At 39.4% G+C, this 144,179-nt stretch overlaps 2 protein-coding genes across 4 annotated transcripts in view; one reads left to right on the forward strand and one right to left on the reverse strand.

Annotated features, from left to right (window-relative positions):
* GDAP1 (ganglioside induced differentiation associated protein 1) overlaps window positions 1-895 on the reverse strand; it is a 9,012-nt gene extending 8,117 nt beyond the window's left edge. For all 3 annotated transcript variants that reach the window (XM_050891921.1, XM_050891923.1, XM_050891920.1), the window contains exons 1-2: window positions 852-895; window positions 381-573 (exon numbers count right to left, since the gene is read on the reverse strand). In XM_050891921.1, coding sequence (XP_050747878.1) covers window positions 381-486 — 106 coding nt within the window. In that variant the 5' untranslated portion in view covers window positions 487-573; window positions 852-895. The remainder of the gene's footprint in view (window positions 1-380; window positions 574-851) is intronic.
* Window positions 896-20,113: 19,218 nt separating this feature from the next.
* JPH1 (junctophilin 1) lies at window positions 20,114-109,278 on the forward strand. Its single transcript, XM_050891337.1, has 6 exons — window positions 20,114-20,492; window positions 27,126-27,882; window positions 77,329-77,447; window positions 98,133-98,794; window positions 106,990-107,085; window positions 108,965-109,278. The coding sequence occupies exons 1-5, from the start codon at window positions 20,114-20,116 to the stop codon at window positions 107,068-107,070; spliced, it is 1,998 nt and encodes a 665-aa protein (XP_050747294.1). The 3' UTR covers window positions 107,071-107,085; window positions 108,965-109,278.
* Window positions 109,279-144,179: the final 34,901 nt, after the last annotated feature.

Below are 144,179 nucleotides of genomic sequence, written 5' to 3' on the forward strand. Positions count from 1 at the left end.
AGCGGGACCTGCCCACCAACAGCAGTCGTACAGCTCTCTGTTCAACACATTATTTTTCGCGGCAGTCTCACCACAGGGTTAGCACAGCGCAGTGCTGCCATTACTGACTTCTCCAACCTTCCTGAAGGGGTAAGGAGGACAGTGGTAGGTTTTTACTTACAGCTGCTTGTAAAGGTGCTAGAAGGCCTTCAGTTCATTTTAAAGGAACGTGTTTTTACCCCATACCACCAACTATTAGGAGAGCCCATTTACTTGTGAGACTATAAATGTTTTCTGGTCCTGCCCAAACCAACACACAGCGCTACGGAGCTGACCCCAACACTGCTGCACGCTACGGGTAGGTGGGGAAGGATTTCACACCATAACGCCTATGGGATTACCATCTACAAACGTTGCTTCAAGGTAATCGATAATCTGCGTTGCCTCACAAATGATGTTTTCCCCATGGATCAGGACAGGTACTTCTCCAGAGGAATTCAAGCGCATGAACCATGGCTCGTTGTGCTCGCTCAGCGGCAGGTTTACATCGTGCTCTTCGCACTTCAGGGCTTTTTCGGCTATTGCCAAGCGCACCTGCAACGGCATCATCGGGGTCACCCCTGCAGAAGCACTCCCCGGACAGCCGTCCCCGGTCTGTGGAGCCAACCCGGCCCGGCCCGGCCCCGGCCCCGGCTCCCCGCCCGGCCCTGCCGCGGGTGCAGGCCACCGGCGCTGCCCTCCCTCCTGCCCAGCACCCGCCGCGGGCAGGCGGGGGCTGCCGGCACCGCCCCGCCATGGACCCGCCGGCACCCCGGCAGGAGGCAACCCGGGGCCTGCAGGCCGCCGCCCCGCGCCCCCGCCGCCCCCCTCACCTTCTGCGAGGAGAAGGACTGCGTCCAGTGGTACAGCACCAGCGGCGCCATGCCCCACCGCCCGCCGCACCGGGAGCCGGACGGCGGCACGGCACGGCACGGCACGGCACGGCACGGCACGGCTCGGCTCGGCTCGGCGCGCTGCGCCGCGCCGGGCGGGGCAGGAGGCCTGCGCGGGCGCGCAGCGGCAGCCGTGCCCGCCCTGCAGCGGCCTGCTCTTGGAAATGAAAAGAAGGCGCTGCCCGGGGGGTGCGGAGGATACCCCCTTCTTCCCCCCCGCACTGCTCAGAGGACGGCCCTTCCTAAGGGGAAACCGCCTGCAAAACCATCCACAGCATCCCCTAGGGAAGCGCAGAAAGATGGATGCGCAGGTAAAAAGGTCACATGGCAGGATTCCCCCCCCCCCCCCCCTTTTTTTTTTATCTTTTATTTGCTCTTGAACAAGCACTTCCACTGTGAATTTCAGGGACATTGGCATCACGCTCTTGGGAAAAAATGATAAATATTACCAGAAGACATCCTGAATTGGACCCTATGGGTATAAATACTCTATTGCAAAATGCACTTAACTTATAGCAAGAAGAAATAAGGCTCTGGAATATATACACTTCTTTTGCCTCCAGATGTGTTCTATCAGTCTCAAGAGACAAGGCTTCTCAAATATTATTTTCTTCTAGACAAAATTAGAAAACTGAACAGTTTTGCAGGGTTTTTTTTCCTGTGTGAAGTAAGGTCCTGAAAAGCATTTGCTAACAAACACTAGCTTCCATCATCAGAAAATGCTTTCTCTGTATCTCACACTGGAGATAGTTTAGAAGATTCGATATACATCCATTAGACACTATCTGCTGCCTCAGGGAGATGAGCAAACTAAAAGCCATGGTGAGATTACAGAGTCCAGAATATTGTTCTCTTCATCCTGACTGCTCAATCTGCAATACAGGCAACTACTTCAGGTGAACCTGATAACCCACTCACACAATTTCTATATACTAGATGAATTCCACCATTAGTATCCTGAAGACCTGAACCTAGTATGTCAAGAGCTACATCCCAATAACAAGTACATTTGATTTTAAGGGAAATTTTTACTAATGTTAAGCAAGGGAATCGATTTAAGTCACTGAAAGAGACAAGGTAATGAACAAATCTTATAAATCAAAAGGGGAGAAACAACGAGCCAGCTTCCAGCCCCGCACTGTTCACGTGAGTGGGCACACGGGCAGCCCCATGCCTTCCCCAGAGACTACTCCCAGCTAGCGTCACAAACTGAAATAATCTCTTCAGAAGGGCAGGCATGATGAGATCACAAATCCCAGCTGATGATAGTAGTCAATGTGTTACTGATGGTAAATCCTACACTTTGGAGAATTTAATTGTAATTCCTCGAAAAGTTGGAGAATGTGCTTAGAACTGATAATAATGCAATCAATGGAATGAGATAAATACGTTACAACTGGACTTACTTCTCTCCAAGATACATGTCTAAGGTAAGAGTGCTGGAATACCCTCTCGTGCGCTAGGGCTTGAACCTATGACTCGCTGATACACAGGTATTCTCACAGGTCTCTACCTGGGTTGCTGTACAGTTCCTCACAGCTAGATTTTACAATATCTCAAGGCAAAGAACTGAGCATTGGATACCTCAGACCTTTTTTTTTTTAAATTTACATGCACTAGACACTCTCCCAGGTTTTGGGTTTTTTTCTTAGTTTTGTCTTTGAATCAAAATGTTGTCATTTTGTCAGTTACCAGACAGACCACTGCTCCATTTCAATTCTCTTGTTCAACTACCTGATTTAGTATCAAACATGGACTTCTGAGTTTTGAGTTATGTTACCTGTTTTAGCCGCCTAGAAAGGCAACGAAAGGTATCTATCTTCTAACACAATAAGGGAAAAAGGACCGGTGAGAACAGTATTTCCTACGTCAGAGCTGTTCAATAACAGAGCAGCTGCAATCAGGCTCGGGTGTTCCTTCTTCCTTTAACCTAGTCATCAGTACTGCTATGAAATGCCACCAAGCATGGCCGCGCTTACCGTGCCGGCTTGCCTAAGGCCAGTGCAGCTGAAGGAGGGAGCGCTTGCGGCGGGGCTCCCCCCCCCAGCCCGGCAGGCAGCTGTTCTCCCGACTGACCACACGAGGCCTCCCTTTTCCAAAAATACGATGCGATGTACCTCCTCTCTCCAGACGACGACGAAAAGGGGCTGATGCCTTTTTCTTCACGACGAGCACCTATCCAACTACCTACGCTTGCTCCCAAGCCCCTCTACCTTCTCGTACACGAAGAAAAGCAAGCAAAAGGGCCAGATCATGAAAGAGCTCACAGCATTCTGGAAAACCTTCTATCGACATGCATTTACACAAAGCTTTACACGACTGCCATGAAAGTTAGTCTCCGTAAAGGTACTTTTTAATGTGTAAATGTCATGAATACAAAAGCAGTGCAAGGCACAAAGCCACACAACTGCAAATCTGACCGGCATCTTGGCACGTTGCCGTTGCAAGCAGACCACTAGCACTGCGTGATAAATTACTTTTCTTACCATACTGATATTCTTGCCCTGTTTCTCTACATGGCCTCTCTTGGGCTTTTTTTAGCATCCTGTACATGTTTACAAAAAATATATATACACCCCTCTACCAGATTTTTTTATGCACGTATTTTTACATCATGGAAAGAAAATAACATTTACAGGTATTACTAATAGATAAGCAGTACAAAAATCAACTTAATAAGCTGATGTATAAATTCGGTCAAAGATCTGTAAATCAGTATTCTGGTTGTTTTCTTCCTTATTTCACCACTCACTGCATGATATTGTCAGGAAACATCTAGGCTAGATGTGTCATAAAAGTTATTGCTGCAAGTAAAAAATGACAACTTCTTATCAGATCAATTCTTTGTGCATATTGAAAATGAAGTTTGATTAGATTACAGGGGGAAAAAAAATCTTTTGCTTTTTTCTATGCAGCCAGAGCATTATAGCTGCAAATTAGCTGGATTCTGTGCATGCATCATTAACAGATGCATTGGTTCAGTTCCAAGTGCAGAACTGGCCTAATTGACAGTGGTGCAGGAGTTAGTACTGGTTGGGAAAGTAAGACAGGCTCTATTCTGGACCTTCTGTCATCAATAGTTATTGGCTAAATTCCAGTTGCACGTGCTGCACTACTAGCGATGACATGAGTCAAAACACAGCATTGAATTCAGAGACAAGGGTGAGATTTAATATTGACACAGGAACTGTCTTTAATATGACTGATGAATTAGATATGCAACCCTTCAGAAACAGTGAGAGCAAAGTTACATCTTGATAGTCACAGTTGAGACTATCTATGTCCTAATTTAACTATGTATAAAACCATGGAGGGATGTCAACCTAAGTAATTCTAGATAGCTGATGCATATTCTCAAGAAATATAATTACTGAGTTACCATTTTACATCCAACAAAACCCACCTATTAATAGAACTTATTTAGTCACTTTCAGAGTTACTTAACGTATCATACTAGGTTTTCTTCAGGGATTTCACCACAAAATTCTGCCAAAATTTTCCCTAAATACCATAGTCCAACCTGTTCCATGCAGAACGAGTTTCGTATGTCAATACTTCAGAAACACTGCTTAATAATTAGTTTTTCTATATAAAATTATTCTTTGTAGTTTTATAGTAAGCCTATTTCAAAATAGTTAGTAGTGATTGCATACATTTCTAGTTCTTGAGATATAACAAAAATATTCATTGTTCTAATGCTATAAAAACTTCAACAGTTTTGATGATTGGAATAAATTTTCCTCAAATATCAGGCTTTTTAAGCAAGCACAGAAATAGATTTAATATATTTACATAAGGTGCAAAAAGGGCTATTTCTTAGCTACAAACCTTAAAATCTAGGTATTATCAGTACAGCTTTATCCAGTCTGTCATTCCTCAAGTTTTTATATAATCAGCATCTTCAAATTATAAAATCTAACATATCAGCCAAATTCAAAAGATCTAAAACATGTTTTTATGTACTTGCCCGTGTTTGTTGTCTCTGTGCGTATGTGAAATATGCTGGCTAAAGAACTTGGTCATTACTGAGCTATTAGGAACAATCATCACTTCACACGCTCATCTTCCCTCACATTAACTTAGATGTGTAACTCACACAAGTGAAAATTCTATTAAAAAGTTCTCCTGTGCTCTGTACCTCTGTGCACAACATCCAGGTGTTGATTTTTATATTGGTTTTAATCTAACAGTGATGACATTTTGTTGAGCAAAGACTGCCATCATGTTGCATGTTTGCACAGCACTGTCTAGCACATTGGGTTTTGGCTGCCCATTAAAATTCACGTATTACTACAGCACAAAAAATGAATGTAAAAAATAGTAGCTTCCAGCTATTGCCTGTGGCCAAAAACAGAGCGTGCAACTTTGAGCTAGTAAAGTAGATTATTTAGATGTTGAAACAAAGTCCATCAAAGTCAGTGGGGCGATTTGTACTGACTTCAATGGGTCGTATATCAGGTCTTAGGTCTGTTCAAATTCTACTACAATCACACTGCAAAATATAAAGATCCAGTAACTGGGATGACAACCAAGTACAGAAAGCCTTAAGGAAATCTAAGAGGTTAAATACAATTTTGTAAAATGTCCTTCGAAGTCTCATGCAGTATTTTATTTGACCAGAAAATAATTTTAAAAGATCTTTCCTGAAAAATTATAGAAATCAGATTCTTTCCATCCCTGAAACAAGCCCAAAGTGTAACCATTTTCAAAAATTTCTAAAAATCTTAGTTACACTTTTTATTGAAAATGTTGTGAAAACTTTTATAAGTTAATTTGTAAATGAGTTTAAACATTTGATCTTTTTCAGCCACCTACTCACAAAAATAGTTTTAAAATACTTTAAAGGGTTATCTTATACTTCCAGACATTTTCATTGACAGGTAAAAAAACAGCTGCCACTGAGGAAAAGCCATTACTTTTAACAACAATAATCATTAAGACAACACAAAAACATAGTTCTCATTTAAATAAGGAAAGTCTTATTTCTTCAGCCTTAATTCTTGCTGTTTGCTCACTACCTTTGTGCAAACCTGGACTAAAAACCAAACAGTAACAGGCAAAATATTTCAATTAGCCTCCTTGAAACCTCACTTCATGTGATAGTCAGACATCCATGTTAGATGGAAGTATGAAAAAGTGCTTTCAAAAGCTTAGGTCACCCTCTGTTCCAGAGCACCCTGCGCCAGCACAGCAACAGGGATGAAGGCTGTTCTGCCCTGCACCATCCGTGGGCTCCACGCCACCACAGGAAAATCATCAGGGCTGGCTGGGTAACCCAGTTCATGATTGCTTGTGGAGAGGTGAGGGCCATAAGCGTGGGTAGGGTATTTTCTCTTACTGAGTAACATTTTTATTTTCCGATCTAAATCATGGAAATTATGCACCAGTATTGTAGTGTCTTTTCAAATTATAGTATGGCAGAAACAAAAAGGAAACTGTAGTGATCAACTATGATATATCAACTTCTTATATTTACTAAATTTTGAAAGCTGACGAAATTTTCCTTAAGTATCACTTCTCACTACATCTGTATTAGCCAACTGGAATTTTTATTCCTGCTATTTCCCAGCGGGGGGCCCTCTGCGTGCATGACTTCCAGTACCAGCTCTCATTTCTGCACTTGATGAAGGGCGCCTCAGACTTCCCATTACGCAACTTCCACTCTCCCGGCCAGACATCAGCATACTATTTTGTTAGGCCTTCAGACAGATTTAGATTTCTTCTCCTGTTTTCTTTAATGAAACTGCTACTCCATATTTGATTGATAATTGCTCTTTGAGTTTTTCAGCCCCTTGGCAAGTGTTGATGAAAAAGCACAAAAGAATTGGACTGTTAGTTGATACTAATGAGTAAACCCCAAACTTGAGTCCTGATCTAAACTAATTCCACTTTAATTTAAATTATTGTTTTAGTCTGTAGATGAGTCTTATTTCTTAAACATAGTTTAAGAGTTCAGTAACCTCAAACATAGTTTAAGTGTTCAAGAGTTTAGTAATCAATATTTGTGTTTTAGGTGTACTGAATAGCAAGAAATGGTCAACTCTTGCTTTGTAGACAAAGGTATTTTGTGGTACCCAGGTATTTCCAGTGAAGTTAACTCCAACACAAGTGACGATAATTTAAGAAGCTGGGATTCTTTGACTTGATTGTTACAAACTATCTATGCCACTTAGAACCTTAAATTTTCAGTGCTTAGAAGAACAGCAGAATGTAAAACAGCTGGACAAATTCAGTATCAAATAGCACACAAACACAATATTCACCTAACTCCTCTTGTAAGCAAGACCCTCATTTGTGAAAGTATAAATAGGACAAGATACAGTTTTGGGCAGCAATAGATCTGGGCACTGAATCGCTGTCTATGTTCTTTTGGCACTAACTGAAACACGCTGGCATGATTTTTTCTCAACTGCATAACGTCACTCACGAATAGAGAACAAATACCAGAGCTACTGCTCTGAAAACACTTCCCTTGTCACGTTTAGCTCAATGAGATTTTCTTAAGAAAAATAGATGTACTATGTTAGTGCCAGCTGAAGGCAGTAATACTTGCTTTTTAGCATTTACTGAGTTATCTGACAAAAAAAAAAAAAGCTATACAGAGAAAGGGATAAATTTAAATCCTGTGTGTGTAACTGATACAAATGAAAGTATGAAGTTGTCTCCGTGCCCTGTGCAAGTGCAGGGGAGAAGTGAGTGCAGCAGGCGATGGTATGTGTCTGAAATAACAAACCCTTTCCACTAACACCCTAGCTAATGCACCGGCTGCGGAGGCAAAGCCAGAGGAGAGAAGCTGCAGAAGCTGAAGCGAGCTTTTCAAATTTTACAGAGACGCATAAACTGGCAGGGGGGTGGAGGAAGACGCAATGCTTCGCCTTAATTCCTGTAGTGTCCTATCAAGTCCAGTGGCCAGAAGGCAAAGGCAGAATTTGACTTGTGTGTTACAGTCCTCAGAGCAAAATACAAACATTAAAAAAATACAGAAGCTATATTAATAGAAGAGTCAATACGAACAGAGCTTAGGGACAAGGAAGTGAGAACATCCTTTTGACCCAGAGGGAATAAGCTATCTTTTCAAGATGAAGAAATTAGCAGGTTTTTTCTTGACCTTGGATAATTAGATTTCCCTCTAACATGCTAGATAGGCCACTACCACAGACCTTCAGGACTATCTTACTTTATTTCAATATATTGCACAAAGTGAGAAATAACTGGAACTGGAAAAAACTTTTTAATCTCAGCCTCTCTCTAACTTCACTTTATAATACATTTTAATTCCAGTCTTGACATTGTGTATGACCTAAGACAGTTGAACAAAGAGCTATTTTTCAGTCCACCTTTCCTCCTCTACAAAAGCTTCACGCTTTAGTGGTTCTAAGTCACTGGAAAACATAATGAAGTTAACATGAAAAGGGAGTCTAACAAGAACACGGTTCATATCTTGGAGCAGTGTTTTAATACTGTGATTAAATTTGTATTCCCCCTAAATTGCGTTTTGTTTGAACTCCCTGGCTTGTGATCCCATTTCCTCCCATTTTCTTGATGTCAGCTTCTTCACTGCCGGCAGAAGATCCCTCCGAACTGCAGCTGCATTCGTAAATGTTTCATCAAAGGCCCTGAACGTCTGGTAACCAGCAGACCTGGTGGGTGCTACGAATGTGATCTGGGTCTATCTCAGGGAAGAACAGCGTGACCATATTTACTGCCGATGCTATTCCGGGGGCTGTATGACGTGCTTCTCCCCTCTGGCTGAGCAACGCTTGCCCGTTCGTCTTTCAACACTCACTCCAAGCGTGACAGGATGAAATAAAACAAAATTTACTGGTAGCAAGCTTACTTACATATTGAAGACTTCCATTTTAACAACTTCATCATACACACACACACGCTTATTTCAATAATCGTGTTAAACATTTTGTAGTCTAGGTATTTGTAGTCTTAGGTTACATTTTTAAAAAATCAAACCATAAGAAGATAAAGAAAAATATTACTATATAAAATAATTCAAATTAATATGGAGGCACAAGCCTACTTGTCCCCATAAATTAAATCTTAACTCAAGTTGGTGGCAACACAGTAGCTCCAGCTCTGCACAACAGCTCCAAATGTGGACAGCAGCTGTGTCTCCCAAAAACCGTGAAAATAGGGGGGAAAAATACTGCATTTCTTGAAGCAATCGTGCACATAGGATCACCTCTTCCAAAATCAAGCAAGTAGCTTAGGTGTACAAACTGAAACTCACTCAGTAGCCAGCAGAGTGAGCCAGGCACTTCCAGTGATTGATTAAACTCAACCTAGCGCAAGATCTGTACTACACTTTGTAATGGGGGGGACACGGACGGACGGACCAAAACAAAATTTCAGATTAAAATGGCACGCACACTTTTCACACTTCAAATGTTATCATTTTGCCGATATTAATATATTTAAACAACAACAAAAAAAACTAGAAACATGCCACTGACACCATATTGCACAGAAAAGATCACAATTTTTTTTCTTCTCTTAAGTCTATACAAATAAATTTTCAGCACTAAAACTGGAGAATCACGAAGTTGCATAGTGCCCAATTCTTCCACTTCCTGGATACTGAAATTTGGGGCAGGAAAATCCTGATATCATGAATTTTCAAAAATGGCTGACATTTTTTAAATATTTAATTGGGCTCAATTTTCCAAATATGCTGAGCTGTTAAAAATCAAGTCTCATTAGAAGTTTCATTAGTTAGACAAAAACTGCAGTCTCAAACTTACACAAAACCAAAACCATATCCCTTTATACATGAAAACAAAACTGCAACCCCCTACTTCTAACTTTAGCATGCCATGTCACAGAACCACAGTCCTCCAGCTCTATTACGTTTTTTGTTGTCATGGCAGAACCTCATATAAGCAAAAATACCACATAGTTAACTGTGGGTGAATTAATACACATTTTGCAATGTTGTCATATGAAACAAGTGAATTTAAAAATTAATTTCAGTTCTCAAATCAACTGAAATAAACTTTGTACCTAACATATCCAAATATCATGCAGGTTAATGACATTGCCAAATTTTAAAATTAATAAGCTAAAACATGAACTAAAGTGATCTCTACCATGGACTTCATAGCACAGCTGGTTTTAGGCATACCTACAAGTGAACGATTTAATGATAAATACATGCCTAACTGAATACAGTTGATTATTCTATAAGTCAATTACATTTATTACGCATTCAGACATAATAAAACATCATATAATTGTTTTTCAAACACACTGTATTACTAGGAAGATATACATACCGTGATTAGAGCAGACATCATCAGAGAAGGAATATTTTTATATTCTGTATGAATCTTAGATTAAATTTCACTGTTACATGATGAATACAGGGTATAGTTGGGTCACAAAAACTCAAATAATGGCTACTTTTTCACAAAGGACCTACTGCAACAAGATCATAATCTTCTACGTAAAAGGATTTTGTTTACTGTGACAACCGCAGTTACTAAAGGATGATGCTTTGATAAAGAACACTAGGAAACTTGTTTTAGACTCCACACCTAGCATGAGGTGTTTTCTACTAAAAAAAAAAAGTTACTTTTAAACAAAACTAAGGCTTAAAATCCTCCCAATCATACAGTTTGTCTTCAGAAAAAAAATAACGCAAATACTAAGTTGTCCAATGTCCATCTCGTACTTGCCAGAAGCACAGATATACATAACACGTTCACGTGCAGAGCTGCAGACACAATTCATGTGACTTCACCAAAAGAAGAGCATAAAAACTGTACTGCACCTGCAGAATACAGAGCGCACCACCCAAAATTCTGTTTTGGTGGTTATGTCTTCCAAAGAGCAAAATCTAATCTTTAAGTTGAAATTTCAGTGGACAAATAGAAAACTATTTTGCAGCAATGCAATATTACATTAAGTGTATTTGCTAAGAAAGCCAGTTTTCAAGATGCAAAAGGGGCTAATAGTGTAATCCACACGCTGAACAGGTTTCTTCATCATACAAAAATATCATGACATTATGTTACTAGCATTTTAAAAAGCCAACAGAATAGAAGCAAACCAAGAATAAGTGAAATCTTATACCAGCTGGGAGTTTTAATTCATTGATTAGGCTGATTATGATGCACTAACCCTTGCTATATTTTTTCATGTAAAATTAAACATCAAAATACGTTTAGGTGTTTAACTTGCATGTTAGCTGTGGTGAGAAAATTTCTTCCCCCAGGACAAATATTCCTGGATAAGCACAAGAAACGTACCAATAGGGTGCATTTATCAACTCAGGCATAACAAGCATCTGTTTGTCTTTTATTGTTTTATCAAAAATCAGTTAGAGTAAGCTGTATTATCCTCATCAAAGTTTAAGCAGATTGAGGGAGTGGCTGTCTATTAAAGGTCTTTGCAGCGCAGCCTGCTTAGCCCCGCAGTAGTGTCCTCTAAAGATCAATTCCTTTATTGAGGACTTTGTTAATAGAAACAAATCTCAAAACGCTGTGTATAAAAATATCCATATTAGATTCATCATCAAAGAGCAAAAAGCTCAGCTTTTGCATCTCTGGTAGCATTTGCCTTGTTTTCTCCATTATCTGGGGAAAAAAAAAAAAAAACCCAAACAAAACCCACCAAGGTTGTACCTATAAATCATATTTAGAATGACAATGATTTTCGATCCATTTCACAAATGGATTCACTCAGAACAACCGGTTTTTACATAAAGTTAATCAACTATTCAAGGTTTAAGAAGCACCAACACCAGTTCATTGGTGAAATGCAACAGCTGTTTTGTTCTGCTCCAGTACGGCATAACCAGAGCGGATGCTAATAGCTGTGGCCATCAATATGTGGTTTAAAATTAGAAATAACGTATCTAATTGCTATTTTAACATTAACTTATCACTTTTAAAGAAAAAAAAAGGCACTTCAATTTTTCTAAGAAGAAAAAACAAAGAAATTCACAAGACAGACCCCATGTTAAGTCAGAATTAGGTATGAATGCAGACAGACCTCATCCCTATGTCTGATAAAATCTGCCAGATAAAATCAAGGCAGATCATAAGGAACTGCAAGGTCCAGGGAGCAGCTGGAGAACTGCAGGCCCTATGAAAGCTGGGATGGGTGCCTTCTCCAGTTGTACTCACCGCTGCAGAGGTGGCCCGGCGTGACCTGCAGAGCTCTGGTCTCCTCCAGCAGAGTCATGCTGCAGGAGATGGAAACCGCAGAGCAGGGACTGTCTGTCTGATGAAGAAATTCTCTTTACCAAAACCTCTGTGAAGGTCTGTAATCACTGGTGATGAAATTGCTAACTAATGAAGGAGGATTTTCAATGAATAGGTGGCCTAAATCATGGCAAAAGGCCTAGATCTCTGGGAAGATGTAAGTGGCTCTCAATAGAGGTATTCAGAAAAATGGCAGCTCAGTGAGCAGTGAGTAAGGCTGCTGAACTGTTTTTTCCTACAGTATTAAAGCAACATGTATGAAAATTATTTAACTCATTAACTAATTTACATGAAAATTACCAGAGGAATTAAGATCTTGAAGATATGACACTCCTACAATTTAAAACAAAGCAAAGCCAGAAAATACACATCCAGGCAGGAAAGAGAGATGCTTTGCACATCACTAAAAAAACATGAAACAATCCCAATTCTTACCTGACATGAGAGTTAATACAAACCCTGCAAACAATAAGAAAAGTTTCAATCAGGTCTTGGACCTCCTTAGGCACCTGGAAAATCTGTAGGACACAACAGCACAGGACTCAAGAGCTTTGGGTGCTGCTGCTAGTTCTTCAAAGCAGAGAACAGGGTGAATATGGGGGACTTCAACAACTGAGGGACCTGCTGGGAAGGTACTACAGGGCAATTACAGAACCGTGTTACAGGGAAAAGTTTTTTTACCCAGCAGATAAGTGACTATGTCAAATCTGGAATATCTTTTCCTTTTAACGGGGGGTAAACTGACTGAAAATGCAAGACTGTGGGCAACTTGGGTGAGAGATTATGGGAAAATATTATTTGTAATTCCTAGGAAAAAGAGAACGGAATTAAAACCAAAAGAGGTGAACTGTAAAGCTGCCAGCTTTTCTGGATGCTTTCAATTGTATTAGGGCAATTGTTTGTATAGATGCTCTGCAAACAGAACAAATTATTCAGCTTTAAGAGCAAAATAAAAATAAATCTTTTTGCTGGATTATTTTCAAGCTGGATTGGTCCCCTGATCCAAATCACAGCTCACTGAAGAAACAGTTGTGCTGGCAGCACGGAGGGCTGGGGGCATGAGAATATCTCAAGCATGAGAATATCTCAAGCCAGTGTCGGCCAAGACTGCCTTGTAAAAACCACAAACTTAGATTTGCTCTCTACTAGGTTTTATTTTATTATAAACTCCAAAAAGAGCAATCTGTTTTCTAAAAGAAATAATGTGAAGGGCATAAACACAAACTACCCCGATGTGAAGGGAAAATAAGATCAGTATCACGAGACAAACTTGACTAAATCAAGAGCTCTTCAATGATCCTGAAACACTAGAAGGAAGTATACGCAAGTAGAAAGTAGGTCAAATTACTAAAGGAAGAATATTAGGGAAGAGTGCAAGTATGTAGGGGCAAGATCAGAAAGGCCAAATCACAGAATGAGACCTGGTTAGGAAGGAACAGAAAAGGAAACGAGACAGCCTTGTAGTGGGAGGAGGAAGGCAAATGGAAGGGCTGTGCCACTGCCCAGTGGGGAAGGAAAGCTTTCAGATGCACCACTGAGATAAACCAAAATGTTAAATGCTTTTTTGTTTCAGCCTTCACCAAAAGAGATATTACGTATTTCGACTTCAGCAAAGCTGCTGATGTTCATTAAAGGTGATCTAGGCAAAGCTGTGGCAAGAGAGTACACATTGTTTACAGTTACTAAGTAATGGTTATTAATTATTAAGTGCCAAGCCTGAAGGAGATATCAAATGCTAAATCTGTACCAAATCCTTTAACATTCAATACATTCATTACTAACTTTGACCTTGGAAGAGTTCGGTTACTGCATGTGCAAATGTGCAAACTGTTAGAAACCAAGGAGAAACTGCAATATGGGATTAAAATTCAGAATTAACTTAACCCGGGAAAGTAATCTTAAGGGGAAAAAAAAGCATGCTAGTGAAAACCTGCTGAGTGAAACTCAACTTCACTAATACAAAGTGGGAAGCAATTAGTTAAACAATATTCTGTGGAAAAGGATTAGGACAACAGCGAGTCACACACTGAAGACAAGTTGTTACACATCATCTTGTTGGGGGCGGGGGGAAGGAATCATCACACCGCTGATTCCTGGCACCAGTGTAAAAGAATAGTGTCACTTGGGAGTCACATGGAATTATGCTACCTCAATACGGCACAATATTAGCCAAATAATGTGTTTTGTTTTCAAAATCAGACTTTAACAAATACATAACATAATTGGAGAAAGTCCAGACAACAGCAACAGTGATAGTCACAAGGTCTAGGAGGAAATAATGAGAGATACAGCCTGCTTAGGCTAAAGAAAAGGGCTAAAGCAAGACATGACGAGCCGTCTTCAAACACTTATGAATTTGCTGCAAAGAGGAAAGCAATAAACCATTTCCATCTTCCCTGAGGAAGCAAGACTTGAACTGCAGCAGTTGCAGGATTCATATCACCATTTAGGAAAAACTTGCTAGGGATAAATCTGATTTTGTAGATCTTTTCCACCTATATAATTTGGGTGGTAATTTAGGGTTGTCATTATGATGTTACACTTTCCTTCAAATCAAACATTATAAAATCAAACACATTTGGAGTTAATTTTTTTTTTAAAGTGGATTAAGGTATAGTGATGCACTCGTCGTTATGCAGACATATATATATAAAAAAAAAAACCAACAACAAAAAAACCCAACAAAAACACTAAATGTTGACAAGACCCAGAAACAATATTTTGTATTTTTTCCATAATTTCATAGGTACTCATAATCATAACACTATTGCATACCATCATTATAAGATAACCTAATATCTTTACACATTTTTTAAAAAATCATTCCAATACACTGTATCTTACTTGTAAGGAGAGTTCTATCACTGTTAAAATCACTTCAGAAACAAAGATGATCAACATAAATGCTGCATTTCTTTAAAAAAAAAAAATTAAGCCACATTTTTATTTAAAATCTAATCCAGTTGCTTAGAACAACACTGAAAATAGAAGTCCAGGTACAGAACATACTCATCTTGTTTTCAAGTTAGAAAAGGATCCGTATTTTTGTTTTTAGAAGCTTTATCAGCACTTTTGCAAAGAAAATAACTGTATTCACTGAGTAAGCATAATATCTCTGGAATTAAATATACTATCTTACTGGCTAGGTCCCAGCTTCAAGTGCAAGGTAGAACTGACACCGATGCAGCTAGGAGAGTAGTTTCATAACACAATGTTTCTCAAATATTATAGCAAATTTTTGGCAAAAAATCCTGTAGAATTACCATTTCAGTATTCACAGTAACTTATGTGAATTTACAGTATAGTAAAAAAAAGTCCTGTCCTAGAATTCAGGCAACATAATTTGTGTTAAAGTTATACAGAACTATGTTTATAAACGTTAATTTAGACTTCAGACATAAACATTGGCATAAAAGTTGTGGCTGTTTATATGGAGCCAGGAAAGACCTACTTGCCTTTGAAATTTCTACACTGTGGCTTTCGTACTACCTTTGCTTCTCTATTTCTGCCTCCCACACAGCGGTCCTGTGTGTGAACTCATCCAATACAATGTGTGCAGCTCATGGAGCTCATCAGTTAAGCATCCTGCCTCCATTCTGCAAAGCACTTGAGAACATTCTTCGGAGCTTTGCTTTATTTGAGCACAGATATCTTGCAGATGTTTAATTTAAAGCTCATGTGTAGTCCCACTGAAGTAAATGGGATTACTAAAGTACTTAAAGTAATTCCCTGCTGAATCAGGCTTTTAAGAGTAAGAATAAATGTGCCTAATTTTTATTCATGCATCAGATATCTATAGACTAATAGTTTAAACTCTGCAGTTTTGTATCTAGTTAATACTAAATCTCTGGAGTTTAATGTCTTCACGTGCTGCATCTACCATCCCTGCACCAAGGGCCTTTTTAAATATAACCCTGCAGCACAGTTTTTGCATACATACAGTGTGATCAGGCACTCATGTTTTGCATACATATAGTGTCATCAGACCTAGTGCTGCGATGACCTACACAGCAACAGAACTACTCAAGGTAAACTTTCTCCATTTGGCCAATATCCAACAAAAATTGCACTTTTTTGTAAATGATAAATAAACTGTGCCTGGACCTTGTATTTTCTGAACATTACATGTATCAAAGACTTTAGAAAACAACTCTTGTACGGCAGATTAAAAAAATAGTGGAAGCAATTACATTTATTTTGGACAAAGCATTCATCTACCTGTAACTGCTTACTTCCTGCATTTATGGAGTTTTAGAACAATTTTTAACTTTATTCTGGGTGGAATTGTCCAAGGAAACAAAATCTGTGGATCTAAGGTATTTTAACACATACATGCTACATATTGCATGTGATCATTACCTACACCCTGGCCAGAAGCAAACACAAAGTGGCATGAACTGAAGCTGAGTTGTTCGTCAATGCAAAACCTGTCACCAAAAAAAAAAAAGAGTATCTACAACTTCATCAGCAATGAGACACTTGTGACTTCTTACATCACCAAGACCTGGCTGAGTGATGCTAAGAGTGCTCTGCAAAGCACTTCTATCCTCACATCTATCAAAATTTATCCCCTGCTGAAAATATAATAAGAGAAGGCTGGCAGTGATGAATTCATCTTGTCATCAAGCATCAACTTAATTTAAATTGATTACTTCATTTAAATGAATACACCTGGAAATATAAACCACATGCAAAATTACCATTCATTTTAGTGTCATTTGCAGGTCACTAAAAAAAGACCCACTAACACGCTTGTGATAAGAGAAGAAAATTTATATGATTCCTTCCTAAAATTTTCATTGTTCACCTCTGGCCCATCCAATCTTGTTGGTTCATCTGATCGAATATTAAAACCTATAAAATTTAAATCAAGGGGGTAAAACAAAGGACTAACAGGCAGATACTTATTTCATTACAGCAATGGTACAACATCTTCTAGTGTACAGATGTAAGAACTTAAGGCGGCCCCAATTAGTTATAGGTTTGGGATACGATAACAGACATCAGACCAACAGCTTTAGGGATAAACAATTTATTTCTAAGTAACAGTACAGTAACGTATATACATCAGTAGTGCAATTACCCAGGTCATTAAAACGGCAAATCCAGTTATTCAGTAGTACAATTATTCAGGTGGAAACGACAACAAATCCAGTAATTCACCAATACTGAGCCAAACGTAATACCCGGGCAGGCAAGGACGTGCGCAGCCGTGGTTATCAGCCAGACCATCAGGCAGCAGGCATGGCCGCTTCTTCAGAGGAGTGGCTCAGACCCACGGAGGGGCTGGGGGAATCCCACACTCCCTCATCAGACCCACCTCTTCCATTGCTGAGTTACAGAAGCACTGTCTGGACTTGCTAACCAGTCATGCCACCCCACCTCTGCTCCCCTCCATGCCGGTCCTGTCCCTGGTGCGCACGGGACGCAGAAGTATCACGTAAGGCAATACTGGCCTTACACCTCCGTTGCGCGTACAGCATCCGGAAACACCATGTAAGGCAATACCAGCCTCACAACAGATAAAACCAATGCTCAGCAGCTCCAGTTCAACCATGACAACTCACGTACTTCATGAAAATCTGCTCATAGAGTAACACGCAATTACAAACAGGGGACCTCAGTTACCAGTTTAATTGTATACCAATATCAGCTGTAGGCATGCTGACTTCCAACAGGTAGTTCCCCACACCTATATAAACCATTTCACTCTTTTGAAATTCTGTTAAAACATGACAGGGCTTTATCTTGTGTCAGAGGAAAGAAAACAGAAAAGAGAGACTGATAGAGTGAAATTAGTAAACTCCTCAAAGCACACGTGTCATCACCACTATTGTTTCCAACCTTTTTCTTGACTAAGAAACACAAGACATGTAGGGCATAAAACTTCATGAGCTCAGGAAACACTCAGAGGACACTGAACCGCATCTTCTTCAGCAATTCCACCTACTGCAACCTTTTCAGACTTCTCCTCCATTCTCGGTAATGGCTTTCCACAAAAGCTCACATTGCAGTGAAGGCCTCGGTCCTTAACTTCAGCACACTATATAGCCTTGTCCAAAGACACATGAAAGACTGCATAATGTCTGTGCTACAGAAACAACATTCTTGTCCGGTTTTCTACACTCCAAAACTATGGAACAAAATTCCCAGGGCACAAAGGGGCATCGAAAGCTTCCCCATCTTCTCATGGACAAGGCACAAGTCTTTGATCTTGTCTTTTTCTCTTTGTATGTATGTGTCCAAATGTGCATGCAGAGTCTTCTACCTACACATCCTCAAGCAGAGCTAGAAATCCCAAAGCCCCTTACTGGAACAGAAGCAAGGCTTTATAGCACACACTTCCTCTGATGAGAGAGGAGACAACAGGGGCGCGTACCAGTTACGGTGCTCAACTCTCTCCTGGAAAGAGCAGAGATACTTTGGCACTGAACTGTGTGAGTGTGGCATAAAAATGTACACAGAACAGTGTCCTGTGAAGCACAAAGCTTGAAAATTTATCCAAGTTAAATGGGTATGTTTAGTATGTGCAATATTGTAATTTCATCTAGGTTTAAGTCAAAACTGCTTATAACTGGGCTGAACTTGGCATAAATTTCTGAAGCTTAACTGTTTCAACTTCTGATAGTTTGTGTTCAAATCTTTCATTTGCAATTAAGTTTCTGCTTTTACTCACTGCTACTAACACAGCCATTGCTATTTCCCCATTTTTCGAAATCATCTGTGTCCAGACAGTACCACTCCCCATGATTAATAAGTATGATGCATGCTTTTAACAAAATCCCCATTGAGAGGAACATTTTCTTTCAGATTTTCTTCCAGTCCTGGTCTACAACTGCGAAAGAACAAAAAGCTAAGGTGCCCTATGACAACAGCTTTCAACCCCTTCTCCACTGTTCTCTCTGCTATTTCTACGCTTCCGTGTCTCTCCTGTCATTTGCCCTTATATTTTTATCTGATTATCAAATATCTGGCAAAGGAGTACTTGGCAGGATTTAGAGCCATTCAGTCACCCAACGGCCACGGGGCTGAAGGCATAATGGGAGATTCCTTACTAAGTTCCCAGCAGCGCTGTCCTTGAAAGGCCTTGACACCACTCACGTTCCTTGTGCCCCGTGTTTCTCGACCCGTGGAACTGCCGGTTTGCCCCTTCGGGAAGGCGGGCTCCGTAGCTGGTTTGGAAAAGGGACAAAGCACAACTCGGCTGTGCTCTGCAGCAACAACTTCAGCTCAAAGCCAGTCTTAAAAACTCAGAGAAAGTAAAAATAGAAACTAAAATAAAAAATCACGGGCGCCGCTTGAAAGCGCTCTCTTTTCGCCTACTTGTTGCGGGCGCTGGCAGGTGCAGCAGCAACCTGTCCGGGAACCCAAGGGACGGGCAGCGCCGAGGCAGGGCAAGGCGGCGCAGCCGGAGCAGGCAGCCGCCAGCCCCGCCGGGCCGGGCCGGGCCCCGCCGCCCCCCCCCCCGGGCACCGGACGCCGCGGGGGCCCCGGCGCGGCTTGCGCGCGCCCCGGCCTTGCCCCGCCCTGAGACACGCGCGTCCCCGAGCACGGGGGGGAGGGGGGGGGCACCTTTCCCCGCGAGGGGAGGGCACACGGAGACCTCCCGCCGGGGGGCACCCGCCTGCTCCCAGTCGCTCCCGGGGACCGAGCCCACCCACGCGCGGCAGCAGCGGCGGCGGCAGCGGGCGCAGCCCCCCGCCAGCCCGAGGGGCGCGCACCTGCCCCGCAGCGGCGGCGGCGGCGGCCCCGGCCGGGGGCGGTCCCGGGCGGGCGGCGGAGGGGCGGGCAGGGAGGAGCGGGGGGCGGGCGCCGCTTGCCGCCGCGGGGCTGCGGCTGGGCTGGGCGCGGGCGGGCGGGCGGCCGGCCGGCGGAGCGCTCGCAGTCGCGGGGAGCGCCGGGGCGGGCGGGAAGGGAAGGCAGGGCAGGCAGGGCAGGCAGGGAAGGGGAGGCGGCGGCGGCGCCGCGCTCGCCCCGCTGCCCTGGATGACGGGCGGCCGGTTCGACTTCGACGATGGCGGCACCTACTGCGGCGGCTGGGAGGACGGGAAAGCCCACGGGCACGGCATCTGCACCGGGCCCAAGGGGCAGGGCGAGTACGCCGGCTCCTGGTCCCACGGCTTCGAGGTGGCGGGCGGCTACACCTGGCCCAGCGGCAACACCTACCTGGGCTACTGGGCGCAGGGCAAACGCCACGGGCTGGGCGTGGAGACGAAGGGCAGGTGGATGTACCGCGGCGAGTGGTCCCACGGCTTCAAGGGGCGCTACGGGGTGCGGCAGAGCCTCAGCACGCCGGCCCGCTACGAGGGCACCTGGAGCAACGGGCTGCAGGACGGATACGGCGTCGAGACCTACGGGGACGGAGGTGGGCGCCGGCGGGGGGCGCCCCGCGCGCGGCGGCGCCGGGGGTGCGGGGGGGGGCGGCCTGCGTGGGCGCGCGCGCCGCGGGCGGGGCCCCTCCCCCCACCCCCGTGCCCAACCGCCGCCCTCACACCGGCCCCGGGCGCGGCGGCCGCTTGCCCGGCACAGCGCGGCGGGGTCTCTCCTCCTTCCCCTGCCCGGGTCCGTGCGCCGTTCCCGGCGGGGAGCGCGTTCCTCAGCCGCCGGCCTCGCCGCCCCGGGAGGCCCCGCTGGCGGCCGGGGAGCGCCACAGGTGCCCGGCGCCCGCCCCGCCCCGCTCCGTGAGGAGCCGCCCGGGAACGGCCGCGCGGGGACGCGGGCCGGGCTCCGGAGCGGGCTGCGCTGCCCGGCTGGTCGCTTTCCCCCGGCCAGCTGGTAGAAATCCGCATTATGACTGCCTGCAGACAGCTTTCCTTTTTCTCTGTTGAGGCGGCTGCCGGGCTCCCCACCCGCGATAACGATAGCCGGGGCCGGCAGCGCCTGTCTCGGAGAGAGAGCAGGCAAGCGAGCTCGCCGCCTCGCTCCCTTTGCACCGTTTTCGTGGTGAAACAGCAAGAACCTAAGAACCTAATAAGCGAGCCCTTGTGCCTTGTTGCTTTGCTAGCAGGGATAGCTTTATGGGCTCAATACGCTCAGCTTGTAAACAGGACGTTGAAGGTAATGAAGTGGGTATGCAACTTGCATAAAATCAATGAAACTTGGGTCCACCCTCATGTCATAACTCATATTTTATTAAAATATGGTATAGTTTTAAACACACTGCTCTAAGTACAAGCTGTGTTGTGAAATTACACAGGCCTGCCTCTCATACGCTTCACCACGAAAAAGCAAATGTTTCTAGGGCTGAGCTCCCAGTAAGTGTGCAGAGAGGACTGGGCAGTCTGCCCTTCTGTTTAAGTTAGGAGCAGTCAAGAAGTCAAGGCTCAGTAAGGTCGTTTAAGACTGGAGCTTATTTGAATGGTCAGTTACAGTTATTGCACCTCTGTCATTTCATGCTCTGCATGACAAATAAGTCTGATATTTCTTTAATTCATCCTTTGCTGCTGTAATGTCATTGGCGTCAGTGGAAGTGCCACATGCAACTTCTGCAGAGTTGCTCTTCAGCTTGGTTTGTTCCACTGTAACGGGAAAAACTGGTCTCAGTTTTAGGACTAGAGAGTTGTTCGGGCTTTTTTGCAGAAATGCTGCTGGCTTCAGCTTTGAGCAATGTGCTTAGGTAACATGCAAGAAATAGAATATGCCGAAATCAGAGGTAATGTTCACATGATGCGACTAAAGGACTAACTCGTGTATCAGATCTCTTGATTGATGCTGTTGCTGGTTTCTTCAAGGAATTTTGGTAAGAGATTTGTGGTCAAACTTTAAGAATCATGTCAGAGAATAGGTATTTTTGTATTAAGCAGGAGAAGAGACCTTTACAGCTGGGGTCCTTTTTTTTTCCCTTTCTGAAATACAAAGTATAGTGAGTTGGGTAAGACTAACTTCCTTCAGAAAATGAAATATACTGTGATTTTTGTACCTCAAACTCTTTTAATCCCCTTGTTTATGCATATTTGTAGCTCTCTGAAAATCATTTCCTGGTGTAGAAAGTTCTGATGCTCAAAGTGAGCCGAAATATATGTTTGGGGATTTAAAAAAACAAAAAAACCCCAACACATGAAAGAGATCAGAATTTTAGTTTCACTTTCACCACACAATAGACTTTTCAATTTTTATTATATTTGTTTTGGCTAGTAAATTAGAAGCTGAAGAATAGCTGAATTTGCAGTGGCCATTTTTTTTTCTTTTTTTTTTTTTCCCCAGACAAGTAAATTGCCATTCCAGTAAATTTTCTAGGACTGATTTTCTCAAACTAAAGTTCATTTTATCTTTTTCTTTAGGCTTCTTGTGGAATTTTTAAAATCTCAGTATAATATTAATAATTGGAGGTAAATTCTCTAAATTTTTAGACTTAGACCCCACAGGAAATCCTTTGTCCGAAACAGCATATGAAGTGTGTAGTTTACACTGTGAGATTTTTAGTCCTATTTACTGAAATCTGTTACCATGGCCCCAGTCTTTTACGTGTTGCAGTTCATATGAACAGAGGGTGTGAAGTCCCATTGATTTTAATGAAAGTACTCATGAATGAAGCAAAGCAGTACGTCATAGATGTTTGCAGATGTGTTTTTGTTTTTGTGCTCTGGGAACAATAGCCGTATTTGTACACCAGAAGAATGTCTGAAATGTTTTTACAAGGAAACCAGATTTACATATGTGTCTTTAACATACTGTGAAATATTTGCCGGAAAGCTCTTCCTTTATTATGACCTGAGAATACCAGCATAGAGAAATAACTGTTTAGACTATACCAGTTGCCAATTTGTTTTCAAGCTCGCTAAAATCCAGGCCTCTCTGCTGCTATTTTTTCTTTTTTTTTTTTTTTTTTCTTTCCCCAATATGTTGTTTTAAAATGCATTGGTGGTATTAGGAGATGTAGTTCAGGGAGGGAAAAGGAACATAAGCACTGACAGTGTTCCTCACTGTTTCTGCACAAAACACTTTGCATGGCATGAGTAATATATGTCGTCCTGTGTTTAAATGCTTAAAATCGTCACTCAGTCAAATCTCTGAGGAAAACACTGTGAATTATAAACCATGATACTCCATTCATTGCATGTGCTTATGCTGGGCCTTCAAGTGGCCCGTCAGGTTGTTTCCTACAACGATCCACACTTTTGTGCCTCCTTTAAACTCCCTAGATTTTGTTGAATCTCTGTGAATCTGCGAGCCTACCGGAGCATTTTTTACGGAGGGACTAAGGCCTAATTTGAAACTTCAGTATGTGTAAATTAGTTAGCAGTTTATGGTCCTGCCAACAATAGCAATAACAGGCGTCTTGCTGTAAGGTTGTGCATTGTCGTTCCACGGAGGTCAGTCAGTGGCAAATGAATCCTTAAGTAAAGGTCATCAGTAGTACGTACGTTCATTGATTTCTAAGTAGTCTTCTTTCTGGATGTATGCTTATCTAACATTTGAGTCGGAAAAGCGTGCAAAAATCCTGATGTTACAACGAATTTGTTAAACCACAGACGATGTAAGTAAAGAATAAGAGCAAGTGGAGTAGTTAAATAGGTCCTTGGCCTCTCAGTTTTTTCACACAGCATAGTTTTAAATTTAGGCGCAAGTAGGCAATGAAATTTACAGCTGTGAGATACACCAAGGGTTTTTTGGGAGGGGTAGCACAATGTAGCTCTAAGGAGACAGGTTATGAAATTATACCATACAGCAACTTGCCAACAAAAACAAAGGGAAAAAATATACTTTCTAATAGTTCTCAGGCTGAAAATATGAACACCTTTTCAAGGGAACCAGTTAAACACCACCAGATGGATGGCCAGTAGAAGTCGTGGCTGAATGTTTCTTCAGTTACAAAGGATACCAAGCCTAGCTTTTGGAAGATTAATGCTGAACAATGTTATTGTTTTATGGTCAAATACATTTTTAAATTAGCTTGGTAATTACAGTGTTAATTAAAACTTTAATAATTGACCCTTACAGGAACGGCTTTGAACAGTCAACTGTAGTATAAGGTGAAGCAGGATAAGGTATGCTTGTTGATATTTATATCTAAACATAGGGATAGGTAAATATTGCATACGTTTGTATCTTCATATATGGGAAAAGCTTCTTCACCGTGTCTTCTGTCATATGCTGTAGTATTTAATTATATTGCAATATTAACATGCCTTATCTTGCTCATTTGAAGTTTTCTAAAATTTCTTTTGTTGAAGAAGATGATACAGTCAGAGTCTGATATCGTCAGTCAAATTACTGTACAAGTGTCTTGTATCTGCATTCTGGACACTGCCCTCCATATACCATTAAAATATTTTTCCTTTAAAATGTAAGTTGAAAAATCAAGGAAAATGAGTCAGCTTTCTAGCACTAGTATCAGAAGCCTTTCCCTTAAAGGCCTTAATTTGTCATGATAGAAGAGATAGTTGTTACCTGCAAGACTGTAGAAAATTCCAACTAAATATCTTTGGTACTTTCTAAGGACCAATTCACTATGAATCATCCATTTCCTCATTGACTGTTTTCTCTTTAGAAGAAGCTGGCATTGATTTTATTTCCCCAGCAGAAAGAAAAATCAGACAAGTAAATAGCAGCACAGTTGTCCTTGTTTTAATGCCTGTATGGGCAACAGCGACCACTTCCACTTCTTTCTACAGAGTAGTGAAAAATACAAGTCCTAAATGAATTAAGTATTTTTGAGCTTTCCATGTTTATTAATTAAAACAAAATATTAGTAAGAAAAAAGGGTGACCTTTTGTACTTTTATAAAATTCCATACTGAAATAAGTTGATTGTGCTTCGAGTCTGACACTCAAATAGCAACATGGAGAGCCATAATTATGAGTTGCTGCTCTAATGTAATATTGTGGTATAATCAAAATTAGAATTAGATTTATTATTTTTAAATGAAATTAACTGGTGCAGAATGTTAGACAAATTGTTCTAAGTAGCAGTAAGTATACATAGCCAGATTCTTAACTCCAGCATATCATTACGATACTAGGGGGATCCCAGATATAATTATGGACAAAATGTAGTCATTTATGCTCATAAAATATTAATATATTTCTGGGAAATGTCTGTTTAATAAAGAACAAAAATTACAATGTGGCTGTATTTTTGCAGTATTTACAGAATACGTCATACCAGTGCTTTGTGCTCATGTTTCTATCTGTTCTTCTCCATATGCTGAGGTTTTTTAAAATAATCATGTTTCTAGATTCAGCACCTTTACAGCCCATGCAGCAGTAAGTATCCAGGATACAGAGAATGAGAAAGAAACTAAGAAAGTTGTTTGTTTGTGTCAGCAGCCATCTGTTAAAACAAAAACCTTCCACTTGGTAGAATTTTCTACCAACACAAAATAGTTATGTTGTGGAACCTATGTAGTATTATATAATAAAGAAAGCACACTTGGCAAATTTAATCATATGTTAACATTGAAATATAACTTAGCAGAAGAGGTAATACAATAAAGCAGTAATTGATAGATAATTGACATGTACACAACCAAAATAGTATGCTTTTACAAAGGAGATCGAATCTCAAAAAGCAAGTGAAGCTTTGAGCTACATCTAAAACTGCAGGTATTTCACAAATATTTTCACAAAAATTTAGTCAATCACTGAATTTGACATTTGATATTTAGTTCTCTGAAGAATAGTTTTTAATAGGTGCTTCAATTAAAGCAGATCAAAATGAAAGAAAGATATTTTAAAGATTGCTTATTCATCCCTCTGTAAGAATATTCAGACTCAAAATAGCTTTTTCAAAAAAAAAAGAAGCAGCGCTAGGTGGGCGAGAGACTTCATTTTGAGGAGCTTAAAGCGGTTTAATGGGAATTAGAGTGAAATGATCTTAGAAAGCAAATTATCTTGTATTTGCCAGTTGTGGGGTTCCTGGCACCTTCCTTTAGAACATCTGGTACAAATGGCTTTCAGAGACCAGACACTGGAGTATGTATCTCATCAAAATGAAAATGCCTTTCGAGAATGCAAGAAAAAAATTGTCTGCAGTAGTAATCTGATAATGCTGGTTTTTGGCTCAGATGCAGCTTTGCATGGATATCCATGACTTCTCATATCAAATGCCATGTTGCTCTTCCTTATATTGCTGTTTAAAAAAAAATACAAAAATAGTTATCATTGCAACAATGAAATGTGTTTATGATAGAATGGTGTGCAATATTCTGTTTATTACTGCCTTGTCTTTCTTACGTACTGCAGAACAAATGAAAGGCAAAAAAAGTGCTAAAGGATTCATGTTTCTGATCTGTTTGTCACAACATAATGCAGAATGCAATGCCATGTTTGCGATACTGGGGATACCAAAAAGTGTTGATATCAAGCATTCATAAAGAGTACGATATACCGAGGTTTTTTTCTTCCATTCAAGTACATGCAAAAACTTTAAAATATTTAGTTTTACAATAGAGGTTTTTAACAGTGGATCCAAAGGCCCATCTGAAGACAAGGCAATTTAGTGGATTGTCAAGTGTGTCCTGACAAGGAGAGGTCTGTAGTCACCTTAAACACAGGATAACAACATTTACTACTCCTACTTGCTCTTTCTGTGAGCAGCTGGAGGCAAGAGCCGTGAGTGTCCTGCTTCCTCTCTTCCCTCCATCCCTGTCTCCCTCCCCAGCTGACCACATATAATGTGGCTCTGCTTCTGCTGACCATCTCCCCATCTGACCACCTTAAAAAATGTTGAGGGAGTCCTGCTTTAGAAATTTCTCTTGAAATTTTTTCCCTGGACAGATCCATTCAAAAAATGCTTATGATTATAGCTACTGTGTCTTAGTTGCCAAAATAAATTACTTCAGCTGGGAAAGTGAAGGATTTGTTAAGCGGAAAAATAATTTATAAGAAAAACAATCAACAAGAGTAGTTTATCTACTGTGTCATGTGCTGTGATTTTTCTGCGTTTCTTCTTACCAAAACCAGAGCTGACAACATAGTATCGCCTGTAGCATACTGGATGTAGAGTGCTAGGTCTTCTACAGCTTCCTAAATTTAATTTCTCCTTATTACTTTAAAAGGTACATACCAGGGGCAATGGACAGGAGGGATGCGACATGGATATGGTGTACGTCAGAGTGTACCCTATGGCATGGCAACTGTGATCCGTTCACCCCTCCGAACGTCTCTAGCTTCACTTCGAAGTGAGCAGAGCAACGGCACTGTTCTGCATGACGTCACTTCAGACAGTCCGGCTGGAACAAGAGGAGGTTTTGTGCTCAATTTTCACAGTGATCCAGAAGCCATGGGCATTAAGAAAAAAGGAGGCTTATTCAGAAGAGGATCCCTTCTTGGTAGTATAAAACTTAGAAAATCTGAATCTAGGTCATCGATATCTAGCAAACGGAGCTCCGTCAGGAGTGATGCTGCTATGAGCAGAATTAGTTCTAGCGATGCCAACTCTACAATTAGTTTTGGAGACGGTGACTGTGATTATTGCCCTATGGAAGACCATGTTGATGCCACCACTACAGAAACCTATATGGGTGAATGGAAGAATGACAAGCGCAGTGGTTTTGGTATTAGTGAGCGTTCAAATGGTATGAAATACGAAGGTGAATGGCTAAATAACAGGAGGCATGGATATGGATGTACCATGTTTCCAGATGGCACCAAAGAAGAGGGAAAATATAAAAATAACGTTTTGGTCCGTGGAATAAGAAAGCAACTTATACCAATACGAAACACAAAAACTAGAGAAAAGGTGGATAGAGCAATAGAGGGTGCACAGCGAGCAGCTGCCATGGCAAGAACCAAAGTGGAAATTGCAACTTCAAGGTATGTTATCGTAAAATATATTTGTTCATCACTGAATTTTCAGAAACAAAAATGTGTTACAATATATGAGCTCTTATTGTTGACAAAAGACTCAAAAGTGCAAGGGTGTAAATGTTGTCTTTAGTGAGTACTTGCTCACCTTTCACTTTCACATGTGTAACTCCATTGACTTTAGTGGCATTACAGATATGAAACTTAGAACTTCAGCTCATTTGGGTAAAGATGTTCATATCTGTTCTATAATATACTGTGAAAGTAAATTTCCATTCTCATACATTTCTGCTTTCACTCAAGAGCTGCTGCATTATGCCTTTAAACCTGTTTGGAAAATAAAACTAGTGAGGAAACGTGGAGAATGATTTGGGGGATGTGAGGTGAAGATTGAGTATCTTCCCATAAGCATGCTCCAGTTATGCTTATTGTGTTGATGATTTTTTTGGGTAGCATCTGGGACTCACTGAAGTTGCCCATTTGACATTGAGCATCTTAACATGCATCTGTTTATCTGAGAGACTGTGGTATGAACAGTGTAAGAATAATGGTTGAGGCTCTTGTGCTTAGAGGCTGTTGATTCAGTTGCCAGGACAGTATCTGCTGAAAGAGTTCTGTATGAGGACTCTTTTGTTTTGGAGCATGCTTCTCCTGCAGTCTGAATTTGTCTGGATCTTATGACCACCACTTCAAATAGTGGTGGTCGTCTTCTCCCCAACCCCCTGCCAAATGTTTGAGATGGGAGAAGTGTATGGGAATTAGTAGTGGGGAAAAAATGTCATTTTCAGTTTGAACTCCTAACCAACAACCAAGCAAAGTTGTCTGAAATGGAATTGTTACAAATTAAATCAGTATAGACAATTTTAGTAGGTTTTACTATTAAGTCTGAGAGCTCTTTAAAAAGCTATTTAATTTTTAGTGCCTTCCAATAAGTTTCTGTGGCAGTTTCTCTGTTGTTGGTTTTAGTTACTTTCCTCAGGCAGGCTTTTCTTGAAATATGCTGTGGACCAAAAAAAGAGCCCAGAAATGTGCATGAAAGAAAATCTTCATGCTATTTTAGAAAGAGGATGTCACATTACACTTAGAGCTGAACAACTGATTCCTGATTTAGTGTGGTCACTAGTGTGTACTCAGTGACTATCCTTTTTCTGACAGTCATAAAGAATACAGAGAAGACCGAAAACTGCGTAAGTGGGAAAGCTTGAATACACGGATGGCTCATAGCGAAAAGTAGTTGAGACACTAACATGAAGAAAGAATTTAGCATACTGTTAAAGAACCTTTCTGAGCACTGGTCACCTAAGTAACTAGAGGGTAGCATATACTCAATTACTTCTATAAATATATGTAAGGCATTATATGACAGCATACCGTATTAGCAAAGCAGATCAGTAATAGCTAACTTAAGAAATTACTGGATCCTGTTCATGTTCTGTCAGTACATAATAAGCCCTAATTCTGAAAAAATTGAGGTGGTGGGATGTGTGGATAAGGGGAGTCACCACTTTGAGTCCATATAAAGCTGTTAAAAAGCTGTAGTGTGAGACCATTGGGTTAGAAGACACAGTGTATGCACTTCCTCTTTAAGGAGGTATATGTCTCTGAAGTGTTTTGTTTGCTGTTCCTTCCCTTCAATTTTAGGTGAAGGACAGAGTTCAAATTGCTTCTTTTGGAATACTCCATGAAAACAGTGGTTTTTTTCTTGAAAAGATGTTTTTGACAGTGCAACAACAGAAGGCATCAGTTGTAGTGCAGCTGTGACAATGGGCTATTCCTTTGGTTTTTCAGCTGAGAATCTGTCTGAAACAGTCCCATGACTACCAGTATAGATAGCAAGATTGCAGATTCAGATTTCCTCTCTTTTAGTAGCCTTTGCACTAACTATACTGACACTGAGTCAAAGGCAAAGACACCTGACACCTAGTCAGGCAACATCAGGCATAAAGATTACATTAACTTCACTTGTGGGTGCGTGTTGGACTCACCTAGTAAGGATGACACAACCCTTCCCATCTCTCAAGTTTTCAGAACTGCCTTCTGTATCAACCAGTGGGAGCAAGGCCATGGCATTATGTGAACTAAGGTACTGTCCTACTGACAGAGTCAGTAGCGCTGACTAAGAGCTGGATCATCTGGAAGAGATTCTAGAAGAGCATTGAGGAAAAAACTTCCACTTCGAACAGTTGCTAAATTCTAGGCTGACCAGATTGGTACGGTTTCAGGATGAAAGAACTTGCTGCCGTCACACTGAAACTTGAGGACCAGTATTGGTTTGTGACTGCTTTTTTACCAAACTGATACATTAATAATATATTAATCCTTCAGGCAGTAGCATTCCTGCAACGTCTTAGATGAATGTGAGGATGGTGGTCTTGTCTGTTTCCTAACAATCACTACTATACAAAAAAGTCCAGGAGGAGTACCTTTTTTCATTTCTCTAACATGTAATACAAAGGTGGTTCTGCCTATGTGGCATAACCTCACCACACACTGGCCTGTAAAACCTTCTGTGTTTCAGACCTGGCAGATGTCGCCAGCAATGCGTGCTTACTGTAGATTTCCATTCCATTAGTGGAAGAGCTCTCTAGATAGACCTTTTCTCAGCCCGAAAACCATCGGATGTCCAGGTTTCTATTCTAAAGAGCTAGAAACCCTGACTCTCAGCCAGATACTTTCCTTTTCAATGCAGCTTTGAGTTGTATGCTGTTCTTCCTGTATTGTTTATTCCCAAAATGTTTGCTCAGCCAAATGAAACCAGACCATACTCCTCTTCATAGCTCCCTGCTGGTCGTGACAGGTTTGGCTGGTAGTTTGACCTGGGACAGATGTCCACACAGTCGTCAACAAGACCAACCACTGTTTTGCTTTATATTCCTGATGTCTTTTTATGTCTAAAAGTCCTCCTTATAGTCTTCCTTTATCTATCATGACAGTTTGGTGTACAAAGAAAAATGTAAAAGTTGGGTTAAAAGTTGCTTCTCTGAGCCTGAATTTACATTGGCTCTCCTGACTCAGCCTTTGGGTTTTTAGGCATTTGTACTGAGGTGTTTTAGATATAATAGCAGCATTTCTCAAAAGATATCAGATCACAAAATCCTGTGATATATAGAAAGCTGCTGTATCAGGGAAATAGTTACCAGCCTCTGCTACACAGATCTGTATCCAAAACAGATTATAAATCAGCAATGAATAAAAATGCTTTTAAAATGATAGTGCAGCTTAACAGTCTTGTTTGTGTATTATAGTTTTACTAGCTATATTTAAGACAAAATATTAAGACATAAATGTAAAAATACCAGAACTTGAGGAATTTCAGAAGTATGGTCAATATTTTTTCCTTTTAAAATATTAAAAGGCTTTTTTTTGTTTTTAAATCATTATTATAGGCAGTAATTAGGTCAAATTCATCTTTAACCCATTTGTGCTAAAAGCAGTCAGGTTTACTCTATATGCCTTTTTTGGGTCTTAGTGTCTAAAAGGAAAAGCTGCCTTCCAGAAATTTTTAATAAGTTCTTTTCTATGTTATTTCAAGCACATGTGAAATGCTTCAAATGCTGGAAGATGTACATTTGGAAGAGCCCTTTGGAAGATGTTAAAAAGCCCCAAATGTCCACTCAACCAAGAGTCAAATAGAAGCTTGTTTTGAGGATATCAAATAATTTTCACTGTAGGGATTTTGAACTTCCTTTTCATCGTTGTCATGTGCCTTATTCAAAGGAGATATCCCTCTGCAGTTCAATATGAACTGGAATTATATTAAAGCACTTCTTTCCTAGTATGAAAATCACTTAAGTTGTCATTAGAGGAGCTGTTTAGTGTATTATATTAACTTTGCCTTCATCAATACTTATGATGGTATAAACTGTAACATTTTTGGAATTAATTTTCAGAGTTTGAACATAAACTTACCTTCTAATACTCAGTATCACTGGCTGTTTTTAAATGTATCAGTCCTGTAAGTAAATATGTAGCACTGGAAGCAGAAGGAATTATGTTTGTTTACGTATGACCCTTCATATACCAGATTCTTTCTAGAAAAGTCAATATTACGGGTTCAGAATTGAGCTCTCAGAGCCAGGCCTGTTGTTTTTTCTCCCTTCAGATTTTTTCTAGCTAATGCTGAACTAGAAATTCTCCTTTAAGTGTTGACTCCCCGAGGAAAAAAACTTTGCAGGGACAGAGGGACAAGGTAAAAGTACAGTGAGACTAAGAAATATGAATCAGAAGATAGTGTGTGGAGGAAAAGGGAGAAATTTAAAAAAAAAGTTTTCTTGTTGATATTTTCCTTATACTCCATTGATCTTTCAGGTCATAAAACAAGCAGGTTAAAGAATTGTATCTTCTTTTTTATTCTCTTTTCCACAGAAGCTAAATACTTTTAATTTCTCTAAAGTTGTGAGTGAGTTTTAAGTAATATGCTGTGAGAACTTTTGGCCACCTTAAAAGCCATATTGTAATGGGTTTTCATTACATGAGCACCTGAGGTTTGGTGAAAGATAATGGTGCCTTTGTGTTAGGCACTGCACAAATTACCTTGTCTAGAGACCTTGCAGACTGGGAAAATGGCAGTGCCCAACAAACAGAAAGAAACTGGCAAAAGACTGTGAAACGACCCGAGATCAAGATAACGGTAAAATTAATATCTTGCAACTAATAACATAGAGCAGTTCCTCCTTGTTAATTAGCTGTCTGTGCTCAGATAGCAGTGACTAGCAAGCCTCTAGTCAGGAAGACCTTTTAAGGGGAGTGCTGAGGGGGGATTAACTGGTGTCTTTTGTGCAGCAATTTCTTTTTCAGAGTAGCTTTTTTAGGCAGCTCAATTTTATTTTTAACATGTTTGTGTCCAAGTCCACAGATGCAATGGCTTAGTTTCAGCCTTTATTTTTTAATAGAAACTACCGAAACTCTGGTTGTGATCCTGTGTCATAAGCGGCCTGCTTTGTTCTGCGCAGCTGCGAAGGAGCCTCGAGTTGGTGGGGGGGCCGCAGGAGGAAGATGCAGGAGGATTGACTTGGTAGCAGAGACCCAGTATAACAATTTTGATTTCGTTTGGGAGTGAGCCCGCTGCCACAGCCTGGACTTCCTTGGGTCCCTCCCTGCTCTCCTGCGCTGTCATAGTGGCCTCCTGGAGCCAGTAGCTGGCTTGTGTAATATTCGACACTGAAGATGATTTAGAGAGCTCTGATTTACCCTGAGGCCTGGCCTGGCGCTGCCCCAGCCTGGGCCTGAGCCTGGGCCTGGGCACTTAGCGTTGGCTTCAAGTCACTGGGCAGCACCTGCTTCTGAATGGCACGGCTCAGTTGCCTGCCCCAGAGCACTAGTGTTCACAGTACAGCAGTTATATAAGAAACCAGTTCTTATATTTTTCATAAACTTAATTCAGAGTAAGTTTCAGTATGCTGTGCTGCATGTGGTGGGTTTATGTGAAGTGTGTGGAACGGTCAGGAAGGAGTACGGAATGGTTTAGTAGCCAGTTCCTTTGTTGCATTCATTGCCTTGTGTGACCAGTGCTCTCAGCTTGACCTGAACAAACTGTGATTTCTAGGGAGAGCTGGAATTATATGCATGTGGTAGTATAGTTTGTGTCCGCACTAGATAGGAGCTGCCAGTCATTCCAAATGGCACTGAATTATGTGCACCACACACAGCTTTCCGTGATCACTTTACTCAAGAAACTAAACTGGACACTTGCAAGACTAGTGCCTCACACGTCTTTGAGATGCTTTACTTATTATAGCTGAAATATGAACATTGTGTTTAGGAATAGGATCCAACAAATACCAAAGGTATTTATATAAGACTGCTTGCTTTAGTACAAAGAGCTGCCTTAGGTTCAAAACAAAATCAGTTTTAATCATTTTACTACATAGTGTATTTGAAGATAACAAATAAAATGCTGTGGTAAAACTTAAAATAAGTCTTGAGCTACTATGGATAGTAATTCTAATGTTAATTCTGCATTCTTTAGAGGAAACCATATGTTCCTTGAATCCTGTGGGAGTTATACCACTAACTTCAGTGGGGCACATTTTCACTCAGATTTCACAAACAACTCATTGGTAAAAGAATATAGTCTTGGACTGTTCCTCTGTTATTTGCTGGGGAATGAATAATACATCTGTTTGAAATATACAAATTGTATAAACATCGCTACACAGATTTGATTTCTTTTCTTAGTATTTAATGCAGTAAGATTACATGGCTGAAAATATGCAAAATTACTCCGGTGCTATCCTTCAGCTGGAAATTTAAGAATGCCTCAAGCATTTAACTTTTTGATCAAATTACCTATATCCAAATACACCTACCTGCAGCCATAAGCCTGAATAGGGATATATTTTTTAAAAAAAGGCAGTTCTGGAGTATAGCCAATCTTACTTTGTGTTTGTATTAGACATAGAACGGTTACCCCAGAGTTGTTTTTCTAACTTGTTTAAAATCAGGAGATTGCTAATATAAGATTGAAAATAGTCTCTGCTTTCAAAACATAAATGAACCAACACTGCACCACTGCTTTTAAAATAACCATCTAAGAAAGCCTTTTTTTAATATACAAACCTTTTTGAAATGTTTCTTTGTTCAAATGGGTAAGGATTTTTTGTCCAGTTTCCAGAACACTTAATTTAAGAGCTGAAAGAATCTTTACAGTGGCAGCCCAGCAGATGTATGTGAAAACACTAATGCTTTTTTTTGATGATACTGAGATACAGTAGCAAAAGACTTAATTTTTTTTTTTTAGCCAAAGATGAGCTGTTATGCAGATTCTTGCCTTAGTTTTTACACAGTATCTCAGTTTTGATCTGTATTACAACAATTGTTCAAAAGCTAAGCCATAAACAGCATCTGTCTCTACTGACTTCAGGAGAGTTTCTGTGACGGAAATAAATCTCCATTTAAAAAACAAAATCGGAATCGTTTGTATTGGTTAGTCACATATGAACCATAGTGTAAAGCCATTAGACTTAATACAGAACCTTCCCAGCTTCTTTCTTCAAAGAAATAAGAAAATGTGCTGTCATCTAACTGTAACGTTGTTGATCAGTATTCTACAGAGTAGGATGTTTCTCAGTGAACAACTACAGCAGAAAAATAGTCACTTAAATGATTGGTTAATGCCCCCTATGTTGATCTAATTGTATATTTCCCAAATAGCAGTTGATTAATTTTCTGAAAACTGGTGTAGTTCAATGAGTAATGCTGTTTGTTTGAATACTAATTGATCAGTGATACATATTATGACTTCTGTTCATTTTTCTAGTGATTAATACATTTTTCTGTTTTATACATCTAATAAACATTGGTACATATTTTCATACACTGACTTGCTTTCTTTTGCCTCCCTCACTATGATTTTCCTCTTTTATTACTGCTCTATTTGTACTTTGTTGTGTTTTCTGCTTCTTTGTTCTTCTGCAGTTCTCTGTTCTCATTGTCTGGGGAGGCAGAGGTGCAGTCTCTTTGTGGCTACTGTCCAGGAGTAAATTTCTCCTTATGAGCTTGTCTCCCCTCAAGCCTATGTAAATGTTTAACATCTGAAACAATCTATTGATTATTCTTGTTCTCCTCTTTAGGTGTTTTCCCAGTTCTGCTATATAGGTGTAGTCTCCCAAGAGCTCATTCCTGAGGTCACCCTAAAGCCACTCACTTCATTTATGAAATTAAGGTTATTCTGCCTTGCACATCACTCTTACACTTAAATTGAACTTCATTTGCCATTTAAAAGTGATCAGTGAGTTTTGTGCAGCCCTTCTTCGCAGTTGTCCCTCAGACTTCTCTTCTGTAATGCTGACATTCACAAGTTCTGCCGCTTAGCTGTTTACACCTTTTCCCCAACATTTATGAATGTCATGGGTTCTCAGCCCTGAGCCCTGTGGATATCCAATGGTGAACCTTCTCATTTGGGAAAAACAATCATTTACTCTATCCCATTATATTCTGTTTCTGAACTAATTTTTTATTCGCTTAAGCATTTCTTCTCTTTTTTTAATCTTAATTTCTTCCACTTAGTTTCCAAAGAGTTTCTGGTGAGGAATGCTACACTTTGGTCCTGCTACATTAAAAGCATGGATTGATGGGAAAAGATGGTGTTACTCTTTTGTACTTGAAAGCCAGAAATTTCCTTATTAGTGTCTGGCTAATATAGAATCAATTAAATGCGAGTTCTCAGCTCTTTTGTTCTAGGAGTTTAAGAAGAAGGGCATATATTTCTCTTTTCTCTTACCACTCTGAATCTGGTAGGCTGCTGTTAAGGCTTGTTTAGTTACCTTACTGTTATAATGCAGCACCTCCACTTTGTGCTTGCCTCAGTTTACTGGCATATATAAGATGAGGGAGAGGTCATTTTGCTGTTGCTTTTACTTTGCTTTCTGGTTTTGGGGTAAGTAATTTCAAAGATCTTTCTTTCTCTGAATTTTTAGACCACTTCATAAGTAAAAGTGTTGGATTATGTCAGTCTTACAGCTATGCAAAAGGACTTAAAATCCAAACGTGGAAACAAGCAAGACTTGAAGATTTTCACTGTTGAGGTGGTCTTTTGGCAGATGCGGGCATGCGTCGTAGCCCTGATTTGCTCTTATTTGGAGCTAAGGTTTCATACCTGTTCATGGTTAGAAACTTGACTTCCATAGGGAAAAGAAATAACACGAAGAAATCTTAGTTATGACTAAGCTGAAGTGACTTCATGGGAACTGGCTCTCTGTGTATTCAGCCCAAGTTCACTTTTTAAGCTCCATCACTTACAGGAATTTATGATGTCAATTGTGTAAGCATCTTAGGAGTATCTTGAAGACAAGGAACATACTGCCAAGCAATAAGATACAAAATGTATTTCAGGAATAATAGTGGAACCAAAAGTTAAGAGTGTGAGTCAACAGATGCCAGTTGTCAGAATGCTTTGTGCAGATGCAGTGGTGAACCACCTTAAGCATTTAGGCATTTTTTTTCTGGAGTCCTGCTTTTACCTTAACATATCTTGATCAAGGGCTTAATTTCAGTTTTACTAAAAATCCAGTAATTATGTGCATTCTGGAATGTTTGTAAATGTATTACCATTCATATCACTGTTTTGTTCTTCAGAGAACAGTATGTTTCTGGAAATTACAGATTAGCAACAAAGGTGGGAATGGCATTTATCAGTTCTATAAATAACAGAATAGATAAGCTGGTGACCTTTTCTGATATTCAAAAATGTTTGATTTGTACAGATCTGTTGAAGTAATAGTTGGTAGTTTCTGGTGAAGAGGCTTTCCCTTTCTTCTCATGGTAGCTAGATTCCTTGTGCAAAACTAATTCATGTTGGGAGGTCTAATGTTGTCAGGCATTCAGAGTTTCTTAATGGTGCAATATACAAGTAGGAATATTGATTGTTTTATATTCTCAATTGATAATGAATTATCAGAAAAAAATCATACTGGATGTTTTACAATCCCAAGCGATGTTTGTTATGTTATGCCATATCAGTGAAGAGTCTGGTTTTTTTCTAATGCAGAGTTTATACCTGTTTCAGAAATAGGTTTTGATTAAAGACTGAAATGGGACAAATAAAAATTAGTGTATATGTTGTATGCTCAAAATTTAGATTACCTGCAAAAAATCTAGTCATATTACTTGTTCATAATTGAACTTTATAAAAATTATTATTTGCTATACTACTACTTGTTATGAAGAAAAGACACTGAGCATTTTCACGTCAAAGTCTGTATCTGTGATATGCACAGATGTGATGCATTTCTGATGGAAAAACTACTTAGTGGAGCTCCTTGGATGAACCTTCGTTAGCAGAAGGATTAGAAAACTGGATAGCATTTAGCTTTTAGTTTTGCGGAGTCTGTGGACAATGAATGCAGAGAGCAATTGGTCAAAATTATGGTTCTGAATAAGTTCACCGAGGAGTTTGTGCTAAATTTGATTTGAAGTTTTCTTCAAATTTTGGTTGATCAGAATATGCTCTAAATGGCTTTTAACAGTTCACTGATAAGTTCTGACTTTGAGATGTAATGGATACTTGATTTGAATTCATCTGCTCTTTGCTCTTATGATGATTAAAAAGCTATAAAAGTGGTCTTGAGGTCTGTATAATAGTTAAGTTGTGAGTTAACTGCTGACAGATATAGTCCCTGCATAACATGATGAACTTTGGCTGTGGACCTTAGCAGTGAGTGGACAGTATGAAAGACCTGATGTCTCTTTCAAGAAGCTCAGAATACAGTACAGGTAGGTAAGCTATCGGAAATCTCTGACACTTTGTTGTACACTTAGATTTTTGCTGTTTCCAGCAAGGATAAAGCCAGACTGGAATCCTTTTGATATAGGACACTATTAAATTTTGGACCAGTTTAAAAAAAAGTCCTCAGGAATGTTGAATTGTGCCCTGGTGCTTGAGTAGGGGTCGTACAAGTGTTGGTCTGGCGAAACCTGTGAGATGGCTTCCTCACAGCAAAAGTCCTCCCATTTATTTGCTATTTCACAACATATTTAATCAGCTGTTTGTAATAATGCAGACATTTTTGGTTGACAGTTCAAAGAACATCCTGAGTGAGTCTTCATAGGCCAGTCTGAGAAAAGTCAGCTTAAACTATCTTCAGAAACCTTGCTTGCTTGTTCAAGGTCCCTGACAATTTAAGGAATTCTATTCTCCTTTCAGTGTATCTAATCTGATACTTAAAAAGATACTTTTCTCTGAAAAAGAGAATGAATTTGCCTTGAATTTGCCAGTACATGAAAATGCATATTCAAGTGGATGTATAACCTAGCACTGCTTAATCCGTTCAAGAAAATAATTCTGGTTTTGCATAGAAATTCACTTTGTAGAATTATGGTGACAGTATCCTCTTGGATTATCTGCTTTTATACACTCACTGTTAAACTTAAAACCATTTGATATCATCTGTCTGACTCTGAAACCGTTTATTGTCTTTTCCTTAGTAAAACTAACTTGCATCTTCAAGACGTTCTGATCTTTTCCTCTGTTCTTTGACACTGAATTGTCTCATTTTGCAAGTAGAAGTTTCAAGGGAGAAGGAAATTGAACTTGCTTAGGTGCAAGTCAGCTGAGGAAACAAGCATTTTATACGCAACTTTGACGTTTCCATCTATTAATACATGAAACTTTAAAGTAGATTAAATAAGACCTTTTAACAGTTAAGACCACTGTAGTTTATTTCAGATTACAGTAAGGAGTGTTTTAACTCAAGTTATTTTTTTTCAAGAATATTTACTATTTAGAAAAATATTTTTGGTGTGCTTTGCACCTCCTATTCCCATGCTTTCAGTTTAAATATGTTTTGTTGCTTCTGGGATGAAGTAGAATATAAGGGGAAATGAATAGCAAGATTCTGTTAATATCCCCAATAGTCAGCATTGTAAACCCACCTTTTCTTAGTTTTCATAGTCATATTTTTCTGTGAAAGATTTTAAATATGATATCAAAAATTTATTGCTTAATATAATAAGCATTTAACATTAGTGCAGCAACAGTGTAGTAAAAAGGAGCTGAGAGAAAAAATGGAAGTCTTTAATTTTAGAGCTATTATAAAATTATATTAGTATCTCTTTATGATTGCTTTACTGTCCGTTCTCCAACAAGTACTGTTTTCTTCAGAAAAAGTAGAAGTTGCTTCAGGATTCCCATGTAGCATAAACTTCATATGCCACTCAGAAATTGCCTGCACACTTAATTTTCTATTTGCTTGATTACCTTGAGGTGTCGTCAGCTTGTTTTGCATTATGAGATTGCTGTTTGAAGTGTTTTTGTGAAAGTTTTCCTTCTCTGTTTTAGCTCTTCTGTTCAATTATTTATGTATAAGTGTCACCCATTCCCAATCACTGATAAGCCTTGCTTAGGAATGGATACCGTTAAGAATAATTTCAGATACTTTTTTATTTTCTAGAAAATGTAAATTCTTTGTCAATATGCCCATGTTTTGACCCTGTTATTGCTATCAGCGTAATGCATTTTCTTCACTTGGAAAGAAATGCATTAGATGGATTAGCAAAGTACTAAAAATATCTTTGCTTAACCACCAAATTATATAACCATCCGATTTCTGTTGGCTGCTGGTCTCATGCTGTTGTGCGTTTTAGAAATCTGCATTTTACAGCACATCAAGTGAAAAAAGTTTTTGGTTTACATCAGATCTTCTTTCAGAGTTTCAAATATATCCTTTTTTTAATATCATTTTTCATTCAAAAGGTTAAAAGTAGGATTTACTGAAAGCTTTTAATAACTATTGTCACTTCAAAATTTTAAAATGCTGCTCCTTTTATACAATATATTCCTTTTTTTTTTGTCACATTGGGGTGGTATGTCTAATGTTTTCTTTGGATTTGTTGTTTGTTTTGGCAGGGGGCTGTTTTTTAATGAATGGTAATTTAGGTCAGATCCACTGCTGAGGGCCATGGTGCTTTGAAATAAGATGAGTCACTTTTCTAGAAAGCTCTTTACATATGCAAGAGAAGATTTGGTCACAATGACCAGCTGTAGAGCTAAGTGTCATCTCTTTTCTGTAGTTTCTGTATTATTTGAAATAAAGGGTTTTCTAGAGTTAATCTATTCCAGAGACCTCGGTAAGGAGAGAACAAGAGGAAAATTGTTAATCTTCCCTTAGATTAATTAAATCTTTGTCAAGATTTTCCTCTAAATTTATCTTAAAGATCTAAAGTGATTTATCTCTCAGTACGCTCTTCCAGTACTTGACTGTACGAATAGGACTAGTAGTAAGTTGATGCTATAACTCAAATTCTCTATGCATTGGTGAATGAAGAAAAAAGAGGCTCAGTTTAAACGTGTAGATAATTATTGAAATGCTCATCAAAAATGTTTGTGATGAGATAACTTTGTAGACTGCTGGCTTTTTTTTATTTCTTTATGGCAAAAAGCTCATGTTGCGTTGCAGTGGAACTCTTGCCTGTGATCGGGTTCCCTGCGATAGGGCTGCAAGATTTTGTTCTTTGTGAATGTGACAAGACAATTCCGCTTGTATCCTAAGGTCAACCAAGTGTCACCTTAGTCTGCAGTTACATCCTTTCCTGCTGTTTGTTTTTCTATTGTGTAGCTGTAATGAAAAAGAAAAAACTGAGTGCATGAAAAAAGGAAATGATGCCATCAGAGCAATCCCTTTGCATGTAAGGGAAAAGACTCTACATATGATCAGCTGGCTGAAGGGCATGAGAACATCCTGAAAGGTAATTGGGCACCTTTTGTTGAAATACTCTGATATATCCCATTAACTTACTCAGTGTTGCTGAGAAACAATGCCTATAGACAGGGGCACAATACTAGGCCTTTTTCCCTTTATTCAGTGCCAAAAAATGCAGTTATCATAGTATACAGCATCATCTTAAAGCTAGTATTGTTTATGTACTGCTTCTGGAGGAGTATGTACACAAAGGGTTCAAACTTTCCTCAGCAAGCTTTTTTGTGCTTTCACTCATGATGTTCTTTACAAGGGAGTGGGAGAAGCCTATGCCTTTTTTAGACCCCTCTCAGAGTTCATCTCTTCCGTCATGTGTCTTGTAGAGTATAAGTAGAGAGCTGAAGTTGCTACTGTTTGTTTCTGATTGAACAATTTAATATTATTGCTCTTCTATTTGCTCTCACTCCATTCTGTCTAGAATATTTGTCTCCACATGTTCCATCTCATCTTTTAAGTTGTATGGGCCTGTTCACTATATATGTTTTAAATTACTGAAATGGTGGAACCTAGTCTACTTGTCATCGTGCAAGTGTTAGCAAAATATATGCACTAATAATGACAGGAACAATGAGAAGATGATTTCCTGTGGGGTTTTTTTAGAACTCTGTTGTTTTGTTTAAATCCGGTAATATCATCTTCAAAAGCACTGTCCTGGTAAGAATAAACAAGGTTTTTCTCTCTCTCTCTCTTTTCCCTGTGACTTACCAGGAAAGAAATCACAGACTTCCAGTCTTCAAGTCTCTAGTTTCTTCTCAAAAGGAAATAAGCCTCTCTAGCCTCTGCCTGTGGATGTTGGGGTGTATGCAATTGCTGCTACCCACTAGAGAGAATAGTATCAAGGCATTATGGCTGTCTCTTCTGCCTTTCTACTGCTGAAATATGGCTTAATATTTATGCCAAAGAAAATAGTCACAGATTTTTATAATTTAAAAAAAAAACTTAGATAAGAGCATTATGTTGAACCTAGTGAATAAAGCAGTGAGTTCAAGCACGAGCATTTTAAAGTGGAAGACCTACGTTCTTCAATAGAGAACAAGGAAAGATTGGCATGATTCAGATTCTGGTATTTTTAAGTGAAAGCAGGAGAGTTTCAATAGGGGGGATCCTTGTCATGCATAGGAGTGTATTAATGTTATTAATATGAGAAAATTCTTTTCTTATTAAATTGATCTAAAAATTACAATCAGAATGGACAGAGTTTTGTGGGATTTTAATATGAAAAGACTGAAATGCTTCCATATTATAATTTGAAATAACCTGCCCTTTCATGACCCTGAAGGACACCTTAAAGTGTACCTTATTAATCCTAGAGGTCAATTATGCAAAAAATTATAATGAGACTATGGCAGTAATGTAAGGTGTTTGTTTTGCTGCTTTTTATTGTACCTTTCATTGTGAAGGAGTGAGCTGACTTTACATGCTCTGATCAGCAACTCATTATTGCTGTTACTCAGCTAATTCTGAGGTGAAGAGAAGCTGGAAAGGAGCATACAGCTTGCTGCTCAGCAGATGAAGGGGAAAAAAAAATTGGTCAAGAGTTTTTAAAAAATTCACCTTACTATTAAAATACTTCCTGTGATGTTACTCTCTTTAGGAGCAGACAAAACATCACTTCCTAAAGTTTTAATCAAAGAACAGATAAATGGCTTATAGTCCATTTACCCTGTAGATTTGGAGGATAAAAGTGTGAGCTGAACCTGTCAGGTTTTTAATTTATTCTTTGCATAATCCATTGGTGAAATATTAAATGTTGGCTATGCTGACATCAACAGCAAAACTCCCACTGGTTCCAGTGATAGCAGGATACCACTGATGGAACAGTGTTCTTTGCGAGTTGCATGTTTTGTGGGAGTCACAGGCAGTTGAAAGGCCAAAGCCAAGATACTAGAAGTTCGCAGCTGGACCATAAGGGATAATCAAGTACAGAGACAGTCCAGTTATCACTGAAGGAAGCCTTTAGGTTCTCAGTATGCCGTCTTAGGTGTCCACTCTTCATAATTCCCAGAAAAACTAAAATTCTGGGCTTATTTTAAGAATTGCAAAGGAACTAATAGAACTTTCTGAGATTTAGTCCTTTCCCTTTGCAAACAATGAAGCTTCTGTAATGAATCCATGTGTCACATTCTGTCTGCTGTTACTCATGCTGAATGCTATCCATTCTACACACTGTCCCAAAAAACTCTGAGACTTGAGTATGGTACAGCTCAATATGAGTAAGGGTGGCAGACAGAATTTATTCTATAAAGATAGGTCAGCTCAGTTGCTGAGGATATCCCTATTTCTGGAAATCGGGGCGGGGGGGTTGCTTTGAAAAGCTTAACTGAGGATACAGTTTTGTGTTTTATTGCTCTACTAGAGAATCTGGTTTCTGGATTTACATATATGTGAGAAAAATTATTAACAGATTACATGGGTTTGCAATGGAAATAGCTGATTATACAGGTTGCTGCTGCTTACTTCTTTTTGCAGTGCAGCTGCATTTGTATTGCAAAGATCCTCAGTGTACTAGTTAACCAGATAAAAGCATCTTATCAAGCATGATTTGTTTTCCTCAGCTTTGCTTGTTCGGCGCATGTTTCTGGAAGGTCATCTAGATCGTGGTGCCAGACTTACACGGCTAGGTGCATGTACCACTTACCTAGTGGCCGGGAATGCTAGACGGCTTATTGCGTGTGCAATACGACAGAGGCTTCCAAGGAAAAGAGGATGCTGGAGCCATTCAGACAGCTGGCTCCCGGCTGTGCTTTTTCCCAAAGGATCTTTAGGAGGGAGCATGGAATGTACTGTGAAATTCTGGTAGTGGCAGCCAGACAGCCTTGTGATAGAGGCAGGAGCTCTGGGAAAGACGATGATCAGGAGTGGGCTGCTATTACTTCCAGAATAATTCAGTCAGCAGTCTGCCTGTGTGCTGCTCTTCCATGGGTATTCGTCCAGCCAAGAGCCAGCCCTGGGTTTGGTGAATTGGCCTAGTGAGCTGCATACGCTCTCAGGCCACAGGCTTAGTCCAATGGATCTGGTGCACAGCAGAACTTGGTTATGTGAGTTTACTTTCCAAGCATGCCACAAACTTCAGTGTGACCTTTCAGCAAATTAGTTATGGTGAGGCACCATGTTAGAGATAGGTGACCTGGCTACAAGTACTCTGTTAGGTTTGTATGACAGCAGGGGTATGCAGGGAGCGTACAAGCTTAGGTTCTGTCCGAGGCTGTGACCTGTCAAACTTTCACTGTATTCTGGAAAACCAGCCTTACTTCTCATGGCTTTTAGCAGCCGAGCTAACTAGCTCAGGCCCAGGACTGCGCTGATACAACTACAGAGCCTCCAGCTCTGGAGCAGCCTTGTTCAGTGTTTCATTGTATGTTGTATATATTCTTCAGTCAAGCTTGTGCACAGACTCTCCACATGTATAAAGGAAAGTACTGCCTAATCTAGCTGGTCTGCTCTCAGGATAAAATCTGATGAATACTGGTGTACGTCTGCAGCAGTGAAGGCCATATAGCCTCTACTAAAAAAAGTAGGATATGAACTGAGTGCTTTAGCTAACGTGATGTTGTTGTTTAACCCCAGCCGGCAACTAAGCACCACACAGCCGCTCGCTCACTCCCCTCACAGTGGGATGGGGGAGAGAATCAGAAGGGTGAAAGTGAGAAAACTCGTGGGTTGAGATAAAGACAGTTTAATAGGTAAAGCAAAAGCCACTCACGCAAGCAAAGCAAAACAAGGAATTCATTCACTACTTCCCCTCGGCAGGCAGGTGTTCAGCCATCTCCAGGAAAGCAGGGCTCCATCATGTGTAACGGTTACTTGGGAAGACAAACGCCATCACTTCAAATGTCTCCCCCCTTCCTTCTTCTTCCCCCAGCTTTATATGCTGAGCATGATGTCGTATGGTATGGCATATCCCTTTGGTCAGTTGGGGTCAGCTGTCCCGGCTGTGTCCCCTCCCAGCTTCTTGTGCACCCCCAGCCTCCTCGCTGGTGGGGTGGGGTGAGAAGCAGAAAAGGCCTTGACTCTGTGTAAGCACTGCTCAGCAATAACTAACACATCCCTGTATTATCAACACTGTTTTCAGCACAAATCCAAAACATAGCCCTATACCAGCTACTATGAAGAAAACTAACTCTACCCCAGCCAGAACCAGCACATGTGATTAATGGCATTGTGCAATACAGAGTCAGTTTTAATAGAATATATTATCATAGTCCCAAAGGAAGCTAAATATGTGACATTCACTGGATCTCCTGTATTCAAGAGCTGGCCTTTTGGCAGTTGCTGTGGAATAATATACAGCAGAATCTTGTTAATTCATGCTAATAACTTAAGAGACCCATCACGGATTACTTGATTTTACAACTTAGCGAGTAAGTGAAACATGATGACAAAACTTCAGAGATGCACACTTTTATGTTCTCTGCTAATTTATCTTGACAGTAGCAGTTTAGTTGTAAATATATTTGCAATATACAAGTTAATGGACAGTAGTATCATTAATGAAAGCAATGATGATTTCCTGAAATGACACTTCAGTACAGCAGTGTATTATTAAATATCTTCAGAGGATGAATCTACTAGTTATGAGAGCGTGAGACCAGTGAAGTGGTTCTGAAGGTAATAGATGTTGTCTTTTAGCAGTAGTAAAAATGTTCTCTTCTCATATGTGTCATGTCATAGATAAATGTAGCTAAAGGTACTTGGGAAAAGAGTTATCCTGACTAGCATAGTAGTAGTATGTAGGTATATAGGTAGGTAAAAAGTGTATGAAAAGTTTTATTTTCAGGTTTAATTACTTCTAGAGAGCTAAACTACTAACTTATGCTCATTCTTAAAATTGTAATTCCCAAACTACAGGCTCATTGAACATCTTCTCGTACGTTCCAGTAAATTCTTTAGTCTTCAAAATAGAGAGTAAATATCTCCATTATGAAAAAGTCTGCATTTTTTTTATAACCATTTTTTTTCGGTCTACATTGTGTTTCCATGTTAAGTACTATTAAGAATGCAGTTTCATTACTAGCAATGTGTTCTTAAATGAGCAAATAAGACTTTTTCAGTATGCCTTAGAAAAATGACACTGAGCCATCTAATATTTGTTATGCTTTTAGTAAAAGAAGGAGCTGAAGCCTCTCTGTATTGGAAACATCATGCGCACTTGTTACTGTGCATTGGTGTGTCAGCAGAGAAGTCTGACTAAATAAGGCAATGCATGAGTAGAGCTTATCAACGTTTGACAGGAATATAGTCCGCTAACAGCTGATACAGTAGCCCATCTTTTCTGTCCTATCATTGGCTCTCTACGCTCCAGAGATGTATGTTTATCATCTGCTCCATTGCTAATTGTGCTCAAAACTTAGCCCTCCACCTTTTCTTTTCAGCTAGTTTATGCCAGAAGTCATACAAGTGAGCTGAAACTCTTAGAAAGCCAAATGTATTCGTATTTGTGTAAAAATGTATGTGGAGTTGTCAGCTTTCAAAGTTTAGGGAAGAAGTGTACTGTCCCTTCTGTTTCTTCTCCCACCAAATAGTCTAGAGTGAGTGAATATTGTTTGATAATATAAATAAAAAATAGGAAACTTCATGCATATGTGTGCCCTTATGGTACTGCTGTGCACTAAAAAATGCTTGTAAAAAGTATCCATAACATTATGAAAGCAAGTCCTGACTGGTTTTGCCTTCCTCGCTCTGAGGGACTGATACCGCTCAAATGAGTGGCTAGGCTCCCAGTGACCTTTCTGGGAATAGTATTACACCTTGCATGTTTGTAGGTGCTTTTAAAAAAATCCAGAGTAAAATACCCTTAACATTGTTTCAGTATCAGTTTTCCTGTTAAACGGAGTTTGGTTGTCAGATTTTGTCCCTGTGTTGTGCAAGTGTTTGGGATTTGAAGATTTTATGAATAAAGTTATTAGGCCAATAAATAGTCTTTAAGGTCTCATGGCACCTGGCCTGCTACAGAAAGTCCCAAAACAGTCAAACTGGTGACCTGCAAATATATTCTGATACTGGGAATGAATGTGAATGTCTGTGCATGTATGGCCTTTTTTAAGGGATTTCTGAAAAACATCAGATATTACATTCTTACCATTCCTTCTTATGAATACAAATCAATGATTTGGCAATCCTTATCCTTTTCTTGCAAGTTCAAGTCATTAAACTGCAAGGCTAAGGATGCTGAATTATTGGCAAAAGTTTCTGTTACCCAAAGTGATAAATACCTTTTACACCAAGTGGGAATTTAAGATAATAGCGAAAAATGCCCTTCACTTCTCTATAGCACACTTTTCATTTCTTGTTCCTCCTGACTGTCTTTCTCGACTATCTTCTCAAGTCAGGGAGGGAGGAAGGAAGAGATGGACAGATGGATAGATAGATGGATGATGTACCTTTTTTCTTTTTTTTATTTGTTGCACTGACTTTAGTCTTTTCATATTCCTTTTACATCTCTCTTGAGCTCGGATATGTACCCTGAATTATTTTTCACACATGCAGCTAAAAGTAGTCTTGATAAATTTACAGTTATTCTGATTTTACTGTAAGTGCAAAGCAGACATTATAAACTTCTCTGTATAAAATCAGATCCAGTGTACTTCTGCCTTTTCACCATACATTGTATGTACTTTCTGCCACCCAGTACTCTACTTTGGCAAGTCAGTGTCTTGCTTATTTATTCTTCCATATCCCATCATTACTGTCTTCGGTTCTCACAACAGGATCGTCAGTGTTCACCCCCAGCTTGTCCTCTTCTGTACAGGAAGGTAGCTGAGGAATGGAGAGTGCTTGGCATCCTTCTGAGAGCATTCAGAAAGTTCAAAGATTGTTATATGGGAACCTCACATTTTGTAAAAGTTGTTCATTATACTGTATGCAAAATGATACAGAGAAAGACTAAAACTATAGCAGTTTAGGGAAGAGTCTTCTGATAACTTTGGATGAGTCATAGTGCTAGGAAAGCAGAACGGATAAATCTGAAAAAAAACCCACAGTGAGGCTTTTTGGTTTGGTTTGTTTTTTCCTTTTTCTTCCTGTTATCTCTTCCCTAAGCTTGCAATGAAGAATCAGGTTTCTTTCCTTCAAAAAGGACTTTCCTGTCAGGACAAAGAAGGGACTTGCATATCTGTCATGGGAAGAATGCTTACCTGTGTGGACTCTAACGGGATATTTGCTGGAGGTGTTAGTCTTGTGCATCACTTAGCGTCACAAAAGAATAAAATACACCATTTCCTGATCGGGACTGATGCATGTAGTCCTATTGGCCCTGCAAGTGCCATTTGCTGTTTTCAAAGTGCCTTTTCATCACACCCAATGCAGTGCTTAAAAAAACAAACCCTGCAATTTTAGTTAAGAGATCCATCTTCTTCAGTTCAGTAGCCTGGCTTAAATGTCCTAATGTGAATTCACAATTCGGTAGCGTTTTTGTATGCAATATATTTAACAGAGATGTCTTTCTGTCCTCTGAATCCATTGCTGATAATGGTATTGAAAGAATAAGCAGTTGATTGGGATGCTTGCCATTAGAGCACGTGTGAAGGGTTCGCAATAGATGCACAGTGTAATGGACTGTTTACCATGTGTGTAATAGCTCCTGCACATGGCTTTATATCTAACTCCCCTCCAAAATAAGAGCACTTTTACAGAGCAAATAAGGACACTTACAGGCTGCCTTTCTGACACTTTTCGGCTGTGCCCAAAATACCTTGTTAGTTTTATAGAATGTGTCTGCAAACCCCCAGTATTGAGCTGGATGCAGTGTCATACACCTGTGAGATCTGCATGGAAAGCAATATGATGTGTCCATAGAAATATGGAAGCTGTATAGCCCTGAATTTAAGTGCAGAGACTATGCAGGACAGCATGGTAAAGCTGTTAAAATTCTTTAGTCATTCAGGGTTGCTTTATTTCAAGGAATTCTATTACTTTTATCTTTTTAATTTCTGAAAATACATTTTGAAAATATTTTAGTTGTCGTAACCATATTAATTATACAGACTTATAATTTCACATTTTCTGGTTATTTTAAAGATATTGTAGTCTTTATAAATATTTTATCATGTGGTTTTCACAGTGTATAAGTTTACTGGCTCTGTAATGAAGGCTGTGTCACTTTAAAAAAAAAAAAAACAAAACAAACCTTGAAGCAGTTCAGAGCTCTGCAAAACATGCCTTGTAGCACCTGAATATCTGTTCATATACAAAATAGCTTGCCAAACTCTTGCTATTATTATATTATCTATTATTAATTGTATATTATCATGGAAACTTAAACCTTAATCAATAGTACTTGAACTTTAAAGAATAATCCATTCAATAGCTGTCTTTTTAATTGCTAAATGAGACAACATGATTAGCTTTTGTAGAAGTTTGCTTAATTATGTCTACACTGAAGTTTACAAAAAGCATTATCTTGGGTTAGAGGCTGTACTTGGTTACAAATTTTTATCCTGTGTCAACTTTCAACGCATTTTGTGGCAGATGTGTTTGGCATACATCAAGGACAGACAGAGAAAGAGTTTAACTTTAGTGTGCTTTAGAGATATATTCACTCTAGTTTTGTATTGAACAGTAACTAAAAAATAAATGCTTCTGAGAAGGAAGTTTAGTCATCTGAGATGATCTATCTGACCCCACCCACACTATCATATTTTCTTTTTAATAATCACTTCAGAATTAAATACAAATGTTTTGACTAAAAAGCCAAAAAGGTATATTTTAAAATATCCAAGAATGATTTAATCTTCAAAAAAACCCCAACTTTCAGTCCCTCTGCTGGGAAGATTAGAATTTGAAAGTTATTGGCAGAGTATGATGACCATAATAAGAAGAAAAAATGGCAGTTGTTAATCGTGGGAAGACATTTTTATGCTGAGATGAAAGACCTAACTTTCCTATGATGAGGCTACATTTTCAGCATCTCATGAAATTTATTCTGTACTTTTATGCAGTTCATGCTTCTAATGACTTCTAAATTCAAACTTCTCTTAGGTGATTTTAACATTACTTTTCATTAGCTATGATTTGTCTTTTGGATCATATTATATGTAATGAAGTGAAGTCCCACATGTATGGTAGTTCATCCATTCAGAATTTGCCTCATCAGGTTCCAATGTTTACTGCTCATTGTGCAACTCCAGCAGCAGAAAGTCTGTGATATGCAGATGTGACTTCATCTTCTTAAAATGAACCAATTTGAAAGCTTTCATACTGAAATCTATTAAAAAAACAGATTTTTACTTCCAAAACTGTAGTTCATGTTCCTTTATCTTTTTGCACAGAACAAATAAAAGAAATTTGACAGAAAAAAGATCTCTTTCAATATATTTTACCACCTGCTCAGGTATGTTATCATTGCTGATGAAACTTTTAAGCTTTTGGTGGATGCAATTTTCAAGTTGTAAATATAAATGCTGCTTTTGGGCACCGAAGCATTTCTCATAGGTGCCCAAGTGCTACTTTGTGTCACTAGGCCTGAGATCTGGAAGTGGAATATCCTGCTGCATATATTGCAAATTACATCTTGTTGTAAATGAGAGGGACAAGTCCTGAGTGTGTAGCCTGTGTAATAAAGAGGCCAAGGACTGTTTTCTTTGTGCAAATCTGTACTTTTCTGAAGATTAAATTACTCCAGATGTATGGTGACTTATCCTCATTTTCTCATATAAACTGGCTTAATTTGAAATATTTCTTCTGTTTCCAGTAATGCTGAATTTACCAGAAGAAATCCCATTGCTTTTGTGATAAAAAGCATAAACTTATATAAATAATAGGCTTCCTTGGAGTAGTTTATGTTGTGAGGTGAACCTCCTGGTATTTTCCATCAGGGCTGTGAGGGAAGATTGTTGAGAAATTGGGTAGTTCTTTTAAATGTATATGGGAGAGGTATTCTCCATGAAGAACCTATTCCTCCTAAGAGAAGAATCAATATTCTTCTCTCCTTTACTATGAAAAGTATGTGATGTTTGTAAGGGTTGTCTGTAGTGTGCTAATACGGAGGGATACTTTTTCTCTCCTATGCTCAAGTTACAATATACTAAGCAAATATTTATTAACAGACCTTTCAGAGGCAGTGCAATGTCAGTAACTTCACTTGACACATCCTGGGTAACTAGGAAGCTTAGTTGCTTCCTGCCCCTCTCACAAATACCACCTTAGTTGCCTCATTGTATAAGAACACAGTACATCCCCTCTTTGCTTCCATCCCCAACGAATAAACCACAATTAAAAATACTGATATTTCTGCTGAGTAGGAGCATTAGATTCATAATCTGCTCCTCAGCTCTGATTCTTTCCCTGTGTCTCTGAGCAATTTTTTTAGCACTTAAAATGAACAGCTGCAGCACCATCTAGTAATTATGCTTGTGGCTGTGTTAGTTGCTGCTGGGCTTTGCTAAGTGTATGACAAGTTATTGTAGGGGGTTTTGCTGCTCTGTCCTGGCATTTCACACAAACGCAACAGTTTCTAATTGTTTCTTCTCTGTGTTTAAGCCAGTGCTTTTTCTATAAGATAACATTCCTGAGGGTGACCTTTCCTTTATGGAGCCTTACTTCCTCGCCTGTCTGTTGTAGTCCCTTCCCTTGGTGGGTGGTGGCTGGCTATTTTGCAAGTTTTCTCCATTGTAGAGGTTTTAAATAACCAAGGGAATTGGGGAGCTGCTTGCTTATGCTGTCCTAAATTTGTTCATTTTGAAAGATTCATTGCATTGTCATTCTATGTTTCTGTCACTATTTCTGTTAGCTTATTTGTAGACCCTGGTAAGATTGGTACTGCGATGTACACCTGTTCCTCTAAATCTTTCTCCTCTTTTGCATCTTGTCCTTCCATGAAAATGCAGGGTGAGAAGGGGTGAGGGAAAGAAGATCTGCCACAGGAATTTCTTTCAGGGTTGTATTTCACTTTCAAGTTTTTACCTTTGTCACTGTAAGATCATGTGCCGAAGTCTTGGCGATGCAAAAGCTAGAAGATGTTAAGAATATACTCAGGAGTGGGGGTGACCATTCAGCCCATCTGCAGCTGGCTCCTCAGTGTCCTTGAACAAGAGAGCTTGGGAGTAGGCTGGATGGATTGTCTTGCTGACAGCAGCCCACTCCTGACTCCCAAGGGTTCTCAAACACAGCTGAGAGTGGGTAGGGATTTACTGGATGGAAATAACGCAGACAGGAAACATCAGACTGGATGAGCATGTGCGTCACGCACCGACTACCTCTGTGTATCCAGCGGAGTAGTGGAGTGAGGGGCCACTGCTGCCAAGCACCTTGGTGACACGGTCCCTGCCCTGCTACCGCAGGGCATTTAGACACCATTGTTCTGTGGCAGAGACAGTCACTTAGCAGCAGCAGGAGAGCAGGAAAAGCGTTTTTCTCCGCCTTTCCATTCTCCGTCTTCCCGAGTATCGAGTGATGGGCAGCAGGTTGTTGCCAGGCAGGAGGGAACCATGTCTGCATATGTAGATGAGGCCCTGCTGTGTCCTTCAGCCAGGGGCAGTGCTGTGCCTCTCCTGTGCCTGTGCTGATCTGCCTGAAAAGAAAAATGGGCTTCAAGCATAGCTAATGTGGCTGTGTTTATTCTGGAAGATCCCAACTGTTAGCTGCAGCCATATCTATATCTATAGTGTTCTCAATATCTGAGTGCCGTGACAGATAATGACTTACTTGCATGCAGTTTTTGTGTGACAGCGTTGATCCTTTTCCCCCTGGGGCGCTTTCATGCAGCCATGCTACTAACACTCACAAGTGCTTTATGTTGTCTCTTTTCTGTAGTGTTTTTTGTAGTGTTTTGTTTAGCTTTTGAAAGTGATTAAGCCCTTTGTACATGAAAATCCTCTTTATGTTTCTGTCATAGTACTGCTAGCTAGCGCTTTTTTTTTTTTCTTCTTCTTCTATTCTTAAGGCACTTTGATCAGCAGGACTAGTCTGGCACCTCCTTCTTGTAGGGAAATTGCTTTAAGAAGTCCTTTACCATTTTTGCTGTACTTGGGTGCATCATTCCTGACTCTTTTGAGCTGTCTCCAGAGTAATTAACCAGCTCTGCACAGATTTGCATTCGCTTGTAACTGAATTTCGAGTTGTACTCCCTGTGTATCATAGGTAATGTTAAAAGACTTTTTTGCTGGGTTTGGATCATTTTTAGTTATAACTATCATGGATAACCTTCTGTCAAAAGCTCTACTGTTCTGCACACTTCCTCTGAAATCTCTCTTATGCTGGCAAGTTACCTAAAGCCGTTCATTCTATTGCGGCACCGTATTTTAAGCGCAGTGTTGGGAATGTTTCTTTCACTGCTCTTAGTTTAGTCACATGTCCTAGATATAGGATATGGTGCAGTAAAAATTTGCTGGGGAAAAAAAGCTTAAGTGGTCTCATATAGTTGTTAGTGCCCCACAATGTTGTTTTGTGTAGATCCTGCATATTTCTATTGCAGCGTTGGGGTTTTTTTTTTACTTGTTTTGTTTGTTTGTTTGTTTTTCCCCAAAATTATGTACATTAATATAAACTCAAGTCACAGTCCCCTCTTTCTTCCTTTCTTTTTGGACCAACTATTTTTGTAATCCTGGCAGCAGAGTTGCCCACCTTCAACCAAAAAGGCAGTATCTGATCTCCACAAAAGAACTCTTCAGTTTGGCAGCTTAAGTCGTTCTCCTGGTATGTAGGTAGTACAGATTCAAACTGGGGGCAGGCACCCACAATTCCGGTTTCACACTTCCTGATTCAGTGTCCTAATTACCAACAGAGACACAAAGGATGTGCAGTACTGCAAATTCTGCCTTTGGCAATGTTTTCTGAATACTGACCATAAGCCACTCATCCGTATTTAAATGCATGAATTTAGAGTTTAAATTCTTGAAAATTTTTAGGACTTGAAACTCATTATCACAGTCACTTAAGTCCAGATGAGAGAATGTATTTTGAGTATGTCTCTGAGCATTTCCCTTAGGCAAGTTTCAACTTCCTGGCGTTTAACGTGCTGCCCAGTAGCTAATCTGTACATCAGATTCTCTCCCGTTCACTATGAGAGGATCTAAGCATTATTTCTAAGCATTAGGATTTGTACTCCTCGTATCTAAACACAGCATTGCTGAGCTTCATAATGCTTTGCTCCTGATCCCCGTGTAGTGTAAAAAGTGAGCAGTTTCAATTTCCCTGTTTTACCAAGGCACTTTGAGGATAAAGTGTACATGCTGCAGAGATGGGGTAAAAGTGCCCAGCTAAAATAATGAGTGGGTGGATGAGCTTAGCGCCTGCCTCAAAGGCTGAGTACCCAAAACAGCTAATGAAGACTCCAGTGTCATTCAGTTTACTTCAGTGGCTGCTGAACAGTTAGTTCCTTGCTGTGCTCTTTTCATCTTAATGTATCTGAACAGTATGGACAATATTGAAGGTGACTGAAGTAAACTTCAAGGTGATGCAAGTTACAGATGTTGAGATGTTCTTGTGTGCACGGGGAGGGGGCAGGGGGGGATGACGGGACGGGGGGACGACAGACGCAGGAAAAAGTTAGTGTATTTTAATTATACACGTCCTTTGTATGACACACAACAAATAACTCCGAAGAAGATTAGGAAAGCACAATTAAATCATATTTTTAAATTAGCCGGAGCAGTAATAGATATGTTGTGTTGGTACATATGTAATCTTTATTTCTTTTAACCAAAAGATTTATTTTAAATTAAGTTGATAATATCATTTAGGTTTTCTTTTAATACATGAATTATGTTGCTGAAAACAAGCAGTTTATATTTTTGATTCATTACCACTTCACTGGGATATTTTATTCCTCAGCGAGACAAGCTTTTCTATGATAGCTTATGCTACTAAGGAGGATTTTTAATTAAAATCATCATTATTTTCTTTTACTGGTACTGAATTTCTTGTCATTGCCAGTAGGACTAACATATGATGCTGAATGTAGTGCTGTAGTGCTAACTAATACAATTTTTTCATTGCATATCTTGCTGAAAGAACAAAATACGTAGCTGAACTTCAGAATTTTGAACTAATACTGTTTACATGTGCAAGTAGGAAAAGATGATGCACCCTTCCCCCTTCATTGTTAAGTGGTAAATTGTTGCTATGGTGATCGTTCTTTCCATCTCATCAGCTATAACCTGGTTTTCCACATCAACTGAATAGCTGCAAGCAAAGCATGATCTTTATTAATTTTTTTTATATCAGTTAATATTGTTTTGCTACATAGTTATTGTCTTGGGACTTAATGTCAGCATCAAGATGCAGGGAATGTAAGCAAGATAGTTCTAATTTTGTAGTACATAAATCTGTGCACTCATTAAAACAATCTTCATGTAGCTGCCAAGAACTTTAAGTGGATTTCTTAAAGGAAGCTTATTTTTGATGTGTACAGTTGATTTTTTTTTTCCATTATTTGAAAGACTATAAGCTCTTGTAGTAAATATGTGAAAAACTTGGTAAATCTCTGAATAAGGTCTCAGTTACGCAATTTGTTGTTTGTTAGCTCAGGTGATGAAAACAGGATAGTTGTAGTAAAATTTCACAGGATAGCTTTATTTTCTTGCAGTATAAATCGGTACGCATGGTTCAAATGCAGAGAGATGCCAGCACTGTGGTGAGAGTAAGCCGGCTGACTTGTTGTAGAGTCACCAAAGGGCAAAACAGATTAATGTGGTCTGGATGTGGTCCTGTGCATATACACAACAGATATGTGTCGAGAAAATGGGCAGAATGAGTGTGTGGGCTATCAAAATATTGCCCTGAAGCCAGACATGCCCTCTCTCAGCACCAGTGCAAGGTTTTTCAGGAAATGGGCCAGATGTTATGGCAAGCCTTGGAGCCATAGGTGGGACACTGTGGTATAGCATGGCAAACATGAATTTTTAAATAACCTCTTTGAACTTAAATTGATGCTTTGAAAAGACAGTATTTGTCTGAACTCACTTATGTATTGTTCATTACAGTCAGTCTTTCCCTTTCATGTAAGATTTGAAGCATTTAAAAATGTAACCATATGAATTTGTGTCCTGCATCGCTAGACAGAATATGAGCAACTCTGTGTTTCTGATTTTACACATGTTCCAGTATATTTACTTTTTTTTTTTTTTTAGTGGGGAACTTTTTCCCCATTCATCTGTGTTACTCATGCCGGTTTTAAATTGTGTGTCATGATCAATAAAGGAGCAAGATCATATCTGTCTCAGATGATGTTTGCTATTTATTACCTGTTTTATGGTCCAGAAGAGGACTGGCACAATAGAGAATTATTCTCAAAGACTGTACTCAAGTGTATCATTTCATGTAAAAGCATCCTAATTATCATATATGAAAATATAAATAAGAATCTTGGTTTCTTTGTTAGTAGTCTTTTTGGGTTCTGTATATGAAACAGTATTTTTCATGTCTCAAAATATTGTGCTGCCATAGGCAGACTTCCCATTTGATGTTCCTGACCTATATTTGCAGTGAGGGATGTTTTGCTAAATAATGTCAAAGATCATCTCTCAGTAGAGCAGTCTCTTAAAGGATATGATGAGAGTTATAGTACAAACATAAGTGCATTACCTATGGGGGCAAACTAGGAATTGGATAGATATTTCAAGTAAGAAGGATATCATTGCACAATTTAAGTCTAGAGGAAGGTATCTTGAATTACTGAATTGCTTAGATCTTTTGGAAATACTTACTGCATGACTACCAAAGGATTAATCCTTTTGGCCAAAACACAGTTCACTAAGTAGCCTGACAGAAAGTACTCCATGAAAGTGAGGAATGCCGTATTTCCCTCCAACTGCAGAGTATGAGAAGTAAGTTACTGAGAAAGCATATTGTAAAGTTGCCCGAGCCAAAACAGCCATTACAGTGTTCTTGTAGTATCTGTTTGCTTTGTCTAACTTTATCAGGTATGGTATTTTAGTTTGTGAATCGGCTCATCTTAGTTTCATGAGCTATCTTGTTGCTTAATTTCCCCTCACCAAATCTGTATGATAGTACAAACTGAGCACCCACAAAAGAATATACGAAACCATATGAGGCATGAAGTCCTTGCACATATTTCACAATCACACGAATAGACCACAGAAAGACTTTGTTGTTGTGTACTGATCCTTTTTTGTTGGGGGAGGAATACAAACAATTCCAGTGTTTGGAGCAAAAACTGTTTGTGAAAGAGAAGCAGCTGCTCCATGTTTTGTTGTCACATTTTCCTGAGTAACGTTTCCTACAAAACCAGAAATAATTCCTAACTGAACACAGGCAGAGTGACCCAAGGCTCAGTAGCCCCTAGTGCCAAAAAAATAGTTGAGTAGTCTTTATATACCAAGCTCTTTATTTACTCAACCTTCTCACTTCTTTACTTCTTTCCTGAAGCCTGTAGTTTCAAGTACGTTTTTAGCCTGGTACCACTGAACCAGTACCAGGAATCGGCTGCAAACATGAAACAAGGACTGATCTGAGTGCAGGAAATGACTGACTGAGGCTTGGGGAGAAGATGGTTCCTTTCAGCTGTGCTCTTCCTCAGATTTAAACATACATGAAACTATAGCCTTGCTTTACCTGGATTTTTTGTCCTACACAGTCCCTTAAAGGGATCTAGTATGTTCCTTTGTTCTATGAGTGTAATTGGGAATTTGATGACCTGGAAAAAATGTATTCAGGCAAAATGCCAGCTAGAGAAGAGAATCCTCTGAACAGTAGGACCATGCACATGGGATCTAGTATTTATTTCTGTATTATTTCCCTTTATAGTAATTGGGGGTTTTTTTAATGCTTCACTTGCTATTGTTTCTGAAACCATGTACACATTTATATACTACAAAAATGATTCAATAAAAGACAAACATAAAATCAAAACAAAACCACGTTTGCCACATAAAAGGCCATAAGATAACTGTTCTCCATTCCACTTGAATGTGTGAAAGTGTGCACAGGTTGCCCTGTTTAATCTTGCTAAATTCTACTTGTTTTCTGTAGCCAGTATTCTGTTTATTTTACCATTCATTAATTCAAATAGCTAGTTCTAAATTCTCCTGCATATAGTGGTAAATGGACTTTGTGGCTATGATATGTAAAAAATAATAACTCTAACCTATTTCTTAGTGGTGTTGTAACAGATCAGAAAATACAGCTATAATGATAAACAAGTTCCATATTTGAATTTATTATTTGTGCAGAAAAGTACAAATTAAAAAAAAATTTACAGTTTTGATCATCTTAAGTATGAATGTGCTGGCAAGGAGACAGTGTTCTCTCATTGCCACTCATATAAGGAAAGATAGACAAAAGAAGCTGTTGGTGCCTGCCAGAGAATATCTGTTGCTAGAGATTGAAACGTATAGCATCAAAAAAACAGTTTAAGCTAGAAATGATAAATAGTGCTTTAAAAGAAACCAAGAACAAACCAAATACCAAAAAAAAACCCCAAAAACCTCTTTCCATCTGAATTCCTCTAGACCTCGTCAAGAATTACAATTCTGTCTTCTACCCTAAGTGTCAAGGATGCGGTGTTTTGTCTGAGTGAATGTAGTTCCACCCCTGAATTCAGAGACTATCCTTAATGCTTTTCTTGCCTTCGTAATTCACAAGGAAAAAGACAAAAATGGCCCATATCAAAGATCATATGGGTACCAAGGAATTTTCTAAGCTGTATTGTTTATTTTTTAGATTTATTGGTAAAATTTATCTGAAGATATGTTTTTCCTATTTGTAATTTTTATTTTCTTCACCTTGACTCAGTTTCTCTACAGATACTCTCAAATACTTTCATTTCTTCTCTCTTTCCACTGTGTAGCAGCTAGCTGCTTTCACAGCTTAATTGCTGCTGAGCATATTTTATTTCCTTACTAACCTGTTTGGCTTCTTGCCTTTTAACATTTCTGTTCTCTGACATAAGCCTGACACTGTTAAGAGGCAATACCATTGTTCAGGGAACTTGCTTAAACATCATGTGCTTTGTTCCTCTTAAGCACTCTGAAAAAATGTCATCTGAGGGATAACAGAGAGAAAAACTGTCAGACCTTTCATAAATATTTTCATCTGAAATTAGTGACACTGCTTCTGTGTCCCACAGCCTTTCATCCCAGCAAATTATAAGAGAGAAACATGATTTGCTCCATCCAAAAAGCATTATAATAAGGGAAAGAAAAATAAGTGTTTTAATTTAAAAAAAAAAATCTGATTTGTAATAAGTAAATCAACAGACAACACCAATGTAGAGATTGTTCTCCTTAGCTAAATTACTTTTTAGCTGTGTAAAATTTTCTATATATAAAATATTCTGGATTAACTATTCAAAATTCTCTCATGCACTTTTAGCATAACAGTACCTTTTCCTAGTGTGGTTTGAAAGTGCTTGATGCAGAAGGCAGTTGGATTCATGGATTCACTCCAAACTAACTGTTATATTTTACGTGTAAAATCATCTTCTGGAGTAATTTTCATGTGTAGGAAAAGAGACCCCTGAAGAGAATAGATGGATAGCATTAGTACTGTAGTTACCACGAACAGCATTGGACTGTAGAAGGGTTTAGAGATAATATGTTGGTTTACTTGAAAGGACATTAAGAGAAAGTAGGTATAACCTGCAAAGAAATCTTTGGAGTAATTTTAGTTGTGACATTGCCAGTACTAAGAGAAAAGTCGTGAAGTTTGCATTGATTATTAGACTTTATGCCATATTAATTGACCAAAATAACAGACCTTTTTTCTTTAGTTTACTTCAAGGACAGATGGATACCAAACATCTCTTTTAAAAAAAAATTTAAACAAAGTAAGGGTACTTAAGTTTCTGAATTCCAAACTTCACACTGTCAAAGTTTTTCAGGCTTGTGTTAGATGTAATTCATACACTTTAATGCAGTGATATTGTAGGAGGAAAAGTAATTAGCTGTAGGTGGACTCTTCTTTGCTTTATTATCCCATCTCCAACAGGGCTAAATTCAGCTCTGACATACACTGGCAAAAATCTCATTCACACAGAAGCAACATTCAGTTGCAGCACTGCAGTACATCATGCTTCAGTCTCACCAGATGGCATTTCTTCTTCAGGTTGTGTCACTCTAGGTGTGTATATGCTTCAGGCAGGTTAGACTAGGGGGCTGTTTTGTTTGTTTTCAATAGCAGCATACTTTCTGGACCTGCACCTAGCTTAGCCTTTTCACGCTTCCATGTAGGATAGCATAGTATAAGATGTATAAGGCTTCCTTGTAGAAGGATAGCATAGAAGGGGCTTCCTTATTTCCCTCTCGCTGTCAGTGAGAGAATGTGGTGAGTATTCAAAATACTTGTTGTCAGCTCAAACATTTCTAAAACCTTTCAGAATATCCAGAATTCTGTCTCTGTCCTGATCTAGTATTCTCTGGTTCAGATGCCCCTGCCCAGAGATTCCTAAACTGAGCAGATAAGAATCTGCATGCTTTAAATTTAGTCCACCTTGCAACTAACATATTCTTCCCTGCACAAGATAAAAAAGTCAATGATTCTTTTGCTAGGGAAACTGTATGTTCAGATATTTCATGTGCCTTCCCTTATCTGCTGGAATGCACAATATATGAGATGCATGACTGAAACGCTACCTTCTGCAGCAGCTCATGGCCTCATCAAACCTTAAAGTAAGCTCCAGCATTTCTATTGTAAGCAATTAGTGTCCATTAAGTATACCACTGAGCAGACTAATGCCCAACTGCCATAGCAAAATGTCACAGAATAATGAAGAGTTAGCAACATACTGATGCTCTTACACCCTGCTGAGATAAAAATTTCAGAATGACAGCACCACTGATGCTTCCAACATGGACATCAGTAGCCATAGTTATTCCAGTATGGGTCTCAATATTGATCCCAGTTACAGATAATGAGATAGAGTCACTTAATCTGGTCCATCACTGGTTTTGAGACAGCAGTTAGCCCAAATACAAATTGTAGTACCAAGTGTACTTTATATCTATACAATGTTCCTGGAAGAGGTTTGGTTCTCTGGTCTCTGCCCTCCTCACTGAACAGGGGGCTGTTCCCCCATGCTCAGTGTTCTACCCAACACGAGGCTACTTGGCATCTTACGGGAGTGTCTTGTGAGTGATACTCAGGATTGACTGAGAGCAGGCAATTCAACTGTCTTCCTATCAACTGCTATCTCACTTTTTTCAGGCCCTGTCTTTTAGATATTGGTCTGCACCAATGAGAGACGAGAGTCTTCTTCCTGTCATGATCTGAGGCTTTACCATTGAGAAGTGTGTATGTGGAAGAATTGGGTCTCATGGCACATCATTAATGTGTCTGGAGATTCAAAAGACTGAGGCACATATGGATGGTTAACATCTGGGAAGTCATGTCATGTCAGCTTCTTATTCATGCAGGGTCATCTTCCACATTAATGAGTGACTGCTAAATTCAATGAAACCACTGTAGTGGATACCAGCCAAAGAAAGACGTGACTAATTTATAGAAAGAGGCAAGAAAAAGATCTTGAATATTTTTACAGTGACTCCAATTGAGCCTCCTAGGTTTTATTAGTTATACAGAGGGATTCTGTCAAGCAAAAGCACACCTAAGGACAAAGACCGCAAACAACTTGACCTTTCTGTGAGGAAACTGTACCTCAGTTTTGCTACAGCTGTTTGGCTGACTGCCAGGTCTTGCTGGCAAGGAATCATCTTTTCATATAGGGTGGGGTGACACCTTGTTCTCATGACAACAAAGAGCTCAATTTTGGTGAAACAAAGGGGTCCGCTGTTAGCCAAGTAGCTTTGCAGGAAGAAATGAGCACGTTGGATATCCTGACCATTTATGTCCTGGAGTGTGTAGCTGTGCAGCTTCAGGTGCTATGGAGGAAGTGGGACCTTTTTAGAGCTCGTGGTTCTTGAGCGTGTAGATTTGGTGGCATATACTCACCAAAAGAACTGGGACTTCTTACCCTGGGCAGTGGGGGACTGACGCATCTGCTCTCTCACACAGACTGTACAATTGCCAAAAGAATTGTCCCAGCATCACAGACAGTCTTATGCCAAATGTTTCTGAGATGCTGCCGTGGGAGTCAGCCTTCCTTTTTCTTTGACAATATTCTTGCTTCTGTGACAACCTGATAGATTTAACAAGAAAGCAGAGATCTCTTTTTAACCCATGTGTCCTGGTTTCGGCTGGGACAGAGTTAACTCACTTCTTAGTAGCTGGTACAGTGCTGTGTTTTGGATTTAGTGTGAGAATAATGTTGATAACATTCTGATGTTTTAGTTGTTGCTAAGTAGCGCTTATCTTAAGCCAAGGACTTTTCAGTTTCCCATGCTCTGCCAGCAAGCAGGTGTGCAAGAAGCTGGGAGGGAGCAGAGCCGGGGCAGCTGACCCGAACTAGCCAAAGGGGTATTCCATACCATGGAACGTCATGCCCAGTATATAAACAGGGGGGAGTTGGCCAGGAGGCGCGGATCGCGGCTCTGGCATCGGTCAGTGGGTGGTGAGCAATTGCATTGTGTATCACTGGGGTTTTTTTCTCGCCCCCCCCCCCCTTTTTTGTAATATTCCTTTTCATTACTGTCATTATTATTATTATTATTACTGTTAGTATTATATTTTACTTTAGTTATTAAACTGTTCTTATCCCAACCCATGAGTTCTGCCTTCTTTCCCAATTCTCCTCCCCATCCCACCGGGAGCCGGAGGGGGGGACGGGGAGTGAGGGAGCGGCTGTGTGGTGCTTGGCTGCTGACTGGGGTTAAACCACGACACCATGATAGAAAATAAGACCCTTCAGACTCTATCTTGCCCTGTTCCCTCAAGACTAATTGTTAGGACCTCAGATGGCTGGGTCCTTAAATATAATTTTTCCTGACCAGCCCATTCAGTTTCAATCTTCCATGCCAGAGACAGCTTTTATTTCCTTTCCTTCTCCAAAGATTTTTTCCTCTGTGAAGCCTTTTTCAAACAAAATTGACCTCCTTGCTTCATGTAAGCTCTATAGATGAGGTTCCTGCTTTCTTGGCACTGGAAACTCTGTGTATTTTCTCAAGGTAGATAAGAAAGGCCATTTCTTTCCTGTCCTAAAAAAATCCAAAGTTGTCCCCATGCTATCTCATCTGTAGGCTGGTAATACTTGATTTTATCATATCATGTTTAAAGTATAAGACTGATTCATTGTTTCTGGCATTTCTATGGAGATAATACATGATGTACCTGAAATTATCAATAAAGGATGCTGCATCTTGAACTTTTTCATGATGATGTCCCGCTTTATAAACTGTATGATGTGTTTAAAATAAGGAACTCACTTCTGTTTTTACCTAGACAGCTAGGTGATGAGAGAGAACTATAGTGCAGTGATTCATGTTGTGACCTGTATGCTTTCTGTCCAGATATTATGGAATTGAACAGCCCTGCAGTTTCTATTGCTATTCAAACCCATTAAACATGAGAAAAGGGTATCATTCTTCTCCCCAGTGCTGGCTCTTTTAAGAAACTTACAGAGAGGTTGAATTTCTGCACGCACGAACTCTGATTAAAGTACACGAAGATCCTAGACCTAAGAACTCCTAAAAGCTTTCTTTGTATTTCTGCCTGTTCTGTGGAATTCCACCTTGATTGTCAGGTAGAAATCTAGTTTCCATGTTGACCCTTCAAAAAGAGGTCATTTTGTATCCTATTTTCTCAGCAACAATTTGAATACTCAAAACAGTACTTTGCTACTAGGCAGGTTGGCCATGCAAGAAAAACAGTAAATTGGAAGACTTTATAGATGGACTCACTTGCACAAGAGTTCGAAAAAGAAACTGCCAAAAGCACATTTCAACTTATATTGAAGGAGCTCCACAGAATTCCTTGCAAACTAACCCATTACAGTACTTTAGGAACTCTTTTCAGCACTGTACTTTGTAGCAAAAGTTTTCTTTATCTCAGCAGGCCTTTCACTGCACATGTCTCACAGAGAGTGAAAATGTTATTTATTTAATAGGATTGCAGAGTAAGTCTCTACTTGTTATCAAGTGGCTTCTCCTTTTCAATGAGAAATCAGATTCCATATACATCCACTTGCTGCCAGAGCATGCTCATGACAGAGCAGCAAGACTGCTATATGGAACAGACCCTCGCATTTTATTAAATATTGCCAGCTAAATTCCATGTTCAGTAGGCATATACTTCATTGACAGATATAGCTAAAATTCTGACTATTGTTTGTTGGGGGAGAGGTTTTTGTTATTATTTTGCTAATTATGTAAAATGGGATAATCTTTGAACCTTGCATTGATCATTTTGAATTATTAAATTCTTCAAGGAAGCATGTGTTTACTTTCCATGCTCTTTCAGTGGCTCTTCAAGAATGTCCTCCACTCTTCCTTTAAGCCCCCAGCAATGTAGGCTTCAGCAGAAGAACTGAGGCAAGACTGAGGCCTTTCCTATTGCTGACCTTCATGTTTCCCCATGGGACTGAGAAAGTAAGGTACATATTCAGGTGAAGGTGGATCTGTATGGACTCTAGGAAAGATCGTCTTATCTTGGGACACAACCTAACAAAATAAGTTGTTGTTGGGGTTGTTTAGCCCAGAGAACAGAAGGCTCGGGGAAGACCTTATAGCGGCCTTCCAGTACTTAAAGGGGGCCTACAGGAAAGATGGGGAGGGACTCTTTATAAGGGAGTGTAGTGATAGGACAAGGGGTAGCAGTTTTAAATTGAAAGAGAGTAGATTTAGATTAGATATTAGGAAGAAATTCTTTACTGTGAGGGTGGTGAGACACTGGAACAGATTGCCCAGAGAAGTTATGGATGCCCCCTCCCTGGAAATGTTCAAGGCCAGGTTGGATGGGGCTTTGATCCACCTGATCTAGTGAAAGATGTCCCTGCCCATGGCAGGGGGGTTGGACTAGATGATCTTTAAGGTCCCTTCCAACCCAAACCATTCTATGATTCTAAGATAATTCATCCAGCCCACAGACTTGTTCCAGGACAGTGCCTTTTCCAGGATTTATCAGCCCTTTCCCTGCCATGATGCATGCCCTTAACATGGGGAGGCTCCTTTAACGTCCTCAAGAAAAATAACAGGCGAAAATATTTTCCTGTCACTCGCTGGTGTCCAGACTCATGCAGTTACCACTGGCTGCCAGCAACATGAATTGCTGTAGTAGCAGCAGTTACTCCTGTAGTGTTATTTATTGAAGACAGGAAGGGTGCAGAACTTTGTCGGGTATGTATGTAGTAATGCCCAGCACTTCTGGAAAACACTTCTGTGTGTGTGCAGCACCATCATTCAGAGCAGGCAGAGCAGGTCCGGTGCCTCTGGCAAGCTATGGTAGCCCTGCTTTGCAAAAGGGAGAGGATTCAGCATGTGGCCCTTCTCCAATACTCGTAAAAGCTCAGAGATCTGCAATTTAGGAAGGTAACTTATTTAAGATACTTTACTGGGAGAGTAATTTTTGAGGCTCAGGTATTGCCTGCCTATCAGGGCACCAGATCTTAAGATTGGGCCTTAGTAGGAACAGCTTTTTGGTGGGAGGGGGAGCGCATGGTATTGCCTAATTGGAGATTCTTGTCTTACCAGCTGCTCCAATGTCACAGTCATGGGGGTCAGTAAAACCCATCAACCTTTAGATAGATCTGGAAAGTCTGATAAATCTGTGTTTGTGTGAAGAGAGGGCAACAAGACATTAGAATTGATTGATTTAGGACTTACTTCCTCCTTCATGGCACGCAGTAGTATTTACACTAAAATTCTGCTATTAGTGACTCAGAAAAGAGAATGCTTGCTTTCTAGAAGAGACTGGGGGAGAATGTCAGGGCTTCAGACAAGGACTGTAGTAAGGAAAAAAAGGAGCAAATAGACCATGAGTAGCTCTGTTCAGAGGGTCTCAAAACAGTAGACTTCATGAGTCTGCAATAAGTTGTTACTCTCACGAGTGGTTACTGCTAAATATGTAAGAACACAACAATGAATCCTCAACCTTACTGTGCAGATCTGCATGACTTCAGATGAACAAAGCAGTTAAGGACCGCTCTAAGCAGGAATAAATAGGCTGCTGTGAACTCTCTTTCAGCAGTCTCTGGTGCCACAAAAGCCTCTTGGGCATCTAGGCAAGATCATCAGCCCCATGGGAACCAGCAGAGAGCAACGTTCCTGATTTTTCAATTTTTCTGGTAGCTGATAGGACACACTGGTTGTTTATTCAAATTGTGTGTTATTGGCAGCATTGTAGGTAGCTACAGAGGGTAAATACATACATAGATGTTTATTGGGGGGGGTATGTATATGCGAGAAGATTATTTTAAAGCTGTTAACTATGTTCGTCATAAACCCAGGTTTTGCATTTCCTTCATGCTGGAGATAACAAAACCTGTGAAATAGCTGTCACCTGCTCTATATCTGAAATGATCTGAAGTTATTTTCAATCTGCAGTGCTCTTCAGTTAAGAGGAATTACATGTTTACAGATGGAAGGATCATCAAAGTCTTTCCTTTGCTTGTTTATACTGTTCAGTCTCTTGATGTTTAATGTATAATATGAGCAGCTTGATTCGTATCTGCCAGCCTGGAGAAAAGTCAAATCACATATAACCATCCCTACACTTGAGCACCTGTCTTTCGTGGAGAGCTTAGGCCTTTTGCTAATTAAGCTGTTCAGATATAACGTATCAGTGTTTTCTGTTATTCAAGTATTTCTGTGAATTTTTTTAACGGTTATCTTTAAACATGTCAGAGAACTTGTAACAACTGAAAATGGAAGAACTAATCCCAGAATGGTTTGCTAGACATTCTTCTATCAATACTATTTTTCTAGACATCTGGCATCCGATTGGGGAACAGAAATGAACCATACAAAGAAAGATAAGCCAAATTCAGTTTTGGCTGTCAGACTGCTAAGGACAGAAAGATTAAATTTAAACACATACAGTTAATGCCTTTAAAAGGATGAAAATACTGCAGTTTTGTTTCCCTGCTAGATTTTAATGCCCAAAGACATTAAAAGGACTGTTAAAAAAACCCAACATTGCCACAGATTATTTGAATTCATGTCAATATGTTTGTTATTTAAAGAGCTTAATTACACCACATTCTTTTTTTAGTTATAAATGCATAAATTGCACTATTGTATCTCATAAAGAGTTATTTTATTTGCCATTATGTTCTAGATATTTTTTCAAGCCTCCCCAAAACTATTTTAGATTAAAACTTTATTCCATGGTCAATGTATCCTTTCTGTTCTCATTTGTTATGAAGATTTAAATTCCATACCACTATTATTATTTTGAGAAAATGACAGAAATAAATGTGTGTGCTACAGCTTTTGGAAGAGAGAAAGACAAATAAGCACCAAGCCACTAAGTCTGTAGTTGTGACTTTTTCTTAGTATATTTTCCTCCATCAAGCACCGTAATGAAGTCTTTGGATTCAGATACTAGAACTATAATAGGTTACAGACTGCCAAAGTCACTTAGGAGAAGCATGAAGCATACTCCTAGAAGTATTTATGATTCAGGAGTTTATCTTACATTTTTTGAAGCCAGCAAAACCCACAGAATTTTAAATAAATTTTCACATTTTTCCTGAAATTTCCTGTAATGTAATTTTCATGCAACCAGTGTGTTGCAAGTTATATATATTAGGATGTGAAGAGAGATCAGATACTGGTTTTATATTCTGTATTTTGCTCTACAAATACTTTGGTATTCTTTGCTAAAATAACTGTAACACTGTAGACTTTTTTTGCCCTAAAATTTGAAAAAATCTTATCCTTAAAAAAACACATCAACTCTGTATAGAGGAGAGATTAAGAAATACAGACATTGTCAAGGATGTTTGACATAGTTTTCCTGAATAAGTTTATTGATTAATAGAGCATATTTTCTGATTTTTATTTTTATTTTTACAAGTAATTGAAAGTGGTAAAAATCAGTAGAACAATGAAAAATATTAAGATAATGTTTTAAATTGAAAAAACAGTCCATTTTGATACAAAAATAATTCCTAGTCTCTTCCTGTAAGCTGTTCTTATTTTTCATCTAGCTGTATCCCTGGGATGATGATTTGTTGTTGCTTTCTTACACACAGAATCTAGAATAGCTGCCAGATACTGAAGATAGCAGTCGTCATACCTACTATTTTATTTCATTTGTCCCAGGTAGATAGCAGTTTAAAAAAAAATGTGTGGCAGGGGGGAAGTGCAATGCACTAAACGTACCTTAGACATTCTCTAAGCAAATGATCACAATGGTCCATGTGTTCCCATTTCCTTGAGCAGGCTTGCCTTCTCTGTGCAGAATGCTTATTACATGGGGTTCTTCTTCCTTGAAGCTCGTATTTTATGATGACGGGAAGAGAAACATATTTATCTCCTTTTTTTTTCCTTCACTTAACTATGTCATCAAGAGCAGCTGAAGCTCAAGTGTGCATCTATTTTTTTTTTATGCTTCCAGCTAGATTCGGAAGCTCTCTTCAGTCAACCAATATAATTGGCTTTGGTGATTGGAAACAACAAATTGTTTGCAGATATTCCTTTACCCCTTTCAAAAAAAACTCCTATCTGCAGGAATTAACGTTATGGGGCCAGGAAACTGGAAGAAAATATTGCTCACTAAGGAGACTTGGTAATAAAATAGGATAGGATATAGTCTGTCCTATAAAGTAGGACAGGATATAGTCTGTCCTATAAAGTAGGATAGACAAATGCACATCAAGATTTATACTTTTCTCTAGATGTACTTGGCACTTAGTGACACGAAAAGATACTGGCAGTGAATCACCATTGGCAAAAATGGGGAAGAAGCCCTATGTGCATAGTATACAGAAGTGTATTTTGCCCAAAGTGTAAATTTCCCCACAGAAAAACTTGTTTTCTGCTTGAAATGGTGCTGCTCATCTTGCTGAAATTGAAGACTGTGCCATATTCAAGATTTCTGTGCCAGTGCTAGGGTCAAGTACAATCAATATGAAAGCAAAACTTCATTCATTCAAGCTCCTGACAGAATGATGGATAAAAATGAAAACATCACATGAAGAGCCAGCTCCATTATCCAGGGGTGGATTATCTGGCATGCACATAAATAATGCCAGGCTAGTGGAACACCTAAGGTTAGGGAGAGTACCATGTAAATGTAACTTCTCTAGTGATGCTTAACGGCAATTTAAAACCACTTTTTAAATTCAGACATCTGCATGTGAGTCTTTTTCCAAACAGGTGAGCAAGGGTGAGGGCCTGAAAGACCCTTATTGATGTGGACTATAGAGTTCTAAAGGAGAATGCAAACAGGTTTTGAATCTTGGCGTAAAAAGGCGGCTGATTCCTCAACAAACACATAGACTGGTGTTTGCCATAAGACTGTTCATATATTCGTAGGCACGGCAGAGCACGTTCATGCTGACCACTGCAGGAGTCTAACATCCACACAGTTCAGAAGACCAAAGTGTAAATAGTTCAAGTTTCTTATTTTTAATGGAGTAAGAGGGGTACCTCCAATGAGATGATCAGAACACTTAATGTCAGTTGTCTGATACCTAATGTAAACAGTCCCTAAATCATCTAATCTCACTTCCTGTAAACAAAAGACCATGTCATTTTTTTTCCTCAGAAAATGGATCAGAGGACTTTTAGTACACTGCCTAATATCATTTTAAAGACTTAGAAAGATCCATCTTTTTCTCTGTAAAATACACCCAAAACATTTCAGGGTTGACTATGCCCAAATTCAGCTTCTAATCGTTGGACCAGTTATGTCTTTTTCTGAAACACTTGTCTTCCCCATTTTGTCTTCCCATTTTCTACTGTCAGATATCCATCCATGTGTACACCATGATAAGTGGCTTCTCAGTGTTTCTTCAATAATGAGTAGATAGGAGGCTCAAGAAGTTTAAGTTAAAAAGCTTGTCTTTTTAGAACCTCAGTTATTCTGTGGTCCTGACATTTCTTTTTCTTTCTTGAGACATAGATGAGCTGGGCATTGTTCCATTAGTGGTTTTATGGATTCTGGATTGTGTAGTACAGCAAGAACAAATTGCTGTTTATACTTGATTTTCATCTCTACATGTATAAAGACCACATTATCCCTTCCTTTTGCCGCAGTGTGTGGGGCTAGCCAGCGTGATATCATACTCTGCTGTGCTACTTTCCATGACAGTCTCCCATACTGGCTAGGTGTTTTGTTTCCCAGTGTTCTGTTTCAGTACAGTTAAATGCAATGAGTTTTGGAGTTGTTATCATTGAACTTCAGGTTACAGTCAAGTGTCCTCTTGGGGTTTTTTGGAATCCAGAAGTTGTGTAATCTGACAACTCTACCACAGTATGTTTTAGTTTGTATTGAGACATTATAAAAGTAAAATATTAAACAACTCTGGAGCAAAAACCAATTCCTAAGGTAAAGTGCACATATCAATCCTTTTCTTTAATGTCTTCTACATTAAGCTTTGAGATGTGTCAGAGAGTTAGCTTTTAATCCATTTTGATGTGCCTTATTAATTCCATGTAATTTATGCTGTTGTTCAATTATGTTGCCATAGGGTACAAAATCAGAAACGTTGAAAACAATCCAAGTATGTTAAATCAGGGCAATCTAGATAAGGTATAGGACCCATAATATTTACATGTGTATGAAGTGTTTGGCAAAATACTTTCTGTTAAAGCATGATGTCTGGCACAATATACTACTAGCCTGTAAATCTTTATGGATGTAGACCCAGTTTATTTATGCTGTTATTTATGCCCAAGACTGACATCTGGCTAACCAGTCATTGCCCCCGGGTTATTTTTTCAAGTGCTGAAATCAGGTTGGCCATTTGCCAATCGTAAGGAATTTCCTCAGTTTTTCAGGAGTTGTTAACTAAAGGTTAGTATTTTTTCAGTTCTTCTAATATGACTTAGGACTGAAAAAAAATGAGAAATGGATTTAGGCTGGGAAGGAGGAGTTTTCAGAAGCAAAATCCATTAGGTAAGATGATACGGATCAATGTGCCAGCAGCGTGTACATAATAGATCTGCTTATGCTTCACTGCATGAGACTTCACTGGTAGGACTGACGTGGTTTAACCCCAGCTGGCAACTAAGCCACACAGCAACTCGCTCACTCCCCACACAGTGGGATGGGGGAGAGAATCGGAAGAGTGAAAGTGAGAAAACTCGTGGGTTGAGATAAAGACAGTTTAATAGGTAAAGCAGAAGCTGCGCACGCAAGCAAAGCAAAACCAGGAATTCATTCACCGCTTCCCATCGGCAGGCAGGTGTTCAGCCATCTCCAGGAAAGCAGGGCTCCATCACGTGTAACGGCTACTTGGGAAGACAAACGCCATCACTCCGGAATTCCCCCCCTTCCTTCTTCTTCCCCCAGCTTTATATGCTGAGCATGATGTCATATGGTATGGAAGATCCCTTTGGTCAGTTGGGGTCAGCTGTCCCGGCTGTGTCCCCTCCCAACTTCTTGTGCACCCCCAGCCTCCTCGCTGGTGGGGTGGGGTGAGAAGCAGAGAAGGCCTTGACTCTGTGTAAGCACTGCTCAGCAGTAACTAAACCATCCCTGTATTATCAACACTGTTTTCAGCACAAATCCAAAACATAGCCCCATACTAGCTACTGTGAAGAAAATTAACTCTATCCCAGCCAAAACCAGCACAAGCAGCAAGGTAGTCCAGTTCCTGAGTCAAGTCAGTTCATGAAGAAGGAGCAGCTGGTTGAAACTAAAATCTAGCAAAGCACAAAGGAGATAGATCAAGTAAAGCACTTTGAAGAGTTTTTAAATTCAGACTTCTTGATTGAGGACATATACCTCATTTGATCAACTCAATCTGTCATTTAGGAGCACTTTAAGTTTCTCACTGACATGAAGCTCTCGTATTGCAGTATCTGTAAGTCAGTCTTTTTCCTCTCTCTGTTTCTCTCTGAGACTCCCATTTCTTGCTGGTATTCAGTGACCTGCCCTCACTTCTGAGGTATATTACAGCAATGAGTTGCTGAGAGTGATGAAACCAAGAGTTCCTAGGTAGCTCTAAATAGTTGTGCACGTATGTATTTTTAATCCTACCATAACAGAATATTGTTTTTCACCCAGTATTATCACTGGAAGAAGCTGAGGAGGATGACTAGCACACTTGATAAATGCCAGTCTCTCACTTGTGGTGTTAAAAAATGTATAGATGCTAGATAATTATCTAGCATTCATTACTGATATATAATATCAGAAGAATGTGGAAATAAAATGGGGACAAGGAGAAAATTAAACTACCAAAGAATCATTCCTTAAAGTTTTCCTCTTCCTCTCCAGCTCCTCTTTTCCTGGAAATGCTATTGATCTCTGTAGCAATTTTATCAGAGCTTGGTTTTACAGAATTGAGCCTCCAATAGAAATGTAAAAATGTTGGAAAGTTTCATACCTAGAAAAAAACCAACAGAATATTCTTTCATTTCTAGAAAAATCACTGCATTTTAGAATTTAGGAAGATGGGATTGTTTTTTAGAGAATTCCAGTTTCAAAAAGGATAATATGGGTAGTAACCCATAATATGTAATGTTACTCAGACAAACGTGATAGCTGTCATTAATTAAATATATCTCTGAGAACTTCATGTAGGTTTAGCCTTTACTGATTTTTTTTTTACAATATGGAAATCTGTTAATAAATAACATTGCTAAGATTATTAATTTAGGATAATTCGATAGGAACATACTTGTGTTTCATATATTTGGCAAATAGAAAACAGAGAAAATTATTTGTATCATTTTAAGAAATAGAAAGCAAGTTCCTGGAAAGCTTTATGCTGAAATCACTGTGTTCAATAAAAGCTGAAAAATGAAACCGCATAAACGTATGTTGCTTACATTTTTAGTTGACTCTGAATGAGGCAGCATTATAAGTGCGTTGAAGGATACCATGGAAATAAAAAATAATCTGGAGGGTAATGGACAGTTCTAAATGGGGTTTAAATTTAGATAAACATTACATAATGCATTCCAGACACATGGCATTATATATAAGCATTGTTGCTGCAGAATGCTAGATAATGTTGTTTAAGCTTTTCAGCCCTCAGTACTCCTTCAAGTCACTTTTCAGACATAAGTAGATAAAAATCTGATTGTAGTATTGCTGGAAGGGGAGACTGCTTGTAAGAAGCCCCTGACTCTGTGCTCATAATCTCTTGAGTGTAGCTAAGATGATGTGTATATGTTTACCTACCCAACCAAACACAGAAAAGAAAGATATCGGTAGTGATATCAGTTGTCCCACAGTCTAGAAAGCTTAGGCTTCTTTCAAAATCAGAGCCTGATATGAGTCCAAATAAAATTTCTAACAATCGCAAAGTTACTCAGCCATTGGTCCTCCAGCCCTCGCTCACTGACGACAGAGACTGGTAGATATAGGGACTCCACATGCTGTACCTGGTACCAGCACTCTGCATGAGCTATAGCTGTGGGTTCCTTTTTAATGTAAGTACAGTTTGATTCCTGCCACAGATACAACTTAATTTTGTCCCTATCTTGATTGCATTTACCACCACTGTGGAGTCATTAGCTAAATAGTAGATTGGCCCTCTAAATATGAATTTGTTTTGGTTTAAATACTTCAATTTTATATTGGTTTGAAAGCTTTCAAGCACATGTTTTGAGACATCATGTGGAATATTAATGGTAGGATGATACTTTCAAGTAGATACACGTGTAAAAACACATGGCAGTTCAAAAGTTAGTAATGTGTATTATGTGTTACAGTTGCTGAGAATGAATTTTTACAAAGGACATGCCTGTTCACCTAAAAGAAAAATCATTAAAGGTCCTTTGCTGTGGGTTAGAACCTGAATGCAGCATTGCAAAGCAGGTCACTCATTATTTTCCCATACTATTTTGCAGTCTGTGGATTGCTGCCTACTTCCCTGCATAGTTTCTGTTTTGCTGCTGAAACTTCAGATTGACCCTTCCTGGAGAATGTGTGGAACAGCATGCAAAGCCGACTACAGTCTTTTTCTTGGCTGGGGGAGAGGAAAGGAGACTTTTTTTTGAGTTTTCTCTTTCAAAAGTTCTCATAAAGTTTTCTTGTTGCGGCAAAAGATGTAGAGCTCTCTAGGAAAAAAAGCAGTTCTCAAGTAGATGGTGGTCATTCAAACGTGGGTCATTTTGACTTGCTATATCATAGACTTAAATTTCCATGAATAATTACTGATAATAAACAAAACTTCAAGACTACAGTGACAAAATTACTCCAGGAACAAAAGGTAAGGAAGGCTTTCCCAAACTGTGTAAAGCATAAATGGAGCAAATGGATTACATTTCAGTGGGGCTACCCTGCTTTGATAGCTCTCCCTTACAAACACTGTCATTCACAACTAACATATTTCTCCATAGTCTCTGATAATAATACTCCGATAGTGTGGGGGTCAGTGCAAGGCAGAATAAAACAAGTGCAGACAAAATGTAGTGCCAAGCAGCAGTAACTGTAAGCAGATAATTTGGAAAACATACAGACAAATCAAGAGTGAAAGTCAGAATAAAAAAACAGGAAATTAAATAGCAACAGAAAAATTATTTGAGTCTGACACTTATAAGTAAGTTTGCAGGAAGTGAAAGAAATGTCTGAATATACAGTTGCAAATTCAGATAATAAAGTACACATTGCTGAAGTTAGCCAGTAAAGCATCCAAATGCCAAGGTGATAAATAGCAAATAATGCAAATAATGAAGAGCCCGTGTTCACAGACGAAGCACAGTGCTTCTATTCTGTACAGAAGCACCGACTCTGCCGGTTTCTCCTGTTCTTTTCACATTTGCAATATGTCATCGATGATGCTTGCTAAAGAGGCCGTCAGGGAAGTGTCTCAGCACAGCCACGTGCACGCACTTCTCTTTGGCTGGACGAAGGCCTGCTCAGGAGCATAAATACTGTTCTTGTGCCTTACCCTCCTGTGCCCATTTAGTTCCTCTTGCTGCGTCGTATCTCAGCGACAGTACAGCACTGAAGCTCTGCTCAAGTGTGTCACTGAGACATGCCTTGGCAGCGTTCGCGTCTGAACAGTCACTCCTGTTCGGGTCTGCTGGAACTCCTGACTGTGAGTACAAAAGGGGCAGAATAGCAGGAAGTGCGAGTTGAAAAAAAAGGTGTGAGATAAGGCAGCCAAGGAAAGCAGTGCTCATTTACATTCTGTTCCATTGGCTTCTTCCTGCTGTGACTTGCTTTTGCCCAGCTTCATGTGACAGTTTCACTAGCTTATTACTCATGTCACCGTTGAAGTCCTTAACTAATTGATACTGTATGTTTGGACAGGATATGTGATTTGCTTCTTGGACATAATATAGAAAATTTACAGACATCAGTAAATAACTGTTCTATCCTGGCAGTATATTTTCCTGATGCTGGTCATTTAGTATATTAGCTTTTAAAATGTTTGTTGTAGTGGTGGCAATAGTATTAGACTATTTTTATATGGGAATAGTCTGGTTGTTCTATCATCACAAAATGATGATCAGTGTCTAGTTTATCTATGTGCAGACTACATTATTGTCTCACAAAACAATGTCCCAGTGCTAGGATTGCTTCATTAAGTTTATGCTACATAGACATAATTATGCAGGAGCTAAGAATAGTTCATCTAATTGAAAATAATGATTATAGAGAAAGAACGGGTTTGATTACTGTTACTAAGCAAGCACATACCGTACAACCATTCATGAACTGCACAGAACACATATGGGATTATACAGTGTGTTTGTTTTGATCAACAATTTCTTTCCCCCATCCTGAGTACAAGTTGAAGGTGTTACTGCATATTTGCTCATTATCTTTTTTTTTCAGGGATCTAGAGGGACCTGCGAGAAGGCAGCATGAGCAGATATTTATCCAGTAAATTATGACAAGCTAAGCTTTGAATAACATTCAACGTTTATCCCCGCACACATTTTAGGGAGGATGTAACTTAAATAAATCTTCTCCAGGCACCACAGATGAAACTGTCTATGTAGGTTTTTTTATGTCTGTGTTTATACTAGTACCCTAGGGGATTAAACATCCTTTTAGAAATGCAAAGCCTGCCATACTGTTAATCTCTTGGTGCTCATTCTGGTTAATGCTAACATTTAATTCTTGCTTCGTCTAAAACACATAGAACTCTTCTTTATTCCTTGAAAATAAAACAGAATTTTTACAGCGAAGTTGCTGAAAGTTTTCATTATTTGATTGCTGTTGATTAGTATCACCAGGCACATGGGATAAAAGTTGCTGCTGCTGTTGTCCTCTTAACTAATTTTTTTCTTACTTAAGTGTCAGTTTTCTACTAGAATGTTATGACAAAATTCCTGAGATCATGAAATTTAATATATCTGGTTTAGAAGTGTTATTAATCTCTCTAGAGGCTCAAAAAACTCTGCCGGTTTGCCATGTTTAGCTTTCCCTCCATTCTAATGAACCATTTCATAGCTCTAGGCTATGTGCTAATGCTGTAGAGGCACAGAGAGATCACTGCCATCAGGAATTTTTAAACAGATGACTGTTTAAAAAATGAAGTGGGGAGGGAAGATGGGACAAACAGTGATGCAATCCTGCAGTAACACAACTATCAATTTGCACAGTCTGGAATCAGAGGCACTTGCACAAGCTGTTCGTGAGGCTTTTTAAGAAATAGCAGAAGGAAAAAGTGGAAGCAGAGGGCAGATTACTTTACGAAAGTATTCCAGACTGTTGTCTTGACTTCAGAAAAGTTGCCTTTTCAGATTGTTTTGAATTTGAAATTCAGTGACTTACAAGAATTTAAAACTGTTAAGTCTCCATTTATACAAATGCCTATTGAAGCATCAAACACATTTTCTGTCCCATTCCTTTCGAACATGGTCTGATTGTGGAAGGCATTTCTCAATTTTTTTGGGCCAACACACCTCAATTTTGCCCTTCAAAAAATTTTATATGACACCCAGCATTGAGCATTAACTTTGAAATGTTGTAAAGGTAATAGCATCCCACAGTCCCCTTGAACACTGTGTATCCTGGTCTCACAGACCCCTGTTTAGGAGTCAGTCTGGCGGCCCAGTCTGACCTTCTGTACACATTCTGGTAACATGTATTCAAATCATAATCCCAGGTTTCAGTCAGATATTATTTTTTTCTATTTAGAAATTTTAATTGTAAGCTTGGGCTGTAAATTGTGTACCTACAAAGAAATGTGATACAAGGATGAGCAGGACTGAAAAACTGAGAGGAATAATGCGTTGATTCTGAAATACTTTGATTTGCAGTTACTCACAGCAAGCACGCATAAGAGTGCACGATACAGTATAGCGTATGGTAGCTGAGGACAGTAGTCCTTTTCTCTCACATTATTGATGCAACTCATAAAAGACTCCTCTGCATATAAACTGTTTTCTACTCTGTACAGAACTGCACATGCAAGAGCTAAAGCCGATGCTGCGGATCAAGCTGCTCAGGCTGCTCGCCAGGAATGTGATATTGCAAGAGCAGTTGCCAGAGAACTTTCACCAAATTTCTACCAACCAGGTAATTATAGATTGGGTTTTTTGTGGCTAGTTTTTTTTATTGAAGTGAAAAGGTTCTGTGTTAAGTTAAAAAGTTGATTTCATTTTGAATGTTGTCATTTATACAGAAACAATAGTCGTGTGTAAGTCATGAGGAGTGTACGTTGCTCAAGGAGATTTTGTTTTCATTTTTTAATCACTTGGTGAGTATTGCTTTGTATAAAAACAGTTCAGTGTTGAAAAGTCAGTATCAAGCATACAGCTTTGCCTCAAATTAATAGCTTCTTCAGGACAGTGTCAAAGACAGACTTCAGAGAACATAAATCAACAGAAATTTGGGTTATTTCTATAATGTGTTTATTAGGGGAAAGATCCTTAGCTTTTTTACTGTCCAAGGGAATTCTTGACAGTCTTGGTTAGCTAAGGCCTGAATTCTGGAGAATGCTTTACCGTTACACATACATAACCTGTGAGGGAATCTTCCTCTGTTATGCCTGTGGTGCTCTGTGGAACATTAGTCCCATACTCAAGATGTCATAGCATTAAGTCTGTGTCACCTATATCAACATTGCAACCCATTTTCACCTGTCACGTGGTTTGGAAAGTTGGTGTAGAAAGAAGCAAAGTGGTTTTTGCTTTGTTTTTCTGGTGTCTTTCCATGAGGTTAATATTTTTGCATGCTGCTCTTTAGCTTAAGATTGGGTAGATAAAATGGAACTCCATTTGCCAATTTAATGTCTTTTCATAAGTCTGTCCTTTCTTTCACCTGTCAAAAGAGTTGAGTCATGTCTTGTTATTACTTTTCAAGGACTTGCCTGCACTTGTGTGCTAATATAGATTATAGCTCTGAGATTAATTTTCACTTACCGTCATCTTCTGCACATGCTTGTTTCAGACACAAACCTGTTTATTCTTAAATGTACCCATATGGTGGATGCAGGCTAATGTCATGACCCCCAAACTCAAAGAACAACAACATTCTTCAACATTTTCTAACTATCCACCTATTTCCTTCAATTTTTAGTGTAAATGACCACTATATGTAACTTGTTACTACATCGTTACTGTCAGTTAGCTTAAAGAATACTTGTTTTTTTCTTTATTCCTAAGTATTTGGTTGTAGAGAGTAATCTGTGTGTTTTGGGGTTGGGAGAGTTGCGGTGCTCTTTTTTATTTGTTTAGTGTATAAGTCAAGAGCTGGTCACCTCGTGCAGGTTAGAATCTCCATTCCCCTTATCAGTCTTGCAAACTTTCTTTGTACACATCCTGATACAAATTCATCTGTCTTGAACATGGCTGTCCACAACTGTAGGCAAGGCTCAACAGAACTATTTCCAGTAGTAAGACTTTACTAGCTTTAAAATGGTATCAATATGTACCTTTCACTGTTGGAAATGACCTCAGTACGACCTCTCCTGTGGACCCGTACTTACTCCTATGATACCCAACTCTTTTTCTTTTTTCGTTATTTCATTCTTCCATCAGCTGATGAACTCCCAATTTATAGCAGCAGTTCATCTTATCAGTCATAAGTTAAGAATTCACAAGCTTAGCCATGCAAAGAACAAGTAACAGGGACCCTGTCAAAGGAAAGCTTGATAGAGAGTAGAAGTAAGAGGGAATTAAGACATTTGGAATGAAAGTATTTCAAAGGTGCCAAACCCTTGAAATAAAGAAATGGCTGGAGTACTCAAGAGAAAATGCAAACATCTGATGGTGTGAAATTTGACACCAAGAAATCCCCCAGATCAAGAATTTGTTAGGTGTCTTTTTTTACTTCCTGCCACAGGATATAAAGTAGCATTGCTGACAAATTGGCTGAGATTTGGGGAGAGAAGGTGTGGGATTCTTATTTTCTTCTCATTTAAAACTTTTATTCCAATTACAGAAGGGAAGAGTTTGTATCCCTTCCCCAAATGCAGCTGTATATGTGTACAGTGATGTAACAAAAAATTTCTCAAAGTTTACTTACTCTATTCTTTGTGTGGAAATGTCTACCAGTTAGCTAGCTACCTATCAAAAGATAAATACCTCTTTTGGAGTCTAAATTTTAAATTTCCTCATTATTTTCAAGATGGCCAAATACAGTATATTTGTACACATTTGAAAAAAAATTGCTATTCCCATTGCTTAAGTAACTTTAAGATGCCAAGATGTTAAGTAAATTTCAATTATCCCAAATAAGCTGCAGCAAAACACCAGATTCATACATCATTGTGATCCTTTCAAATACTGTCATGTCAAAGATACTTCCCATCCTCAGTGTTCACGATGCCTTTTTCAGACACATTCTTTCTGAGTGGTACCAGTTAACCCTGAGACTCGCCTGTACACATACTTGCTTATTTAAGTATTTCCCAAGTGTCATGCTGTGAGTTAGTGGACAATGTTATCATTAGCTTTTGTCATTTATGGTAATAAAATAGATAAATATTTTTAAGTATTTACGTTCACTCACACAAACAGCAGTAAATATCTGCTTTTCAAATAGCATTTTTCGTATGTTTGAATGAAAACAAGGTAACCATTATTGCTTCCTAATAGCAACTTCTCGGTTTTCTTCTGTTGCTTGAGCTTTTTATTTTTACAGACCTTTATAAGTTTCTAAAAGGTAATGATAAGTATTGTATCTCAGTCTCTGAAACTATAGTTAAGAGAAAGCTTTCCATTGTGCTGAATTGTCTTGAAAATAAGTTATTGTGGGAAAGTGTAATTTTTCTCTCATTGCTTGAACTGTTTAGTACAGTAGGCAAGCATGCTGTCAGCAATGAATAAATGTATGTAGTATATCAACAAGTCTCTTGAAAGAAAGACAAAAAAAAGTGAAATGCAAATACCTCTTTGTAAACAACAGTTAAGCATTTTTTTCTGTCTTAATGAGTGATCTCTGCATTACCTGCAGCCTCAGTCCATTTAAATATTTGAAAATCTTTTGATAAAGCTCTTAAATTTCAGATTCTTAAAAAGCAGCCTTCCGGGCCATGTAGCCTACTATAACACACAATTTGTAATTACAGTTCACTCATTGTACCATGACAGTTCTTACTTCCCAATTACTTTCTCTCACGTTTCAATTTTATGTTCATTAAGACATTCATCAGAAGCTGCCAAGAGGTTCTAGCTGTGTAGTGTAGTTTAAAAGGAGATTGAAAGGAAGACAAAGCAGTAGGAAGCAAAGTAGCATCCAGCGGATAAGAAGAAGAATGTCAGTCTGAATCATGAATATTGAGGTACTGTAGAAATCTTGAGATTTAGCTTTCCCAGTAACTGATTACCTTAATATTTGCGTATAAGGAAAGCAAGTATGATTGAAAAGGTCAGTGCCATGGTGTAAGGACTTATAAGGTTACAGGGAGCTGTTTTCCCTAAGCTTGTTCACGCTGGTCTCAGGCAAGACTCTGCTTCTACTTTTGCTGTAGCAGAGATTTGGCTAGTGATTAATAGCTATGAGGATGGTATATCTTTGCAGAGCCTTACCCACAAGGCTATACATTTTGTAGATTTAACAAATGTTGCAGTCTTTATAGAGGCCATACTTTACAGGCCTTTTTGTCACCAAATAAAATGAATTTTGAGAAACCCCAGCTCTGACCAGTTTGGTTCCTCCAGGCATCACTAAACTTGTAGATGTGTCAAAAGAGAGCATACCAGGACAGGAAACAAATGAAACCTGAGTCATATCCTCATTCAAGGGAGTCATCCAGGGACAGTTTGAGATTGTCTTTGCTTAGAGAAAAACAATAAACGCTGTTTTGTGTCTCTTGTTAAAACCTAGAGAAGGGCAAATGACTAATGGGAGTGCTGTATCAAAGGTGTAACAGAAAAGAAAGGCTTTTGACACCCAGTAAAAAGGGGGAATATTGTTCTAGTCTTGCACAAGGTTAATGGATGCTTTGACTTACCCATTGCATTCTAAATTCCACAGGCCATCTCTAGGATATAGTCTTGTAAACACAGTATCAGGAGGTAAGCTAAAGTATGAACTTGCACAGGCTGGACAGCTAAGCTGTAATTGTCTGTGTGCATATATATCCTGCAGCAAATGGATACTGCTCTTTCATTCAGTTTGAATGAATAACATTTGATTAAATGAAAGAGGGGTAGAACTACTTTGCTGCAGGGTAAGAGTAGTCTGGGCACTTTACCGTGGAGCAATTAAGGTCTGGAAATTCAGATCTGAATTGTTTTATGGCAGATTATTTGTCAGGCCAGCCAGCTGCCAGACGAACATACATGGCTCACCAGAACAATTCATCCAGCCTTTGACCTCCTAAACAAGGCATGAGAGAAATCAAGGAGCAGTTTATCAATTAACGCTCTCTAAAGAGATGGACAGAATTTCTTTAGGTGAAATATATGAGCAGAGAACAAAGATTTGCTAATGAAAAGAATAAGAATTTGTCGGGTTTTACCGGTGTTTTTTCCTGTAATGTTTGGTTACTGTTATAGCATCAGTATTAACATGCTGAACATCACTAGTTTCAGAAATAAGCATTTTAAGCTTATGATAAGGCAATTTCTAATGGCCTCTAATGCCTTAAAGAGCAACTGTGTTTTACATTCTCTTTTGACCAGTGGTGGGTGTCTGTAGCCTCAGAAGAAAACACATCCCTCCATCTTCCTCCTCTCTGCCATCTCCACCTCCTCCAGTTCACAAAATGCAAACTCCATATGGACAGGAAAGAGATTTCTGCCTGATGCTAATTAACTGGAATATACTGGCTAAATGCATGTGGACCAGGCCAGATATTTTTATTTAAAAAGCCAATTACAATGAGCATTTTGCCTGATTAGAGTTACCAGCCATGCCATCAGTTTGTGCCTTAAAGCATACGGAAGCTCACTAGTTATTCTTAGTCATACGAGAGCCTGTTCATTTTCTGAAATTATTCGACATACGGCTTCATCATCCTCACACAACTGTTGTCAGGATTCTTGCTATGGCATCTTTTCTCTACAATTTATTGCTTCTCTTCTCTTTCTACACAACTCTGGAGAAGCCAGAGCCTACAGAAGTATCCTAAGGCACTTCTGTTGTATCTAGTAATCAAAGAAAGAAGGTGTGTTAAAAGAAGAGGTATCAGTTTCAAGCTTTATTCTTGTTCTCCCCTTTCTTTTTATAACTCTTGTCATACCAGTCTTCACAACTTGACTTCCAGATTTATCACCAGTCTCGCCAAGCCCTAGGTACAGATGCCCCCACCCTTCCACGTCTTTCCTCTTGCCCGGTGTGAGGCCCATCCAGCTTGCTGGCAGTCTGCACCCATCCTGCCCTACTGCCATACACACGTGCTGGCTCAACCCACTCCGCAGTGTTCCTGCGTGCATCTGGGACAAGAGAACGTGCTTGGGAGAAGGCAAAGGAATGAGAGGTTGCAAAGGAGTAGCCTTAATTCTTCAGGATGTTTTCTCAATCTCTCCAAGATACTTTTGAGTCACATAATCAAATTATTTCCTTAGAAAAAAATGTGTGTAATTAGTTTTGAGCAAATTAACTTTTAAAACTAATAACAGAGAACCAGTTTCCTGTAGAGAGATAAAGCTATTACAATCACTATAATTTTCACAGGCTTCCATTAAGTACTGAGCTAGTTAATTTGCATCTAGATACAGTTTGTGGTTGCCTAGTAAAAAGGCTACAGGATCTGACTATGAAGCTAGCTAGATAGTCAGGCAACTAGGCTGGACTAGCTTCAGTGCTGTCTCAGCTATGTTGCTATCTTGAAGTAGCTTCTTCAATTCTAGCCTAGGTATACCTATCTGAGCTGCCACCACGGCAGTGTTAATTATAGGTGTAATCTAAGAGAAAGAGGTCAGTGCTACCTTAGAGTTTTAATTGCCTCCTTTCTCCTGTTCAAAATTATTCATTTGCTCCCAAAAAACCCGATTCCTTCCAGGACACACAACCTGCCCACTGTTGGCCTGCTCCAGTAAATTTCTATATTGGTCTGTCACAGTGTCCATCAGCCAAGGACAAGATGAAGTAGGGTCTATCACATGGGAGTATTATCACAGTGTCAACGTTTCCATTATAAATCCTATTTATAACTGCGTCATAAATATTTGTTCTATGTTGAAATTCAGCTAACAAGGTCTGTACTGTAAGAACTTTCCTTACAGTGCTAATTTCACTAGAGTATGGTGATTTATTTTGAAAGGTTTTTATTATACTAGTGAAAGCTTAAATTATGCTGAAAAAGGTTAGGTTTCCCATGTTATTTTTTTAACATGTGATATGGGTTACATTAGCACATCTCTACAGCTGTGCTGGTTACAGTGCCCTATAGTACTTGACCATAAGCAGTTAATGCTTGCTGTGGGCTTTTTTGCTGTTGTTTTTTATAGGAAATGAGGAATGAGAGATGTATTCCAGAGGCAAGGGTAGAACATTGGAGAAAAATAATCTTCGCAGCTGCATTCTACATTCATCAAGGCCAGAGAAATAGATGGCTAATATACACGGCATTTTATTCCAAGAAAGTTTGCAAAACTTAAGACTTACTTAGAAGTAGAGAGTGTAGAGAGAGATCTGAAAAAGAAAGATGCTGTTCAGATTATAGACCTGAGTAATGTAGAGTAATGTAGTATTGTTCAGTATGATGTAGAAGATGATGCTGAGAATTTGGAGGAGATGAAGATTTCTACCCATTAGTCTTGTAACAGTTATTCACTCAGATCATAATCTGAACAGGAGTCAAACCTGGAACTGAAACACAGCCAGCATGGAAATGGTTGTTGAATTTTTTTGTATGGTGAGATTAAACAGGATGAAGATTGTAAAAAGAGAGGGTAGAGGGACCAAGAACAGAGTAATCTGAGATTATCTTCCTTGAAAGTACAGTTTAAAAGTGAAATAAAAATGAGGGGGAAATAAAAGGATGAATCTCAAACGTTAACAAAGGATAATTGTTCCAGAAGAGGAGAATGGCCAGCTGTGTCAAAGGAGGATGGTACTGAGATATGACTAAGAAATCAGCAGAGGCTCCTCAAAAAGTATCAGATGAAGAGCAGAAGGTATTTTGTTGGGGGCAATTGCCAAACTGTGAAGAGTATGTGATAGATTTAGAGAAGAGGAGCAGTGAATGGGTGTTGCAAACTTAGAATTTAGAAATGAAAACTTAGAGCGCAGAGGTGAAGGGGGAGAAATGACACCATGTGAAGTCAGAATGGTAAGTGGCATGATGACTGGGGTTTCTCTTAAAATACAAAAGATCAAGAATATGTTGGGAAAGAAGCCGGAATAGGATGGAAGACTAAAAAGATCACATGCCCTAGTTTTACCAGAATTAAAGTGATTGTTGTATTTCTATAGTTTCAGCATTTGCAGTGCAGCAGTCAGTTCTGTTAGCCCACTTCAGACTCTTAAGCTTCTTAATTGATTCCATTGCTAGATTTAAGAAATTAATTTTGCTAGAAGTGCGATGCAGCTTAATACTGTTTCTGGATATTGAAAAATACTGGATTAACCCTCTACCCTCCAAGAAAATTCATAGAACCGTATATTTTAAAAGCAGTAAATTTGGGGTCTCTTTATTTTCCTCCTGCTTTTGCATCTTTCAAGTTCATAATTTCAAGTGTTTTTTCTATAAACACAAGGGGATGAAGGAAACTTGTAAAAAAGTGAAGTCTAACATTATCATATAATGATGAATCCCTTTGAAACATCTAGAGTTTAAGTAAAGGCAGTAATACAAATCTAAATCTGTGACTAGAATCAGTGGAGTCTAAAACTGTCTAGTTATTTCCATGTTACTTTGCCCATCTAAATCATTCAAATGTAATTTTGGTTGTTTGGTGACATACATGTATTTCATGTCTTCCCAGTATTGAGCCTTGTTGACACATATTCCACAGACATAAGAAGTGCTGACATCTAGAACCCAAGCCCTGGGTGCGTATCGTAGGCTCTGCTTTTTTCTTTAGTGGAAGAGCGGAACGGTGTTCAGAGAAAAACAGTGCAGGCACTGTTTCTTTGTCAAATAAGGATTTTAAAAGAGCCAAAAGTTAGAAGGGCTTTGGCAAAGATTTCACTCAGTTATTAAATTTACTAAAGAGCAATACCATTGTATTGAAAAGCATCTGACGGCTATGAATAATATTTTTCTCCTCCTAAAATCTCTAAATCATGGTATTTTGTGGTTATTTCAGGTTGCTTGTGGAACTAGTTGCAGTTTTAATCTGAAGCTGATTGATCCATATCAGCAGAGCAACTACTATAATTTCAGTAATTTCTAATATCTATGTAAACCGGCATATGTGGACAGTTGGACCAGGAGCTTGAGGGTTGGTTTGTGTAAGAAATTTTGTTTAAAATTGTTCTCAGTACATGATATCAAATTCTGCAAAGACAATCAAATGCAAGGAAGAAAAACCTACTGCTTCCTCCATGTTTGTGTGTGGCCCAAGAGGCAATGTATCTGATACAACTTTTACAGTCTATTAACAGAGTCTCACTGGGAACTGGGATGCTTATGTTAAAAGTTTTGATGTGGAATAGAAAGGCAAACCCAAGACTGCTTTGCAAGAGGAGATATAATATGCTAAGAGAACAATAAGTATTAGAAGCCATAAGTATTTTGTTTTTAATGTAAAGCATGGCTGCCAAATTAGTTTCAGTTTTGATCCTGAACTTCATCAAATACAGTGTATTTTCCTGTTTAGCTAAAAGACAAGACATGACAGTTACTAATCTGTAATGTTTTCAAAAAGAATCAAATGTGTTTAGATAGTTTTCCTGTCTGATTGCAATAGGAATACTGGAGGTTGTTGACGAGAAAAAAGATGATAAATCGAAGTGAAAAATGGCAGGGAGAGAGAAGCCTGATAAAGTTACAAGGAAATTGGTAATCATCGCATCTGAGTCTTCACTAATCACTAGCCAAATATCACCGGTGATATGTTGCGTAGTTGTATAATATGGTGAACAGCAAATGACTTAAATCAGCAGGTAACGGTGAAGTGGTAAGTTGTAAACAGAAGCTGGAACAGAGAAAAACTGTAACAAGTGATAGGATGAGAGGAAACGGCATCAAGTTGCACCAGGGGAGGTTTAGATTGGATATTAGGAAAAATTTCTTCACTGAAAGGGTTATCAAGCATTGGAACAGGCTGCCCAGGGAAGTGGTTGAGTCACCATACCTGGAGGTATTTAAAAGATGTGTAGATGTGCTGCTGAGGGACATAGTTTAGTGGTGGACTTGGCAGTGTTAGCTTAATGGTTGGACTCAATGATCTTAAAGGTCTTTTCCAACCTAAATGATTCTATGATTCTATGAAAAACAAAGTTCTCAGTAACATTCCACATATAGCTGAAAGTGGGTGCTACCATTTACAGCAGTGATCACTCACCAAATGCAAGCTAGTTCACAGAATTGTCAGACCTAGTATTTAAACTGAAGACAGTGACTTGCTCCTCAAAAGTGCTATGAGAAGTCCTTAAGGGCTGACAGACTCAGCCAGTTGGAGATGAGATGTGAACCTGCTCCTGTTGAGGTCAGTTGCCAAAATCCCATGGAGCACGATGATAGCCATGCACTTGAAATGTGATACGGCAGGAGAAGCAGCTAATACTCTTCCAGGCTGTATATGCAGAAGCAGCACGTCATGGAGAAGAAGGGTAATGGTCCCTTCTCTGCATGATTCCAGTGACACTGAATCTGAAATATTGTGTATAACTTTGGGCATCGTGATATCAGAAAGGTGTGGACGTGCTGGGAGAAATGTAAAGAAGTGTGGATTCTACTGGGTAAAGGCAGCTATTATGCCCCATTAACAGTCTCTTTATATATATAAAATTCATCTTTTCAGAGTTATGTGGTTGTGATGAGAACAGAATTGCAGCCTTTCACTTCTGCCCATCCTTTATGATAGATATAAAGGAGATTAAAGAACAGTACTGCTGCAGTTAACATTTGCTAAATTTTCCAGTGGATTTTTTTCTAGTTTTCAGAAAAATGTTCCCATGATCAGAGGTTCATGTACCGTTCTTAATAATAGCAGTAAAAAATACACTGATGCTAGGCTTCAGTCTCCCTGATGCCCCAGTGCAGCTCAGCTGAACTAAAGTAGGCTCTAGATTTTCTGTGAAAAAGCTAAAAACTTGCCTTCCCAGTTATCTCATATTAAGCAGCCTGCAGGCTCAGAAGCATTCAAGTAGATTATAGTACGTGTGTTATTTAGCCAGGAGCATTCACATTAAATACAATGTGTGTATATTATCTAGCCTGGAAAAATGAAGCCTGTCCCATATACAGGAGCCATGTGCAACACCATATAATCTTGTCAAATATTTTTTGAAGTTCTGTCAGTATTCATCAACAGAGAGTTAGGGTAAGTAAAGCAAGCCATAATTAAGATTGCTGGTCATGAGCCATTTCTGTGTCCATAAGCTGATGTCCCAGTGAGGTGTTAGAGAGAGCTGCGCAGCACACGTCATCAGCTGTCTATCAGGTAGGATAGATCTGCTACATTTTTCTGATGGTACTGAATCCAAAAGTATAAGGGCCTACACACTGTAATCTACAATGCAGATACAATTATGAATTTTGTGCCCCGTTTTGAAAATGTCACAATTACTTCAGTCACCTACTAAAGAAGTCGCAGAAATGGAGCAGAGATTGGATTTACAGTCAGAATAAATACATTGTTCTTACTTGGTGCTGACTGCGGGCAGTTTTTGAGATTCATGAGTCTATTCTTTCCTGCCTTCAGATCTTTCAGTGTGTATATGTCTACTCTGTAATGATGCATTTAGAAACCTTTTGAGGAAGAAAATTTTAGTTTTAGGGATTCTTTTATCTTTAAATATTTTTTAATTATTTATTAGAGAATACAAAAATGCAAAATACAAAAATACTGTTTATATATTACATTCAGGTATCTTAATGGTGGGAAGACTCAAATTAATTTCAGATTTGGAGGAACTGATACGAAGGGAGAGAAGAGGCAATCTGGGTTTCGTACAGATAGGAATTGCATTAACATCTCTGTTTTGTCATCCTACTGCTAGACTTAAAAGTTTGTGATGTTGCGTATGATTTGAATCATTTGCTGGAAGTCCATTTCCTTTTTTGTTACTATTGCTGTTGCTAGCAACTCAAGTCCGTGTGCTTGAGTAGATGTTTTGATGTTTTCCAGAAGCATTGTGAGATAACGTAGTGCCATATACTTTTCAACAAATACCTGTGTGAAATGCAGAGGAACTAACAGTAAAGTAGTTAGTTCGCAGGCCACACCAATAGCTCTCTTGTGCTGTGTAAACATCAGAGCAGAGTAAACACAGAGACATAAGAACTAGCCTTCGGTTTGGCCAAAGTGTATGCGTGTGTCTGTATGTGTTGCTAGTAAATAAGTAACTCAGCATTCTTCATCTTTGTCAAGTCCATGACAGGAAGCATTTGATGTGGGTTTTGAGAAGGCCCCGTCATTTTCATTGATGTCAAAACCAGGAAAATAAAGTACTGGCCGGTATTTTAAAGATGGTAGATAGGTATTCTAGCAAAACTACTTGGAAGTTGTTTATGATGCTGCACAAAACTGCTTCCTGAGCTGAGATGAAGAAAGTAGTTGAGAGGGCAGCCTTGATAGACACGAATCTGTATGTTTGGGGTTCTTCTGCACGAGACACTTAATAAGCAATTTCTACCAGTGATTACCTATTGTAGGTGCTTATTTTTACTTAGCAAGAAGGGAAGATTGCATTTAAGGCTGCATTAAAACCCGCTTGTATTCAGTGATGCTACCTTTTAAAGTTAGTCCTAGGTGGAAGATTTGTGTATTCTAACTTTTACATCGCTGAATGATGATGTGGCTTTGTCAGGTTGTGGCAATAGTATAATATCACATTACGTGCTATCTTTGTGTTACATGTTTAGGTCATGTCGGTAGTATATGGTTTGAAGGACAGCAGGCTGCCAGATCAAATCACAACAGTTCCATAAAATAAATACACGCAGGCATCATTCTCCGTGACGTTCATGGATCTAGTGAGTGAGTAACTGTTGGCACATGCTAGTTTCAGTGTTGCCTCCAGTGCAGTAGGAGAAGAAAGACTACCAGGAGTACTGCTTAAGGAAGCAGCAATGCTAACAACAGATTGAGAAGCCCTAGAAGTGTAAGTTGGAGAAAATTTCAGCAAAGGGAAGGTATTTTCAAGGGGAGAAGAGGAGGAAATGAGGAGTTGGGAGTAAGAGTGAATTAAGAAAAATTACAAAGCATTCCAAATAGTAAACATTGTATTTTACAGTATTTTTGGATTATGCAAAACATGCACTCTTCTCCCTCTGTTTACCTCGTAGTTTGGTTTCTTAGGCAGCCATGGTACTTCCATGCTAGTGGTATTAAGTCCAGAAAAAAAAAGTAAGTATTGTGAGGCAGCCAAATGGAATTTAAAAATTAATCCAGGCAAGATTTTTGATTTGCCCTTTGCTAGGGAAGCTGCTTACTAGCGTTTAAAATGTTGATCATACCTCACCAAAATGCAGTTGCCATCAGAGGCTAAAAGTTAAAGCAGGCATCCAGACTTGGATTTCTTTTACATCTCACCACATAGTGTCAACAATCCCTTCCATTTCAATTCTTCTTTCTCTTTTGTGACATGTTTTATTTTTAAACTTTAGCAAATGTGTGATTTTTTTCTCTAAAGCATTCTCAAGTACAGTTAAGGAGAGCCATTATTCCAGCTGGCATAACCAGCTTTAGATGCAGCCAAAACAGGGCAACAGGGCCTACATATGTCATTTTGAATTAAGGAATTATTAAATAACATATATATGCATCACTAGGAGTAGGGCATTTCTTTCTAGGGAAATCCCACCTCCAACTTGGCAATCAAGTCAGGTGCCCTCTTACTGTCTGGCGGCCAGAAATCTTACATACCTTGCTGCACATTGACCCAACCATGAAGCAGCCACACCGTTCCATGCTCTGTTGCTGGGGCACTGTATCCGTCAGGAGAGTACTGCAGACACCTGGAGTTATAACCTCTTAAACTACCATTAGGAAGCATTTCTTTACCAAGAGGGTGGTCAAACACTGGAACAGGCTTCCTAGAGAGGTGGTCGATGCCCCAAGCCTGTCAGTGTTTAAGAGGCATTTGGACAATGCCCTTAATAACATGCTTTAACTTTTGGTCAACCCTGAATTGGTCAGGCAGTTGGACTAGATGATCGTTGTAGGTCCCTTCCAACTGAAATAGTCTATTCTATTCTATGCTATTCTATTTGATTCTATTCGATTCATATCTAAGTCAGGCATAAGTCATATCTTAGAGCCCTATGCTTTTTTAAGCACCTTGCCTTATATCCATTAATTTCTCTATGGCTATAATCCTCACCCCTTAATTTCCAGCCCCATTCAGTCCCAGTTCAGTCTGCCAAGATGGCAGACAGGGCTGCCAAGCATTACTAAAACCATAACCATATCTGCTCCTCTGAGTTCATCAACACATTTTACACATGACATTGGACAGCCTTCCATTCATTTGGGCTGAACTCAAGTGAGCAGCCTAGCAGTTAAAAGCTTTTTTTCCCTGTTACCAGTATAACTTTTAGAACAATAAGAATAAAACACAGGAAGTACTAATGACATTAATTACAGTTCTTCCCCCCACATTTCCACAATGAAGCAATAATAATAAACCCTATCTTTCTAAAATTTACTGAATATACTTATTTGCACTTTCGTAATGACTCATCGAATCACTTCTTTTAGCAGACCAATAAACAATTATTTTTATTTCCTTCACCTACAGTTATCATCTTGAATGCTGAGGAATTATTATAAAATAAATGCCCTATCCTGAAAAATCCTGACATAAGAGCATTTTGGATGCTTGCAGGAAAAAAGATCCTATATTAATTGATCCTCTAATGGGTCATCAGGCTTTCTGAGTTTTATTAGTGTTCATCAGAGTAGCATATAAATCTTATTATGAGAGCATAGATATTGTTGCCAACAGTGATACATTAGAAAACCATTGATCACATCAGAAGATAACAAACCAGGTGGTTTTCAGCAGCTTATTTCTCAAACAGTATATAGCAAGCTGTAGTACCAACACAAAACTATATATTTTTGGTTTTTAGTACAGTGCATTTAAACACAAAAGACTTCAGCTTTTGCTTCAACAATATCGTGCCCTGGATTTGTACTAGGATATAATGTGCAGTAAGAAACTTATGCATCATTTACTATTTCCTTCTCCCGATCTTTGAATTCTGATTCAGTAGACAGTTCTTAGCTTCTCCAGGAAGATGACATTTATGAAGCTATGTGACAAACTTATGGCCAAAGTGCTATGTTGGCTTTTCATTACTCAGAAGACTTGCACTCCATTCCCAGTTTTGACAAAGGCTTCCTGTTCAACTTTAGGCTATCACTTTACCAAAGATTTAGCAAAGCTTTGAGCATGACAGTGCTTTATTGACAACTGACCACTGAATTCAGAGAGATTATTCAGATGAAGCATGCGCTTTGGGTCATGATTTCCCTTTGTTTTAGCTCCCCCATCTGTAAAATGGGCTATTGGTCTAACCTCTTTGCTATCTTTTGTATTGTACTTACAGATTGTGAACTTTTCAGAGCAGGAATTCTCTCTTTTTTATAGAAGCGTTCAGTAGTTGAGTAAAAAGGGGCCTCTAATCTTGGAAGGTTTGCATATAGACTGCAGTGTTCTGATTGAGCAAATAACTTTGATCGTGTCACCATTACCCCACAGACAATCAGTAAACCCAGCAGTGAAGGTTGAGAGTCTTTCCGCTAACAATTCATATGTGTAAACAAAATTAGGGAGTGAAGTATCTGCTTCATGGGTGGAATTTATCTGTAAGTGCAACTTAAATTTTCTTGTAATCATGAAATTATAATGTCATTTGTTACCTGAGTTACTCTTTATATAGCACTATGTATTTGTTAACCCTTTATGTAGCGCTAAAGATAGTTAGGTTACATCACATAATGTGTACTCTAGTTTAAAAAGCAGAAAAAAGCGCATGCTTACCTAATAATTACTTCTAATGCACCTGGAAATTGAATCACATCATTTCAGCATCGACAATACTTTAAATATTATATTCTGTAAATATTACATTCTAGAGCCTGTATTAGTGGCATTGCAATCTTTTTTTGCTTTCAGAAGACTAATAAAATTGTAATATGAAATGCTTGTTTTTCCTGAATTGTAAGAATGGTAAGGCTGTGGGGACAAAAGAGTTGAAGAAGTATCATGAAGAAATTATAAAATGTTTATAAAATTATTTATAAAGTTGGGGTTTTTTTCTTCAGGAGAAGCTGTCTTTTTTTTTTTCCTTTTTCTTTTTTTTTCTTCTTTACTGTAAAATTGCACAGAGTAAGAGCCTAAATGCTATTTCCATATATTAAGAAGATGGTTTTGCCATGTTTTTCATTTTCCTCGGAAAAACAAATAGAGAAGACATGTCTGAAGAACAAAATTGGTCTTTACAGTAAAGAACACATCAACCTCTAGGTTTTAAATATAGTTTTGCAGGTTATGATGACCTAATTAAGCATAGTCTCATTGGTAATGGCAGGTAATTCCCAAATTAGCATTTTTGCACAAGGTATATACTTACAGCACCTTCCATCCAAATCACTTTCAACTGATTTAAGGTTGTGGCTGGGCCTTCACAAATTGGAGGAGGAGAAGGAGAAGGAGGATCCTCACCTCTTGTGCAGCAGCCAACCAGTTTACAACTGGGAGTACCGATCCACCATGGGTACCAGAGACACCGATGTGACAAGGCTGCTAAAGTCCTATAGCCAGCGCTTACTTATAGGATCTTACAGGAACCTACTTCAGTCACGTACAAGTCCAGGGATGCAGGAATAGGCATCTTCTGTCATAGTATGGTGAGAGGCTCTCATCTGTATTGCATAGTGTCTCAAGCTTAGCTCAGAGAAACCTACTTTCCCAAAACTTTTTTGCTGCTCCCAGAGAGTGGAGTTTTTAGTGGAGTCCTAGTGGAGTTTCTCACAACATTCCCTCTAAGAAGGAATGCATCTGGCACTGTGAAAATGTTTCCTGTGGAAATTGTTTGTTGATATCAACAGAATTCCCTGTCTTAAACAATTTTGGTTTGGGGAAAAGCTTTTAAACCTGAGTGTCCACTGCATACTTTCTTTTTGCATGTGGACCAAGTAAGATGTTATAATGTGTCCAAGGTCGTACAGGAGCACATGGAAAGTTGCAAAAGAGCAGGATGCAGTGGATTAACTCTTAAAGAAAATAGTGCTATACAGAACTAAAATGTACTAGAATATAGTATATTTTAGTTTACATAGTACTATTTTTAATTCAATATTCTAGTATATTTTAATTCTGTAAATTACTAACTACTCTGTTACTTTATAATATTAGAAAACCACAGAATTGTTCTTGTATTACTTGAAAATGCATTGTCCTGCAGTCCTGCCAGACTGAGAATCAGAATTTTTTATTTGGCTGATGTGTTACTACAGAGTTCCTTTTTGCCAGTTAAAAGAAGTATTAACTTAATAATTTTGAGAATATAGAAATCATTATACTAAAATGAGGCAAAAGCTCATTAAATTATGGAAATGAGATTTATGGCAGGTTACTCAGTTATGCATATTGACTGTGGAATTCAGAATTGCTTCTTGAAGGTTCACCAGCCCTACTGTAAGGAATCCTAGTGCCTTCGGCACTTCCTGAGCTCATCCTCATTCAGTCCCACCCTTTTCCTGTATCCTCGTCTTTTCTCTTTTGCAAAGAGGCCAAAATACATGAAACTGGCTGGATTGAATAGGCAGGAGTATGACCTGAAGCTCGTATATATAAATATGTACCTATGCCTTTTTCCTCACTATCCCAGGTGCATTCTGCAATCCCTCTCAAGCTTCAGATTTCATCTTGAGCTGAAAAGGCACAAGGTCTCTTCTTAGCCTTCTTGGGAAACACTGGCTGCATTTACAGTGTCCTGCAAGATGACATTTTCAGACACTGCTTGAGCCACAATCCTGAAACAGCCCTGTGCTGCCAATACATATACTTCACTAGGCCTTGGGGGAAAGCATGCGGCTGTCACCTCTCTAAAAATGCTGTGGCAGAACCAGGGCACCCTTCTCTTCTCATTTACAGGGCTGGCCATGCTGTCACATCACTTACTGGAGCCCTTCCAGGAGGAAGGACATGTTACACAAGAACTCCACAAGAAATTCTACATTTAGAACAACTATGAGTGTGTCTGCAACCAAACTAAAGCTTCCCTTGCCTCACAGCCATCAATGACATGCTGTTCAAGCAGACCAGCAGACAGTATGAGACTCTGTGCATACATCACACACATCCACACAGTGCTTTGGCTTTCAGAGGCTATTCCCTCCAAATACGGGCTAACTCGCGCTTTAATGGTGCTGCCCAGCTGCTGGCATCACAACAGCTGTGTGAGCCAAAACCGCCCCATGGCTGGCCTTCAGCCAGCAAAGGTGCATCAATTTTGAACCGACGGTAGCAGGGCCAGCATGTCACCATAAGAAAACACACAGGTTCATCCACAAAGAAAGCTTATCTTTACTTGGTTAGAAAACATTTCTTGGTTCTGCTTTCGAGACCAGGTTCTCCTTAGGCACTCAGACATATCATGTCTAGGAATATATCTGCTGGTTGCTTGAACTGCAAACTGACGAACAGAACTCCGTGTTTATTTCCTAGACGGATAATCCCACCTTACCTTCTTCCCACCCTCCAATCCTATTCTTTTCCTCATTAAGATCAGGCAGCTGAGAAATCTTTTAGGATCAGATGTTAGTGACTCCCTTTCCAAATTCCCTTGCCCTAGTTCCTTTAAACTCGTGCTATAGAGTGCTCTTATGCTGAAGAAAAAGGACTCTGTTGCCTATGTCTGTAGTGTTAGATAATGCCTTCAACAAAGGCGACAAGGTAAGTCCTGACAAGTATTCTTAGTCCTCAGAAGGGAGCAGGAACTGTGTTCTTGCTGCTTGGAGTCAGTGGTTCAGACAGGTGCATAATCTGATTGTACTGAATACAGTGAACAGACGTAAAAAAAGTCCTTGGACAATCTCCAAAGCTAACTTCAGTGTAGAGCCAAGAATTTGAGTGTTGGAAAGACCTGCCTGGCAAGATTGGAGGCAAGGGATGTATCTCTAATAGCCATATGTGAGGTACTAGGAGGTGGGAGAGAGGGCTGCTGTGTTATGTTAAGGCAATTGCTGAATGCCTTATCAGACACCCTCAGATGTTACTTGGATGCAGATGGCTACAGCTTTCTCTGGTGGGGCTCAGTGTCACTTAGCATCAAATATTGCCAAATGCCCAGTAAAAATATGGCATTGTTAGCCTGTTGATACTTAACTTCTTTGGGAAGCTCCAGTTAAAGATTATATTTTTGGTTTGGTTTATGGTTTTTGTTTTTCACTCTACCAGTCTTTCATGGAGACCTGGGCAGCCAAGACCTGGCTCCCTTATTGTTTCAGAAATTCCAACGCAGTTTGGAGGTCTTGGGAGGAGAGAGTCCCTCTGGCCAGCCTTGGGAGGCTTTTAGTTGATCGTAGGAAACAGTGGAGAGGGGTGACATTTCTGAGGCCCAGATGTGTTCCTTAGGAAAGTGCCTTCAGTCCGTCAAGTGCCATCAGATATTAGTAAAAGTCATACCTTTACGTATATTGGGCAGTGGAGAGCTGTCACAGGATGTGAATTTTCTAGCTAGGTGAGGAACAGATCAGGTGCTATTTGAGCAGCATTGTAAGGCTGAAGATATGGTATTCCAATTGGGATGCTTTCACCACAGCAGTCACAAGGAGCAAGCTAATGTGAATGTGGATGTGTCCATAATAAATAATCATTGCAATTTGACAGCTCCATGGCTTGGGCTTAATGGTTAGGCAGAGCTCTTTTAGCTATCCTTTTCTTTTTACGCCCCTAGTTATATCCCATGTGAAAAGAGAAGAAAACCAAAGTTTATGCATGTTAAAACACTCAGCATTACCTTATGCATCTCAGCAAAGACGGAAGGAAATCCCCTACATGACGGAGAATTTTGTGAATGGTGATCGCAACTGTGACTTTATATATGGCAACTTTTAATTTGTGTTGTGCTGCCTTTCCCTTTTACCAGGAAGATTATAAAAAGCCATAAGAACCAAACCTCTAGTCCTCTCCCTCTTTGCAAGCTTAACTCCTCGAAGCTTCCTCCTCAAATGTCATTTGAGAACAAATCCTGGCTTGTCTACATCCAGCCTTCTTTCTCAACAGCTCCCTATTTCCACCCCTGGTTTTCAGAGATGCCAAAAAAGTTGTGATTTTCCTGCTCAAGAGGCATTGCATGCTGAGTAATTCTTCTTCTCAGCAATGCTTGCTTACCAGATGACTCAGTAACTTCCAAAAACTTCGTGCTGCTCTTCCTTCCTCTCATCTTAGCACTGTGTAGTGATGCATATGCTTCTGGCATATGCAAAAACGCTGTATCTGCCTAACACAGCTAGAGTCTCCTTTAAACTCAAAAGCAGAAAAATGTGTATAGACATTCTTCTCTGGGCACAGAATTTCTCTATGACATAAAACACAGATAAGCCTCACAGAAGATAAAAAAATCAAAGGAGAGTAGTGGTGCTAGCAAAGATAGAAGTGGAGAAATGGTTGCAATGTATTTGGCAGAAGCCATTATTGAACATACAGAAAGATCATCGCGGTTCTTTGTTCACAGAGCTCCCCAGCTTCTGACTTCTTATGGGACCTGATCCTGGAATCTGGGATGTGGCCTCTAGGAAGAAAAATAGAAAACGCTGTCCACAATACAGACAGAGTTAGAGCAATTTTGTTTCTTCAACACAGTGTTTGCTCAAGTCTTAGCACTGAACTGTTAAATCAGACAACCAAAACCTGGAGCAAAGCATCTCAGCCAGCTTGTCTTTATGCAAACAGCTGGATAGAAATGCACCTTGGTAACTGAGTCCTAGTGGTGAATGGGCTCATGGGTGTTTAGCTAGGATTTGGGGGGAGGATATTCTTCATACTGGCTGCTCTGTAAGTATTTCCCTAGTGAATGTGAGAGAATTTGTCTTCCTAGCTTCTAGGCAGACTTGTGTTACCGACTAGAGTGGTTAACTTGGGTCTTCATAAGGTAAGTGATCGGATTAGGAAGACAAAGCCAGTGTGTGAGAGTTCAAGGCACACATATATGTATGTAAGACAAGCTAACATACACACAAAGGGAAAAAAAGTGATTCAAGCCCTATTTCCTGTAGGTTATAAGGGCAGAAGAGACTTTTCATTCTGATGGTTAATTACTTCCATGTCAGATACTATGATCATGAAGGTAGAAGTTAAATAGATTAGGGTAATTAAGCAAAACATACCTCAAAACATGCCTCTCAGAAAAAGAAAGAATGATAGATATGTAAGGTAAGTCAGTCTTCAGTCCCTCAGACTTCACTCAGAGGCAATTTATGTCCTATGACCCTTTGCAAAACTGAAGACATAAAGTGACTGAACCAAATTAGTAAGTGGTCCCAACAATTACCAAAAAGTACATTAACTTCAACTACTGAGCGATTTAGAGTAAATTGCTATGAGTGTCAGTGAATTTTTGGTAACACCGGCCACTGCCAGCATTTTAGCAAGGCAGTCCAGACTGACATCCCAATGCAATAGTTTTACCGTGAAGTCTTATTTTTGTTTTAATCATAATATTTCTATTATACTATTTTTCAGGCCCTGATTATATCAAACAAAAATTTCAAGAAGGAATGGAGGTGAAAGAAAAATCTGAAGAAAAAGTTCAGGAAAAACCACCTACCCCAAAAGAGTCACCTCACTTTTATCGAAAAGGTACTACACCCCCTCGAACCCCAGAAGCAAGTCCAAGGCATAGTCCTCCTGTTTCTTCTGAGCCTTCTCCTTCAAAACAACTGAAAAGGCAAAGCTCCACTTCTGGGGCAAGACTCAGTCAAGAAAAAAAGCTTTTAGCCACTGAGAATATAACACCCACAATTAACAAGCCTTTACATTCAAAAGCACCAACGAAGGAGGAAGTAGCTGTGAAACACCAGCCAAAGTTTTCAGCCCATCACAATCCCATCAGCACAGAGAATGGGGAGCTGCATGGTCACTACCATGGCTATTATGTAAAAATGAATCCAACAGTGCTTCCACAGGAGCTCAGGGAAGAAGATGAATATGTCAACCCATCACCGTCAACACTTGCACGGATACCCCCCTCACAGAAGCCAAGTCCTGCTAGATCTGGGGCTAAGCCAGATGCCAAAGAAAACAAACCTGACACAAAAATTAAGAAACCAGAATTTGCTGCACCAAAGAACCCAGCTAATAATGAGTCACATTCAGCAGTGGAAAAAGAAGTAGAAAACAGCTCGGTGAGTACTGCAAGAAACTTTTTCACTTTCACTGCCCTTTTGCCTCCTAGTGCTGAGCTTTGCAGCCTAAAGACAGGCAAAGCTCACTTCTGTCAAATCTTCATCTGGATACAGTCTGATAGCTAGAACCCACTACACCAGATTGGAGTGAGGAACAAATATTCCAGTCCTTTATATTATCCTTTTTGAAAACTGGGAAGGGATAGTTGATAGCCAGATACTGACAGACTTTGAAACACCAATCCCTTATTGCATCCATAAACACAAAAGTGTGTTAGTGTGTGTATTAATGTGTGTGTATATGTATATACGTGCATTTTGGGTGCATGTATATACATATTTGCAGATATACATATATATATATTCCCTCCCCCAAAACAATGTTCGTTGTACTTCAGTGGATAATTGGGCAGTACCGGGAGTTATATTCAAGTTCTTCCCCAAAGGTCTACTTTTGACTACTGTTGGAGACAGGATGCTGGCCTGTGGTCTGACACAGTCCAGACAATCTCCTGTTTTCATTTTCTTCTCTGTGTTGATTGTAGGCTCTAAAAACAGGCAATTTGCATCAAAATATAAACTGTTGTAAAATGCATACTTCTAACAATGCTTGTGTTTTACAGTGACGTGAAAAATTTTACTTTCTTTTTTGTCAGGAAATGGAGAAGGAGTTTTAAAACTAGACATTCAGATCAGTGTGAATCTGAATCTCATTATTATTTAGAAATAATAGAACTATCAATAGTTATGCAGAAAAGGAGAGATGACTAATAGCATTTCTATTCCATGTTAGAAGAAAAAGCCAGGTTATTGAATTCAGAATCTCTGATGATGATAAAATTATTTCTGGTCCAAGAGAAACTCAGGAAAATGTTAGTTGTAGATCCTAAAGTTAACTTCTGGTGAATGAAAAGGTCTAGATAATTGTTATAATGTTTCTTTTTTATAAGCATTGTTTCTTTGAATGATTTTTGGTACTCCAGTAGAAAAAAAACAGTGTGTCATTATTGATGGGATAAACAGAATGACCCATTTAATGAGATCCAGATAGCCTAGCACTGATCTCAGGCAAAACAGTTGAATAATTGACACCAGACTTCATTAATAAAGAATTTAAAAATAAAGAGGTGTAAGATTTTCCAACCAACATGCATTGTAAAAGATCTTGTCAAACAAGTTTGACATCTTCAGGTGTGACAGAGGAATCATATCCTCAATCAAGAAGGTCACTTGATTTGCTTTTACACAGTTATTTATTCTGACAAGGAAGCCAGAGTAATGCAAAGGCTAAATGTCACATTAAAATAATTTTTTAAAAATTGACTGATGGTTCTCAAAAAGAAATCAGAAAAACATCAGTAATTTGGTATTATTCTGGTGAGGTCATTCTTGGATTAATTCTGCTGCTCTATTTTATTAACATTCTTATTAATGACATGGAAGAGGACAAAAGTATTACCCATGAAGTTTACAGAAGATACAGAGACCAGGAAACTAATAAATAATGAAGACAACAGATCACCAATACAAGCTGCTAAGGAAGATGCAAGTATAATTATCCATGTGCAGCACAGCAAAATATAAGATTGTATATTGAAAGACAGTTAATAGAGCCTAGCCATGCAGGATCGGAACTGGAAAAGGTTGGTGGATCAGGAGCAAGAGAGGCAACTGAGCATGAGCTCCCAGTCTGCTGCTGTTGTTCAGAGATGTTAATATAATCCTTAGATTTATCAACAGGAAAGATTAAGCAAGAGTACATGGGAGACTGTTTTATCTGGTTTTGGCACTGGTGCAACCACTTCTGGAATAAAATACAGTGTCCATAAATCAGGGATTTAAAATGAAAAAAACCTTAAGGGAAAGTCTCACGAAGAGCTGCAGGAATGATTAGAACATTTCTTACAATGAAAGATTCAAGGCAAAAAAATCTGACACATTAAATCACTTTCTGTAAGTACACTTTATAAAATAATTTCCCAAGCTAACAGGCAAATGTGTAAGAAGATCCAACAGCTAGGCAGATTTAGATAAAAGTCTTGTTTTAAATTGCTTTTAATGGTATTAGTTGAATGTAACATCAGTTTTCAGATGCCGAGTTCTTGGAGCCGTCACTGAAGTTTGATAATGAGCATTTTGCCAAGATGATATCCTCTAGTTCAGCAGGAAGCTTGTATTCCGTTTCGTGCAGATCAAAGTAGATGTTCACAGTGGTTTTGTAATCTGCAAATCTGTATTACAGCTGATATCAGCCCTTTAACCTTTCAAATCTCACAGATATGACTCCTATGTAGGGTAACACAAAGCTGTCAGGCTTGTAAATGTTGAGTGAGCATGCACAGAATTTTAGCCTGAATTGGAATTTTTTGTTCAGCTCTGGTGAAAATAAGTGGCTAGAAATAGTCCTTATTTTTCCTACATTCCATCCAAACCAAATAATGGTTTTGAGCTGAGGGAGTCTTCACCTTAAGAAACCAAGTAGGGCATCTAAACAGCAGTTTATTGACCTTCTAGAATAATCAGGATAAGGACTATGAACCTATAGCCTGTTATCAGGAAAGGTGGAAAAGTGATGAGATATTGTACATTAGCTACTGTTTGTTTACTGATATTACAGGTCATCTGGGAACTGTCTGTCTGCTTCATTTGGAGCACTGTAATTGCATTATTCCTATTATCAGCATTTCGATAAGGAAGGAAGGTAGATTTTAGGAACTCATTTTTAATATAACAGCATCTTAAGATATATGTAGACGTACGTGTTTTTTTCAAAGATGTCTTCCATATGTGTCTAGAAATTTGCCTTAATAGAATAAATTTCCTACATGCTTATTTCTTTAAAATGCTGAAATGAGTAAAAAACCTAAACCAATTAAAGCAGAAAGGAGTAGCCTACTGGCCTAGCAGACTGAGGGAGAGAGTACAGAATGACTGTTAACATTGCCTGGATACTTTTCTTTTTAATTTTTACTATCACCTTTCAACTTCAGAAAAACAGTAGCCTGTTCTGCAGTGCTCCTGGACTGAGCTCAGTAGTGTGCTGCCGTTATGCAGGGGCTAACCTTAGAGTGCAGTTACTGAGGAGAAGCCAGATTAGTGTACTTGTGCTTCTTTTTATCTCAAACACTTCTGAATGTTGAGACTTCAGAATTCTAGGGCTGCACTGGGGAATTATTTTGTTTTAGTCAGTAATTGCAATTGCTTTATAGTCATCCTGACAAATGATTTTGTTGTGGTTTGAAAGTAAATCTGCCTTAGATCCTCCATAAAAGTTTAAAAATATATTTATTAAGGAATATAAAGAGAAAAGAACTCTCACTCTCATGAAAAGAGAATGAGAAAACATGTTTCTGGAATGCAAAAATGAATCTGTAACATATTGAGCACTTTCATTAGATTATCTGAAAGCGCTGTATAAAATTGTGCTGTGCTTTTTCCAAGTTTCCAGTGATAATGCATTAAGAACATAGATACAGAATGTAAAATTTCCAGTTCTTCCTTCCATGTATCTTCCATGAGAAATCAAAGCCATTTCTCCCATCTGAATGAAACATAAACTTTCATTTGGATTAAGAACTTCAAACAACTTTATTTACAGAAAAGTCTGCAGCAGCTGTTTTAGTAATCAAATTCATGTTTCATATTTTCTGTGAATCTGTTACATCCTTAAGAATGTCATTGAATGTCATCTGTCCAATAAGTTAAGTTATAGGAACAGTATTGATTCTCTAGATATCCCCATTTCTGGCATTATACTTGAAAAATATCAGCACGTACTTCTTATGCCACACATATAAATGTGTTTATATACTTATTTTCTAATGTTCAAAAATCAAAGTTTAAAATTATTTCAGACTCTTTCATAAGAAAGAGTCATCGTTTTATCAAGGTGAAAACATGCATAAAGCATGATGACAAAGTCACCATTTGTCAGCTGCTCCAAAATAGCTATCTGTTTGCAGGCGTTTACCCTAATAAATGAGAGGTAAATCATCCTTTCTTCACTGAGAATTAGGCACCTTCAAATCACCTTATAATTACCACAGTGTGAAGTGTGCAGAGACACTTGACCACAAACCAGTACTAACTGTTGTTTCTAATTGCTCGTTAGCAGCCTCTAGCCCCAGTATCAGCTTGCATGCTGCTATCCCACCTTGAATACGAGCTAATTTGAGATTGTCTTGGATTTGGGTAAAAAGTAGGATTGAATTCCAAAAAATACTATTGTAGTGTACATTCATGAATACACATTTTATTTGCCCGGTATGTGTCCATGTGTTGCCCTAGGTCAGGTCCAAGCCGAGGCACAAGTGTTCTACTATATTGTCATTTTTTAGTTTTGTAGGTAAAGATTTTTAAGCCACGCAGAGTGTTTAGTCTGGTTTTTACCTGTATCTAAAATCATTATGTTTTCCTGAATGTTACCCAGTGTGCTTCTACTCTCATCTCTTTGTTCACTTAACATCCAGTTAGTAAGGAATATAACTACCATGATGTTAGAAAAATAGATCAGTATTTGCCTGATCCTAAAAAAAACCTCCGAGCAAGAACTTCATGCTAAATTTAATGGGCATTCCTAATGCAATGGGATTACAAGACTAGTCTTAATACTTCCTGGCACTACATTTTAGGAAAATAACTTTTTTCCCTCCCCAAATGAAAACTAATCGTATGGTTCTATTTTTAGCTACATAAGTGTCTGACTTACTAGAAGCTGAAAGGGCAGTTTTTAAGCAGGACTGGAGTTTTTCTACTACAGCTTCTTTAGTGCACCTGTTCTAGTCACTCTTGGACTGTTCAGACTAATTTTGGCTTTTGCTATTTTAAGCCCTTGCAGGACACTAAAGTCTTATTTATGGTATTTGTCTTAAAGCATTAAATGCTCATTTCATAGGTGTCTACAAAACAGGTAGTAATTTATTGCATAATAACCATGTGCTCCACAAATATTGTTTGATCATTTTTTAGTATATCAGGAAATTCTGCTTTGGGCTGGAAGTTGTAGTTATCAGAAGAGGAAACAAAATGCACATAGCAGGCCAAAGGAGATGAGATTTACTTCTTTGTATGAAGCATAGACTCATTATCATAAACAGATAACACATTTTTCTTTGATCTTCATATAAAATCAACAACCCAGTTCTTAAGGTGTCACTTTCTTCTGTCTTTGTAGATGAGATTTCTTGATTCAGACCATAGTCCCTAGGTTTTTTAGCCTAATTTATCTAATGTTATTGTGGTGAGATTGTTATACCTAACCTGACTGACAGATGCATCAATAGAGAAGTCCCCTCCCCCTCCACCAAGCATAATTCTGTAAGACTGTGCACTAATGATACTGAGTTGCTGTTTGAGCTCAGTCCCAACTTGCCATTCAGCCAAAAGCTGTCTTGCAGCTATCAGGATGCTGTTTCAGGATATATTTCAGGTAATGAATGAGTTCCTGGCTCCTGTGAAGTCCCCATAGGTCCAAATTTTTCTTCAGTAGTAGTAAATCAACTTGATTTCCATGGATGTTATTTTCAAATATGCAAAACATTAGATGGCCAAATCCCAGTGAATTTTAATGGTATTAGGCAATGATCTCCTTCACAGTTCCTTGCAATTCCTGGTGCCGTATAACTGTAAAATCTTTAGGTGGGATCCCAAACTATAAAGGAACTATTGACCTGATTTTGATCACACAGGGAGTCCTTATTAGAATCATAGAATGGTTTGGGTTGGAAGGGACATTTAAAGAAAAGATCATCTAGTCCATCCCCCCTGCCATGGGCAGGGACATCTTTCACTAGATCAGGTTGCTCAAAGCCCCATCCAACCTGACTTTGAACACTTCCGATGATGGGGCATCCACAACTTCTCTGGGCAACCTGTTCCAGTGTCTCAGCACCAGAGAGAAAGATGCTGAATCCAAATCTTAGTGGAAATTAATAGTGTAATCACACTTCCTGTAGAGAGAGATGTAACATTAGCATGTATATACTGTTCTTGTTTGTCATGAGATTCTGGGATTTTTTTGGAAAAGAAGTCATTAAATGGAAGGTTCACTCTAGGGGTGTTGACACTGACATTCCAAGACAGCCAAACGGAGGGATTCTCAAAGTAGCTGTTGTTTCAAGTAAAACATGTTTTATTGCTCAAAGTCTTCCAATATGGCTTTCATGCATAAATCTCACAATTGCCAAATGCATTTGGTGGGAATCCTGATGGGAACTTGGATTTCCGTCACGGTAGAAAAGCACGTAAGTACCCAAGCTAGCACAATTGTGACCGTGCCAGAAAAGAGAAAGAAGAAATTAACCTTGAGTTACACACTACTACAGCGAGGCTGCTTACAGTGCTGTGGTCAGAAACGTAACCATATCTGGAGTCATGCTTTCCTTTTATGCCTGTTCTCTGTCACCAAGTGTCTCATGTTCTTTGGCACATAGTGGCTCACTTCCAGTAAGAAGGAAGGAACATGGTTCCACTTCTGTTCTGTGACCCGATGGTTAAAACATACCACTGGTAAGTGGGAACTTGTTATTCAGAATCCCTTTGACTAAGGTGACCTTAAACCTAGTCTTCAATTTCCTAGTGAAGAGTTTAGACATTCTGCCATTAAGCAAAATGTGAATGTTGCTGCCAATACTATTACCCCTATGGCAACATTTAACTAGCATCCTGATAGTCTCAATTGTTGTTTGAACTTGAACACTTAGTTCCTCAGCATGTGAACAGATACCTCTGAATAGGTGCAAAGGGAACTTTATGGCCTTTATGGATAGAGGTGCTGACTGCGTTTAGACTCCCCAGAGATTTAAGGAGTACTTGACATAACATATTTTGTGACTTATTGAAGAACTTAGCGGTCCACAGCTGGCCTGCCATCTTAACTACTGTGTAAAGGTGTGTTCTGGTAGAAAGTGTTTAATGAGACTGTTTCAGGATGAGAGCATGTGATACAGTAATGACACAAGTACTATTCAATAGCTTCCCAGTTACACTGCTGCAGCAAATTAATAATAGCAAGTTCTTACACCTTAGCATTCCAGAAATTATATAGCTAATGTTAGCATTGTCAGGAAGCATAATGAACTTCTGCAAGGCATGCCTCATGTGGAACATGAAAAAAATTATGTCATTTCTAATGAAATATATACCTTCTTATGCAAGCCAGTGATCCTTATGTAGCTCAGAAGATCGTTTTCTGCAGAGATTTTTTGGTGGACTTTTTTGTGATTTAGGAAAGTGTTGTCTGAGTGAAGAGTTTTTCTGTTTCTACTTACAGTAAATGTGCAACCTTAAAATATAAGCGTATACAAATCTTTGTGAAAATATGTTGTAGGAAACCAAATATGTTCAGAGGAGAACAGAAGAATTGAGAATTTCCATCTGTTCAGGACATTATTTCAATTTGCTCATTAGAAAGCATCCATGTTTTAAAAAATTATCCAAAATTGCTGAAAATAATTAAAAACTTTGTTCTCTGGCTTCACAGAAAGACTAAAATTATGTAATGATTAAGTTTTCTAACCAAGTTTAGCTCTAGCTAGGAAGGAAAGGAGTACTTTGACTTTTCATTTCTTCAGTACATAGGTCTGTAAGATAAGTGTCAGAGTAAATCAAAACAAGTTTAATTTTGCAAGTGTAAAATTGTTTTTTAATCTGTAATGGAAACATTGCTAGGTATGTTAGTGCAATGGTAAGTAACTTTTTTTTTCCCCTTTGGTTATCAAAAAAAGGGTATTCTTTTCGTAAAACACATTGTCATGTCTGTTTTGAAACAGGTTGGAATTAGAGAAGGAACCTACTTTAAGGATGAAGAGCAGCACTTCAGCTTTCCTGAAGTAGTTCAAATTCTTTGTTTTGCTTTATTTTAAGCTGATATTGGTTTTGTGTTGATGTATTTGTTTTCATTTGTTTATGCAGTCATATTTGTCAGATGGTTTAATCTCAGTGTGGTTAAGAACAGTGTAATAATATACTCTCACCTGTATTTATTTATCTAGCTCATTTTCACACAGATGATATTTAGCTCACCTGAATACCCAGGGTAATGGCTGTGTTTCAGGAGCAGAGTCTGTATCTTTAATATTTAGGTAATCCTTCAGAGCAAGGTCAAAACCAGTAGAAATGATAAAGCCAGGTCATATTCATTGCTGTGCACTGTGTAGAAGGTTGCATTAATTCTGATATCTTTATTTTATTTTCAGGGCCCTAACTCAGTCATGATCGCCCTGGTAATGCTGTTGAATATTGGTTTAGCCATTCTTTTTGTCCATTTTCTAACTTGATTGGAATTAGGAAAGGTAAGAAAGGTCTTGTTTTCATATAAAATCACCATCTCCACCCCACCTCAAATGACAAAGATTTAATTTCTTTGCATACTTTTAATGTTCCCTACTTTAATTTTAGCTATGCCTGAATGTGATTCAACATAGTTATTTAATAATGTAACTGTTTTGACCCTTCAGTGAAGTCATGACAACTAGTGGTGTTAGCCCACAGTTCTCTGCAGTTGTGTCATCAGCCTTTTAAATGGCACCTGTCATACTCAGACACAGGGAAGGAGGCTTGGAATTAGGATGGGACGCAAGAGAGATGAAACTTGGAAAATTCAGCCAGGGGCCCAGATCAGTTTCTCTGCTGATGGCTCGTGGCTTTGGGGTCCTCTGAAAGCTGAAGCAAGCAGCCATGTTGGAAAACAAACAAAATAATCTGCTGAAGCAGCCCCGCCAGTGAAGTGCGTTGGCTTCTCCATCTGTTCCAGCAGAGTGTGACTAAACTGGAAATGTACGGAGCTGCACTTTTTGTTGATGGAAGCTAACAGCTGCCTTACTATTTTACCGTCTGATGTTTTTAGTGGGGAGATGGGAAAACGACTGCCAGAGGAATGTGGTCAGAGGATTCTGTTGCTGTGGAAGTGATTCCAGCGTTCACTCCTATCTCATTAGAAGAAATAGTTAGCAGCATCAGTCACCAGTCTTATTCCATTACCTGCTGCTTTTAACATCTCCTGCAGTGTTCTGGGAGATAGAATTTCATTTGCCTGTGCATGATTCTGTTCGTTCGTTGTTTATGAAATCTGATGTATAGCCATAACATAGTGTCTAGTCCAACCTGGAGAAAGCTACCAGTTCTGCCTAGCAGAAGAAGCAGAAAATGAAATCTCTTTTTCTAATCCGAAGATAAAATTCTTAAATTCATTTTCCTAAACCTGAAGAGCCGTTTTGCTTTAAGGTTTAGCAAGTGATATACCATGATTGCAAAATTTAAAGATGTTGATATCTTCCTAAAGTGCTCAAATGCTCATGCCAATAGCGAGCAAAATTTTTCATAATAAAAGAATAAGAATCTTAAGTTGATATCAGCACATTCTAAACAGGAGGTGGAATATCAGAATAAGCCAAGAAACACGAGATACAGGGTTTGCATGTTGACTTTTTTTCCTTTTTTTTTTTTCCTCTTTTTTTTTTTTAAATTCTGGTGCTGTGGTAATTGGTGATTTGAATTATTATGTTTCAACACTGAGGTATTTTGCCAGCGGTTAAAATAAAGTCTTGTCTGAGTGCACATTAATGCCAATGACAGTTAAGCTAGCTAATGCTCATAATAAATTATCATAATTTTAAAATACTAGATTTGTGTTGAATACATTCAGGTAGAGCGTTTAGAAATGTTAAGTGATTGTTTATTGATTTGATGCCTTCAGTGTCTTTAAAGTCCATTTATAATTTTACCTCAGCATTAAAAAAGCCTCAGAATTTTTCATTTGGAAAGTTTGTCTTAAGTAGTTTCACAGCCCTTTATTCAAATGATGTGATCATGTTTCTTTTTATGTGCCATTATACTGTAATTATTGTACCCTATATTAATCAAAAGCATGCTTATTTACTGAAAATATGTGGTGTGATCATTTGGCAAGTAAATATTTTAATTGAAAGCTACAAAAAGCAAAGGGCTTGTATTAGGGTTTATTTTATCTCTATTAGAAAATCTTTCATACAATATAGTTTTTGAACCTGTTTGTAAACTTTCTAAGTGTTTGCATGGTTTAATGGGCAACATTCTTACAACGTACATTAGCTATCTTTTGATGCAGCATATTAAAGTAACGTAGGTATGGACTGAATATTGTGCAGCGAAGCAGCTCCGAGCAGGGCAGTAACACCGTGGTGTTTTTTACAGAAGTATGTTGAGAATCCTGTGTTTTGACCAGTGTGGATAAAGAAGAAAGCAGAAAGAGAGCAAATGAAAATAAAACTTGTATATTTATTTTTTAAAAAAGTTTAAATTGTGTTTTAACTTTAGGAAAGTAATTTTTAAATAAGAACAAGATTTTAAAAGTTACTGTGTAAGCCTTGACATAATGGACAAAATGTTCCATCCAACAGTGAAATCGCCCCCTGTCTCCTTACATGGAGAGGTAATTTTGTAACTGACGTATTTAATTCCTATTAAATGTTTATTTAAAATACTTTATGCTCTGGAAATAATGGTTAACAAAGCTTATGAAAATGTTTATAAATTTAAGTAAGCATGTTAGTACCATTTATAAATATGTATCATTTATAAGCTTTTTTAAAACAAAGCTCAAACAAATTGTTGGTATTTTTCTAAAATGTGCACAGCTGTATTTTACATGAAAGGCTATTTATAATTGGTTGTTATACTGTACACTACATTTTGGACAGCACAATGAAGCCTGCCAATGTACTTAATAATGTCATTTTGTCTATTTAAAGTTTCTTGCTGTCAAAGAATGAACTCTTTATCTATGAATTTCTCTATTTATAATTCTTGACCCAAAATGTACAATGTACAGTTTTCACAACTGTATTTGCTTTAATAAAAATAAGTTCATTATTAATAGAGTTTGAGACTAGTTTTTCCTGTTTATGAATGACTTTGTTCACTCTCTGGAAACAATTTTTCTAACAAATTCAATAAACGAGGAGTGAAGCAGGAAGATGGGTGAAGTCCTGGCCCCTTTGAAATCATTGTGAGTTACTATTTTCAACAAAATGATTCTGGGAAACAATTAAAAGTAAAAAAAAAAAAAAAAAAAAAGTCAAGTTTCCTTATGTGTCTTCTTTTATCTTCTGATACAGGACTTTTGTATCGTTATAGATTTAGTATCTTAAATTATATTCCCACTACAGGGATGGTTTAATCAATCTTGTTTTAATGAGTGAGTGACTGGACCATTAACAGCTGTTCTTGTAAGTGAATCAACAACTTTTTTAGACTTCTCTCCTTCTCAAGGTCTTCATAGATTCAAAATTAACATGAAGTTTGTGAGCCAATATTGTACACAGAGAAAATTCACCATTACAACTGTCTTGAAGCCACCGCATTTGCTGAACTAGTAAACCAGCTGAGAATTTTACTTTCTGTGATTCCAGTTCAGATTACTAGCCAACTGTACTGAAATCCTAATGTTTAGTTGAAAAGGAGAGCAGGTTTTCTCAGTAGTTCCTATTTAATGGAAACATATTTTTAGGAAGTAATTGTTACTGTTGTATTCTTTAAAATAATTCTACCAGCATGAAGTTTAACTTTAAGAATTTATATTTTCTACACAATAACCCACTCCCTAAAGAAAATTTTTGGCTCTTCAAGTAGGGACAAATACATTTTCAAGAAAAATAAACAGAAATACCTATAATGCCAGAAAATTTTAAAGTCAAGTTCACTGAGACAGCTCTTCTCTGACATTTTGTGATCCACGTTGTATAACATGTTCAATAATGAAAGTAAAGTTGACATGAAATATTTCTTAAGTTCTATGAATGTGATAATATACTCAGGCATATATAAATCTTAACAGCAACAAGCAAAGGATTTGTCCAAAAGTGGAAGAAAAAAAAGTTTTCATAATCAGCTGAGAAATATGACAGCTTTCCCTGCCCATCAGTGTTCATAATTCTCAAAAATCAACATGTACATAGAAATACAACAATTTTTCTATGGTGTCTGAAAGCAGGTGGACATTTCTTCTCTGAGATGTTTTTACCAGTGGTTTATATCCCTTGTAAACTTACAAATGAGTTTACGTGGGAATGCGTCTGCTCTGCCTAAAGGAAGAAAACCCATGAATGCACAATGCAACTTAATGCTCCAAGATTTTCTCTAGCATGGAAAATTTTACCCCAGTTCAGTGCAAGGAAATTTTTTCCCAGGCAAAGTAGTTTCTCCTGGCACAGTTGTGTGTTTGCCCACAGATGCCAGTAGGCAGTGAGCTCTCACCTTTGAATTTGAGGTCTGATTTCTTGGGCAACTCCATTTATTTGATTAAACAATAGATATAGCATACGCAGAAAAACCAGCAAATGAATGATGTTGAAGTGCCAAAGGCTGAAGAAAAACAATCATCTGTTATCATTGCTTTTTAGTGTATCTAGTCCCTTCTTTACTTAGTACATATAGTCCTTACTTGGCCTTCCCATCAGAAAAGCAATAAGGAACACGAAGAGTGTGGAATCTTTTGCATTTGCTTTCCAAAAGGAGGGATTCGGTTTGAAAGCAGAAATTTCATGACATATGACTACCACTTGCCTTTCAGATACAGATGTATGTTAAAAAATGATTAATACAACTGAGTGCTGACTTTAAAAGGAGTAAAAGCCTCTTTCTGAGCGTTTGATTAAAAGTCTTGAAATGGTTATTTACATAACTTTTAATGACACATTACATCTCTATTAAAAGCTCCATTAAGATACAGTTATGCAATATTAAAAGATTCTGACAATAATGTGGATGCAACAATAAAAGCCTGCAGAAATTCACTACATATTGAGCTACAGTAACATTCTTAGCTGTTATTAATAAAACATGGTTGTGAATTATATCTAAATGGTTTTACTCATAGCTCATTTGAACTGTTTAGTCAGGGGAGACAGTTCTACATACCATTCTCCTATGGAAATGTAATTCAGTAAACAAGGCAAATGAAGAGAAGGGAAAATAAATAAGCCTTTCAAATGAAGTAGTCTTCTCATTCACTCATTTAATATTCACAGAAACAGGAAAAATAGAAACTATGTTAAGTCTGAGCGAGAAGCTGTGTATGCCAACATGCTATAGCTGAGCCATCTACAGTATCCATCTCAATTTTTTTTCTACTGGACGCAGAAACTGCAAAATAAGAGACATAATTTCCATACACAACATCTTTAAGAAAAACTGTCTATAATGTCAATGACTTTTAGACTAGGAGGAAAAATTAAAAACTTCATCTATCTAAACAGTTTATGTTGTGACCATCACTGTATCAGCTGAACAAATCCCTCACCCCATAAAACCAATACCAAAAATGAAGCTGGTAACAGAATTTGTTAAAATCTCTCATGTTTCTTCCTTTTGTTTCCTAGAAAGAGGAAAAAAAAAAAGCAGGGAACAGATGACTTTTTTTAACCTGATAATCTAAATTTCATCATGTCAGTATGTGTTTGTTTCAGCTAATGTTTTTCACAATCACTTGGGGCCGGTTATCTAGGAGATTTTAGGTGCAAACTGGCAGTGTATTGAGTGCCATTTCTCCAAGAGGAAGGTTTTGAATTTTTTTCTGTGAAGGAAAAGAACAGGATTTTCCTTATCACCCTTGAAATGGTTTTGGTTGTATTTTTTCTGTGCTTCCACTATTTTTTTAATTATCTTTTATCCTTCACTGCCCACCCACCCCCCAACTCTAGCAAATTCAACTTACTGTCCTTTTCCCCACACACAGCCATTTGCCCCCACACTTCAGCCACTTACTCCAGTAACTTTTTCTATTGGGCACGCTTGTTTAAGCAGGGAGTTTAGCTTTCTATGGCTATGGAAGCCATCTCTCTTGCAGTTTGTCCTACACCGAATTGCATGTGTCATGTCACGATTTTCATTTGGTCCAGTATTCTGCATGCTATTGATGCTGGTTTATGCAACTGTATTCTAATTTCAAATCTGTACTCACCATCTCCAGTATCAGGACAGTGATTTAAACACAGTGTGTGGGAATTGAAGAGAAAAGAAAATGACTGAAAACACTATACACAGAGATTTCTAATGGCTCTTCGTAGAAACCAACGTAATGCTGTCATCATTGAGAAAAAAGTCTGGTATCAACTGGATTATGAACTCCACTACAAATGTCCACAGTAAGATTGTGAAAAAGACTGGCCGTACAGCTGAAGCTGATTCTCAACTCAGAAGACCAAGGAGTCCTGTTGAAGGTTGTGATTTACTGGGACGGTGTGGTAGGATGATTTCTGGACTCGATATACAAACATGTGGATTGTTAGATGGAATAAAATACATCCTCTGTTGGAAATTTGGTTTTGCTCGCTTGCCTGAGCTTTCATATGTCTTCCTCCATATCTTATACTGATTAATCAGACAGCTCTATGGAAATTGGGGCATATACATTTAGACAAGGACTAGGTTTTACTTTCATAAGTGGCTTCAATGTTAATTAAGTAAAGAGCAATAAATGACAGAGAGGTGAATTATAGGCTTTAAGCCATAGGTTTTGAACTCTGCTTTTTTTTATGCTGATTTATCCAAATTGGAAGAAAATACAGAATATAGTCAAAGAGTAGAATTCCAGGTGTTATCTGTCACAATAATAATGTGTATGCTAATCCATGACAGTACCTGAATTCCTTTGAGATCAATACATGAACTTGAGAGAGAAGACATGTCTTTCTCAAATTTCCAAGTTGTGGTACACTGAATAGCAGCTTGGCAGAGACACTGTGTTAGACCACAAAAGACAGATCTTGACCAAGATTTTTGAGAATGGCTGCCTATATTTGAAGTTCTTAGTCTACACTTAATGACCTAAGTTTAAAAATTTTCCAGCTCTTGAACAGCTCACAGTTACTACTCAAAGACATTTGCAGGGAGGGGAAGGGGGGAAGCGGGAGGAAATCAGATATTGCGCTGAAAACTGCAGCCTATGAAAATGTTGAATCTGGCCTACAAATATGCCAAAGGTTGAAAGCATTTAGATCTGGATTTTGGATCAGCCGTTGGAGCTACAGGCTCTAATTCTGGGATTTCAGTCAGAATCCAAATCCAGGTCTGATTCCAAGGGCACACAGCTGAAATGCTTGAACTGGGAGTGCTTTTAAGGAAGGGGGGGGGAAAGTTAGTTAAAATCAGACTGCAGTAACTCTGGGTTAATTAAACCATTACGTTCTGTACTTCTGGAACAGTGTCATTAACTGTATTTAACATTGCAATTTTACTATATCAGGACATGTTCCACAGAATACCTCTGAAAGTATCATAATTTAAGATAATGGTGCTTAATTACTTATCCATTTTTAGCTGCAAGTACTTTTATCATGTAATACCACCCAGTCTTCAAAAATACTGTAAACTGCCTTCCATTTTAATTATGACAGTTCTAGATTTTGTTTAGGCCACTGATGAGAAAGTCACGAAAGGATGGGATCGGCTACCATGGAAACAGTGAAGGCAGAAGAGCACCAGCAGCATTTCACAGGGGCTAGGACTAAAAAAGACTTTTTGCAAAGAGAAGGTAATTGAAAGACATTTACATCACAGCGGATGGCTTCCATGCATTCCTGCCATACCAAGGCAACACATTCCTGGCATAGATTGCAACAAGCCTCCACATGCACCCATGATATACAGCAGAACAGGCATTGTCAGAAGGATTGGAAACGAGTATTTAGGAACAAGGAGGTATAGAAATGTTGAAACTGAAATCAGAAGAGAATAGAAAGTATGGGGAAAGGGAAGGAAGTGAGGGGAAAGGAGAAGCTGTGGGGGACCTATAGGTGTTAAAGAGAGGGAAAAGGACTGTTGATGGAGAGAAAAAATACGAAGAAAATGGATGCTACCAGACACAGAAGAAACTGAAGTTTGTTAGATAGGAATATGAAGAGGGTTAGAAGACTGAGAAGTAACCATTCTCAGTACACAAACAGCTGCTCTAGAAAGCTGCTTTCCATGCCCACGGGGATTAAGACAAAAACAGATGGACCTAAATTGCATGAAAATTGAGATCCAAGTTAGGCATGAAGAAAAATGTTCTGATTGTAAGAATAATGTCTTTGAATTAGCTTACTACAGAAACAGTAGGATTTCAGGTGCGGTATATTTTTACTCTGGACAAGATTACAGACTGAAAGAGTGCTGAGTGTCCCTTACAGCCTATTTTATGTGATTCTGTGCTAATTGTGATGGAATCTGAGCATTAGGCAGAGGTGTGAGGGGAAGGAGCTGGGGGACTGGAGAATGAGCCCTTCTTTACAGGAACATATAAATTACACAGGGGGAAGAGAAACTTCAAAGGAGGGTGTACTGCAAAAATAAGGTAGGAGGATGTTAGGACAAGACAGATGGTAGGAAGAAGAAAACGTGAGCAGTAGAGTCAAGAAGAATGTGAGGATTTTGACTGAACGCACACATGAGCGAAGGAGATAATTGGCCAAAACCCACAAATGCTAAACTGAAGAGGGTGTGTGGTGCAGGAAGGAGTACAAGCAGGAAGCGGGCTAGGAAGCTTCAGGCAGTCCTGCAAGAACACCACACTGAAGCACAACAAAGACGGCTTAGGAGCCCCAGTAAGACCCAAGAAGCAACACCAAGGAAGCATCAGGTCTTCAACGACAGCACAGGTGTCCAACTCCTTCATTTTCTCAGCTGAAGACGTTCAATGGACTTTCATACAATTTTTAAATTGTGGGAATAATTCAAGTTATCAGGAGGCCTCCTTTTTTAAATGTTCAGGAAAACATCTGTGTCCAAAACCTGCAGAAAACAACAGCTTGCTATTACAGCAGGCTGGCTTGAGTTCCACCGAAAGAAGTCAATAATGCAGACATGGTAGCAGTACATTTTATTGACTCTTTGTGTAAAACTGCTCTAAGAAAAATACTTTATACAATGGGATTTTCCTGCTATTAATAAAGATGTGATAAAACAAGAAAGAAATTAAACCACTATATAATCATACAAGCTCCCCATTTGAAAGAATGTTAATGCAAATTTGCAGGTTTACTTCTCCGTGAGCATCTCCTAAGACTACAAAAATGTTTTTGGTATTTACACTGATTCGCTGCTGTACCAAATGTTGCATATGCTCTATAGACTCTGTTGTTGTGAGTCACGCAAGAAATTACGTAACATTTGGAAATACATTCAGTCATCTGCTTGCTACAGAAATATTGCTAACAGATTCTTCACTCTCTTTTATCTCTACAGTCTTTATCACCCTTGTTAAGTGTTATTTTCATGCAACTTCCTCAGGGGGAGATGACTCAGCCGGAGAGTAAACTATAATGCTCCATTGGCACCAATGACCATATGTGCTGGCAATCAGGTACTGCCATCCCCTTATCCTTGAAGAAGCTATCTATTGCATGCGTTTTTAATTGCATCCAGAGTACTACTCCGTACTACATACTAGTGCAAATGTTAACATGAACAGAGTGAATGGCTACAAAACATGACCAGTAAAAGGCACAATCATAAATACAGCCCTCCTTCCAAACAAATGTCAGTTCTCCAAAGCATCAGCATTCCCTCTCTGACCATGCACCTTTCAGCCTGTCTCCTGCCTGACCACGCTGAGAGGAAGGATGGGCTTTTCCCTAAAGGTGAACAAATGCAGGATCGAGGACAACTTTTAGCCAAGGACTCCTTCCAGTAAACCAGACTTCACTCAATCTCCTCTGATTTACCTGAGTGCTAATTAGTTTATGCCAGGTCCCCAAAAGGCTATGTGGGCACCTGCATACCTTTGAGGATTTAGGGCTTCATCCAAGCCCCACTTCTTCATGGAAGGCGGGGTTGGGGAGGGGGCTGGGGTTTGGTTTTTTTTTTAAACACACACGCGCGTGCGCACACGCACTGTCGTCCAGTGTCTTTTCTTCTCAAACAGCAAGAAACAGCAGTTTTACTCTTTCCTGCCAGTAACAGTGGCCTTTTCTCTCAATCAAGCAGCCTGAAGGCAGCAAAGGCATTTCAGAGACTCAGCGTGGACATGTGAGCTTCATCCTTTACCAAGGAGACTGAGCACTTCTATAGTCCTGTGCTGCCAGATAAGTAAAAATACTGGATGCATAGAGCATATAGCCAGCTGTAAAGTCTATCATCATTAATGCTTCTGGCCACTTGTACAAACATTTTTTTATTTTAAGCATCAGAGTGTTTTTACTAGTTGTTTAAATTGCAAGTCTGTAGTGATTGACACAAAAAATAAAAGGATAGCTTCAGCTGCCAGAGATACGGACTGCTAAGTGTTCAGATATGTGAGATGCCATCTTATGAAGAAAAAAAAAAGAAGGAAAAACATTTTCAATTCACCTTATGACTACTAGCTAATTGGCTGACATTTCAAAACCCTGTGTTCACCCATCTCGCATTCTTCACACTAAAATGAGAGATTTTGAAAACACTGAAGAAAATATATTTTCAGGCATAGGAAGAAGCATTATTTGAATTTAATCTGGATGGAAATGACAAGTGCTTTTAGGTTATATTTATGAGTCAGAGAACCTCAAAAACCATTTGTATACAGTCGTATTATGTCCACTGAAGCCTGCATCTCAAAGGCTGGCTAGGCAGGCTGTACACAAGTACCCTACTGAGGACACCTTCTGTGTGGTGACAAGGCTTCTTTCAGTTCACTATTCGGACAACTTTACAGCTGCCAGCCGACTGTAGGTACGAGCTTTAGAGTAGAGGACTTGGGATGTGACCTATTCCGTCCAAATAGTGAACTGAAAGAAGCCTTGTCACCAAGGCTGACAATGCCCGAAAATACATTTTCTGCTGGAAAGCAGGAGATGGTGGAGCAGCGCCCTGGGCTCAGGCGCTGGCGGACAGAGGCCTCCTGACACCTACGCTCGCCCCACCGACACTGGGTCTGGAGCACTGTATCCTGAAGAGGACGGTGATGAATAATGGCGTGTACAGCAGATCTGCGCATGTGCCTGACTCCCACAGCTGTGCCGGCCCCCAAAAGCTAGGTGCTTACAGCATACCATTAATATTTTGCATATCACAGCAGAAACCAGTTGTTGCGTCTAGGCACCTACGGAGTATTTTCAGTATTCCAAATATGCATCTATCAAAGCCCCGTTGAAATACCGCGAAATACTGATGGCGGAGTAAAATAAACAGGAAGGATAACAGAAAAAGTTGCCGCTTGCAAGACAAAAACAGAAACAAGAGGCGCTTCCGTCCTTACAGTTTGCGCACGTGGCTCGGGAACAAGGCTGGCGGCCAAAAGCTGTCCGACTGCGCCTATTGAGTGTCCCTGTGTTGGGAGGGAATGTCCTGAGGAGCTGGCTGGCCACTGACATTTGGAAAATGAATGAATTGTGCTTGCCAGGTGCTTGAGAACAACATTTGGCACGAAATAGCTGGCATGACATGAGCTTGCAGGCTATGTTATTATTTCCTATTCTTCTAGACCTTCTCATTATATCAGGGGACTAAACACAAGCCTGTTTCAGAGCACATCAAATATCCAAGGGGGATAGTTACACATGTATTTACAGCGTATTAATTTTATTAGCATATTTAACTAGGGCAGAATTACATATGGGGTATTATCCCAAATAATAACAGCAGTGGAGACCTGAAATGCATCTGGAGTACATGCTGTGGAGACACTGGGAAAAGCTGAGAAAAGCTAAGGTAAGAAAATGTGAAAAGTGGTGTTCTGTTGTCCGTCGTGGCTGTATGATTGCATCCTCCTGCATTTCTCTTACTGCCCAGAGCCTAACAAATAAAATGCATTAGTCACTTTTCATAACAGGAATCCTTGAACCTGTTTGATATAACTCTGTTATTTCCAGAATTTATGAAACAGATGAATGAATTTTGCAGACCTGAGCTACCACTGTTGTTTAGAGACCTGCTTTAACTAGGAATGGGATAAGCCCTGCTCTCCTCTGCCCTTAACAGTTCCCTTTTGTTTTTTTTTAAAATGCCACTCCAATATTTCTAACCTTAACACTCACCATGGCAGAAGTAATCGAAATCAAGCATAAGATCAGATCTAATACAGCATTCTGGCACACATTGCTCCATAACGACCTTTAAATCCTTAGCAATCTGTGTCTCTTAAAGAAAACACTGGGTCTTTCCTGAAGAAGAGGCTTTGTTCCTGGAAGCCGCAGGTGCTGCTCGTGGCACGTCCACATCAGAGAGCCCGTTTTTACCTACCTTTGTTGCATTACTCAAATCACATAAGACAGAAAGTTAATATTCTAATTCAGTAGTAACAGTGATTAACCAATACCTTTTATAAACTGTAGAAAATGCAGTTGCAGTAAACAGAATTACTCTATAGCTGGACAGGAGCTCTTACAAGCTGATCTGTTTTCTACAAGGACACATTTCTTGATTTTGAAAGAATGTTGACTAGCGACTTTGGATGAATGACGCAAGTAGAAAAGCCAGCCCAGAAACATGAGCCATTTATTTCCTCCTGACATGTTAAGGTCTACCTGTCTCACCTGAGCTTCCTGAGTTTTTCCACATTCTTCAGAGATTCACACAATTTGGCCTTTTAGTCTTTAAAATAAAGGTGGATCAGCAATGCAAAATGTAGCATTTTATTACTGAATATGCAAGAGGTTCCACTCTACACCGATTTTCCTCTTAACTACTGAGAGACAGATTTCACTTAGGACATGGGTGCAAAATGTGCTGCGCTGGCACAGCTCCAAAGAGAAGCAGCAGAAGTGGTTGATAGTAAACATTCACACCATTCACCCTGGGAGACTTCAAAGGGCTATATTTTCATGCTGCTCATTAGTGATTTGAAAGTTACAAATGGTAGTCTTAACCTTAGCCTTTCCTTCATCTCCCTCTGACTCACCAATAAATCTCTGATATTTACTGAAATGTACAGCTTGTTTAAGGACACCGAGATGCTAGACGTTGTTTCTCCTTGACTTCACAGACACTATTCTTGTCAGGATCGTATGACTTCAAAACGAATACCCATCCACTTGAAAAGTTCACATAGACCAAAACATTATGTGACTTACCTTCTCCCACTGACAAATTTACAGTTTTCACCAGAAATCTTAGGAAATTTAAGCTTTTATACCATGTAAACAAAATCAGAGTATGATGAGGGCATAAATAATTACTTGGAATCTAATGAAAAGATAGATGATCATTTATTACATTAATTTAATTGCATGAAGGATGTAATTAACATCTGCTTAATCATAGTGTTACTGCAACAAATGAATAAACAAACATTTATCCAAACACAGGAATGCTCTCTTTTGGGGAGGAAGGGACAGATACAGGACATTTTCAGCTTGTTTCCTTAAAAATTAGATCTCAGTCAAGATTAAACAATGAAATTAAATTAAATCTCTCAAATTTTGGTATTTCACTACCTTTGGAAAATAAATCCTTAACAAATCTGCTCCTAAACATTCAGCAGAATTCAAGTAGGGCTTTGCAGAATCCACAGCTCTCAGACACCATGGTAAACGTTGGGATGCTCATCCTTGAAGTAGAAACTGAAGCCTTTCTGCTAACAAATCTGGGCTAGCATTTGCAAAGGGTCCCATATTTCACTGAAAGGAGAGGGACGGGAGCTTTTCCGTGTTTGTGTCATTTAAAAATATGTGATACTGATGAGATTTCAATTCTTGAGTAGGGACTTTTGCAGATTTTACACCTTTTCATAGTAACAGGATCTGTGCCAATGTCAGTCTAGTCAAACAGGAAACTTCAAAGCAGTATCCTGATTTTCTAACGCTATGCCGGTTGCTGCTTCTGCCTGGGATCCTTCATCGTCCTGCATTTTAACAAAGTACCTATGGAAACAGTCCTGCCCAGTGGGACTCCATATACCACTTCCATTCAAAGCTTAGCCCCTTGCAACACACCATTTAAAGAAAGAGCAATACAACAAAGTGGGCATATTCACCATTTAAACCTTAAATTAAATAGCTACAAAAGCAAGCAGGAAATATTATCGCGGGGACCCATACCAGAGGTATCAAACAAAATCCTGAAGCAAGAAAGTGAAAATTTCTTCCTACTTCTTGTAATCAATTATGTATGTTCAATGGCAGGAGAGTGCTGCTCCCTCTTTTCTGCTGAGTAACCCTGCGAATATTCTCATTAATCACAGCCTTGCTGTAGTAGGAGTTTGGGTGACCCCAAGTCCCATGTCTCCTCTAGTTATCTTTCTGTGTGCCAGAGAGCTCAGGCTAATGCTGCTGGCGAGAGTCAGTCCTCTCTCCCCGCAGCCCATGATGTGGCGAGCACTCCAGCCATTTGCCCGTCCAAATCTAACGACCGGCTTCGCACACCTACCCAAAGGAGCTGAGTTGCCTAACGTCTCAGATAATTTATTTTATGTGTCAGAGATTTCACTGATTCACGAGCAGAATATAAAGTCAATAGATCTCAGGCCTCAAATGGCTCTCGTGCAATGGCCACATCCCCTTCACCTGCACAACCACTACCAATGGACAAAAATGCTCAAGAGTAGCAACTAATCAAAAAGACTAGGATAATAAACCCAAGTATTAAACCAGAATATACCTACAGGTATGCCTATCAGGTTTAAATGCATCGGTGGATCTGGGTCTAATTTATAAGCCATTGTACAAATTCAGATGCTTTCTAACTGCTCATTTTGTTTAAAACTGTCAGTATCTTAGGCATCAGATGTGTCTGCTTGCTCTTATATTAAGTGAAAGAGTAAATTAGAAGAATAATTCACTTTCTTTAGTCTTTTAAATAGCTGTGCACATTTCTGTCTTACTCTTTGGCTTGTTGTGCTGAATTGTCTTATCGCTTAAGTTTGATATTCATATGATGTTCCATACCTCCAAGTCTTTTCATCCATCTTCAGCTCCCTTGCTCCTACAGTATCCTTTTTCACTCAGTATTATCACTGCTGACCAGGCTGTATGTTCAAGACTATTCTCTATCCCTTTCCCGTTGCGATACAGCATTCTCCTTTGCGACCTGTCTTACACCTCGCAGGGATCTGACTTATTCTAATGTCACCTGCCGCACTAGCTTTCATTTCTCAGCAGAAACATGCCCTTCACACGTGCTGCCCACTACACAGCTTGCTTAGCTCCCTGTGTCCCCGAAGCCTCCTCCAGTTACATCACGCTGAGTTAACTGCATCCTCTGACTCCTGGCTTTCCCCTTTTTAGCTGTGAATTGACAGCATTCTGGGTCAATTAAACCATTCTGGGTCAATTAAACCATTCTGAGCCGCAGGACCGCAGGGCTTCACCTTCAAACCTCTGCGGGACCAGAGTCCAGTTACATGTCCTGATCTTGGTCTTTGACCGGTCTTCCAAGAATAGGGATCACAGGGAATGTTCATCAAAAGTCTGTGAAAAAAATAAGTACAATAATGCTCTCTCTCACTTATCTTTACATCTGTATATATGCAGCACTAACATATAAGAATAATTACAAACCATAAGAAAATAATATGCAACAAAGCTTACAAAAATGCTCATTTTTTTGTGAGGGAAAAGGTGACAAGTTGAGATTTGGCCAAGGTGTATGCCCTGTTGCAGACCTTCAGCCGGGTCCACGCGCTGCTCAGGAACTGGTTTGTGGAAGTCAAGCCTTGGGCCTGCCTAGTCCCCATCTTCTGCCAGAAACAAAAATAGGTTTATGGTGGCAGCTGGAGAGCGAGGAAGCACATAGTGTCATTACGCATTAGGATGAGGTGAAAGAGCAACCAGGGGGTTTCCTGCGTGACACAGGAAATGGTGCTCGTCCTCGGGGCGCCAGAACGTTGGGACTCGCATGCCTGTGTTTTGGAAGTGCGAGCCACACAAGTCAGGAGGCACATCAGCACGGGCTGGTCAGACCTACGCAGGGCCTGCAGTAATTTGTGGTCAAGGCACGATACTACTACAACACCTCAAAGCATTGGAGTTTGCATGGCAACCCCTCACGCTCAGCAGCACTCTCTGCTTGCAGCTTTGATACTTGGCACTTTCAATCACTTTGTGAGTCCTGCCACCTCCCCTGCCGCTGAGCTAAGAGGCTGCTGCTTCCAGCACCCGGAGCATATTAACAGAACAAGACCATCCATGCAATGGAACCAGTCAAAGGGGTTCATAATCTCCACTGCGGGAAGGGGGTACGATGGGCAGCTTTGGCCAGCAACCTCACAGGCCAGCTAAGATCAGCAGGGGTGACAGCAACCAAAGTTGCACAACACCCCTGCCTAGAAGGTCTCACACTACCCCAACTACTCATCTCTGTCTCCATCCTACAAGGGGTTGTCCATACCATCCATGGCAGTGGCGGGGAGGCTCTGTCCCACATGCACGCTGTGCTTCAGCCTTTAAATGGAGACTTCATGCTGAGACTCCCTCCAGCTGAGACAAGCTAAAGCTATTAAAAACAAACTTCAGACACTTCACTTTGGTCAGACACAGGATATACTGACCAGTGCCCCCCGCCGGCATGACAGGAGGGTGCTGGGCAGGTCTGCTCCGTGGTTACTTTCAGAGATAGCTGCACTCTTCACATGCTCATGTTGCTGAGACCTACAAATTTATTTCACGTAGCCAGCACTCATCTATTTTCCATAGTATTTTGAAACTGCCTGGCATCAAAATTCTTACTATTTATAGTTTTACATGCAACTTAATATTTATTTCAACCTCCAATAGGGATGCTTATTGTAAATGTCAGCGGATTATTTACTATGGCAAATTAATTAGTTACGTAATGATTCTCTTTTTAGGGAGGAGAGAGTGTTAATACTTGTTGGATTACTTGGGCATTATGATCCTTTGAAGTTCTTCAACATTTTTGGATATTTAGTTCAGGACCATGCAATTTTAAAGCAACCAGTGCAAATAATATCCCAGAGCTCAGGTGTAAAGAGAATTATTTTGTTTAACTCAGGTATTAACAGTACTTTGGCTCAAATGAACATGTCAGTTGTGCTAAATTACAATGAAATTCCAGTTAAAGCATATAAGATGGGAACATTTCATGATTTTATTTTGATGAATGTTATTACGGTGACTATCATCTGCTGTATGAATAATGATAGGACAACTAAAATAAGGTACCACCAGCTGTTACTAACTAGCTAAACAACAGTAAATTTTTCCCCTTGTGCCCTAAAATAAATTTTAAAAAGAGAAGGATGAATACTGAAAGATAGAAATTCACATTGTTTTGTACTTTAAGTCCCTTTGATGTTTTTGGAGTGTAGTCACATTTTATTTGCACAAGACGAATGCATATGCAAACAAATGATTGCATAGAAAATGCATAACTTGATATAAAAGGGTGCAGTTCCCTGTGAAATATGACAGGCTACATGCTCACAGCTAGCACCACAATTTAAAAAAAAATAATTAAAAAACAGCAACAAAACCCAGCTGCTTGCTAAGCTGGCAAAGTGCACACACAACACAGATTTTCAGGTGCTGGGGTTTTTTATATATGACAATGGGGAGAGCATACTGACAAATTTATCATTACTGGAGGCCCTGCTAAGCAGCCAGATATGCAGAGCAGTAGTAGAGGCAAGTTGTCTGGGATGGGACTAGATGGGACTGACTTAATACTTTTATTTTGTGCAGTATATACTTCACTTGTAGAGCTTACAAGTAAATAATATTTACTTCTTTGTTGTCATCATTTCGAGTCTGTTTGGAGATGCAATTTTTTCTTTCCAGTTTAATTTTACTTTATTCCTTTCCAGCTGAGAAACAAAGGATTCATGTTTTTATTAGCAGACTTTGTCAGTCCACACTACTTTTAGAAACCCCTCAAGAGCAAGAAGGATGGGAAGCTGTCAGGAAACGGCTCCAAAACCTGCACTACTGCAAAGTGAGGCCAAGCTAGAGAAAACACATCTGAAGGAGCTCTCGCCGGTGGGGATGGCTGGGGCAGGTCTAATGATCAGCCCAGAAGAGCACGCAAGCAGGAAATCAGGGAAACAGATGGAGCTGTGAGACAGTGAGAGGGGAGAGCGTAAAGCTGGTGAGCTAAGCAAACGGGCACCATTGTTTCCGAACCCAAGAAGCTCTTCTACCGGAAAGATTACAGATTGCAATTAGCATCTGAGCTCTTTGGTGTCCTGAAATCTCTGCACTCAGGGGTCCCATTGAGGGATCTGGAAGCACAACTTCCCATCTGAGAAATAATGGAGTCGGTAGGCGATTTTTGCCGTAAGATTTTACTGTCTGGAAAAATGTACTTGGCATACCCAAAACACCCTGTAGGAGCTCCCAGCTGGGAGCAGACGTGTCCCTGGCAGGTCCCCTGTCCGCAGCTTCCCTGGTGCACCCATGAGGGTGCTGGGCAGTGAGCATCAGCTCAGAAACAGACTCTGGTCCCATTTGAGGACCTGTTTGAATTGAATTCAATTCTTGTGCAGGCATGGTGGGAACATGAAAAGTAGCTTCCACCTTAAGCCCTACAGGATGACAGGATATCCATACCAGAGTTGTATGTTCGCTGCTTGTATGTTCTGACCGTTGTTTCTGCTTGTTCAGAGTCATCATTGCTCGGAGTTACGTTAGCATCAACACAGCTATACTAGGAAGGAAAAAAATAATTGGCGCTGTCTGATTACATTCTGGTTCACATATATTCAGCAAAATAGTTATCTAGTACTGGGAATAATTAGTGAATTTACATCACTATTACAATTATTATTACTTTATTGATACTGCTTGTTAACTTCAAGCCATCCTGAGGGTCCGGCGTAGCATAGCACCGTTCAGGAAAACAAACAAACCACAGGCAGCTCTGTTAAGCCAATTTTTCACCTCAAGGCTGTTAAGGACTTCGGAGAAGTTGCACCCCCATTACTGAGATAAGAAATTGGATCATCAGCTGATCTGCTTGATGTGATTGGACATGGTCTCTTCTTTTCATAGCAAGCCTCCATCTAGCTGTGAAGAGAGAATCCTAAGAGTTCTGAAAAGGCCTACTTGCAAATTAACAATAAAAGCATTCGAGCCCATAAAGATACTGTAAGTACTTGAACTAAGTTTATCATGCAAAAAAGGGCCAAAATTATCATTCAAAGACCAAAATATATATTCTACATTCTGGATTTTTAAATATACCTGAATAGGTTTGAGTAGTCCTGCCAATGACTACAGAAGTGTTTAAAGTAGAGGTTATTTTCTGGTGTCTCTGCATTATATATTTCCAACATGTCAGCATGATTTAAAATGAGATATGCATAAACTATTTCAGATGTATATTCAGCAGGAAAGAAGCATGTAACTCAGCTCACTCTGCTAGCAGAAAAGAGAATGGAGATCACCCCATTTTTAAAATAATATTTAGCAAGTTATGCCATGAATGCAAAAATTGCAAAGAATCACTCTGTAACAGCTACATAAATTTTCAGTCCCTTCAAAACTTACCAAATCTCTCCTTATTGATTGACTATTGACTGTAATGTACATCCTAAGACTGGATGTATGTAAAACCCCTTATCATTTTGATAGTGACCATCTCATCAAAAATATATTCACATCTAAGTTAATATCTATGTGATCTTCTCCTAAATGAGAGTCAGCTAATCAGTCTGAACATATTATAGGGTGTTCTTCAGTCTCAGCTCAAAAAACCCAATCTGTCTATACGTTAATTATTTAAGAAGTCATATGTATTGACCTGCAGTAAATAAAAGTACTACTATATGAATAAAATAACAGATTTTTATTCTAGCTACAAAAATGACCAGGGCCTAGATAAGCTCTTCCTGATGATATGGTTCATCCATGGTAGATGGTATTATCTCGAGGAATTATGAGTTTTGTAGTTTGAACTCTCCTGCAAATCAGTCTAGGATGGAATGTAACTAGACTTCCAGCCAGCACAGGTGCCTTTACCCTCAGCTCCCACGTACAAACATGGAGATTTCTGCCAGGAACCCAGGACAGGTTCAGCTGAAGGCTACTATCTCTTAGCTCATCAAAGTCATGCCATCAGGGTGCCTACAGAAAATTAGTTTGTAAAAGATCTTAAGGGGTAAGCTCAAGAGGTTCATGCCCCTGTCTCGCAGCTACAGCTACACTGCACCAGCAGCACCTACGCTACTCTCAGGCCATCTGCTCAGCCTGGTCCCAAACCTCTCCAGGGACGCGAATTCCCCTACCTCATTAGGCAGCCCACTCAGAAAGTCCTATGTGGAAAAAAACTGTTTGTAAAGTCGAAATGCATGGATGTTCACACATTTTAGATGAGATGATTACTTCAAATTCACTGGAGCGAACACTCAAGCAGAGTAAGTTTCCGAAAATCCATGACCAGTCCAAGATGAAAGACGGTTTAGATAGATACATTCTCATAAGTAGGCCTGTGCTAAAGACAGGTAGAAAATGCCTGTCTGAGGATGATGCTTTTCCAGCATGTTGCATGGTACAGTGAAGAGGAGGTTCTCAGCGGAAGGTCACATGTATTATCTCTTCTGTACCTTGTGACAGAACCCTGACAGAGAAATTTGGCAAAATGTTGATCTAGATTTATTCTGGGCTTGTGCTTTGAGAAATGTACTTTACCCTAAGGAGTTCAACTTCTTAACATTTTCTTTCTATATTCCTAGAGTTATTCTATATAATGCAAAAAACAAGCTACTTAATAAAATATTTCAGATCTTCATGTCTCATTTTAAATTAAAATACTGCATACGAAGAAAGGGGAACAGATGCTGAAGATACAAAGTCACAATCACTCCTAACTGAAGTCTGACAGTTGTCATCAATATAGATCTCATGACGCTGATCCCAAAATGGAGGGTAAACGTTAGCCAAAATTTTTCTGTACGTAACATTAGTGATATTCTAGCAGTGGTTTCGACTTAATATGATATTCATTGCTTTCTGACAGAGACTGTTACGTAGGATGCTGCGAGCTTTCAATCTGTTGATGCATTTCTTTCTGGAAGTGGGTGTATTTAAGTGATAGGCATAAGGGATAGACAAATAAAGGCAGAAATCTGAATAAATCGGAATAAATCGGTCTCATAACTGGGCAGTGCTGAATGCCCAGTGTGAAGTCTTTTTGTACATCCAAATCACAGGCACGCTCTTCCCACAAAGTGAGGCACGTTGTCTCTCTCTTTACAACTGACCTAGACGAAAACATGTAGTCCTCGTTCAGTAGCACACCTGGGGGCACAAGCAGTTGCTCACTGACCCAAGAGGAATCAAAATCCCAGTATTGCCAGGCTGGTGCTTTCATGCTCAAAACAGCGCCAGAGAAATGAATTCAACACCAACATTGCTAACTGGCATCAGCAAACTAGCCTCTTCAGCACACTTGTGTTGAGTATCTATATTGAACCTTTTCTAGGCCTGTCTTTGGTAGTACAATTTTTTTTTTAGTAAGATACAGTGCATCCTGAAAATAAGGCAGTTCCTCAAAGCTATATATTTTCAGTCTCCTTCGCAAATGCTACGTTTTAAAATAGAAATTTACCTCTACATCTAGAATAGAAACCTCTACCAAAATCACATCTACTAGACAGGCATCCTAGAGAAAACACAGACGTACCTCAGGCATGTGAGTGTGCACACAACCATTAAACAACCCATTTTACCACAGCCCCTTCCACAGTCACTTTGAAAATTGCATTGCTGAATCAAATTAACAATCTGAGTGGCACAGCATATAAACATGCTCCTGCTTTATAGCACCGTGATCACACTTACAGGTCACTTCAATGCTCTGGGACGTGATCGTTGGCTGATATATGGGGTGTGGCAGGATCATATAATGGGATTTTCATAACTCTCTTGAAATAACCCAAAAATAACGCCCACCAAGCGAAAAAGAACAGAGAGTGAATATTGTTTGGCAAAGTAAATCGATGTCAGATTGATTTCTAGGTGCACACTGCCAGCTTTCTACAAAAGTCTTTACATTACTGGCTTTCTGGAAACTTTCTGGAACCTAATAGGAAACAATTATAGGACCTAATATATATACATATATAACTAATGTATATATATTTTTATATATATACACTATATATATATAAAAACCTAATATATAACACTAATAGGAAACTAATAGGAACACTTCAACAGAAATGGGAGCTTTTTCTCAAGCTAATTCCAAGAGGCAGAATCTCCCAGTGATAGCACAATGTGTTCATCTTTGAATCCCAAATACTACAGAAGAGCAGGACCAGCTTTAGTTTAGACTCAGGGAAAAGCAGGAGAATTTATGGGGGAAAGCAGTTCCTCCCCTCTCCAGGTCTGGTCAGCTGTCCACGGCACCACAGCCTGAGTGATCGTGGCCAAGCGAGGTGCCAGTGGTCCTTCCATAGACACGAAGGCGAAGAGAGAGGACTCTCCATCAGGCAACTCATTCTAAGAATTCAAACCATCTTTCTCAGGATGGGGTGAAACACTCCTGGATGCGTCTCTCCCATAAGTTTGTGCTTAAACGCAGTTAATCTCTCTGGCAGTGTCCATCCACAGCGAAATGTAAACCATGTGTTTCTCCTAACCGCAGAAGTTGAAAAAAACCCAACATTTAGGATACAAATCCTCATCCTTGATTACTATTGTAAGCACAGTTTTCTGGAGTTAAATAAGAACTTTTAGGAGAAGCTTATAGAAGAATGGCTAGACGGCACGCTGGGGTCATGGCCACCAATGGAGCAACCAGCACTGTGTCTGTGGGAGCTTGGTACCCTGCGCCTTGCCTGGAGGTAAGGGTACCCCACATCAACCTTATAGGCACAGCCCTGAGAGTAAGGCTTTGGACTCCAGCTTTCTTTTTACACTACCTATACGTCAACCATCCGGCTGTCAGCTCTCATTTTCCTATTGCAAGTCTTGGGATATTTCATGCATATCTGCTAGGACTAGACACTAGACACTGAAACTTCAACTCCTGAAGCTGCTCAATTGCATTAAAAAAAAAAAAAGTTGTTTGTCTCTTGTGGTTACAAAGAAAAGACAGAAAACTTGGCATTTTCAAGCTCAAGAAAATCCAAGAAGTGAAAAAATTCCAGGACTTTAGTGTATTTTGAAATGTCGTGATTTTAATGTTCTGATTCATGCATTTTGAATGTCTAGGGATGACAAGTCTATAATGTAAAGGCAGACTTTTAGCTCGCAGGCTGTACATCTGAAAGGAAAGCAATTTAATCAGCTAAAAAGAACACTTAATATGTTTCTTAAAAAAATGTGGAAACAGTGTCTCAGTTCATATTTTGCTGTCAGACCAGTGCAACTCTGACATAAACAACGAGGAGTACATCTTGAATTCAGCTTTCGCTTCTTAATGCATTATGTTCATGTCTCATAACTTTCCACCAATAATTAAAATGCCAAATACTGTATTCATTTCTTAATCCCACTGGCTTATTGTTTTTAAGGCTGAAGTAGAACTCCCACAGATGTCAGTAAGACCAGCAAAAAACAAAGTGGTTTCACAACTGGGCTCAAGTGTTTAAATCCCCTCTTTTTCTTTTCTTTTTTTTTTTTTTAGAGGACTGCAATCTTTCTTGAGAAAGATTATGATTCATTTCAAATACCAAAAAGCCCCTACCTCTTTATTCCAAAAAGAGGGGCTTTTTTTCCATATTACAATTACCCAAAGCATTGAAATAAATTGGTATTTAATCTGGAGATTTCAGAGTCAATATATTAACAAAATCAGATTTCTAGTAACATCTCAAAGGACAAAGACAATAATGCTTTACTTTGGTCTTCTCATTTCAGAGCTCCTAAGCTTCAGAATACACAAACATTCTGCACTTTATTTGCATCCCCAACGTTACAAAACAAGCAACTTAATAATAACAATAATGAAGACGAGCCTGTCTCTCAATAGTGCTTCCAAGATTCCTGATAATCTGAGTATCTTTGCATCACCACTGAGCCCTGAGCTGACACTTTGCAAGGTCACAGCAACTCCCAAAAAATCTCTTCCTAGCAGGTTCTGCAAGTTTGACGCATGGGCATAGTTGAACTCCCTTTTCCCCATGTGCATATTTTGCCCTTATCGGCACTGAATTTCATCTGCCTTTTTAACTTGTTACTGTGAGATCTCGCCACAGCTCTTCACAATCAATTTTTTAGAAAATTCTGGATAATTTTGTATCATTTGCAGCAATTATCACTGCTGTTCTCACCATTTCCTCATGAATTTAAGAATATATTGAGGTCCTAGTGATGTCCCACCAGTGAGCTGCCTTAACTGTATAAACTGATTGTCTACGTAGTATCTGCATCCCAAATTTAAAATGTTGGGGTTTTTTACCGAAGAGAGGATCAGAAGTTACTTGCTATTAAACTGATAAAGAAGTGGTGCAGTCTTTGGTCTGTCTGTCTGTTCCCCAAATCCATGATAAATGGTGAAGTTTTGAAACCGAGAAGAATATAAGACCAGGAAGCAGATGAGGGGGTTGCTGTAATTTTCAAGACCTTTTCCTGTTCACAAAATAATACTTTTCTGCATCATCTCATTTATGTTCACAAACTTGCAAATGCTTCTGTTTAGATATTATCACCAGAACACAGAGTACACGGAAAGACGAGAGAGAGCTCTCCCTGTATATGCAGTCCTAGCTAACCGGGGAGGTCCCAGTTGACTGGAGGTTAGCAAATGTGATGCCCATCTACAAGAAGGGCCAGAAGGAGGATCCAGGGAACTACAGGCCTGTCAGTCTGACCTCGGTGCCGGGGAAGGTGATGGAGCAGATCATCTTGAGTGCCATCACATGGCACGTACAGGACAACCAGGTGATCAGGCCCAGTCAGCATGAGTTTTTGAAAGGCAGGTCCTGCTTGACTAACCTGGTCTCCTTCTATGACAAGGTGACCCGCTTAGTGGATGAGGGAAAGGCTGTGGATGTTGTCTACCTAGACTTCAGTAAAGCCTTTGACACCGTTTCCCACAGCATTCTCCTGGAGAAACTGGCTGCTCATGGCTTGGACAGGTGTACTCTTCACTGGTGTGCTGGTTTTGACTGGAAGAGAGTTATTTTCTTCACAGTAGCTAGTATGGGGCTATGTTTTGCATTCCTGCTGAAAACAGTGTTGATGATACAGGGATGTTTTAGCTATTGCTGAGCAGTGCTTACACAGAGTCAAGGCCTTTTCTGCCTCTCACCCCACCCCACCAGCGAGGAGGCTGGGGGTGCACAAGAAGCTGGGAGGCGACACAGCCGGGACAGCTGACCCCAACTGACCAAAGGGATATTCCATACCATATGACATCATGCTCAGCATATAAAGCTGGGGGAAGAAGAAGGAAGGGGGAACGTTCGGAGTGATGGCGTTTGTCTTCCCAAGTAACCGTTACGCGTGATGGAGCCCTGCTTTCCTGGAGATGGCTGAACACCTGCCTGCCAAGGGGAAGTAGTGAATGAATTCCTTGTTTTGCTTTGCTTGCCCGCGCAGCTTTTGCTTTACCTATTAAACTGTCTTAATCTCAACCCACAAGTTTTCTCACTTTTACTCTTCTGATTTGCTTCCCCATCCTACGGGGGCAGGGGGGTGCGAGCGGCTGTGTGGTGCTTAGTTGCTGGCTGCAGTTAAATCACGACAGGCCTGCAAGGATTATTCTCAGTAGAGTTCACTTTATGGAGTCTGATCAAACACTGGAAAATTTCAAGGGATCTAAAAATCAGAAAAATATATAATAGATCTGTTTGGGAGCCCTTGTACAGCATAAATCAGGAGACAAGCAGAATAAAGGGCTAGAATTTCTGCTCTCCCTTTAGAAATAGCTAGTGGTAGCACTGAGTAGACACAGAGTAGACAAGTGTAAGCAGGTAAGGAGAAACCTGTGGCTTGGAAGAGAAGTTCTCATTTTGCTTGACTCAACTCTGGGGTTACGCTGAGTGAACTGTCAGAAGAAGCACTAGGGACAAGTAAACACATGGGAGGGACAGAGCTTTGCAGTAACTTGCAGAAGCTCAGAGGGTCAGTGGCAGAGCTGAAAACAGATGTCACGCTTCCAGTGTCCCCTTCAATACCTTCCCAATCCTTCGTTTCCTGGGTTTTTCTGCAAAGTCTGGGAATCTTGTTTTTCAAGGCAGCACACAGGAACCAGGAGGCATCACTCTTGTAACAACACCCGTTGCTGGGCTTCAGCTGCTGCCTGCTAGCTCTGCTGGGGACTTACCCGGTCTGTTCACCAGCAATCTGCCTACCAGCCACAGAGAAAACCAAACAAAGAAGAAAAATAAGTATCAGGAGGAAAGGGGGGATGGAGGGGAGGACTAAGATATCTTTTCTGTCTGGTGTAAGACAGCTATTCTTTTGAAACTGTTCTTTATAACCTATGAAAAATATAAAGTGACATGTAAGATGCAAATGATTTCTAAAGCTACATTATGAGAAAGTACAATTAATTCATGCTGTGTCAATTGGAATTGGAGTCTAGTCCTTCTCTTGAGCTGTGAAAGCAAGAAAACCCAACCCCTAATTACTACATGCTGTTTCTGCTGCAAGAAATACCGTGTATTTTTTAAAAAATAATTGATAGTTTTGTCATTCATGTAACTTAAGACTTCATCCAGTCGATGAACCAATTGTTCAATTAAGTTGTCTCTTAACTTCCCAAGCTTGTCAGTTGAGCAAAAACATGCTTGGCTTCTTCCCTGTTCACAATGGGGGCTTACACTTATTTTTGTTTCAGTATCAGTACGTTTCTAATGCCTGGAGATACATATTGTAGGAAGAAGGCTATGCTTTGCAGTTCACTTACTCCAGTGGTATTCAATTCCGTCAGATGAATCAGAGAACTGGAAATCATTGATGAACCGAGTGTATTAAATTAACATTCTAACAAGCACATTTCTGTGTGAAAAAATAAGCCAGTGCTCTCTACTTAGGCTTAAAATATAGGAGAAAATGTCTTCCTGAGAATTTAACACTATAAATTGGAGAAAAACAAACTAGATTTAACCAAAGACTTGCACTGAGTCTTTAGAAGAACAGACAAATTGTCCTTTCAGTCTCTCCTGAATATTACCACTATTTTCCAAAGTAAACACTGTAATTTAGCAGTTATTAGACAATGTGGCTTATGCACCACTGATCACAGCAATCCAACCATAAGCCTGACCTGTGCGACACGCATGACAAGCGCACAGTAGGGGAGAAAAGCTGAGACCTGATAGTGAGGGACCGGAGCTGGTTTTGGGCACCACTGTGTGCACGAGTCCTACCTCTGCCCTCCAACCCCGGCAGGACCAATGCCCCACGCACGTGTCCACCAGGCCGTTGGCTTGACCTCCTTGCAAGAGCTGGGTGACCAGTGGGGATCCCCATGACACCAGTCCCCGTAGTTTGATGCCCCTTGTTCGCATAGGCTGACACCAGGATGAGTGGGTATGCAGAGCACACCTCGGGGGTCAAGATCTTTCTCTCCTTCACCCCATGCACAACCTCTGCCGATTCTGTCACAGCAGAGGTGAGAATGAACCAACCATTTGTATTTATGGTAGGATATTTCCATAAGAAGAGCTAATTGCTGAGGACAAGAAGGAAGAGTTTAGCTGATGTATATGTTCTGACTAATACCGGCTCAGGATCTGGCTCGGAACATCTAGTCTAACATTTTCTATCAGTCAGGAAAGAAGGAGCTTTTTTGTACTCATCACTTCATGGCACCAAGAGAAGCAACATTATTTAAACCAGTGCTGGTGCGCTGCTAAGCGCTGGAGATGCCAATAGCAGGAGGAGCACTCCTCGTAGCGGTAGAGCTCAGAGAAAGTCCTGCTCGTGCTACTGCCAGGGTGACAGAGATTCTTGATTATTTTGTGGAACTTCTTTTCTGTCCTGTGTTGAAGGAGCAGTAGGCAGTCTACAGGAGGGACCGTGACCTGGCACTAAAATACAATCTCTATCACGTCTGAAGGCAACAGTATCGACAGTTTGCAAACAAATGAAATTTGGAGGGAGATCTTAAACAATTTCACAAGGGTACAACAGAAGCCAGTGACTTATATAGAACAAACAAAGGCACTGCCCAGTTTCTGTCCTCCCTCTGCATGCATGGACCATACTTCATGCAAATTAGGAATAAATGGAGAACAAAGAATTCATTTGAATTCAGGTTTTGTGCATCGAAGTGACTCTATTCTAAGTTTTTCCCAAATATCAAAAGATGCCCATATGGCACAAAAACAACCTAAAAATGGTACAGAAAAATGAGAATCATATTCACTGCAGCAAAATATGGTAACAGTTCAGAAACTAACAGATGTCTATGGTTCAGTATTTTAAAATTTGTTATTCTGTCACAGTGACATTTACAGTACGGTAACAATAATTCTATAATTCGATCAACTTGAATTACTTTTATTTTTAGCATTTGTAATGTATACAGTCTAACCAAAACACTTTTGATAAATAATTGATAAGTACTTCCTTGCCAAAATACCGAATTATGTATCTTAAAAAAAAAAAAAATAGTATATGTGATTCAAAAATAAGTGGCAAAACTTTTCTTGAAAGAAAATATAGGAAACCGATGATTCATCACAGACATGATGGGTCTGCCATGACAGTAGTATCATGGCAGCGTAGCCAGATCTTCTCTTTATCTGAAGCTCTAAATTTTAGGTTCTCTCTCTTTTTTTCCTTTTTTTTGCCTAAGATGCTAACTTTTCTACTGACAATTTCAGATACACATTTCTGAAAAGCACTGCTTCTCTCTGCAGTCATTTACCAAAGATTTTAAAGACACTTACATAAAATAGCTGTTGCTATTCCTGTGTTTTAACCACTGAACTAATCAGTTACATACCTTTCTCTAGCCCAAAACCTTTAATCCACAATCTTTTTTCCAGTTATTTATAAAGTCCTGCTTTCAAACAATGTGGTCATTAATTTAGTAAATTAATTTAAAACAAAGCAAAGCATTAGCTAGCCCTGCCCAGTAGTTGTAATTGATGAATTATTTTTCTAAGATCTCTAAAGAAGTCATCTTTTTACATACACAAATCATTCTAGCTTAGGTTATTCCATCTGTTCATTTATCTCCTAGACTAGTTATCCCCTAACCACATATTATTATTCCATTATTCTATCATTTCAGGCTTTCCCAATCATCAACTCAGCTTCTCTTGCAGCGATGAAGGCCTGTGGGGCTTGGGGTTGCTCACTTCAAGCAAAACAACAGAGACTTCTGAACAGCAAAGGTAGTCAGGAAGACAACAAAGGATGTAAATCATCAATATTCGCTGAACTTATTTTTTGTTATACCCATACAGATCTATTTCCAAAAGTACCGAGTACATCCCTCTCCACTGATTTTACCAATACTTGTGAGAAAACTTTTTGAAAAACTAGACTGTATTTTGAAGGAATTGAGGATATAAAAAGATGGTGGTTTGATTTATTGGAGTGTTAATTTATTATTTTTATATAAAATTTTCCAAACAGCCACCTTTTTGGCTGCAGATTTAATTTATATTGGCTTCTTATTTGCATTTAAATAAATGCATTTGGATGACTAAATTCAAACTCCTCGATTTAAGAGCCATTTCAGCCATTTCAGCATGGCCTGAACTCCCAGACCACTTCATTCACAGGCACTTGCATACTTGAACAGAAATAGCAGTAGCAAGTGCACAGCAGCAGCAACACAAGTCCCCTTGCAGAACAGCGGCACAAGGACACAGGGTCTCATCTCTCCCACTTCTCCGATGCTCCTTTTCACAGGCTGCTCCCAATTGTTGCCGAGCCCCAGGCAGTGCCAGCTACCCCAGCTGCGGCCAGGAGACAGCATTTTCCGCCTGGCCATGAGGTCTGACCTGGCAATAACCCGCTGTACCCACTTACCTTTCTTCATCCAGCTGCTTTGCTGCACAATGGGAAAAGCGTTTGAACCACGATTCCCCTTTTTGAGCAAGGACTTACTGTCCATCATGCTGAGATTTTAATTGGAGGTGGGTTTCCTATTATGGCTCCATAAAGGTTTTCTCTCGGTAACTGCATGTTTATTATCAATTTGTTACAGAAACACAGCAGAAATATTTCAGTACCCTATCGTTTCCCCACTCTGCTGAAAACCCACGCTGTGTACCATGTTTATATTAACCGTTCCTATTCTTAATTATTCCTGCAAAGCCTCATTAAAAGGAGCCTAAAATGTTCTCTGCAGCTTCCTCCCCTCCCTCCTCAACCTCACACATCCGCCTTTTCTCTAAATTGTGCTAGCAGGCTCATGAAGAGTCAGCTTCACATTGCCATCAAAGCATCTCGCTGCAGAAGGGCGCCTGAGGTCACCCGGGCCCTCGAGAAGCGCCGCCGGCTTCCTGGCTACTCGCAGCAGGAACGGCATCACCCACAGTGACATCTTATTATCATCCTCCTACCATCATCATTTGCAGTTTAAACTGTGAGCCTGGCCAGGGCTCTGGGCATGTAAAACCAGGCTAGATTATTGCTCGTGCCCAAGCCCAGCTGATCCTGCTTCCCACCACCCCCACATGACCGCCAATTACATGGTTTCTCATGGTGCCAGAGCAAGGATCTCTCTCCTTAGGACAGCGTAATCACATCTGACATTTGACAAGCGGAGAAGGAGGAGCGAGCTGGGGAGAAAGCAGAGGAAAAGCTCCGTCTTCTCTTCCCAGCTGGGAATCTCAGGATGGCGTTCAAAACAAAGCAGGGCCCGAAAACTGTGGGCAGCATCTGATGAAGAGATTGTTAATTCAGAAGAAGGTAATGCATTTGGTAATGGTTTATTTGTGGCATTATAAGCTTTTTTTGAGAAACAATATAAAGAGAGAAAAAAATGTGTCAGAAGGGACATCAAGGGCCAGTCACAGGAAAAGCTGGGGAAATAAGGGAGATGGTGATAAATAAATAACCATCTTAAAAAATACAATACATGCATGAAAAGGGAAGTTTCCCCTATTTCAGCCCCTTCTAGCAAGCAGTGTCACTGAAAGCCCCCTCTACATCCTAATACAAAAGCTCGTATGTCTGCATATTTATTATTTAGCTGCCTTAAATTCAAAAAGCAAAGAGAAAAAAAGCAAAGATTACTTTCGACCCTGATCTATGCCTTTGAAATACACAGGGACGCTATCACAGAATTTTTCCACGCTCGTTAACGCCAGCACACATTTGCTCTTCCAGAGGGGGAATATTAACGGCTCCTCCTGACCCAGGCTGCTTTCCACGGGCTCCCTTGAAACAACAGGAGGCGAAGGGCCCCAGGGCAAAGCCATCCCCTTGCAAGGACTATCAGTTTGCATTAGTCACAACAAACCTCCTCCCATTACCCAGCTTTTGCAGGGTCCTTTGCTTGGGAACAGTTGCTGGGCTGAGGCTGCTCTGCTCTTATCTCTTTGGGTTGCCAACAAAAGAAATTACAGGTGATTGACAGGCAGGACCACACTCCGTAGGGTTGGGGTTTTTTTTTTGTAAAAGAGATTTTGTCCTCTGGAACAGCAGCCATCAAGCTTTAGCCCACAAATCCCAGACACATGGAGGGCCAGTTTCTAAATCTGAAAGGCAAGCATAAAAGCTTGATTATGAGAAACAGAGATTTTTTTACTAATTTCATGACCTTGAAAGCTATTTCTTAGGAGACTATAGGGAGTACAGCTTAAAACTTCATGCCTGATACTTTAAAACTGACATTTTAAAAAAAGTTTTTTCTTTCTTTTTTTTGCCAAAAAAGAGAAGGGAAGAGAGTAGTGAGGACAAAATCCGTACATGTTTTCTAAGAGGTGCCTTTTCCAAAAGTAAATTTTGCAGCTTTTATGTTTAAAAGCGCTCAGCTGGACCATTTTGAGAGCTTCCCAGAACACAGAGCTTCTAAAGCCAGTACCTGAGCTCATTGCCTACCCCCACCTTGCTCAGGCCTGTGCTTCTTATTTAGTTTTCATTTCAAAGCCTGTTATTTCCAAGAGCACAACCTTTTCACCGGGGTGGATGCGGTCGCACTGAGAAGGCTGGTCATGCTTTAGCAGATGTTAATTAACACCCGTTACTGTAACTTCTAACTTCGACCAGACACTAACTTTTTTTTTTAAATTGTATTTAAATTTAAGATAAGGAAAATTGTGCTATATTATAAATCAGGATTTATTATAGCACTAGTCCTAACCAGTAAAATGAAAACATATTCCTAACAATGGCTTCAGAAGAAGTACAGAGTGACAACAAAGACAAAACGTGAGGTTTGTTTCTGGTGGGATTTTTTTGTTTTTTAACCGAGTAAAGAGATCTAGGAAGATGATGTCGCCTCTTCCAAGCCAGTAGTGCTGTTTCAGTCTATTCTGTGAGAGAATCACTTTGTCAACTCTAAAGTGTATATATTTGTGTATATGTGTCAAAGGAAACACCTTAAAATCCATATATAGAGTATTCTGAGATTAATTCAAAGCACTTAAATTTTGACGGGTTTACATCATGCCATGGATTTGGAGGAAGCATGGATAACTAAGTTAACAACAACCAGAAAAATACAAGCAACAGCAGCAGAGAGCCCACAAACAGCACTGCGCAAGGACGAGGGAAAAAAGGAGGGGTAACCCCCCCCAGGTTTATAGTAATTTCTGTTGCATAGAATCACAGAATCATAGAATGGTTTGGGTTTGAAGGGACCTTAAAGATCATCTAGTTCCAACCCCCCTGCCATGGGCAGGGACATCTTTTACTAGATCAGGTTGCTCAAAGCCCCATCCAACCTGGCCTCGAACACTTCCAGGGAGGGGGCATCCACAGCCTCTCTGGGCAACCTGTTCCAGTGCCTCACCACCCTCACAGTAAAGAATTTCTCCTAATATCTAACCTAAATGTACCCTCTTTCAGTTCAAAACTGTTACCCCTCATCCTATCACTACACTCCCTGATAAAGAGTCCCTCCCCATCTTTCCTGTAGGCCTCTTAAAGGAAGTACTGGAAGTATATTATATATACTTTATAATTTATAAAGTATATTTAATAAGTATATATAATATGTAATAGTATAAAAATATACTTTATAAATATATATTCCTGGGAGATCTTATAGCAGCCTTTAAAAAGTATATTATAGCAGCCTTTATAAAGTATATATTTATATATATACTTTATAAAGTATATATTTATAAAGTAATTACCTTCACATAGCTAGCCAAGTCAGAAAAAGGCACTGAGCAAATCGCAGAGAAAAGGGAGGAGGAAGCGCATTAAAAAAAAGTCTGCAGGTCTAGGCTCCATTTCAAGACATTTGCAGCTTCAAGCAAGTGAGGCCAATGTACAGATAGCGCAGGAGGGCAAAAGCTGAGAAGCAGAGCCTTGGCTGCATCAAAGCACAGCTGGCATCTGTGCTTAATGCTTGTTCTTGTACCTACCTGAGTGGTTATTTAGACTCGCAGCAGCAATGCTCAAGCTGTTTTGATTTGCGAGATGCTAATATGCGCCCAGTGGTTTGATTATGGTTTCCAGTCTCACAGATTTAAACCTACCTATGATAGCTTCACTTCTGACAGTTGCCTTTGGCTGGCCTCTTGGAGGAAGGCCAGCCATGGACCAGCAGGCTGAGGCGGCCTGCTGTAGGGTAAGTCTGCAGACACAGAGAAGGGTAGGATGGGCAGCCGAGACATCCATTAAGGAGTAGCAAAACCACATTAATTCACACATAATGATGCTAAAAATCACTCATCACTACCATGCAAATGCTTAGGCTTATTTCCTGCATTGATTTTAGTGGAAGAAGGTGGCAATTCCTATAGCACTAACATTTCTAGACAACTGTGATTTTACCCAGTAATCATATATATTCCCAAAACTCCTTGTCCAAACAAAGGGACTGCCAGGACAAGAACGCATCTGTTGGCCGTCTGTCTCCAGGCCACAGCCCCTCACCCAATTAATGAACCATTACTGTCCGTCTGACTCGTGACACAGAAGGATCACATGAGCTGAGATTAATATGATCTATTTTGCCCTATTTCCTACTTCTGTCATGTTACGTTACACTTGCTGTATTACCTTTATTTAGATTTTAATGATGATAAATTAAATGAATCAGGGCACTGCACTGACATCTCCTGTGGAAACACAGGCTGGTTTTATGTGAGTGGATGGTTAAGCTGCTGGCTTAAATGTCATCCAAACCCTCCATTTTTCATTCACTGGGTAGGGAGAGTATGACTATGATGTAAGGAAAATCACTGATATGCTCAGACCACGGTGTGTGAAACTGTCCACCGCTGACTCCAAGCTTCCTCGTCCTCCTCCACCTGAAGCCACCCATTTTCTTATCATCCGGACAGGGTACACCAGACATCCCCTCCCATCTGGTGTACAGCTCCTAGCACAGCCCAGTCCTGCCTCAGAGCTGCCACTGGTCAACAACAGAAACAATACACTTGCCCTCACAGCACATCAAGAAATATGGTCCTATTTACTTTGTATAAAAATAACTTCTTTTGAATATTTGTAAGCAAAAAAAGCAGCTGCCTGCAGAGGGATACCCAGAAAACCTTGACACGCTCATCCAGCACCTCTCTCTTGTGCGCAGGAGCCTTGGCACTCTCAGGACACTCGGAGATAACCCAGCCTAGCTTTTGAAACTCCTCACCCAAACCTCCACGTGCTTTGGGGAGTTGTAGTATCATAATACTGACAGCGTGAAAAACTGTGAGCTTGCAATTTGGAAGCTCATCTTACTGATACTTTATCCCCTCTGTAAAGCTAAGGGGGATGAATTTGCAGCACTCCTCATGAATGCTCTCTTCCATCTCCTCCAGCTGCAGAGTCATTACCAGCAGCCCTGTTCCAAGAAAGCTGGACAAATAACCAAAAACGGGCTTTCTTTCCATGCCTTGCTCAAGTCTATGAATGTGGAAGTCTAAGACCTCACTAAATCATATTGCTCAGGTCTTCTGCATGAAACTTTCTCTACCTGTAGCTCAGTAGCAATGCTGCAAATGATCTGCTTCTGGTCTTACAAGTAAGTGTAAAACCAATTGCCTGCCTTCCCTGCAAAGCCATTTCTCTAACTAGAGTCCAGGTCTTTCAGGTGGTTATCAGGTCCATTTTTAACTCCTGAAAAAGGATACATTAAGACAACAGGTATCTAAAAACCTTATTTACCAAGAGCAGCAAATTTTCACTCAGCTAAGCAGGACAAACTGCAACAAAGAGGAGTTTGGAGGAGAGTCTCTTAAGTACTTTCATCAACTTTCCCTTCAGTGGGGGTGCCTGACTCCGAGACCCCCTGCAACAGAGCCCACGCACCAGGCACCCGCCTCCCTGCAGCGAAGCCAGCCTGCAGGTCACCACGAAGCCTGGGGAGCCTCTGGGGTACGGGGCATCCTCTATTCCAGCTCCTCCGCGCAACCTCGGAAAGGGTCTCTGGCAGTCTGCTAGCAGTCACTCCTGCGCTGCTTCTGTTTCATTCACAAAGCACCACTCATTGCAGTTTGGCTTGTCCTAGCTGGGTGGTAATAGTCATGGTAATAACTGGATTTCAAAAAAATGTACGTGCAAAATAATGAAAGATCATGAAGGCTGTTTTCCACTGATCCTGCCTTCAACTGGCCAGATTAAATTTTCCTTGAGGAGAAGGAGACCCAAGTAATCCAGGTCTCCTATGCTATGACCACTTCTGTGTAGCTTCTCACATAAATCTTGTGTGACTCCCTGTGAGCCAGGTGAGTCTGTGGATGTGTCCGTGTGGAAGGTGTGGACAGGTGGAGATGTCGGTGCTCAGGCAACAGATGGCCTGCTCAGCTGGAGGGGGCATCTCAGTAAGACCATCATTTATTTTAGAAAGGAAAATGAGTATTACACACAACTGAAGGATGACAGGGGATAGCACCACAGAGAGTAATATCAAGTAGCACAAAACTTGTTTAAGCATGCCAGCCTCTCTAGCTAAGCCCATTTTGTCAGGGCTGGACAGTGCATTTTTCTATCCCATTGCGGTTCCCACATGACAAGCCCTGTCCTTGAGATATCCTATCCCTGAATCAATAACCACTGACACCGGCTCGCTCTGGCTTCTCCAAAGCTGCTTTGCAGAAATCCATGCCTGATGCAGTAGCACTTATTGCTGCCTTCATTACTTTCTCCCACCACATAAATCTGTATTGCTTTAATTGCCTTCATCTGTGACCTGATACTAAGGGATGCACAGGGGGCCACCAAATTCCCTGGGCTCAGCAGCGCCAGAGGGAGCAGGACTTTCAGCCTCTCAAGGTATCAAGCCTTTCACATGTCTGACGAAGTTACAGAGAAAATGAAAGTGTGAGTTTGTTTTCCAGGCAGGCTTTTAAAAGCTCTCCTTTCTCTGTTATGCTTCAAAATCTCTTTTTCCTTTTTCTTGTCCCATCAAAGACAAACATCCCGTCTCCCTTGAGTCACTTCTTATTACTGCACTGTTTGCCCACTTCTAGCTTATACTATTGATATTCCTCAAACAAACAGCTTGTCAAGGCTTTCCTAATTTACTTGTCACTGAATTTAAGCCCTTGCTCTTCTATACAGTTCGGAGATATTTTTCAAGCAAAAATCTAGCACTAAGTACCTTGAGTCTATGATGCAACAGTTTGATAAATATAATTTTTAAACATTCTTATTTTTCCCCAGGATCAAGACAATAATTTATGAGGCTATTTTTAGCCTTTATTAAGTTAAATCTTTATTTCTTTGGATGTTTCCCTGCATGTTCAGATTACTACAGTTTTTATCCTTATTGAAATAACTTTTTCACTTTCAGATTTTTTCCAATGCATAAAGTCTATATTCATATATTTATAATTTTGTATTTATACAAATATATTTATATTCATATTTGTGTGTTCATTTTATACTCAGCTTAATCCTTTTCATATATGCTTAAATTCTTTGTTAACTTGAGATCAAAAAGGAGGAGCTTTCTATGCCTTGTCTGGATTATGAAGACTAAGAACAATCTCTTCCTAAATTATTGTATTATTCCACACTTTTCCAGGAATTTTGAGATATTTTAAAGATTTTGTTACCTGATTATAATTTTTTTTATGTTTTAAAAGATTCTTAACAATTATTGGAATTTTAGGAATTACAAGACTAACTCTAAAATAGTGAAAAGCATTGATAATTTAACTGCCAACTTAAATTACTTCCGATATATATCATCAAATTTAACATCTGTTAATTTAAAATACTCTTTTTAAAGTTCAAAGATACAGGGGTAATATCTTTTCTTGTTCCTGCAAATACATTGCTTTTTTCATACAGCTAGAATTCATTTACAAACATATTGCTGGCAAAATATTAATATTGCCTCTGTCTTTTCTGTTGGATTTACTGCAGTTCATCCACTGCAAGATGGACATATACCCAGACAGTAGTGTTTTAAGTTATCTGCAGGCCAATTAATTTGTGGACTTACATTCTCAGAGTCTTAGGTCAAATTCTGCTTTACCATTGGATTTATTTCTCTGGTTGAGCTGTTTCTCAGGTTTAAT

Source organism: Gymnogyps californianus, chromosome 2 (assembly GCF_018139145.2).
Source record: "Gymnogyps californianus isolate 813 chromosome 2, ASM1813914v2, whole genome shotgun sequence".
Classification (NCBI taxonomy): Eukaryota; Metazoa; Chordata; class Aves; order Accipitriformes; family Cathartidae; genus Gymnogyps; species Gymnogyps californianus.

Coding starts and splice junctions, on each gene's coding strand:
- JPH1 (XM_050891337.1), top strand. CDS start 20,114: ATGACGGGCGGCCGGTTCGACTTCGACGATGGCGGCACCTACTGCGGC. Junction 77,448..98,132: donor ACCAAATTTCTACCAACCAG/GTAATTATAGAT, acceptor ACTATTTTTCAG/GCCCTGATTATATCAAACAA. Junction 98,795..106,989: donor AAGAAGTAGAAAACAGCTCG/GTGAGTACTGCA, acceptor TTTTATTTTCAG/GGCCCTAACTCAGTCATGAT.